General features: G+C 60.0%; 6 protein-coding genes across 34 annotated transcripts in view; 3 read left to right on the top strand and 3 right to left on the bottom strand.

Annotated features, from left to right (window-relative positions):
• Positions 1–4,763: 4,763 nt before the first annotated feature.
• Positions 4,764–54,085, bottom strand: GAK (cyclin G associated kinase). 3 transcript variants are annotated; one of them, XM_072947805.1, is made up of 28 exons: positions 53,818–54,085; positions 44,048–44,109; positions 43,308–43,367; positions 42,343–42,457; positions 40,040–40,182; positions 36,456–36,581; positions 33,888–33,977; positions 32,503–32,638; positions 32,144–32,256; positions 30,627–30,699; positions 28,893–29,016; positions 21,979–22,028; positions 21,284–21,432; positions 20,653–20,775; positions 19,753–19,886; positions 16,846–17,040; positions 16,461–16,578; positions 16,146–16,225; positions 12,872–13,065; positions 12,035–12,178; positions 11,514–11,930; positions 11,107–11,280; positions 10,394–10,510; positions 9,223–9,339; positions 6,140–6,364; positions 5,651–5,799; positions 5,354–5,530; positions 4,764–5,277 (listed from the first exon to the last, which is right to left on the bottom strand). In XM_072947805.1, the coding sequence occupies exons 1-28, from the start codon at positions 53,960–53,962 to the stop codon at positions 5,176–5,178; spliced, it is 3,852 nt and encodes a 1,283-aa protein (XP_072803906.1). In that variant the 5' UTR covers positions 53,963–54,085; the 3' UTR covers positions 4,764–5,175. The 3 variants fall into 3 exon arrangements, with proteins under 3 accessions (XP_072803906.1, XP_072803915.1, XP_072803920.1); XM_072947814.1 differs by lacking the exon at positions 10,394–10,510; XM_072947819.1 differs by lacking the exon at positions 12,035–12,178.
• An 83-nt stretch (positions 54,086–54,168) lies between these two features.
• On the top strand, positions 54,169–70,915 carry TMEM175 (transmembrane protein 175). 6 transcript variants are annotated; one of them, XM_072947802.1, is made up of 13 exons: positions 54,169–54,246; positions 54,506–54,591; positions 58,818–59,004; positions 60,388–60,548; positions 60,742–60,780; positions 62,453–62,550; positions 63,907–63,958; positions 64,103–64,138; positions 64,760–64,843; positions 65,134–65,298; positions 68,543–68,621; positions 68,798–68,933; positions 70,096–70,915. In XM_072947802.1, the coding sequence occupies exons 4-13, from the start codon at positions 60,396–60,398 to the stop codon at positions 70,772–70,774; spliced, it is 1,521 nt and encodes a 506-aa protein (XP_072803903.1). In that variant the 5' UTR covers positions 54,169–54,246; positions 54,506–54,591; positions 58,818–59,004; positions 60,388–60,395; the 3' UTR covers positions 70,775–70,915. The 6 variants fall into 6 exon arrangements, with proteins under 6 accessions (XP_072803903.1, XP_072803880.1, XP_072803898.1 ...); XM_072947779.1 differs by lacking the exon at positions 58,818–59,004 and adding an exon at positions 57,920–58,106; XM_072947797.1 differs by lacking the exon at positions 58,818–59,004.
• A 290-nt stretch (positions 70,916–71,205) lies between these two features.
• On the bottom strand, positions 71,206–83,248 carry DGKQ (diacylglycerol kinase theta). 10 transcript variants are annotated; one of them, XM_072947618.1, is made up of 23 exons: positions 82,825–83,248; positions 80,907–80,986; positions 80,070–80,169; positions 79,551–79,636; positions 79,333–79,458; positions 78,908–79,061; positions 78,759–78,830; positions 78,521–78,621; positions 78,187–78,428; positions 78,013–78,103; positions 77,848–77,902; positions 77,660–77,721; positions 77,231–77,381; positions 76,844–76,882; positions 76,101–76,216; positions 74,633–74,784; positions 74,290–74,438; positions 73,987–74,165; positions 73,597–73,697; positions 73,317–73,463; positions 73,107–73,218; positions 72,869–73,021; positions 71,206–72,549 (listed from the first exon to the last, which is right to left on the bottom strand). In XM_072947618.1, the coding sequence occupies exons 1-23, from the start codon at positions 83,096–83,098 to the stop codon at positions 72,448–72,450; spliced, it is 2,844 nt and encodes a 947-aa protein (XP_072803719.1). In that variant the 5' UTR covers positions 83,099–83,248; the 3' UTR covers positions 71,206–72,447. The 10 variants fall into 10 exon arrangements, 8 of the variants coding, with proteins under 8 accessions (XP_072803719.1, XP_072803735.1, XP_072803742.1 ...); XM_072947634.1 differs by having other exon boundaries at positions 72,869–72,946; XM_072947641.1 differs by having other exon boundaries at positions 73,987–74,122; positions 74,633–74,728.
• A 7,402-nt stretch (positions 83,249–90,650) lies between these two features.
• IDUA (alpha-L-iduronidase) lies at positions 90,651–113,465 on the top strand. 10 transcript variants are annotated; one of them, XM_072947710.1, is made up of 14 exons: positions 90,651–91,035; positions 91,737–91,877; positions 102,546–102,631; positions 102,776–102,883; positions 103,169–103,264; positions 103,355–103,557; positions 103,715–103,894; positions 104,007–104,223; positions 104,520–104,732; positions 104,818–104,939; positions 105,017–105,142; positions 105,240–105,316; positions 105,703–105,803; positions 105,941–106,201. In XM_072947710.1, exons 1-14 carry the CDS (start codon positions 90,881–90,883, stop codon positions 106,045–106,047), a joined length of 1,932 nt encoding a protein of 643 aa, XP_072803811.1. In that variant the 5' UTR covers positions 90,651–90,880; the 3' UTR covers positions 106,048–106,201. The 10 variants fall into 10 exon arrangements, with proteins under 10 accessions (XP_072803811.1, XP_072803847.1, XP_072803852.1 ...); XM_072947746.1 differs by lacking the exon at positions 90,651–91,035 and having other exon boundaries at positions 91,858–91,877; positions 102,757–102,883; XM_072947751.1 differs by lacking the exons at positions 90,651–91,035; positions 91,737–91,877 and adding an exon at positions 100,274–100,376.
• Positions 91,871–99,750, bottom strand: SLC26A1 (solute carrier family 26 member 1). 4 transcript variants are annotated; one of them, XM_072947671.1, is made up of 5 exons: positions 99,377–99,500; positions 98,020–98,183; positions 96,513–96,763; positions 94,912–95,530; positions 91,871–94,195 (listed from the first exon to the last, which is right to left on the bottom strand). In XM_072947671.1, the coding sequence occupies exons 4-5, from the start codon at positions 95,500–95,502 to the stop codon at positions 92,666–92,668; spliced, it is 2,121 nt and encodes a 706-aa protein (XP_072803772.1). In that variant the 5' UTR covers positions 95,503–95,530; positions 96,513–96,763; positions 98,020–98,183; positions 99,377–99,500; the 3' UTR covers positions 91,871–92,665. The 4 variants fall into 4 exon arrangements, 3 of the variants coding, with proteins under 3 accessions (XP_072803772.1, XP_072803785.1, XP_006213116.1); XM_072947684.1 differs by having other exon boundaries at positions 96,513–96,758; XM_006213054.4 differs by lacking the exon at positions 99,377–99,500 and having other exon boundaries at positions 98,020–98,240.
• A 6,464-nt stretch (positions 113,466–119,929) lies between the features above and the next one.
• The window catches only part of FGFRL1 (fibroblast growth factor receptor like 1), a 13,367-nt gene continuing 10,244 nt past the window's right edge, over positions 119,930–123,052 (top strand). The window contains exons 1-2 of the mRNA XM_072947612.1: positions 119,930–120,194; positions 120,763–120,860. Of these exons, the coding sequence (XP_072803713.1) occupies positions 120,779–120,860 (82 nt within the window). The 5' untranslated portion in view covers positions 119,930–120,194; positions 120,763–120,778. The remainder of the gene's footprint in view (positions 120,195–120,762; positions 120,861–123,052) is intronic.

Genomic DNA, 123,052 nt, shown 5'->3' with positions numbered 1-123,052 from the left:
TGCCCAGCGCTCACCCAGAAATGGAGAGCGCAGGCGTGGTCATTTAACACGTGGGTCATTTGGCTCCTGCACCAGCACTGCCCACACTGCCATTTTCCAGCTGGACTTCATTGTTACTTGACAGGTGACAGCACGTGAAAAGCAGGAGCAGAGAGAGATGGAAAGCGGTCATCGCCGGCCACAGGAGCGAGCAGATTGGCACCCCTGTGCACCCTGACACCAGGGCCTTCCTCGGCCACGTGGGTCCCGCTGGCTGGGGTCAGCGCCTGGGAGCTCGTCCTCGCGGGCTTCTGACGGTGGGGTGGCCTGCTAGTTCCTCAGACGTCTGCCCCGTCCGGGGTGCTGGAACACACGGTGCCCGGTCAGGGTCATGTGTGAAGCACAGGCTTCCCACTGTCCATTTCCACCACAGCCCTGCCCACCCCCAGAGCTTCTCCTCGAGGTCCAGATACAAGGGGGCCCCTCAGTCAACACCCGGGAACCCTGAGGACCCCCTTCCTGAGGAGCTGGCCCAAGATCTGGGCTCAGAGCGCAGTGATGGTCCCTGTCCCCTCAGTCTGCCCCTGCTCTGCCTCAGACCCCAGACTCCAGAATTCCTGCAGCTCTCCCCACTGGGCCCTCATCCCCACCTGGTGGGACCCACAGTCCTGCCTCTCCCACCCCCTGCCTACCCCAGCCCATGGTCACCCCTGCCCTCTGTCCACTCCCAGCCTCCTGTTGCACCCGCCCCACTGGGCCACAGACCAGCCCTCCTCGTCCCAGTTCTTGTCACTGCGCACAGCACAGAGGTCCAAGAACAGCTGGTGGAGGAGAAGGTGTGACTTCAGGTACCCAGAGAAGGGGGCTGGAGGAGGTGTCTGGGTGACCTTGAGGCTCTCTGTGGGGGACTGTGGTTCCCATGCCCCACCTCCTCCCCGGCTGCTGCCTGGATCCACCCCCACCCTCTCGTGCCCCAGGGTAAAAATAGCAGAGCTCACACACCTGAGAATGGAATTCTGCTCCTCTCTGGCTCTGCTGGGGTGGTGGCAGCTGTGGGGTGCAGGGGGCAGCACACAGCCGGAGTGAGCACAGGGGCAGTTCTCGGTCATGAAAAGGTGGCGTGGGGGGCCACAGGGGAGGGACACTCGCTTCGAGGGAGGCTGTGCTTCTGAAGGCCTCTGCCCGGTGGCTGCCCAGGCCACCGGCTGCCCATGCCCCAGCCCTAGGTCAGCTCTCCGAGAATGCCCTGGGCTGTCCCTCTAAGTTGTGTGACCCCCATGGGGGGAGCTCCCTGAGCTGCAGACCAGGTGCCCCTGCTCCGTGAATGCCCCCCACCCATCAGCTCTGCCTCACCCCCACCCCACTCCAGAGGCCTTGATCACCCTCCCAAGGCCACCCGGACCTGCCTCAGGGGCCTTTAACAGGACACTCGGTCAGAGGCCAGGCTCAGGCCCCGGATGGAGGATGGCCACCTGGGCAGACCCAGGACCCAAGGAGGGGCTTGGGCCCCCGAGGGCTCCTGCTCCGGCCAGGAGTTCTGGGCTGTGCAGTCAGGCAGCCTCAGGTGGACGCAGCGCCCAGCGCCTCCTGTGCCCCATCTCCCTTGAGGCTCCAAAGTGGGTGCAGTGGGGAGCCCTGGGCCCGGGGCGTGTGCTGTCCATGTGAGTCAGGCCTGGACCCCCTCAGCAAGTGACTGGTCCAGCGGGACTGCGTCGGCTGACAGCAGAGCTGGCCCTTGGAGGGTGGCCTTCAAGCTCAAGAACCACCCCCCCAAACACAGGCCAAGGGGAAAAGCCCAAGGGACACCGACAGTCGCCACCCAGGAGGCCCCAGACCCCTCCTCTCCTGTCCAGTGACACCCAGAGTGTGGGCGGGCCTACGTGGGTACTGCTGGAGTGTTTCAGGCCCAGGAGGCATGAGAAGGAGCAATTTTCTCCAGAGATGTCGCTCTGCTCCCTTGGGGAAGGAAGACAGTCTCAGAGCCTGTCCTGGGTCGTGATCCTCTCTGGGGCAGCAGGAGACCGAGGCCTGCCCAGGGAACACAGAGGCCACTGCGGCCAGGCCTTCGCACGCCAGGGGACGTCAGGCTGAAGAGGGCAGTTCAGCGACTCCGTGGTGGGAGCTGGAAGCCTCTGCAGCGGGCACACCCGAAGTGCGCCTCCGAGCCTTTGTTTCCTCTCTCTTCCCAGAGGGTCCGGAGCCAGCTCCTCTCCTCCCCCGGGCACCAGGGTTCCAGCCCTCCTGCCCCATCTTCCTATCCTGGGGGCCTGGGTCCGGAAGATGATCTCACCCAGGCCCCGCCCCACCCCAGGTGGCCAGTGGACAGTCCCAACTTAGGGCCTGGGGCTGGGGCAGAAGCCCTCTGTAAGCAGCGGGACCCTCCGCCAGGGCCCTTAGCTGCCCAGTGCCCCACCGTGTGTCCAGGATCTGCCCGCCTCAGCTACAGACCCACCCCCCACCCCCGGTGAGACCCCTGGAGGACCCCAGCCCAAGTGCCCAGGTCTCCCTGGGCCCACCCCATGCTCCCCCATAGCCACAGGCCTGCTGGGCTCATTGCTCTGCCTGCCCCCCCAACCCTCATCTCCTACCCGCTTCCTGATGGCCCTCTCTTCCTGCCCGCCTCACAGGGGCCCCAGCGAGGACCCAGAGGGGCGTTCCTGGACTCTGCTGGTTGCAGCAGGTCTGTAAGTGTACACAGCTGTGTGCTTACCCTCGACCAGATTCTCCCCAGCCTGGCAGACCCAGGCCCCTCCTCTCCTGTTGGCGGTGTTCTAAAGGCTTCTGGGAAAGGCAGGGCTGAACCCCAGGAGTGGTCTCCCAAGGGGCAGCTCTGATCCCCACACCTGCCTGTGGGGCCGACAGGGACTTACTGGTCCTGAGATGGTGCTCTCAGGGACCAGGATGCATCCAGGGGCCACAGGGCACGTGTGACGTGTGTGAATACTTGACAGGCGTACAAACACGGTAGCCACAGAAACAAACGAGTCCCGAGGCAGCTCAGCGTGGACGAGCCTCAAAAAAACCTCCTGCCCAGTGGGAGTGGCCCCTCCCCTCCCCTCCTTCTCCCCTCTCCTCGGCTCCTGGAGCGCTTGGCCCGGAGAGCCCAGCCTTCCACCTCCTGGGAGCCTGCCCTCTGCCCCGGGGGCCGTATTCCAAGAACCAGTCACCAACTGCAGGCCAGCGCAGCCTCTCGGACGTGTCCTGTGCCGGGTCACTCATCTGAGCCTGTTTCCAGACGGACTTCTGCTGAGCAGCACCCCCAGGACCGCACCCCCTGTGTGACGGGGTTGGGGTCAGCTGTGCAGCCAGTCTGTGGCCACTGTGGTCGTTCCCTGGGCCCCCAGGGGCTCCCTGGAGGGGACACGCGTGGTCCTTGGAGCTGGGGTGTGGCCTGTAGGGATGGAGCCACCAGGGCGGCCTTCGTCCCGCCAAGACAGGAAATCAGAACCAGTGGGGATGGCAGAGGGTGTGCCAGACCAGAGACCCAAGGGACGGGTGTGCGCCTGCAGCCCCTGCAGGGCCCCGCCAGCATCCCCAGGGCTGCCTGGCCCTCAGCTGGGATCCAGAGCAACTTTGACATGCACTCTTGGACCTATTTAGGTCGTTCATTATTCTTTAAAAGAATCGGAAGATAAAAATAGCAGCAGATACATACCTGGTGGGGAGTCGGCTCTCTGCAGAGGGGCATCAACCGGGGGAAAGCCAGATTCAGCACTCCCCAGCGGGGAGAGTGTCACCTCAGCCAAGGGACGGGGGCACTGGGCCCAAGGGTCAGCGGTTGCGAGGTCCTGGGGCCTCAGGGCAAAAGGCTAGAGCCCCCATGCCTTTGAAACTTCAGGACCCACAGACCCCACCCCCCACCTGAGCCTTAGACCAATGTGGTCACTGAGGCGGGGGGGTCAGTGTTCCACTAACTGCTCCCCAGACCGCAGGCGAGCTTTTGAGGACATGCACTGGTGCCGGTTCTACGAGCCCAGCCCGGAGGAGGGGTGGTGTCCTGATCCAGGTGATGGCAACCACCACGCACATCTGACTGGCGAGTGGCAGCCACCTGGCAGCACAGCTGGCTCACGTTTTGCGGAAAGAAGAGACGGCACAGGGTTCTGAGAGGCCAGCCCACAGTGCTGGCAGGGCCCGGCCCTTCCCGCTGTCACCACCGGGATGAGGGTTGAGGTCCTGGCCACCTGTCCAGGGCCTGGTCAGCACAGTGCTGGGCGGCCTGGAGCGGGACGAGCCCTCGGGCTTGGTGGACAGACCTGCAGGAGGCTGGGAGCATCACTTCCGACTAACCCTCGAGCCTGTAACTGCTGCCATCTGTCCTGCCAGGTCGTCCCCAGAACAGGGGGACCTCACCCTGTAGCCAAGGCAGCCGCTGCTTCTCCAACGGCCATGACTCAGGAAAGCTGCTTTACTCTTTGAATTTCCAGAACAACAGACCAGGTCCCTCACACCCTCATGCTCTGAGGAGGAACGACCCAGTGGCATCCAGGGGAGGCCCAGTCTCGCGTGGGCCAGCATCTGCCCAGCTGCCTCAGCCACGAGCAGTGACCCCAGGGCACACCCAGACCAGCGAGGGGGAGGCCGGCCCCCAGACCCAAAGCCAGGGCTCGTCCCTGCACCGGCCTCCCTGCCTTCCTGCTACGTGTGACTGCTGAGGCCAGCTGGGGGCCCGGGGAGGCTCAGGCCAGCGGAGATGGGGAGCCCTCTCCACCGGCAGGGGTCACTGCGCTGCATCTTCGCGGTCAGAGCCTAGATCAGTCAATCACGCACATCAGAGACGAAGGTCATCAGAAAATAGTTTAATTATGTACAGCTGGTCACCAGGCTGATTACAGGGGAAACGCAAACGTTCACGAGGGACTCAAGAAGACGGCCGAGCAGCGCAGTCTACCCAGCGGACGCGCCCTCAGGTGACGGCCACCGAACAGAATAAACCACAGACCAGGACACGCGTGGGAGAAGTGCGACTCGACACTTTTCCTTTAGAACCAAAAAAGAAAAAGAATTCGGAGCTTTTGGAATGCTTTCCTTCTCCCGCCAGGCATGGCGGCGGCTCCGGGCCACCCAGGGCAGCAGGCATGATGTCGGGTGCGGCCATGCCAGTCCACTCTGCCACGGCCACAGGGCGACCCTCGCGGTCCAGCCAGCAGCTTTCGGTTCTATGAGCTGCGGGCGCAGCCCCGAGCAGCGCATGACTTAGAAGAGGGGCCGGGAGCCCTGGCTCTCGAACTCAGCCCAGGCGTCGTTCAGCTCCATGAAGATCATCCTGGCGTACTGCTCGTAGGGCTGCCCCCGGGCCTGCGGGACGGAGTGGGTGAGGGTGCTGCGCCTGAACCCAGGACCCCCCTGGGCTCGGCCCGGGCCCCGTGCCTACCTTGTCCGGGTGGACCACCAGCACGGCCCGGCGGTACTGCTTCTTCACCTGCCCGGGGGTCACCAGGTCGGCCATGCCCACGGGCGTCCAGCGGCACTCGCCGTCCCACAGCGCGGTGTGCAGCGTGGACAGCAGCGCCCGGATGTTCCTCTCCTTGCCCTCCGTCCAGTCTAGGAGCTGTGGGAGATGAGAGCCCAGCTCCACACGGGGCAGAGCTCTGAACACGGACCCGCTGCCCCCGTGCCTGTGCCAGCACTCCTGGGGCCACCCGCCCTAGCCCGGCCCGAGCGCCCCCACCTTCAGCTTGAGCGGGTCCGTGTCCCGGGCCTGGTCCTGCCGCCTCATCTCGGCGATGGTCCTGGGCCCCCTCCTGTCGGCCCTGGAGGAGAAGCCCTGGTCGGACAGCAGGTCTTCAAAGTCGCTCTCCGACACCCTTGGCTTCTGACCTGGAGGAGAGCAGGGGCCTCGGAGGCTGTGCTGGGAGGCGCCGACGCCGACGCCAACCCCGCCCGGGGGCCCCCGCCTGACACTGCGCACAGCTGGCAGAGGCCAAGACGGCCCCCAGGCGGCACACGCCTGGCCACCTGGACGGTGCTGTCTGGGCAACAAGAAGGTCACCCTCAGACCATGTGCAAAACCACTCGCTCCCACCCGAAGGAGCTTCTGCTGGGTCTCAGGAGACACCCTTTCTCAGGACTTGACCACGAGCTGGAGAAAATGGGGTTCACCGTAACCCCCCTCATAGCAAGCTCAGAAAGCCACCGGGCAGAGGGAGGGAGGACTCACCAAAGCTGGGAGGGCGGACGCCCCTCTCCTCCCGGCTGCCGATCACACTGAAGCTGGTGTTGTAGCTGGGCTTCGGCGGGACAGCGGCTCTAGGGGCTGGCTTGGCCTGCGGGGGCCGTGGGGTGCCCTGGGCCAGGGGCCGACTTGCTTGCCAGGAGCCGCTGGCCTTGGGAGGGGGCGCTGCGTTGGTACCAGCGCCTGCAGGAGCAGATGCAGTGGACGAGCCTGGGGAGACAGTCACACGGGAACTTCGGGGGCAGCCCCAGTACTCAGCCTGCACGGAGAGCACGCCCTCGCAATACCAGTGTTTCAGGTGTGCTGCCAGGGTGGACACGTCAAGGTGGCCCCACGGCTGGCCGGTCCGTAGCGGCCAGGGCCAGGTGGGTACCACCCCCTACTTGCTGTGTGTCTGTCCCTCCGCAGACACCACACAGTCCTAACAGAGTCTGGCCACGTCACTCCATCCCACCAGCCTGTTCCCCGCTCCTCGTCCCCGACTCTCGACTCGGCCCCATGATGAGCCCGCCTGTGTCTGCAGGAACCCCCTCAGGGGTGTCTGGTGGGGACTGTGTGGACCCCACAGATCACGGCACGAGAGCCTTCCCCACATGGGGTCTTCTGGGCCACGAGCCCCTCCATCTCCGTTCACGCCAGGGTCCTTCTTCCCTGACCCGCTCCTCATGTTTGGCTCTGTGGCTCCAGGACACAAGTCCTGCGCGCGCTCTGCGAGAGTCACAGGTTACGTGCTTCTTTTTCCTCCTTCTTCCGTGACTAAATGGTGCTGTTCTAAATCTTGGATTCCCTGCGCACATGCTGCTGGTAAACAGGAATTTCCCTGGTGTCTGTCGACCATGCGCCCTGCAACCCTCCTAAACTCACTCCGGGCTCTGAAATGCTTTCAGGTCCCTCGGGATTTCCCACGGCCCCCGGTTCACGGAAGCACTGCCTGTGCCCCTGGTCCCTCTCCAGCTGGCACCAAGGGCAGCTCGCGGTCTTCCAAAGCCAAGCGCGAGGCTGGCTGCAGGGCACTGGAGGCACTGCTCCTAAGCTCTCCCGCCACTCGTCTGTGGTGTCCGCCGACACCTAGGTGCTGAACTCTGTCCGCGGCCTGTGTTGCACACGGATGTGACCACACGACGCCCCTACTCTGGCCAGTTCTTGTGTGGATTCTGTTAACTGGTTCTGGGATGCTGAATGTGCTTTGCTTCCTGGAACAAATCCCACTTGACTGTGGTGTGTGATTCTGTCCATGCTGATGAATGCTCCTTGCAGCCGATTTGCTGTCGACTTTTGTGTCTATGTTCGTGAGGGACACTTAAGTTTTCTCTTGTACCGTCTCTGCCTGGTTTTGGTTTCAGAGTAATACCAGCCTCGTGAAACCAACTGGAAAACGTCTCCTCCTGTTTCCTGGAAAAGGGTGTGTGAGGTTGGTATGAGTCCTTTAAACACTTGGTGGAACTCTCCAATGGAAGCACCCGGGACTGAAGGTTTCCTTTTCGGGAGGCGTCTAACGATGAGCTCGAGCTCATCTTCTCATGGCTACAGGCCTACTCGCCCCGCCCACCCGGCGGGGCGTCTGCTGCAGAATCCGCCCACCTCACCTGCGCCCAGGCTGGCGCCGCGGCTGCGCGGCCGAGTCCCTTCGTGTCTCCAGGGTCTGTGGGCAGGTTGTGCCAACCTCCTCACTTCCATGCATCTTAGCAAACATTTGCCAGTGTTACGGATACTCTCAGAGACCCGGCTCTTGCTTAGTCCGTCTTCTCTAGTTCACATTTCCTACCTCGTTGACGTGGGCTCTTTATCACCACCTTCCCTCTGCTTGCTCTGAGTTTACTTCCTTTCCTTTCCAAACACCTTCAGGTGAGAACGCACAACATTTCCCAAATGCACACTGAACGCCACGTGTCCCCCGTTTTGATGCGCCATGTTTTCAGTTTCCGTCTGTGCGACGCGCTGTGTCACTTCCCTTGAGGCTTCTAAGTCACCGCTGTGCTCTCAGAAGCGTGTTGTTCAGCCCCTAACAGTCTGAACAGCTTTCGGTTGTCTTGCTGCTACTGCCTCTGAGCTTGACTCCAGACAGAGCGACACGGTGTGCACGGCTTCAGCTCCTGCACACTTGCTGGGACTGTTCATGGCCCAGGACGTGACATTTCTTGGTGGCTGGTGGGTGCAGGATGTGTCCTGCTGCTGTTGGGCAGTGTCCTCTGAGAGTCCACAGTCCTGCTGGCTCTTGGCTCCCACAGCTTCACTGACTCACTGTCTGGTGGCTTTGCTGGCAGAGGAACGCTGAGGGCTCCACCTAGAACCCGAGTTTGCATGTTTCTCCCCTTGGTTCCAGCAGCTTCGTGCAGGACCCCACTCTCCGCCGGTGAGATAGAGGTCTTGGGTCTCAGTGCAGAGCTGAGGGCTGGGCTCCATCCTGAGAACGGGCGCCCCAGACCCCAAGAAGCCCCTTGCTCCACAGGCTGCACCCAGGAGGCTCAGGGTGGCCCCTCCCTGCACTCAAACAGCCCAAGACAGAGGCAGGAAGCCAAGGACAAACCCAGACTTCCAGGAATGCCCTCAGGGAGACACCACAACCTGAAACACCAGGAAACTGTTAAATAAAAAGGACTGTTCCTGGACAACAAGCATTCTGGGGAGATGCTAAGTCCACCTCAAATTCCACACGCCACCCAACCAGCCAGGCACGTGGGACACGCAGACGTTCATGGTCTCCGAACAGTTAACGTCCTGACGTGTCCTCCCGGAGGGGAAAGCTGCCGAGCGGGTCCTGCCCGCCCCCGGGGCAGGGCAGGGCAGGGCAGGGCAGGGCAGGGCTGCTCCGCACTCCTGTGCGGAGGCCGCTCCCGGGTGGCCCCGCTCACGGTGATGCCCACGGAGGGCCAGGCCTCCCGCCGGTTTTGACAACTCCTGGTGTCATCTCGGTAACAAGCTTCGGGGACAAGGCAAACGGGCCTCTTCTGGGATCACTGCACTGGGCCTCAGTGAACGGGGGAGGTCCGCCCTGGGAGGGCAGACAGACCCAACCCCCTGCGAGAGCCCCAGCACCCTCCTCCTGCTCGACACGGCCCACAGGGTACCTTGGAGGCCGGAACTGAGGTCACCGAGGTCAGCAAACGGGTCCTGGCTCTGAGACTTGGTCAGGCTGGCTGGGGGGCCCGGAGGGGCTGGCTGGGCTCCAGAAGAGAAGAAGGGGCCTGGAGGAGACAAGGCATCAGGACCGCTGGAGTGGAGGCGGCCTCTGTGCTGCCTCCCGCTCCTGAAGGCCTCGCTCCATGGCGGCAGCGTACGCTCAGGACACGGCCACATGGACAGCCCGAGCCCAGGTGGCCAAGGGGAGGACCTGGCGATCCACACCGGCCGTCCTGGGTCTGCAGCGCCCCCTGGAGTCTCCCGCAGTGCGGTCACGATTCTGAGTACAAAAGACTGACACAGCCAAGCCAGTCACTGGACTGCCACCTGCGGGAACAGCACAGCCAGCCCTGAACAAGGCTGGGCCCACCCTCAGGCAGGCTCTTTTCAGTAACCACAGCACCTCCACAGTGCCTAGTTTACAGCCTTCGCGTTAACTGCACGGGGGACAGCTCGTGTCTGATTAGAGCTCTCAACACGCGGGATCAGCAGACTCGGGCTCTGCTTCTGGTGCTGTCCAGACCGTGCAGCTGCCCGCCCGTGGGACAGCCAGTCACCAACTCCTTTATTCGGGGGCAGAGAAAGCAGGGTGTGGATTTTCGACTGTGTGGGGGTCAGCACCCCTGACCCCACGTTGTTCAAGAGTCAACTGTAAGGTCAGTAAAAGCGACGGCCACTCACGTGCAAAGAGCTCTCACAAATTAATAGGAAAAAGATGAACTTCCTATGGAAAAAAATGACTAAAAAACAAAAAATAGTTTTCAAAAAAACATAAAGTAACCCAAAACGTACAAAACAACAGACCATCTCATTCGTAATGAAAAAAAAAAGCAAATCTGAAAGAACCGCGCCTATCGAATTGGCAAAATAGCGTCTTTGAAGTCATCATCCCGTTAACAGATGATACCCAGGCAGGAACACGTGTCACAGGCCTTGTAAACGCGACTGCCTCTGACAGTAGCTCACTGCCAGAAACGTGCCAACGGGACCAGATGAGGCTGCACAGAAAGCAGGGCAGACGTGGAGAGTGGGACGGGCACAGGGGCCGCGTGGAGGGCCTGGGACGACCGCGCCCCTCCCTGCTCCCCTGGGGGAGGGCTGCGGTGACGCCAGTCGTACCTTCTGCAGCCGGCGCGGGTGTGGGGACCGGAGCCTCGGCCCAGGCATCCCACCCTCCCAGCAGGTCCGGGTGGGGGGCAGAGGCCGTCGTCCTGCTGGGCTCTGCTGGCAGATCCCCTGGAAGGTAGCAGCACTACATGGGTGTCCTTGGCGGGGTTGGCCACGAGGCCTTCACATGCCTCCTGGGCGCCTGGGGGGGACAGGCTGGCCACAAGCCCCACCTGCTGGAGCCTCTTCTGGAGGCCAGGCCCTGAGCTCACCAGGCAGGTGGTCCCCGAGGTGTTCCTGGCCCAGTGAGGCCCCAGGCAGGTTGTGCTCACACATCTCAGGGCCTCCCTTCTCACGGGCTGAGGACGCATCACATGGTCACTGAACTGACCAAGTGGACGTAGGGGTCAGCAAACGGAGAAGCCCCAGGGCCATGCTGAGACTAGTGTCTGAGGTTCCTCATCTGAAAGGGTCTTCGGAGCGCCCCATCCCACCGTGGCGGGCCACACACACACACACACTCACCGCCACGCATGGGCGCCCCTAGAACCTGCCTTCACACCTCTGCTGAAATCCAGCAGAGGGTGTGGAGCGTGCACTGGCTGCACCCTCTTCCTGGGGACGGGAGGACCTGGGGCCGTGCCCGGTAGGCCTAGGTGGCCGTGCTGCCCACCTCCCCGGCCCACAGCCTGGCCACCAGGCCTGAGTGTGGAGGCTGGACTTACCCAGATGCAAGAAGTCGGAGCTACAGGCAGGGGGCGGGGCGCTGTGGGTGCAGGGGAAGGATGTGGGCAGGGCAGCTGTGGAGTCCGAATTAAGAAATTCGCCAAAGAGGTCAGGCTTGGGGTGGGGCTGGGCTTCCAGGTCAGAGGCCAGCAGAAGAGGGTCAAAGGGATCAGCTGTGGAAGGCACCAAGAACCAGGTGGGCTGAGCACAGGCCTCACAAGGCAGGCCCCCAGCCCAGGGCGCCCACTCCAGGAGGGCCCTCCCATGACAACCGCAGCCCCGAGCAGTTGGGGCGAAGTGCTGACCCCAACCCTCAGGGGCTCCTCTGGGGGATCGCGACAGCTCATGGTCCCCGTAAGCTGCAATCACTGGGACCTCCTGGTCCACGACCCCCAGCAGCACCTACCGGCCGGGCCAGGCCCCTCGGGAGCGGTGGTCTGCGTGGTCCCTGTGCTTGGGGGAGGGGCTGAGCTGGTGAGGAGCAGAGGTGGGTCCCCGTCGAGCAGCCCGCCTGGGGCGCCATCCAGAGCAGCTGCTGGGGCCCCCAGGAGGCAGCTAAGCAGGTCCGCATTGCTGGGGGGGCCCCCGCGGGCCTGCATGGGGGGCGCCGGCCCTGTCTCAGAGTGCAGCCCCAGGAGGTCCACACTGTCGTCCGGCAGGGTGGCTGGGCCGGCTGTGTCCTCGTCGGCTGTGTCCCCACTCTCGGGCGAGAGCGTGGTGGCTTCCTCATCGGACGGCTCGCTCTCACGTCCATCCTCAGTCACGACGGATGGCCCCTCCCTGGCGAGACGACCTTCCGGGCTCATCACACAGTCTTTGTCCTCTGAAAAGAAGACCACAACAGCGTGGCTGCAACTCACAGTGAGGGGCCGACGGGGGGCCACGCAGCACACGGGCAGCAGACGCCCCCCGAACGCCCTAGCCTACCCCGCCAGTCCAACGTGTGCAGGAAGTGGTTGGTGTCCGTGCTGCTGCTGTGCGGAGACTCTGACCCCGGGGCCTCGGCATCAGGAGGCCCCTCAGCGTCATACTGTGCGGCAGAGCCGGGCTGCCTGGGCAGCTCCGGCTTCCCTGCAGGGAGAGGGGGTGTCAGGCCGCCCGGCCCAGGCAGCAGCCAGCACGGGGCTCCAGGGCCGTGGTCCAGAGCCAAAGCGCTCCCAGACCGCCAGAAACCTGCACAGCAACCATGGAGCCCACCTGAGCATGGATCTCAGCGCTGGGCCACGTGCCCTGACGTGGATGCACACACACACACACACACACACACACACACACACACACACTGTTCACACACACACACACACACACACACACACACACACTGTTCAGGGACACTAAGCTGCCCTCACATAAAAAAACAGACAAAAAAGCAAACCAAGAACACGAAGAGAACGCGACAGGCCAAATGAAGTCCCAGGTCCGACCCACCCACACGCTTTTCACGCTGATTTTTGGTAAACGGTCTGAAATAGGATGAGACTTCCCAGCTTGGGGGGGGGGGGTCACAGGAACGACCTCCGCTGTGTGGCGGCACTGCTGTGTTCAGATGGGCCCAATTGATGCCTCCCCTCCTCCAGGTCACGTTTAAAGTGGATGCAGGTCCAGAAATGAACCCTCTGAATCAGCAAGCAACTCCAACCTGACCCTCCCGGGTTATAACTGGCTCCGGCCCACGATGACCCCCTGGCCGGGACTGCGGCCTCGCGAGAAGACTTCAAGAACAATCTGTGCCCTGTGAGAGCGCCTGCAAAACAAGGATCTTACCAAACTTGGACAGAATGTCTTGCTGCTCCTCCCGGCTGGAAAATAGGATTTTGGGGTTCAGCCCCCGCATGTTTGCACTCTCCCAGGGGGGGGCCTCCCGGCTGGGCCTGTCTCTAGGCTCCACCTCCACCTCCAGGTTCACTTGGAACAAGTCCGGGTACTTCTCCTGAATGTCACAAGCATCTAGGTCGTACCTGCAGTGGGAGCCCAGGCACGGTTAGGAAGGACCATGGGCACTTAAGAGGTCACCCCAACACTCACCAGGGAACGAGTGTGGGATGGGGCCATGCGCTCTGCACCTCACGCTCTGGACGTTCAAGCTGCCACCAGGCAGAGGGTCGGAGGGGCCTGCGGGGATCTGTGCGCTGCAGGGCCCGTCCACACTGGACCCCCAGCCCCTCTGTCAGGGGAGCCCTCACTCCTCACCCCTCAGGTCCTGTGGTTCAAATCAGGCTCTCTGGGAACTTAAATGCACGTTCCCATAAAAACGGTGCCATCCGCTTCAGCAAGACCTCCAGCTACTAACAGAAGCCCACAAACCACGCCCTTTGGACTCAGCCTGCCGCACGGCAAGTGCGACTCCAAGGGTAGCGTGGCCGGGGTGCTCTGTGGGTCGCAGGGCAGCCCCGGCCCTGGGGGGTGGGTCCGAAGGCTCTCCTGGGGCAACGACCTGGGGCCGGGCACAGGTGGGGAGGGACGCCCAGGTGGCCTGGCAGTGGCCACTTCGGCTGCTGTCTCACTGAACTGTCCTCATTCTGTGGCTCTGTGTCCCACTAGGGAACTCCAAGGTCTTTCACATATTCCCTAAGGTCACCTCTGGTGACACTGTCACAAGCCCTGTAAACGAAGCCCAGCTCCTCAGCAGGGCAGTGGGATCCCTTCTGCTTATTTTAAGCCGCCTAAGTCTACGTGCACAACTTACTGTTCTGTGTGTATAAAAACAACAAAGCAACAGAAAAAGACACACAAAAGAGGGACAACAGGCTCTGGAGGGTCTGAAGTGTCAGAGGGGCCCTGCTGTCCTCTGTGCGGCCCCCGGGGGAAGGCGGGGCTGCACCCATGGTCTGGCTGGCGGGTGAGGCCACGGCAGGCGTCCTCACGTCCCCGGACTCACAAGGTGGGACGTGTGAGCACGTGTGATCTTAACACGTGACGTCCCACCGCAGTCACAGGCACGGCCACCTCTGTGCAAGGAGGGGAACCACGGGGTCTTGGCGAGGGCGGGTGCCCCCCTGTCCTCTTGCTCCTGGCCGGAGGCCTGCTTCTGACCAGGCCAGGCACACACAGCAAGATGCCGACACAGCAGGGGCAGCAGGTGGAAGGGCGGCAGCTAGGCTGGCAGAGGGTCCAGTGTCCAGTGAGGGCCCGGGGAGGGGCCCATCAACACGGAGTAGCGGGCGACTCCAGGCACTGCAGGCACCAGGCAGGGGCCCGCCCACCCCCACCCCTGCTCCCCCCACAAAGAGATGGCCCCCAGGCCAGGCCCACCCGCCCAGCTGGCAGTGAGGAAACAATGCGGTCTGTGAACAGAGGGGCAGCCCCCACCGCCCCTGAGGGGCCTGCACCTCAGAGGCTGGACAGGCCCTGAGGGGCTCCTGCTGGGACAAGATAGCCGGTGTGCCCACTCACACCAGCTCGGAGTAGCCGCCCCGGTGGACACTGCGTCGGCCTAAGTCTCCTCTCAGACTGTCCTCCTTCAGCTGCCTGCGGAGCACCCCCTTTCCTGCGTCAGGCTTTCTTTTTAGCCATTTTATCAATTTTTGCAGGCGTGACAGGCGTGGCGAGGGACAAGCCCACGAGTGCACCTCAGCAAGCTCACACTCCAGGCACCCGTCCGTTCAGATGAAAACACGGTCTCTTTCCAGACCCCGAGAAGGGCCCCGTGTCTGGGCTGCACCCCAGAGGCAGCCACTCCTCACGCTGAGGCCCGAGTGGAAGCGACGGGCCCCAGTGTGGCAGCATGGCCGTGGCGGGGACACCACAGTGTGAAAGCTGGCTCTCGGCACCGGAGAAAAGAACCCCGAGCTCCCGTGGCTGCCCCGGCCCTCCCATCCACCCAGACTCTGCGCCGGGGGCCTTCTGCTGCTCTCATCAGGCTCGCTCTCTCCTCAGCCTGTAATTCTTCCCAGCCCTGGACACGGGCTCATGTCCACCTGATTCACGTGCTGCCAGCATCTTTCATCTGTCTGAAAACAGCTCTGACTGACCTCTGTTTCTGAAGAACCATTTCAGGGGAGACACTTCTAAGCTGGCAAAGTTCTCCTCCCGGCGCTTCTGGAAGACGTCACTGGGACTCCGGCTCCCCCGCCTCAGGGGAAGGCCCCCCACCCCCCGCAGGGCACTATGAAGCGGCCTCTCTGGTTTTCAGCGATTCAACCCCGCATGCTTGGGAGGCATTTCCTTTCTTCGTTTATAAAACTCCCGTATGCTGTTCACGGAGCTTTGGGCTCTGTGCTTCGATGTCTTTCATCAGTTAAATAAAATCTTCGGTCACACTGCTTTTGCTGTATCTCTTCTCCCTGGACTCTGAATAAAAGCAGGCTGGACCTGTCCATGGCCCCCGGCACCTCCTGGGAGCCCTCCCGGGCTTGCCTCCCAGCACTGCCTTGGCTTCCAAGCCTCTGCTGCTACGCCCTGGTATCCACGCTGCTCCAGACGCCGCCTGAGTTCTGGACCCCAGATGAACCATTTCTCAGTGCTAGATTCACAGCTGCCTCCTTTTCACACATTCCAGGTCTCCAGTGGAATCCCCCTTCCCACTTCGCTGGCCACACTCATTGCTCATCAGAAGCCTGCCTCCTAACCAGTGTCCAGTTCAGCCGCGGCCCCCTGCCTAGTTTCCCTCGTGGCTGCCCGTCACCTGGGAACTGCCGAAGCTCTGGGGCCCATCTTCCCCCAGGGGAAGGAAAACAAAGACACTGGTGAGGCGTCACACTTCTTGTCTCTGTCATATTGGTACTTAAAACAAAGTGTGACGTGCCAATGTGAAAAAAAAAAACCACTAAAAGGTAAGAGCGTGGTAACATGTAACAGAGTAACAGCACAAAGAAACATGAGACACACCCCTCAGTCTCCTGGCACCACCCTCTCCTCCTGAGCCTTCACTGCATGCAGGCCCCAGCCTGGCGCTGCCCCTGTATAACTCCTTCCAGAACTCTGGGGGTCAGAGTTCAGCCTTCCCAGGGCCCCAGCAGTGTCAACCACGCTGCACCTGTATGCACACCACACACCCTGACCCCTCCTGTCCCCCTCCCACGGTGTGACACCAACATACTTGGCGAATTTCACAGTAGTTGCGTTCCGGGGCACGAACCCTGTGTGGAACTGGATCTGGAACATCTTCATGGACGCCATCTGCGGAGAGAAAGCAACAGGAGCCTGAGCTGGGGAAGGAGACCTGGCCCCTCACTGTTCACCAGCCCTGAAGGCCCTTGACACAAGCAGCTTCTTGGGTCTGAGGAGGGGCAGCCCCAGGGCCACGGTCCAGCAGCCCTACACCGACGGCAGTTTCGTGCTGAATCCCCTGTGCCTTGGGCGGCAGGAGGTGGGGACTCAAAGGGGCAGTGGCCAAACCGGAGCGTCCACTCACCTTGGCCTGCAGTCGTCCTCCCAGGGTGGACCTCGCGTGGTAGAGGACAATGAGCACGTCCCCTTGGACTGTCGTGCCCAGGGGAATGACCGCTTTGCCGTCCTCGATTTTAAAATCCCTGGAGAAAAGAGCCCAGAGAGGCGGTTTGCTCAGGTAAGAAGCTCAACCTTCTGTCCAAAAGCGGCATGCGTGGCAGGACCCCCGAGACCCCAGAGTGTCAGTTTCTCCCTGCCTGGCAGGCTCTACCGCCTGACTATGTCAGGGGTGGGCAAGAAACGACTTCCAAGGAGCCACTCAGCATGATGACCTGGAGGACAGCCCCGCAAACCCATGCAGCCTCCTGGAGGAACAGGGTCGTGGGGAGAAGGCCTGGGCCCGGGCCCACCTCATGCGGTCGTACTCCTGGGACGTGGTGGCCACGCGCTCGTCCCCGACGTAGACCTCGCAGAAGGGCCTGCAGCCGCTCCTCTGCTTGCTGAACAGTGGCACGGGCGTCATGACCACGGCCTTCACCAGGAGGGGCTTGCTGTGGGGCGTGATGGGCTCCTCTGCCACCATGTCACACATGTACTCGATGTACCTGCGAGCGGGAGGCGTGAGCGCCACACACAGGCTCTGTGCCCGGCCCGCCCACCACGTCACACGTGTGCTCCGTGTCTCTGGAGCCTCACTGAGCACATCCAGTCTTTCTGCAAACACATTTAAGTATTTAGTGTTGCAAACTTTCCTGGAAGCAGTGTTCTAGTTTCAACTCACGAATTTGACACTGTAACTTCATTTGATTCGAAATACCTTTGTAACATATTCTTAGAGTATCTCTAGGTTTCCTTTGAGACTTCCTCTCGGACTCCTGGGCTACGGAGTCAACTGTTTTACTCTGAAACCTTCAGAGGTTTTCCAGCCACCTTTCTGTCACCGCTTTTCAGGTTAACTCTATCCAGACCTAAGAACATATTCTGTCCGATTTCTATTCTTCCGCCTCTGCTGCAGTGCAATGGCCGTAACAGGACCCTTCGGGGAGTCCCGTGTGCACTGGGAGGAGCTGTGGGCGGGCTGCTCTGCGGCTGAGCGCATCTGCAGACCTGCTCCGCTGACCAGAGGAGTGGGCCGCCGGGGCTGTCATCACCATCGTTCCCCCTCACCCCGCTGGCTCTGGGCTGTGCCACCACCCCCGTTCTCTCAGGGGTTTCCATGGCACCTCTTCGTGCCCCCGCAGGTGCCTATCTCCTGCCTCCGGGGCTCCTCCCCTCCTAAACCCCGTCTCCTTGGGACGGGTAGAGCCTGACTGGCTGTCAACAGCCACCCGTGTGCTCTCCCAGCGGCCATGCGGCAGGAAACTTGCAGTCTCCTGCCGATGGTCAGCAAGAAGCCAGGACCTACACCCACAGCAAAGCAACTCCACCAGCAGACTGAGTGAGCCTGGGAGCAAGTTCCACAACAAAGGAGGAGCAGCTTTCTGAGCCCCAGTTCAGACAAGAAGGTGACCTAGCCACACCACGACAGCAGCCTGGGCGGTGCCGAGCCTGACCCCGACCCCGACCCGTGGGTTGAGTCACTGGGTCTGCACACAACCTCCCATCCCTGTCATGCAGTCCTGCGGGCGGCTGGTCCTGTCTCCACCCCTCCAACGACCTGCCCTGGGGCGGCGCTGAGCCCACACTGGGCAGGGAGACTGGTGTGAAGGTGACAACGTGGCTCTTCCTGACCTCCGAACCACCTGAGCATCCTGTGCGCTCTCCTCCGCCCTCCGCTGATGTGCTAGTCACGGCATGGAGACCTTACTGCGGCCCTGGATTTCTCACCAGAACCCTGCTGTCATCTACCAGGATCCGCATCCTCTCCCCGACCACCTTTGAGATTCTCTGTGCTTTGAACATGGTGGCCTAAGCAGGTTTTCTGGGTTTACTTTGTTTTAATCCTGCTGAGTGACCTCTGACCTTCTGAGGTTCAAGCCTGTCTTAATTGGGGGAAATTCTCAGCGACTGTTTCCTTGGTGCTTCTTCTGTCTGGGCTCCTCCTGAGGCTCCAAGGACATGTGCCAGGCCAGCTGAGACTGTCTGATGGGTGTCTGTCCCAGTGTGAGTGTCAGCAACTAACCTATCCCAGGGTTGCAGCCCTCTCCTCACCCAAGCCTCTCATCTGCTTCCCTCCCCTCTACTGCGACTGCCTCTCGCCTACCCTCCTCATCTGCATCGTAACGCACGGACCAGTGATTCCATGTTTCCTGCCAGAGCTCTGAGCCTCATGGGAAGACTGCTCCGTCTGTTCACTGGGAGACAGACCCGCGCCCTTCCAAGCAGCCAGGCTTCCTCTCCGACCCGTACCCTGAGCACTAGAGGGCACAGACCCCAAGCCTCCGTCCCGCCTCGGATTTGGGGCCAATTGCTCTGTGACTGTTCTCCTACAGGACTGGAAGTGATTTGAATCTGACACTGGTGCCACTACTTTTGAAGTCACTGGGGAGGGAATGGCATCTACATTTCCACGTCCCCAAGGACGTGCCCGCGGGGTCTGTGGCGGGGGTTCCAGAGCCAGGCACACTCCACCCCGCCCCAGCGGCTGCTGACACAGTGGGGCCCTGGGTGTGTAGAGAAGGATCTGCAGCCTCTCCCTCACAAACCACACAGAAGAAACAACCCTGTGGCCTGTGTCTCAGGGTGGTGGACACCAGTGAGCCAGCGGAGTAGGCCCCACGGGCAGGAGAGCATCAACGGGCAAGGCGGCCACCCCAAGTGGCAGGAACGGCCTGAACGACCCTCTGTTCCTCTGGGCCTGGATGCCTTCCGGTTCTTCCCGCAGGCCTGGGGCCGGGGAGGCAGCAGGGCCCCAGTCGCTGCGCTCCCCTGACTCTCGGGGTCTGTGTGTCCACACCAAGGCCCTTCTTGCAGAGGAAGGAAACGCCCCCCCCCAGTGCCTGCGGGAGCATGTGTGCCCGAGGCACCTCCACAGGCCTGAGCCCCAGCCCCACCCTCCTGCAGGGTGGGCGGGGTAGGGGCCAGTCTCGGGGCAGGCAGAGGCTCCTGGGGAGGTAGGACGAGAGGCAGCAGCCTGCTGCAGCCATAGGAAACCATCTCCCGGACCTCACTGCCCCGAGAAGCCGCCAAGTCACAGGCACAGAGAGGGGAACGAGGGGCTGCCTCATGGCCTCGCGAGCAAGTGTGCACCCCGACTGCGCTCGCTGGCCCGGCTCCACCTCGACCCCACACGGTAGGTAGACACTCTCCTCAAATTCCTTCCGCCTCCTAGGGTGGCTGAGTGACACCTCCCCGGGGCCGCAGAGCGGACACCATACCTCTTGTGGGATGGCCAGATGCCCGGGGGGCAGCGCTTCATGCTGAACATGTACACGGCAGCCTCGGCGGTGCTGAAGAGCCGGCAGAAGCACAGGAAGGAGCAGACAGCCACAGCAGAGGCAGCTCTCCCATCCTAGGACAAAGGACAGGGTAGGCTCACGTGGCTATCGCTCCCGCCACACTCAGGGCTCCCACCTGGGGCTGGAGCTCCTCTGGGAACTTAGGAAAACCCACCTGGTGAGGCCACAATCTGGGGAGCAGAGAATAAAGCCTCCTCAGCAGGAAGGAGACGATGGGACGGCCACAGACACACGGGCCAACTCCCGGGCCCCCCCCCACTGAATTCCCTGGTCCTCACTCCGGGTGTGACTTGTCAACACCAGGACTGACCCCCAAGGGCATGAGCCGGCGGATGCCCCACTGGGTGTGATGCCCACAGACCCTCAGCCCCGAAGTGGGGGGTACAGACAGGGCCACGCAGGGCAGGGGGGCCTCAGCACCCGGTGCTGTCAGGAGGGGACTCGAACCTTCCACAAGGGGGCAGTCTTCTCCAAGCAGGCCCTGACACAAGGGACCCAGTGGTGTCCACTGGGCCAGCTGCTGCTCCCCTGGGGCCAGCTTCCTCAAGATGACAGGAGCCACACTGGGCGCTGGGCCTGGGCCGCTGGCTGGACCCCAGGGCAGGGCTGCTCCTCGCAGGACCTGGCTCCTAGAGCTCAGCAGGGCCTGCGATGCCGCAGCTCCGTGAGGAAATCCGGGGGCCACTGCCACGGCAGTGTCCGGGCGGGCGTGTGCACCCCACCCGGGCGGCAGCTCCTCCTGGCACTGGCGCCACCACTCAGGACACCTGGCGCCCCCCCCCGGCCCCTGCGCAGGGATGGCTCGGGCAGCCTGCTCACCATGCAGTGCACCACGCAGACGTTCCTGGGGTCCTGCCGCAGCCACGCATGCATATTTCTACACACGCTGTACAGGCTGTGGAGGTGTGGGGCCCGCCGGGCGGCCCAGCCGCACTCGGAGACCTGCAGGGAGAGGACCGGGCTCGTCGGCCAGGCGTGCCGGCCCACGGGGGCTTCCCTCCACCCCACCCGGGCCCACGGGTGCCCGCAGGTTCCGCTCAGCACTGAGCTCTTTGTGCAACATGGCACCGGGGGTTTAGAGCCTGCCCTTCCCGCTCGGGATGAGTTTAAATACGGTGAGAAGTGCCCACATCCGAGTCTTCAGTGCTGAGAACACAGAGGGGCCCCTGTTGCCGCTGGACGGTGAGACACAGAGACAGCGCCAGCTCAGCCAGCCTTAGCTGGTTAAACCAGACCACCAGTCTCCTCTCCATTCACACTCTGGAGTCCTCCTTGACTCCCCACCACCCGCTGCCCTCGGACCCCTGTATCCTCACACCCAGGAGCCGCCCTCCCACTGCAGCCCCCGGCCCCCCCAGAAAGTGGCAAAGGTGGACCGAGTGCCACACCAGGCTAAGCGCCCGTTGTAAGAATACCACACTCAGAGGGCAGCAGAGGCCCGGCCGCTCACCCGGCTGTGAAACTTGGAGGGCCGGTAGGTGCGCGGGGACAGGTTGTACACCGCGTAGCGGCCCGGATGCTTCGAGTCCAGGAACACCCGCACGTCTTCTATGTTATTCTTGATGGCTGACTCTACACCCTCTGCCGGGAACGACATCACTGAAAGAGAGGAGCCCCATCAGCCACCGTGGCCGCCCCACAGCCTCACTAGCAACACAGCCGCTGACTCAGCGGCGCAGCGCTGACTGACTGGTGCAGCGAGTCCCGAGGAGGGTCGGAGCAGAGGTCCCAGCCCCGGCCGCAAGACGCAGGTTCTGCCGTAGAGCCTGCTACACCAGAGGGTCTCCAAGTGTTTGCATTTTGTTTTTTACCCAGAGACCCACGTTTTAACACGTGTGGCCTTGTATCTCTTTCCTCACAACCGCAGAGTTTCAGGAAGTTTCAGACCGGGGAAGAAGCTGGGTTGACCCTGGCACTGTCCACTACAGGGCCTGGAGGCACACTGGCCACGGGGACGGACACCTCAGGCCACATTTCGGGGAAGTGAATGCCCACCCGAGAGGCACTTTCCCTCTCCACTGGCCGCACCCTGCCCGCCCTGCCTGACATGGCAGCACAGGATGGGCTGGAGGTCAGACACCAGAAGCCGCCCCAGGACAGGGAAGAATCAAAGTGTGTCCTTATGGTTAAAGTTGGCAAACGTACCTGCAATTCTGGATGTAATGTAAGATATGTCCAAATCTCCCTTTGCGTAACTGGAATGAAAAAGAGCACGTGGTTATTGCAGAAAATCTCCACAGTTAACTCACAAGAGCTTAGACTGAAGCAAGTCCTGGAGAGGCCGCGGGGGACCTTACCGTTCTGGTGGCAGCTCACAGGGAAAGCTGGGTGCGTGTGCATACGTGTCAGTGCGCATGCGTGCACCTGCGTGACCACACACACACATGCACACACGGAGCCGACATCTATCTAAGAAGCAGACGAGCAATTATAAACTGCAGGTGGTGGAGAGGCACGGACCCCACAGAGGAGGTGCTGAGCTCTCACTGCTTTCCTGCTCTGAACAGCTGTGACACTAGGAGCTGGCTTGGGGGAGAGAGCAACGAAAACGGAAGATGCTGTTTTTTTGACCCAGTACCTCATGTCTGGCTCAGAAGATAATTATAAGGCAGACCGAATGGTGAAAAAACACGTGAAGAGAAAGAACACGCGTCAGAAGCAGGCACGGCAGGGATGCTGGGTTATCAGACGGCGTTTAAAACAACTACGATTAACGTGCTGAGGCCCCAGTGGACACAGTGGACGGCACCCAGGACTTGCGGGGAGCGTGAGCAGAGGTGGACACCCTCTGAGAGAACCAAGGAGGAGGGCCGGCGGTGCAAACACAGAAACGAAGGCTCTGTTTGACAGGCTGAGTGGACTGGACACAGCCCAGGGGAGACTCTGAGCTAGAGGGCCTCTCGGTACAGACCCCGAAAACTGAAGAGCAAAGGGGCGGCGGGGCGACCTCAGAAGGTGTCACAGGCACATGGCGGGAACTCCAGAAGAGAGAGAGAGAGGAAGGGCCTGAAGGAGCCCTGAAACAGTACGACCGACACTTTCCCCAAAGTAGCACCAGACACCAAAGCACAGATCCGGGAAGCTCTGAGGACACCAGGCAGGATACGTGCAGGGAAACTACGCCAGCCGTGACAGCTTCAAATTACAGAAAATCAAGGAAAGAAGAAATCCTGAGAGAAGCCGGGGGCGGGGACGCTTTACCTGCAGAGCAACCAAGAGAAGAGGTACATCCGACTTCTCCGGAAACCAAGCGAGAGGGAAGTGAACTGTTCGCAGGGTCGGGAGAAAAAGCCAGCAGCCCAGGATTCTCTGCCTGAGGAGCTACCCTCCAACAGAAGAGAAATAAAGACTCTCTAACAAAAACTCAGGCAACCTGTGGCCAGAAGACCCGCCTTCTGGAGATGTTGTTGAAGAAGTCCCTCAGAAAGAAGGATGAGGGGCAGAAACTCAGATCTCCGCAGGGAACAGAAGAGCATGGAAGGAGGGATGAACGAAGATCAAATAAAAACGTTTCCTTTACTCGTTCTTTTTTTCCCAGGTGCTCTTTTGTTTGTTTGTTTTAATTGAAGTGTAGTTGATTTACAGTGATTCGGTTACACACACACACACACACACACACTTTCTTTTCAGAGTCTCTTCCATTACATGCTGTGACCGGAAAGTGAATGTAGTTCCCTGTGCCATACGGCAGGTCCTCGTTGTTTCCCTTTCTCGTTCTTAATTTAATAAAGAACTTTTCGTTCAAACTGATAATGGTGACGCTGCACCCGACGTGAGTGCTTAGGTACACACTGCACGTGTGTACACACGTGCTTAGACGTGCCGGGGGGACGAGCGAAGTGACCAGCGATGCGAGGCCCAGGAGGGAGGAGTCGGGGTTCACGCCTGTGGAAGCACACAGCACACCCACTGCCTGGGAAGCGCTCAGATGCCACCTGCAGTGGACTCGGTCAGCAGTGACGGGCACTGCAAACTCCAGGGCAACCACTACAGACGGCAGAGAAAAGCAGTATGACTGCCGTGCCGAGAGAGGAGAGGAGATGGGACCTTGTAAAACGCTCAGCGACAACCACAAAGGACAGAACGGGGTGGGAGGCAGAGCAGCACCGAAGGACGAGGGCGGCGGCCTGAGCTCGGGCACACGTGTGGCGGCTGTGACTCCCACCACAGGCGCCCCGGGGACGCCGTGGTTCCGTGGACCAGCAAAGCGGATGCGGAGTCTCTGGTTTCCCGGTGCGGCTGGAAGTCTTGTTCACACGACGCTGATCTGTTTACAGCCTGCGGCAGCCTCGTATCCACCAAGCGGGGTCCACCCTTTGATCAGAATAGCTCTTTGCTGAAAACCGCCCGCCTCCACCGAGCCTTCAGCAGGTCGCTGCCGTGACACCAGAGATCCCTGGTCACAGACGCCACGACCAGCACAGTGACGGTGACGAGGCAGAATCAGGACGTGACTCGCAGACGGGATGTGAGCAGGCACGGCGAGCAGCCAGTCCTACGCGCGACATTTTAAACACCAATGGTCTAAACACGCCAATTAAAACAGGAGGCCTTCAGGGGATCACGACCTCGCTCCAGCAGCGCGTCCACAAGGTCACGCGGGGCCAGGCTCTTGCAGCTTACTCACAGCTTGCCCTCAGTAACCGCCTGGGCACGTTTGCCACGCATCTGAGCGTCCACATGCCGCTGTGTCTTACGGCGCTACTCCTTTGTGAGCCGTGCGGTTGGAACATGTTTACTCCCAACCACTGCCACATCTCCTTGCTATTTTAAAGAAATGTGTTTTCCCAAAGAACAGAAAAATTTTATTTTGTGTCCGTTAAATTAATTAACCATTTCCTCCATGCCTTATACATTTTTTGTCACATTTATTAAATCTTTCTTGTTCTGGTGTTATCAAGACGTCCCTTGTATTTTATCAGGTTTTCCTAAGAAACATCAATTCACCATTAGATCCCTTCACAAGTCAGAATCACTGTATTTGGCTGTTACTTTATAAGACCCGAGTTTTTATTTTCCACAGTGTCCATGGCTGCAGCACCGTCCACTCATCAGCCTGTCACTCCTTTCAGACTTACAGGCCCTGCTCGCAGCAGCCCGACCTGAGTATGCGCCACTTGTGAGTCTAACCACTGCACTTGTAACAACACAACGGATGTTTGAGAAAAACTGACAGAGAATAGGATTTGTTCCCATTCTTATTTTTAAAAACATTGCTGGTAGCTTGGGGTAATTCATACATAAATTTAAGATCAGAATCTGTGGGAACAACGTCAAGACTTTAATTTTTATTGCAATGAATATAGATTAACTGAGGAGTGACACCACCTTTCTTTTTTCCATTTTTTTTAGATCCCCCCCCCCACCTTAACGGAGGCACTGGGACTGGACCCAGGACCTCGTGCACACCATGCAGGCCCTCTACCCCAGAGCTGTCACCCTCCCACCCGATACCACCTTCAAATGTGAACGTGGTTGCACCTCTGCACTTGGTCTACCCTCACCGTCTTCATCAGTCTGCCGGGAGGGGCAGCATGGGGCGCCCTCCTGCACGACTGGCCTGAGCAGGGGAGTCAGGCCAGGGCCAGGGCACCCACGCAGGCCGGCTGCCACACACGCTGCCCTTCCTCCATCCTCCAAGTGCGGCCGGTGGGCATCACAGAGGGCAGGAATGGAGTCAGCACCAGAGAGACCAACTGTCCCCAAACTGACCATAAACAGACACGATGCAACACTCTCAATGGCCGCATAGGCAGCTCGAAAGCTTCGCTGCAGAGCTCGTCTGAAGACACAGAGGAGCCAGAGCACCTGGTGTGCTCAGGAAGGAAGGAGGGAAGGAGGCAGGCTAGCCTCCCAGACCAGAGCGCCATGGGGCTGAGGGGCTCACAGGACGAGGCCGGGCAGCGTCCTCTTGTCGGGGGAGAGAAAGAAAGAGGGAAGAAAAGTCCCCAAAGTGAGGTCCAGGCAGATCCAAGACCCGCACGTGCAACAGCAAAGCTACCAAAACAAATGCTTACGATGCAGTCAGACACGTGAAACAGACTTCGAATCACGACCGACACGTTCACAGCTCGGGGCACGAGAGGCCTTCCCACGCTGGAGAGCACAAGGCCAGCCTGTGCTTGACCGAAGCCCAGGACAGAACAAGCAAGCGGAAGACAAGCAGCAGGCGAGGAGCAAGCGGCTGGCACGCTCACCCTCTGCAGAAGAGCTGGTCTGCGCAACCTAACACAGGAGCCAGCGAGGAAAAGAAAAGCCCAGCGTGGAAAGAGCGAAGGGCGAGAGCAGGCGAGAGCGGGCGGCCCGTAGGGCCTGCGAGGTGGGCTTGGTGCTGGGGGGCCAGGCGCTAGGCCCCGAGGAGGCAGCTGGAGCACCCGCACAGGTCGTGGGGGGGGCAACACCGAGCGTTCAGACACGGGCCAAGTTGGGAACTGGAGGTGCCTGGTGGAGGAGAAATGACCAAAGACCACAGATGGGGGCTCAGGGCCAGGCCCCAAGGGAGCCACAGCCACGCAGAGGCTACACAGGCTGGGCTGTGTGTGGGGGGAGAGCCTCCTCAGGCAGACCTCAGGACCCTTGGTCCACACGTCTGCAGCCGAGGGGCTGGCATGGCCCTGGAGGGTCCCTGTGACCAGTGACGGGCCTGAAGCCGCCCTGGGACTCCACATAGAGGACACCATCGGTGGGCATGGCTGCAGGGCTCGCCTGAGCCCCGGTGGGGAGGAGAACTTCCCTGTTGTTCCTTTGCTCTTGCTTGCAGTTTGGTAAACTAAAGACCTGGAGCTGCGTCCCCATATCCCGAGCCCGTCGGTGTCGGAATGTTTCCACCTGCCAGTATCTTCTTGAGGCCAGAGAACCCCACATCTGGTCTGGGTCCTGCCCTGTGAAGTGCTTTCAGGGAGGACCGGGTGTCCAGTCTACACCGCCCGGCCTGAGCATCGAGGGAAAGGGCAGGGACAGCCAGAGCCCAGGTGCCAGGGCTGTGGCCGGCCCCAGGCCTTCTCAGTGGAGAGAGCCAAAAAGGAGCAAACTCACACCATTATTTCTAGACCAACTTCACCAACCCAGGGGCTCACAGGACTTCTCTGATTGCTGGTACACGTCCTGGGCAGAAGGCAGTCACACAGAGCCTGACCTCGGGCCCTCAGGCCTGTCTGCAAGGCCTGGGGAGGGCTCCCCTTGGCCCAGTCATGTGACACAGTGTCCAGTGTGGTCACACGTGTGGCAAGCCAGTCCTTCTGCAAGCAAGCACCAGGTGGGCACGTCCGTGGCAGCCCTGACGGGCCCTGGGGGCTGGGTCTGCAGGGGCTGCCCCGGGCCACGGTGCATCACACCTGTCATCACAGCTCAGCTGGGAATTCAGTACGTCCGTCCGTCTGTCCATGATGCCATGCCTCTTCCTGAGCTGAGCGTGCCCTCTCTCTGAAAGGACTTGTGGCCCTGAGGATGGCTGTGCGCCAGGTCGGGTGTCCCGGGCGAACTGCAGGCCCGGGGGTAGTCTGGGACACAGCCATGTCCTCTCCTCTTCTCTCAGGAACCCCGTTCCCAACAAGGACCTGCCCTTGGGTGCGCGTGGTGCCCCGTCACTGTGTGGCCTGGTCCTGCCGCAGCCCGAGGTGCAATTGGGCTCATTGAGATGCTCACGTGAGTCGCGTGGAGTGTGAAATCAGCTACAGCAGGCATGAGCGGCCACCACCCCCGCCCTCGTGAGTAGCTGTCCCAAGCAGTTACTCACCAGAACTGCTTTTCGGAACACACGGACATGCAGAACATCCGTGGACGTGCACACGGGGCGGTCACCACGGTTCTGGAACTCCAGCACCGCACAGACGCAGCCCCGGCATCCATGCTCCGCCCTGCTGGGCCCACTGCAGACACGGCGGGAAAGCACCTCGGCCTCGCGCTGACTCTCGTTTCTCTAGCCTCAGGCGGCAGACCAGACTCCCTCACAGCCCGTTTGTTGTCACTGGGGGCTGCCATTCAGTCGGGTCCACCCCAAGAACCCACGGCACCCCACGCCCATCCCTGAGGGTGGGCGGCACTCACACGCCAGGCAGCCAGGCATGGAGCCGTCATGCGAGGTCACCTGCTGTGAGAAGCACTGGCAGGTGACAGATGAGGCTGAGTGGTCACCTCTGCCCGTCCACGCCCCGCCCGGGCCCTGGCTTCCACCCCCAGAACTCGTGCCTCAGGCTGCACAATGGCTGCCGTCTCCGTAGCCAGCACTCCAGGGAGCCAGCCCCCACAGATGGATAAATGTTTCCTCTGCCCCTTCTGCCAGCCACGAGGCGAGGCCTGGGATGCCACCAAGGGCCATATGACGCAGCTGCCCTGCCCTGCTGGACACCCAGCCTGCAGCGGGAAGCAAGGTCCTTCTCGTCAGATAGACCGTGTAGGAGATAGAGCCTGTGAGAGCCACGGAGCCCACCAACTGCATGACACACACACACGCACGCATGCCCGCACACCAGCCCTCACGTACAACACACACACACACACACGTACTCGCTCACGTGTGCACATCTGCCTTCGCCTGTGCTGCCAACAGCTATGGACACAAAGCAACCATGGCACAAAGGATGGACAAGGGAAATGCAGCCAACAGGTGCCTGTGGGCACTGCAGGACCGTGGGTCTCACAAACGCAGACAAAGTGCCACCCTGGACAAGGTAGGTGGCACTCCTGAGAGCTCCCTGGTTGAAGCTCAGCAGCACGGTCAGGCAGGCTGTGTGCTGTGGCCCCGGAGGAAGGGGCAGCGCAGACGTGAGGGGTGCCGAGGCCGGGGCCTCCCTCAAGGAGAGTGACACCGCCAGCGCCTGCACACCCGCTTGCCCACCACACATCCTCCATGGCGGGGGCGGACACGGGGCCACCCCCACCAGCAGCATCAAGCCCAGCCCCAGGTCTGGGCCCGACAGCTGAGGCCACGCAGGCACTGAGCTCAGCACGCTCACCCGTGGCCGCAAGCATGGGTTCTCCCAACTTTGGAGACAGGGCTGTGCCCGGGGCTCGGAAATCTCACTGCGCAGACACCACATGCCTGTACGCCCCTGACTCACTTGGCGACCGACTGGATGACCTTGGAGGAGGTGTCCTTGATGTTGGTGAAGAGGCGCTCGGTGCCCCCCCGCAGAATGTCCAGGAGCCCGCCGTAGGGTTGGTCGTACTCTGCCACTGCCAGGCCTGCAAGAGAGACAGGCTTTGGTGGGCGGGGCACGTCCAAAACCCATAGGCTGCACATCCTGCCACCACCGCCAGCACTCCAGGAGAACTGTCCAGCGCCCGGCACCCCAGCAAGGGAAGAAACTGGCCGCCATCAGCGGGCTGGAGCCTCTTGGCACACACAGCCCTCCGTCCCCATCTGCAGGATGTTCACTCAGCTCACTCCCAGAATCTGCTGGACACCAGCACGGACTCCGGCACTGACAGCCGCATGCCACAGCCCAGCCAGGCAATCAGCTAGTCCCCAAGGTACGGGGACACCGGCAGACACAGAGGCCACAGATGATCAGGGAGAGAAGGGTGTGGGAGCGGGGATATGTGGGTGGGTGGTCCCAGCCAGGCACAGAATGGCCACGTGAGCTACAGCTCAGTCTGCAGGCAGGGGCCTCCTGGCCACAGTCCAGATGTGACCAGAGTGGTGACACCCAAAGGTGGGCCCCGAAATGTCAGGGTCCCCAGGGGTGTGGTCTGCAGAGGTAGTGATGGTGCTAAAAGTCAGCGTGAAGAGAGGAGGCAGGGCTACACGCATACCCGTGCCACGCGGTCATCTGTGGCCTCTTCAGGGCCTCTATGACCAGGCGGCAACAGTGGATGTCAGAGAACTGGGCGGAACCTGACACAAGGGGCCTTCGGGCTGTCAGTCAGCTCTGAGACATGGCTGATGAACCTTGTGTGTGTGTCCATGCTGGCCCTTCGCAAGGCAGTGACCAGTGGGCCCTGGCCGTGCTGGACCCACAACACATGAACACAGAGCCAGGATATGGGGCCAGGACTCAGGCTGGCCACCTGCCAAGATGACCCTCCCTGGAAAGGAAGAGCGGCAGGAGGACACGGGGGCTGGACTCACAGCCTGACAGCGAGGTGGCAACGGCCTGGGGGCACAGGGCAGAGAAGCGCGCCCTGGCACAGCTCTCAGAACCTCTGGGCAGGACGGCAGCACGAAGCTCCAGCCCAGGCCCTCCCAGGACGTGCTATGTTACACTGGCCCTGGGCAACCAGACCTGCCCTGGCACACGCCACACAATCAGTGCGCAAACCGCTCAGCTAAGGTGACATGCGTCATGAGGAAAGCCCACCAGCCCCACCTCCTCTCCCTGCCAGAGCCTGCACTTTCAGACCAGCAGAACTGGCCCCTTGGCCCCTGATCTGACCACACGGTTTCCTGGCACCCCTTATGAGACCCCCAGCCTCGTGCTCGCAGCTGGCCAGCCCTGGAAGGTGGATCCTCACCTGCCTGGGCAGGGGCCACACTTTCCAGTGGCTCGTGGGAGCCGTTGGCCAAATCAGCCACAGGGGTAGGTGGCAGTGCCCATGGTCACCCCAGACCTGCAAGTCAGGCACCAGGGCTCAGAGGACCAGGGCTGCCCCGACCACATGGGGAGGGGCAGCTGGTGCTCGGGCTCTGCCCTCCTTCCCCATCCTAAACCACAGCCTGAAGTTCTGGGGTGCGCGGGAGCCATGGATGTGGGGCTGGCCCTAAGGACCCTGAAGGTGCAGCCTCGCACCATCAGGCCACAAGGCTCAAGAGCAGGACCTGGGGCCTGCCAATCGCAGGCGCGTGGGGTGCTCACCTCCACTGTAGCTGCTGCTTGTGGGGCCCCCAGGAGGGGCCACGTTCCCATAGCCTCCACTCTGCTCCAGGAGCTGCAACGATCAAACACCAGTCAGGGCACAGTGCACACCGCTTCTCGCTGCGGAGAATCCTCAGACGCCAGCACAGGGCGCCATGCACTTCGGGCACGCGGCCCACATCAACCCTTCTCTCTCCACCTGGTTTAAGACAAAATCATGAAGGAACCTCCCACAGGTTGGACAACAGGGCTGACACCTGGGACCAATCAGGCGCACGTTCCCGACATAGGCTGTCTCTGCTGTCAACAATGCCGCGTGGGGCCCGGTGGTCTGCACCCCAGGCCTGGCCGCAAGCAGGAACGCGGGAGACACAGCCCAAGGCAGGCGCTGGCGGCAGCCATGACATGAAAACCTTCTTTGGAGCCCCGGGTGTCAGCAGCAGTCTGGAAGCCGGGCTGTAGCCCCCACCCAGCCCACTGGAGTGTCAGCCGCAAACTCACTCTGTCGTAAGCAGGCCACAGTTCCCGAGGCTACAATTTTTATCAGATATTCGGAAATCACTTTACGGTTTCCCGTAGGATTTTACGAAATGTTCTCATCGGGTTTATGTTTTATCACGTTAAGCCCAAAAAGTGAGATGTATGTGTTACTGATTCTGTGGAGTATGATGAAATGCTGTCTTTCCTTGTGACCAGCAGGCAGACGTTAATGCTAACGCCCCCTGGGCTCTTAAAGAGAACAGGTTCGCCTGCGGGAGACACGTGTCTACCAGATCGACCGTCTCATTTCACACCAACTCCCACTTCCGTCTAGCTGTTTCATCAGCTCCTCAAAGGCACACACCTTCTCCCCGCACTGCGCCCCAGCCCCTCGTCCCGCCCTCTCCCTCCCACACACTCTTCATCCCCATGCCTCAGCCTTCTCCATGCTCCCACCCTTGGGCGCTGCCCACTACAGGTGCTTAATTTCTGCGCCGCAGGTCCCAGACCCTGGGGGTGCTCAGAGCAGGACACACTCAGGAGCCTGCTGACCAGCGGCCTGCATCCATCTATCGGCACCTCCGCCCGCTGCACACAGCAACCCCGAGCACATGTGCCGGCTGACCGCCCCAACTGCGCCCCCCGCACCACCACCTGACCCTCTGCTGAGCCCTGGGAGCACACACCCTCTGTAAGATGCCACGGGAGCCCCAGGCCCACCCCCATGGTGCTCACTGCCCTCCTAGACCCGAGTCCCACCTGAGCCATGCCCACTTCGCCCCCTCTTCCTCACGTGACAGCTGCTGCCTGACGCGCCAGGACTGTCTCCACGTCCTGCCCTGGCCCTGCACCGGTGCCCACGGGGCGCAGAAACACCCTGCGCCCCGGGAGCCCCACCCCCGCTTTACTCCCGACTCCGGGGACCCCGTCCTCGGGGCTCCTGCCTGCCTGATGGCTGCGAGCCCCTCGAGGGCTGGGTCACCCAACGCTAGGGCAGCATGAAGACTGTGCAACCACCAGCAACACAGAGGGCCTACCTCAGTGATGGGTGCCTTGGGGTTCACGTTCCGGGCAGCCGCGATCTCCTGGAGCTGGTTCACCAGCTCGCTGATGGACAGACGCTCCTCGGGGTTGACCTTGAGGGTGGCGCCTGTGGCAGAGACAGCGCATGCTTGTCCCCAGGCCACTGGAGCCGGGGTCCCGAGTGGGCGAGCAGCATGGCTGGCTTTGCAGGGGCTATGGACCCCCGAGGCCCTGAGCTTTGCTTTCGTTACCGGTTTTACAAGCAAGCAGGTGTGATGGAACAAAATCACCAAAACCAACCACTCGGGGCTGAGCAGGGCAGCTGCCTGGACCTGCCAGGAGGCATGCCCTGCAGGCCCTGCACACGACTTACGGATGAGGTCATGGAACACGGAGTAGCGTGTATCGCCGGCAGGGATGGAGTACTTCCCGTTGACTATGCGGAGCTTCGCTCCATCCTCGAAGGGGTGCTGCCGGAAGCACAGCAGGTACAGGATGCAGCCCAGGGCCTGCAGGGAACAGGGCGAGGGGCGGTCACAGCCAGGCCCCCTGGCATGACCAAGGCTCCCCCTCGTCTGGCCGCGTCCACCCACGCCAGCCACTGCTCATCAAGGTCAGAGCAGTCAACAAACACCGAACTCTTGTTTTCTGATAAAAAAATCCTTTCGAAACGGAAAGCTCCCACGGTCATGTGTGGGGATCTGCGGGCCGGGCAACCACGAGGAGATGCCCGGCCGCGCTCCTCAGTGTTAAGAAGATGCAGGACAGGGCACACCCAGGGCAGGTTGGGGCTCCACAGAACTGGCCCTGAACCCAGACGTGTCTTCTCCCGGCTTCTCCTATCCCAGCACCTGGCCACGGGGGATGCTGGAGGCACCGGAGCCCACCCTGCATCTCAGGCTGAGCAGCACATGCTGGGCCCAGACAGGCCAAGCCCGAAGTGCACGGTTCCAGGTCCACCTTTCACTGCCGTGTGTGCGCGTGCGCCCTCACCAGGGGCAGGCTGACGGCGTCCACTTGGAGCCAACCAGCTCACATCTTAGTCTCCATCTACTCCCAGGACGGGGACTCTCACGTTCACGGTGGGGCTGGCACTGGACATGGCCCCGTCGGGCCTAGACCATGAGCCCCGAGGTGCGGGGATTCAGGGTCACCTGTCCCTGCTCTTAGGGACACTGGGGAGGCTGCAAGACCCCCAGACGGGGAGGGGAAGCACTGTGTGCTCAGCACTGTGCTCCCCAAGCTCTGTGCTCTGACGCTGAACAGAGGCGGAGCAGACATCACCCTCACCCCACGTTGGCATTGCTGGGACATGTCCCAGGAGAGGGGCAGGGAAAGGTTGCCCCAGCGTCCGGCCCAGCCTCTCTGAGATCTCTTCCCAAGGCATTGGGCTTAGCCCTCGCTTTGGCTACGCCCAGGTCAGCTTAAGCTGCAAGGCCGCTTGGGATGTCTGGCATCTGGCCCTGTGGCCAGTGGCTTTGTGACCCTCCAGCCCCCTGAGAGGCTCCAACCAGGAGAGCAGACATTCTTGGGCCAGGACTTCTGCCCACACTGCCTCGCGCTGACCCCCAACCCAGCTCCTAGCCAGCTAGGCTCCGCCAACAGCAGTCACAAGTGCCACTAAAAAAGACTAAGGAAAAGGAGGAGGAAAAGAAAGGAGGAAGCCAAGGGGACAGCAGATGGAGGCTGCACCCCAGGGCCTCACGCCAGCCCTCCCCCGCGCAGGGCTGCCCCGGCTCCGCGGGCGAGCAGCCTCACCCAGACGTCCTGTTTCTCGCCGATCGGGAAGTTGGAGTACAAGTCCACAATCTCCGGTGTCCGGTACATGGGGGTCGTGTTCCTGGTGATCTGAAGGGAGGACACAGACACGTCAAAGGGAAAGCCACGTGCAAGCAACACCAGTTACGCAGCACCGCGGTCCCGCGCCAGTCCGGAGACCAGGCCCAGGGTGGCACGGTGAGCCAGGCGTGCAAGCCGGCTCGGCGCCTGTGAAGGCAGCGGTGTCCTTGAAGGAGCTTCCCAACAAGCCCCTCTCGACAGAGAAACCCCTGACGGAAACGCACGGAAGCCAAACCCGCCTGCTGCCGCAGGGCTTCCATGGAACGCCCGCCACCCACGCCTGCAGGACGCCCAGCCACGACCAAGCGCGCCTGACAGACGGCAGACACACTGGCCCAGGCAGAGGAAGGGGACAGGCCCGGGCGAGCAGGGGCCACTGCTCCCCACGGCAACATGCGCTTTGCAAGAGAAAGCACGCGGGATGCCAGCCCCTCGCCGACACGTGCCTGCATGGACAGAGGTGTACAAGAGCCCAGAGCAGCCCACCACAACTGGCCCCCGCTGGGCAGGGCAGGCTCCCGTGAGCACCAGGAGCACGCGGGCGACACACCTCCACTGAGCAGCCGTACGTATGGCCCGAACCTTTCAACCCAGCGATCACGCTTCCAGGATCGCGCCCTGAACACACGTCCTGACACGCAGGAAACTGTCCTCTGCAGCGGTGATGCTGCACACAGCCGACGTCCCAGACGGTGCCACACGGAGACGCGTGCACACGAAGGGACAAAGACGGTCCCACTCAACTCAGCACTGACTCAGAAGAGAGAAAGCAGACAGAAGGCACGAGAGCGGACACATCTGCCTGCTCCTCAGGAGAAGGAAACTCGGAAGGTGAAGCAGGACGCAGCGAGGGCGACTGGGGGACATGGGCAGGGGATGCGGGCCAGGCTCTGCCTGCATATCAGTTCTTCGGGGAACCCGAAACCGCTCGCAAGATAGAGTCTGTTAACTTGAAAATAAGATAAAAGATACAAGATAAATAAACCCAGATGTGTTTCGGTCGAGCAGCCTAACAGACCCACCCTGGGTCTGGGCCGCACACGAGGCCGTGAAAAGAACCACAGGCAAACCCTGAGCTCTTCTGAGAGGTTTGGTTTTCCTAGCGACCCTGGAGCTCCCAGCTCCAGCACAGGCTGCAGCGGGGCCAGGCTCCCGCTGGGACGGACATGCACGCAGGGTGGGGCGGGGGGTCAGGCATGAGTGTTCCTGAGGGCAGGGGATCTCCGCGCCATTCACGCACAGGCCCTGCCCCCACACAGAGGGCAGCGCTCCTGCAGGATCAGGGACGACGAGGTGGGCCAGGTAGGTGCATCCTGCCGCTGCAGAAAAGAGGTAAACACTCCAAAGCGACGATGTCAAGGAATACAGGAACCAGCACGAAGCACACCCACACATTTCAGCACCAAAATAACCACTGAGCCGCAGAGGCCCGAGCAACGAAGAACCATATCCACCAGGCCCCGCGAACAACAGGCAAGGCGCAGGGTTCCGGTCCCTGGGCACGGCAGGCGTGGAGCAGCCGTGGTGGTCACGCAGCCGCAGAGCAAGACACTACACCTTGGCCTCGAGGTCAGAGTGACCAGTCCCTGATACGCGGTGCACTCGATGGTGGGGGTCTGTTCAGGGGACACGACTCAGAGCCCCGCGAGGTGATCACAAAACCAGGTCTTCCTGGGCCCCAGCCCGGCCCCAGCATGCCCGGCCAAGGCCTCCTTTCACCCCCATCCCTGCCAGCCAACCTGAGGAGAACGCGGTTTGCAGCACTGAGACGTGGGCACTTTGCTGGGACCGACTTTCCTATAAATGCTTCCGACAGGGCAGGTCCCGAGGGACAGACAGACAGAGCAAGCACAGGCTCGCACCCCAGCCTCCGGGAACAGGGCACCGCCTATAGCAGAATCACTCGTCTCCGCACTCCTTTTCGGAACATGTCTTCCCCGGGACCCCTGCCCTCTCCGCTCATTGCTGTTTTTCTGTCTCACATGGTTTTGACTGTGCAGTTTCTGCGGCCGTTTACCGAAGTCCAAGTTAGCAGCAGGAGGGTGCAGTGGCGAGTGTGTGGACAGCGCCCACCCTCCCGGACGATCCCGACACCAGGGTGTGTCTGCTCCCACTCAGTGCTGCTTTCCACGCACACGTGCTCCGAGCACACCCTCCAAACCTCCTTTGGGGTCACCTGTGGGAGCTGCCAAATCTCCTTGAAGTTATATTTTTTAATGATTTATTTTAAACGAAAGTTCTGGAGACGGATGGTGGGACAGTTGCACAAGGATGTGAACGTACTTAACGCCAGTGAACTGCAAGCTTAAAAATGGTTAAGACAGTAAATTTTATGTTATGTGCTTTACTACAACAAAAAAAGGTGCACAAAAAAAAAAAAAGCCATAGGACACTCAGAGGCAAGTCTGGGATGAGAACAGTGATGGAGACACAGGGTTTGGTGTCCCGGTAGCCCGCCAGCCCGGCCAGCCCAGCAACCCTGCTCACCTCCTCCTCCACGAGGGCCCGCCGCTGGGCACTCCAGCTGTAGTCGGGGTAGTGGGATATGGTCGTGGCACTGCCAAAGTCACACAGCTTAATGGTCCCCTGGTTACTGAGTAGTAAGTTTTCAACCTGCAAAATTCCAGAAGACAGTCTTCGTGAGCTTGGGGAGCAAGCTGGACCGTGGAAAAACACCCAGGGCTCCAGCACAGGGCAGGGTGCCCCGAGGGGAGGGGCTCAGAGGGTAGAGTAGCCGGCGTTTTCCTGGGCAAACAGGAAACCTCTCTGATCAAAACTGGTATATGTACCTTTAAAATGAGGACTTCAGAAAAATAAAAGCTAAAACCAACCACAAATCAAAGAAAGATAAACTAATAAGGTGGTATCTACAATGAAAGCCTTCATAAACCTCAGAAGGCGAAAAAAACACCACTTGAAATCATCAAGTGCACCCATAACAGGAAGGTATCCAACAACAGACACACAGAAGACCCCCTGTTCAGAAATGAGCTGTGATGAATTTAAAAATCCACAATGAAGAGGGAGCGAGACTGTATTCCTAAGAGGAAAGACACAAGCCCGCCCCAACGCCCTGGAAGCCAGCCCAGCACTGTGGCCTCCGCAGGCCCACACTCAGAATGGCTTTTATTTTTTAAACAGAAAAAAAAAGAAGAATCAAAAGACCAGTGTTTCAAGACACAGTGGGGGAGCAGTTCTGCTGACCCGGCCACGCCTGCTCAACCAGACAGCCTGTGGCTGCTTCTGAGCCGCTCGGTCGGGAGATTTGAGGCAACTTCAGCCAGATTCCCAAAACTTTTCTGGGTGGGAGCTGACAAACTGATCCAAAATTTACAGGCAGACCTCATGTTCCTGAGCCTTTCATATACAGAGGTCGCAGCAGCCCAGCCTCGAGAGTCTGTCGGCACCGTTTCTCCAACAGCACCACGCACTTTCTGTCTCCACGTCACGCTCTGGAAAATCTTGCAATATTTCAAACTTTGTCACCATCACTGTACTTGTTGTGTTGTCTGTGACCAGTGACCTGTGATGTCACTGCTGCGACTCACTGAAGGCGCGGACGACGGTCAGCACTTTTAGCAATACGGTATCTTCTCACTGAAGTACAGACGCTGTTCCTTAGACACAGGCCATTGCCCACTAACAAAGCACAGCACCATGTGAACGCAACTTCCAGAGGCACCGGGAGACAGACGCCACGGGACTCACTCTGCTGCTGCATCTGCTTTACTGGTCTGGATAGAATGCGCAGCATCACCAAGATGCCTGCGTGTGGAGACACCAAGGGCCAAAAAGAGCCACACGGTCCCAGAGAACCAGACGTAAGCCCGCCGTGAAGCCATGGTACAGAAGGCAGAGAGAGGCTGCCTAGGACCCCCAACGATGCACCCAGGAAGACCTGCCCCCCAAGCGCGAAGGAACGACCGAGTGAGAATGCAGCGGGGGGAGCGAGGTCTGCCCTCATGCACTGAGCGGGCTGCTGCTGCCGTGAGGGGCACAGCACTGCCCGAGGGGACACCCACATGCCCACGAGCAGGACGAGACAGGATGAGCCGTGTTCTCAGAAGAAAGCCCACTGAATCCACGCATCAGCTGAGGCTGACCACCAAGGGCCAGCCAAGCACGGGCACAGGGCGACCAAGTGCTGCGGTGGGAACATTCCCAGCCACGCCCCACAGCATCCAGGGGCCACGCCCGGGACACGGGCGTCCTGAGGCTCAGAGCAGCGCTGCTGGCTACAGGCACAGAGTGGGGAGCCACCAGGTGCAGCGCACTGGCCCTGCCAAGCATGGACGACCCAAAGTGGATAAGCCTCAAAGTCACAACCCTGAGCAACAGCTTGACACATGAGACCCTGCACTGTGGGTCCCTCGCGTGATGACCCCAAAGAGCAAAAGGCAAAAGGGCATGAGGAAGGAGCAGGGCACACAGCAAAAAGTAAAGCAAACAGCTGTCACTAACAGCAAGAGGGACGTGGGGCCCCAGGGCTGACACTTGTGTCTAGAACATACGGATGCCAGTCCACAGACCGCGGCATCCGGGGGAGCCAGGCACGGCTGCAGAGCACGGAGGGGGCCAGCCTGGGGGAGCCCCGGCCCCCGTGTCCTGCCTGCCCTTCCAGAGCACCACCTGGGAGGCCTGGAGGGAGTCCCAGCACTGGGCCGCCGCACACACGCAGCACCGAGGAGAGGAGTCAAACCCAGGCCAAGCTCACAAACACCGCGTCTTCACTAACGCCATCCTTCTAGTCTTTCACTTTCCTTTAAGGAGAAAAATACACACACACGCACACACGTGCACAGCACATGAAGCACAAGAGTCTCGATGGCACGAGGAAGCCACCAGCCACACGGCCGAGGGCAGAGAAGGCCTTCTCCCTCCAAGACCACCGCCGCCCAGGTGTCCCTGACAGCCCTTCTGCAGGCCCGGGGCCTGGGAGGTGGCTCCCATCCCACAGGTTTCTGCAGCCAAGTTGACTTGTCACCTTACACCAGGCCCCTCGGGTCCAGGAACAAACAAGAAAGGCCAGATTCGTCCGAGGTTCACATCCATAGGAAGGCGCCATGCCCACGGACAGGGCTGTCAATGCCCATCTGACCCCTACTCAGCCACCAGGCCGTGGGGTGCGCTGTGCCTAAGAAGAGCCCACCACAGGGAAAACCCGGGGAGGGCAACCCGGGGAGGGCAACCCGGGGAGGGCTGGCCAGACTGCATCTGAGGTTGCACTGAGGGGTTTTAGTCCCGCTGAGGCCGCCGCGTGTTTCCGCTGCATTAGAAACATCCTTATTTGCATGAAAGCACCTGGAGAGAAACAGCATGTCTGGGGTCTGCTTTAAAATTCTTTAGCGGGGAGGACCAGGGGGCCGCGGCCACCCTGAGACGTGGTCAAAGCTGGGGCACTAGCTTCGTGGACACTGGATAATTAATAAAACGAGGCCAGAAACCGGGAGAAGATATTTGCAACACGTGTAACTTAAAAATGACTGTTGTAAGGATGTACAAAATCAAACCAACAGACAATAAAACGGGAAAACTAGGCAGGTAAGCGAAGATCGAAGGCACCAAAGAGCATAAACAGCAGAAACGCTCGACTTCTTCATTAATCAGGAAAAGGCAAAATCACTACTCAGATGCCCCCAACCAGGCGGCAAAATGACAAAGGGCAGCTCCCCACACGGACAAAGCCCCAGGCCTAGGACGTGTGGCATCACTGCAGGAGGCAGCGTCTGTGGTGAAACGCAGGCCCTGGCACTAGGCAGCAGGGCGGGCCAGGCTGGGCCCCAGTGGGGTGACGGAAGGGTGGTGGCCAGCGCAGCACAGAAGAGCAGTCACCTTCCTCCTGGTTCCACACCAGGGCCCAGTCCTACCCTAGCATCAGGGCCCCCGCCCGCGCCCACACCGGCACCCGCAGGAGAGGAGCACCCCGTGGAGGCCTGCTGGGCATGGGGAGGGGGCCCTGTGTGCTCCAGCCAAGTGGGAGGACTCGGGGAGGGCTCTGCTCACGGCTAGCAGGCCCGACAGGTGCAGGGGCTGGGCGGGCATGGCGTGGAGGGAGGGCAGGGGGGCCGTACCTTGAGGTCTCTGTGGATGATGGGTGGCTTCTGCTTGTGCATGTGCTGCACCGCTCTGCATGTCTGATAAAATATCTTCAGAACAGTATCGCACGAGAGCGGACCTTTAGACTCAACTTTCTTTAAAAATTCCACCAGCTGCCCTACAAGAGACAATCACCAGGGAGCTGTGAGTGCTCCGCCCGCCTCGGGCATGCGCCCGCCAGCCGCACCCTCCTGAGCCCGCTGGGGGCTGTGCAGCCCCCACCAGGGCGCGGGCCAGCGCTGGGGCGCCCTGTGCGAACGCCTGCCTACCATCGGCACGCCCCTCCCTGCAGAGTCCACGCAACGTGGCAGCTACGTGGGAAAGGATGACAAACATGCCCAACTCTCCAAGTACCTCTAGGGAACAATCACTGCATCCTCTGCTAACTCTTAAATCAATGTAGCACCTCCGTCATCACACCCTCCACGTGCACACAGATGCGGAACGGAGCGTGCAGGGAGAGCACGACCAGACAGCGAGGCTCTGGGCACCAGGACGCTGTTCTCAGGGGCTCCCCACCTCAAGGCTGTGCCTCCCCATCTCTGTAGCCCAGGAACCCCGAGGCCTGCTGTAACCGGCCACAGCCCAGACCTTGAAGCCGGGCACCTCAGGTATAGGGTGGCCGGCCCCCTCCATGACTATGCATGGTCCCAGCCTCCACAGGCTCCCACCACCCCCGGGCCCCGGACCCCCAACCCTGTTCTTGCCCTGGACGTCTCAAAGCATCTTCCTAGAGTCCAGCCTCTCCCCAGCCCCACGCTGCCCTCACCCTGGTCCAGGGCCCAGGCCACCTCGGCTCCCTTGCTCCCAAGGCCCACTTCACACACTAAGGGCCCGTGCCCGTCCTGCTCGATGCAGAGCCAGGGTCACCACACCTAAGGGCCCACGATCGGCACTCACTCGTTCTCTCCAACCTCACCTCCCATCATCCCCTGTGCTCATTCCCCTCGAGCCACAAGCCTCCTTTCTGTCCGTGCCTCAGGACCCTCACACCTGCAGCTCCTGGGCTCCCGAAGCTCCTGACCCGACCGTCGCCCTCCAGGGAGCCCTCTGCTCAGCCTGGCTGATGTGCACCCCTTTCCCCAACATGTGGAGCTGCCCGCCCTCCAACTCTGGACTTGGGTTGGGCTCTGTGCTGTGCCCTAGCCCTAATCCTCAGCGGGGCGGGGGCCCCAGGGGGACAGGGGTCCTAAGAGTAGGTGGGGCCCCCAGGATGTGGATGGAGCACAGGCCTCATGAGGTGTTGTTGAGGGTCTGGAGCAAGGGTGACAGACTAACTGCCAGGCTGGCTGGGGACGTGATGCGCTGGTGCAGGGCGGGGCACCGCAACGTCAGGGTTCACTGGCCTGACGTTCAACCAGAGTTAAGAGAGCTCTTTTTAAATTAATTCCATCAGTGGCAGAGCAGCCAGAGAGAGCACTGTGGAGGGCGAAGCCTTGGGGAATCAGGAGGGTGCAGGCTCCACGGAGCATACCCACGGTCGACTTCCAAAGACCTGCCACCTGTCAGGCACTACCACACCTGCTCTGCGAGCACCCTGAGGGTTCAGCCTGGGCCTCGCGCACCAGCCCAGGCAGGCGGTCCTGCCCACGCCACACGCAGTGGTGGGCTTCACGAGATCGCAGCATCAAGGATGCCCCTGACACACGTGGGCAACCAGGCCCCCCTCCTGGCGCCTCCTGCACCCCAGGCCCGCACGCACCTGCAGAAGGGCAGCCACAGCCTCTAAAACCGAACATCAAAGCCAAAGCATCCTGGATGGTGAACGGGGAACACAGCACACGAACCAGAGACACAAACAGCCGAAAACACAAAGACACACGTCCACTGCCAGCAGCAGAGCACAAGGCAGACGGGGACCCAGTGGGCAGGGCCTCCAAGGGGAACATGCTGCCCAACCACAGGAACGGGGGCAGCTCAGGGACCTCCCAGTGTGGGTCCTGCTGCACTGCAGACAGGGCCCAGCCCTGAGGGCCGAGGCAGCTGCCTAGCTCCCACAGGCCCAGCTCCCAGCCTTGCCTGACTATTTCCTGCTGCCCCAGAGCGCACGAGGGTGCCAGCGCTCACCCTTCCTCCCAGGGCCAGCTCTGCTCTCGCCCCCAGGGCGGGGACCCAGGGGAACTCTCCCCCCAGGGCTGGGACAGGCCATGGGCAGGGTGGGGGTGCAAGAGCTCCCGCCAGGCAGCTAGCCACGCTCTTCCACTAGGACCAGTGGGTCTCAGGAGCGAAGGTCCCGGGCGCACCCTGCTGTCGGGGCTCAGACCTGCTGGAACCTGACCTTTGCAGAGCTCCATGAGCAGCAGGAACTCGGCCTGCCCCGTGTCCGACTCCTCTTTTCCTATTGATGCTGCAGAACAAAACTGGACGATATTGGGGTGACCTGAAAGTTTTTTCTGTGGGGATCTTGTTAAAGGAGAAGGTATAAGCCTGCATGTTTGAGAACAAACATGTACACAATTCTATAGTCAAAACACCGAATCCAAAGAGTGCACCATGGCAGGGTGTCAGAGCAGAAAGATGCAAGGGGGTGGGGGCAGCCAGGATGCAGGGGGTGTGAGCAGGAGAAGGACAGGCTAGGGTGAAGACCCCAGTGGGCTGGCCACACCCAGCCCCAGCCGAGCAAGGCAGCAGCACAGGGCGCGGCAGGGCTGAGGTGTGACGGTACACGCAGCCACTCAAGCCCAGCGAGGTGAGCACCCTCAGCCCAAGCGGCTGGCAGGCTCGCAGTGGACAGTGCTTCAGGACGGAAGAGAACTGATTCTGACAGCAAAGGGCAAAGCCCCAGTTTGGGGAGAACGTGTGCAGGAGTGGGGAGCAAGCAAGACGGGCCCTCTGTGCACGGACACCCAGGCCCCAAGCGCTCCAGCCAGGGTGAGACGTGAGACAGACCCCAGCCCTGAGCAGAATCAATATGGAGCCAGGCCTGGTGAGGGGCTGGGGGCACAGCCACTTGCCGGGTGCCGTGGGCCACATCAGGGAACGAGGGGCAGACATAGGGCAGAGGCACCGGTCGGCCCACCCCCAGGGCCTGTAGACCTCTTGTCAGGGACACCCACCTCCACTCCCAAAGCTACAGACCCTCCCTGTTTATCACCCTGAGAGTGAAGAACAAGAAGAAAAGTCCCTTGTGCGAGACACGCCACAGGGAAGCCCAGTGAAAGCACATCGAGAAGGGTGCCGTCAGGAGCCGGGCGCGGGCCCCGCCACGCGACCAGGTCTGCGCTCAGTCCCCAGAAAGGATACCATGAAACAAACTTCCTGAATGATGGCTCTGTTCTTCTCCTCTTCGTCAGACAGTAATCTCTGTATCGGGAAAGAACACACGAGAGAAAATGAAAGATTTGCTCTTTCCATGCTGCATCCAAGAGAACAAACACAACGCATCTAAGAGCTCACCCTGCCTAACTCACGTAGAAACTTGACAGAGTTTAAAGACCCTCGGAAATGGTCACGATCCAAGGATGCAAGAAAAACTAAAAACAGGAGGGTTTTCTTCAAACAGGCTAGAGGGAAGGGAGGGGAGACGTGGGTCTGGCTCTGGACCGCACAGTCCAAGTACGCCCCCAGCTCAGCTGTGCACCAAGACCAGCCCTCGGCGAGTCTCAAGACAAACCAGCCTGTGCGCCCAGCACCCGACATGGGCCGGATGACCCCGCCGCCCATTTACAGGTACACTGTGACACGTTGTTGCACATGAGTGGCTTTCAAACTCCTGGCATCTGTGGAGCCCTTATTTTGGCAGGATCAACACTGTGAGGTCACCCTCCACCCTCCACTGGGTCCCCGCCCCAAAGCTGGAAGCCACAGCTTTAAAGTCCTCAGAACTGCTGGTGGCTTCACACTGAAATAACAAATAAGACAACCAGACACAGACTGTAAGAAAGAAACATAAAATAAAGAAGGAACAAACCTCTGAAAATGTCACTTAGCGATTTCCTTTAAAACGAACTAAAACCACATAAAAATGCTGTCACCCTTTTTACCTTCAGTGCATACTCTCTGCCACTTCCCAGATCCTGAGCTTCATATACAAATGCAAACCCTCCTGAAAGTTAGAAAAATACACGTGTCAGTTCAGTGCTGTGATTTTACTCAAAAATGAGCTTCAAAAATGTCTTTACTAAGTAAAATACAGGCTGGGCTTGTGGCCGCAGTTTGTTTTCTGCAACAGTAACAGCCCCAATTGGTGTAATATTGCCCTTTAAACATCTTGCTTTGAGGCAGGAAGGAAATGAACATAAGAACGAGATTAATGAGGGAAAAATCACCAAAACCAAAAGCAGTTCTCCAAAAACAAATCAATGACCAATATCACACATGCACATGGACGGAAGAATCCTTAGAGCGTTAATTCTAAATAAAATTCAGCGTTGGCAAATCAAAGCCAACAGCACACAGACACGCACAAAACATCACAACTTGGTGGAGTCAGTCTAACAGTGAAAATCAGTGTAATTCTGTTGATTCCATTTGCTTCGCTCTTCCTAGCTCCCTATAGTGGGGAATGACATCGTGAAACCCACAACTCTCAGCAAAGGCGGGAGAGAAGGTGAAGGGCAGCTCTGAGAGACGCACAGGGACCCCACGCTCCCTCTAAGATCAGGGCCAAGGCAAACGCTCAGCACCTTACTGGGAGTCCTGGCCAGGACAATCAGGCAAGAGAAGAAACAGAAGGAACCAGACTGAAAAGGAAGAAGAAAAAAGTTCTTCTTTGCAGGCAACGTGATTGCCTACGTAGACAACCTTGTACCCACCCCCCAGAAGTAGTAAATGAGTTCAGGAAGGTTGAGGGATGGCAGTCACACGTGAAAAGTCAACCCTAGGTCAGGCAAACACTTCTTAGATATGAAGACAAAAATATGATCCATAAATGAAAAATACGATAAATGGACTTCTTCAAAGTGAAGAACTTCTGGTTTTTGAACTATACCATTGAGAGGGTGAAAAGATAAGCCCCTGGGTGTGGACTTTGCCAATCACACACCCAGTAATGGTCTTCTACCCACAAAATGTGAAGAAAGCTCAGTTCAACAACATTTTAATGGGCAAAATACATGAAAAGACACGTGGCCAAGATAAACAGCTGGCACACAGGCACGTGACAAAGCGCTCCACGTCCCTGCGCGTTGCGGGAAGGCACACTTACACCACAAGGGCCTGCTGCTCACCCCTCGTGCCGTGCACCCTGCTGACCCTGCTCGGGGGACACCGAATGGCACGATCAGTTTGGAAAACAGTCTGGCCTTCTTGACAAGTTAAGCACACAGCCCCTCCACAGCCCAGTCATCACTGCCAGGTATTTCCCGGGGAAGAATGGAAGCACACACCCACACAAAGACCTGTACACGAGCGTTCACAGCAGCCTTGTGCGGAACTGCCCAAGCTGGAAACAACCCACCGTACGCCAGCAATGAGGCAGGAGCCAGCTGCCCCTACAGGGAGCACACTCACCCCCAGGTCAGACGGGTACCGCCAGCACATGGCACGGGACGCAAAGACAGCTGCTGGGAAGAAAGGGCCAGGAAGAAGTACACGTGCCCACACAGAAAGCCCCAGAACACACACACGATGTGCGGCGACAGAGGCTGGCCCGCAGCAGGCCAGGGGCCCACGGTGGGGGGGGAGGTGGGGCTGACGGCGGTGGGAGGGGGGTACTGCGCGGGCTCCAGATGGCTCCCACCCTGATCACAGCGGTGGCTCCGCTGATGCGCACTCCGCTGCACATGTTCAAAGTGTTCTGACACGTATGTGCCAAGTTCCTGTATGTCATTTTTATCTCAAGACAGACATGAGAAAATTTAAGTAATAAAAAAATCCACATGAAAAACAGATGAAAATCCATAAAATAGATAGTAGAAATAGGAAACAGATGGCTTCGCTGGTGAGTTCTATCAAGCACTGAAGCGAAGAAAGCACAACAATCTTTGCACAAAGTCTTTGCCAAGATAAGAGGAGAAAACAGTTCCCTGCCTATTTTCTGGGGCAGAGAAGACAATAAAGATACAATTACAGACCAAAATCACTCATCAGTGTGGAAATAAACGATCCTTGGAGAAGACCAGCAAAGTGATTCTGGTGACATGCAGTGAGGACAGAACGCTGTGACCACGTGGGCTCCACCCCAGGAGTGTTGGCAACACTGGCTCAACACTGAACAGCAATCAGTGTGCACACACCATTAACCACCAGGGACGGAGGAGCCCGAGCAGACACAGAGGAACATCTGTCCGCGTGTAAAATCCACTCGCGATTTTTAAGTAGTGAAGTAAAAGCAAACGTTCGACAAACTCGGAATCAGAGGAAACTTCTTCAATCTGAGAAACAGCAACCACGGAAAGCCCACAGCTAACAGAAGACTTCCCGGTGTTTTCTCTCTAGGACCAAGAACCACACAGGGATGCCTGCTCTCAGCTCTAGTACGCTCGACTGGAGCCCCGTCAGCGCAAGGAGGCTAGAAAATCCAACAAGGAGCAGGAAGATCAGAAAGGAAGGACTAAAACAGTGCTTACTTACAGGCGATAGGCTGTAAAGCACACAACCTCCAGGACTCTACCGAAAGGCTCCAGGACTGAAAAGGGACCTTAGCAAGGTGACACAGTCCTGGGGACCCTTCTCTGGCCTCTCTCCCAGCTGCAGCCACACGGACACGGCTGCACTTCCTCAGACTCACCAAGCCCACGACCACCCCCACAGCCCCGCGGGGGCACCCCAGCCTGACTCACCCCTCCCCAGCGCGCCCCAGCACCTCCTGATACCTGGTGCTGCACTACACTCACTGGGATACCTGTCTGCCGTCTCTCCCACCAGGCTGTAGACACAGAAGGCAGAAACGCCACCCAGGTCGTTCACATTTGTGTTGCCAGCAGCTAGAACAGTGCCTGACACACAGCGGGCGGGCGATCAGAAATGTGTACTGAGCAAAGGTCCCAAGTGAAAGCACTTTTAAGATATTAAAACACAGCATCATTTAGATTACATTTAACGCCCCAAAAGCATATCAGGCGCTGTCTGTGTGTACAAGAACACGCAGACGAGGTATAAAACACCAACAGGAAGCATGTGCACTAACTCACGGTGTGGCTGCCTCTGGAGAGAGGGAGCGAGAGAGAGAGAGAGAGAGAGAGAGAGAGAGAGAGAGAGAGAGAGGCAACCAGGAGGCAGAGGGACCTGCAACAGCACCTGTGACGCCTGAGTTTTTACAAAGGTTCCGGAGCCAAACGTGACTTTTCTTTCTGAAAAAGCTAACATTTATTAACTCTAGATAGCAGAGACAAAACTGTGTGTTCTGTTACTCTTTATACTTTTCAGCATTTCTGAAATTTTTCCTAACTTAAAAAAAGTGCCCCATTTCAAATTCTGTTACACAGCTACAGCAATTAAGCCCATGTGGCACTGGGGGAGGGACAGAGTCATAGATCAATGGAACAACGGAGAAAAATCCAGAAAAAGAGCCAGACAAATATGCCCAAGTGATTTCCGACAGAGGCTCCAAAGCAACTCCGTGGAGGAAGGACTATGTTTCCACCAACGGTGCTGGAGCAACCGGACATCCACAGGCCAAACAAAAAGAGCTTCCATCTAAACTTGACACCTTGCACAGTAACTAACACAGAGTACGCAAATGGGAGGCTATGAGCCTTTTAGAGAAAACCAGGAGGGAAGCCCTGGAGACCCAGATCCCTGCAGAGGCCTCAGACCCAAAAGCAAGAGCAGGGCTCACACAGGAGACACTGGCAGACCCTGTTCAGAGGACAGAGCGCCCAGCTGCAGCTGCCAGAGAAGCCTGCAAGCGCTTCTGATGGAGGACTCGCATCACAACACATGACAAGCTCTCAAACTCAGAACAAAAACACAATTCGAAAACAGGCAAAAGACACAGAGACACTTCCCCTGCAAGGATGGCGGGTGGAAGCAAGCACATCGCCATCCTGAAGGCAGACGCCCCGACAGCCTCCGTGAGCGCTCACTGCACAGCTGTCAGGGCGAAGGCAACATGCAACAGAGCGCCGGTCAGGACGCAGACAGACCGGATCACCCCGTGTCGACACAGATGTGCCCCCTGCACATCACATGTTGAAGCCCCAGCCCCCAGTGTGCCGCATCTGGAGGCAGGGCATTCAGGGAGGTGATTAAGTTAACTGAGATCCTAGGACGGGGACCTGATCCAACAGGCCTGGAGGAAGAGGGGAGACCCCAGGACAGCCCCTCCACTGGTCTACAAAGAAGGTGCCGAGCGCCCACTGAGGGGAGGGGCCTCACCAGAGACCACCCTGCCGTCACCTGACCTCAGACTCCAAGCCTCCAGGACCGGAAAATCCACCTGCTGTTTACACTACAGAGTCTGTGGCCCATTCAGCAGCCTGAGCAGATGAAGAGCCCCACCCGCTGCCAGTGGGAAACGGGAAACAGGGTGGCTCCTCCAGAAACAAAACAGGCTGGCCACTTTCTCCACAACCAAACGTGCAGCCGCCACATGGCACCGCGCCTGTGCTCCTGGGCATTTGCTCCAGAGAAACGGAGACATGGGTCCACACGGAAACCCACACGCCAACGTTTAGAGCAGCTTTATTTCTATTGCCCCAAAAAATCAGGAAACAGCCCAGATGTCCTCCAGGGAGCGAACAGTTGAGTAAAATACTGTACATCTACACCCTGCATGCTCTGCAGCAACAGAAGGGGACAAACGATGCCACACAACCTGACAGGTCCCCAGGGAGTCATGCTAGGCAAAAAAGCCAATTCCGAAAGCCCACACGACATGATTCCATTTCCACAGCATTCTTCAATGACAAAGTTTCAGAGAAGGGGAACAGAGAGGTGCTTCCCAGGGGTCCAGAAGGTGGGTGTGGCCACGAAAGGCACGAGGGGCCCTCATGGGGATGCGAACACCTGCTCCCAGCTGTGACAGCAATGCCAGCTTCTCAGGACGCTGCCATAGGGAAGCAGGTGGTGCGCCTGGACCTCTCTGCATCACTGCTTATAACTGCACGTCAATCTACAACTACCTCAAAACGAAGAGCTCAAATGAAAACAGTAACACCAGCACGTAACACCCAGGAAGGAAGGCCACGCCGGGCACTGCCGAGACCCTGTCCTAGGCAGCCGTTCCCGCGCGCCTTGCGGAATCGGGGCAGTCTCATCTCCGCCTCCTCACACACGTGTCACATGTTATATGAGGACAGGACTCAACGTCTGGAGTAACAGAGAACTCCCACAGCTGCTGCCCAATAAAAAGTGGAGAAACGACCTGGACAAACATTTCACACACACAAAAGACACACGACTGGAGAGTCAGCAGGTGAAAACGTGTTCGTGTTCCATGCTGTACCACCAAGGAGGCACAAATTCAGCCACTGTGCATGCTCAAGAACACACCCAGCCGCTGTCACAAGGACAGTGGGCGACCGAGGCGCCGCGCTGGGGCGGAGGTACCTGGCGCGGCCCAAATCCGAGGGGTTTGGCTGTTTCATGTAAAGTGAAACCTACACCTGGCCTAAAGGCCAGCGGTCCACTCCTGGGTATTTCACCTAAGAGTGAAACACACACATGTCCACACACACAAGAAACCCTGTGAAAACGTCCTTGGCAGCTTCACTGCTGACAGTCCAAAACAGAAACACGCAGGCCCACGGCCGGGGTGCACACGCAGGCCGCAGGCATCAGGGCAGCGAGCCCGGAACCCCTAAGGCCGGTGGTGAACACGCAGGGCTCCGTGCGCCACACTCGTGACCTTCTAAAAGAGGAAACCAGGCAGGCGGCAGGGCGGGGCGTCTGGGGCACAAGTTTCCCTGGGGCGCCTCGTCTGTCCTTTCTGCACGGTGTTTGCGTCACCACGCTTGCCTCTGTCAAAGCACTTAAACTCCACACCGCCCCATGTAAATGACTCAATTTAAATCACTTTTAATTAAAAGACAGAGGCACAGCATGTGAACATGCAACTACAGAGCGGGCCTGAATGACCAACAGGCACTGAAATACTCTCCAACTCATGAACCAAAGAAGCACCGATCAACAGAACCAGACACCACTCGTGCGCGCCAAAGTGAGGCGGATGCGGGGAGACTGGCTGCGGCCTGTCCTCCCATGGCACAGGGTCACGGACCATAGGGTGAGGGGCACCGCTGGCTGGGACAGCAAGCACCCAGGAAGCTGGGGCAGCAGCACGGGAGGCAGTTGGGGGATCTCCACGAGCTTTCTCCATCAGCGCTGTTTCTAAGAACCGGACTCTCCCGGGAGCAGAGTTGCGTTATCTCCCCTGTGCGCCCAAGATCACAGCCTGCTACCTACCTGACAGGGAGACACGGCCCCACGCAGACGGCAGGGCCATGAGAGGAGGAAGGAGAGCCCCCTCCCCAGGGTGGCCACCTGCCATGGAGATCTCCCCCTACTGTGTCCCGCTCCGGGCACTTACACGCCCATGGACGCCCCACTCTGGCCCCCCAACCATGCCCACTGGGAGCCGCTCCAGCAGCTTCTTTTACCTTCATGTCCTCTGGACACATCTTTCTCCAGGACACACCTAAGATGGACCCAGCCGTTCCCCCAGGCCAGAGTATCCCCTGGGCTCCCACCCCAACTCCACCATCACCCCCCAATCCCCTGCAACTCTGGGAAGCTACAGACACCCAGACCTCAGCACTGTCAGGATCATCATGGCCCTGACACCAGGGACTGCGCTCTGCGAGTAGTCAGGACCCCACAAGTGCTGCTGTGGTGAACGTTTCTATCCCGGGCTGGGCGCTGTCACCGTAGTTAATGGCTGACCTCAAAGCTGCCCATTTGCCGGGGCGGGGAGGGGCACAGCGAGCATTCGGGACCAGATGGGGGCTGTCGCATCCCGATGGTATCAACCAGCTGCCCAAGCCCCATGCCCCTGCTGCAAAGACCCTGCCTATCTGTGCTCTGTGGTATCCGAAGAAGAAACGTCCACTCAGAGCCCTCCCTGGGAGAGAGGGCCCAGCTGCACTTCCTCAGTGGGAGATGTGCCACGGCAGCCCAGCCATCTTCAAAACCCACCCGAGCAAGCGCTGAGCACCCCTACAGGAGGGTCTGGGTCCTCTGCCTCCACGACACCAACCTCAGTGGTTTCTGAAACCTGCGGCCAAGAGTCCTGACTACCACAGGGTCCCGCGACTGCCGCTCCAGCCACACCGTGCACTCCCTGCGCCCTCACCCGATCACAACGGAGGAGCCCGCTGAGAGCTGTGGCCAGAAGGCAGCAGGCGGACGTCCAGGGCTTGGGAGGTGACATGGGGGTGTCCTCATGGCTTCTCAGGTGAGCCCTGACCCCAGAGAGAACACACACCCTTGAACAGGAACCACACCACGCGTGGCACACAAGCATTCCAGTAAACGGGTGCTGATGCCTCAGGTTCACATACCACCTGCCACACAGACTACACAACGGCTGCAGGCCTTGCTCTAGCTACACCGCAGTGGCCACACACCACGTCGTCCGCCTCACCCGCCGCGAGTCCAGAGGACAAAGCAGCCGCACAGAGGTGGCGGCCTGAGTGGCGAGACCCTAGCCTGGGCACAGCGACCCACCCCTGTTATCCTTTCTAGCAGAGGAAGCAGGAGCACAGCTTCCAAGACAAGAGGACACAGAATGTACTTGAAGTCCACCAGGACTGGGCATCTCAGAGCTGTGGGTACTCCCGATAACCTGCTTTAAAAAAGTGAAAATTTTGAACAAATTCTGGAAAGATTAGAAACCTATCTGGCTCCACAGTTCTGCCCTACAACTCACTTCAGGTGACAAGTGCAAATTCCAAAAAGCTACAAAGACCAATGTTTTTTCCCTAAGACATGTGATAGCGAAACCTGATCTATTACAAACTCACGTGGGGCAACACCTGACATGAAGTGCGGTGAAGCTGTCAGAAGACTTAACTATCCCACAGAGAGGATACTCACTCATTCAGTGACAAACACATTCATGCATTTGACCGTACAACACTTCCTCAAGTCCCGGGGCAGTATCCCAGGACACACAGGAACGCACTGTTTTTCTAAGTTCTGAAGAACTCTGACACACAGGTAGGTACCCAAGGGTTTTGGGTTTGGGCCCTTGCTCATGCTTATACAAGCACCTTGAATTCCCAGTCTACGAGCTTTGGAGGCTGTGAACCACCGGTGAAGTTTAAGAGGAGGAAGTCCACAGCTCACAGCCGCACTGTGACTGTGGCTCCTGACCTGCCTAGACAGCCAGGGGAGCGCACTCTGTGGCACAACCACAGCAGCTGCCCCGTTTCCTTGTTCTTCATTCTAGGTGTTAAGCCACGGGCATGAGCTTCCTTCTTTCCATGACCCGCTTCCCCTCCCACTCTCCTACCCCTGGCCTGCCCCTGCACCTGGCAGGGGTTCATTCTCACCCCTTGCACCTCAGCTGGGCCCCTGCAGTGAGCTGTCTTTTTAGAGCATGTGTCTTACTTTAGGTTCCACAAGGCAGAAACCATGTACTCTCCACTATAAACTTTCGGAAGAAACAAAATACTTGCCTGCTGTCTTCAGAATAAATGGACTGATCTGGGGAAACTCTCGCTCTAGCAGATATGCCAAAATATCACACTTCATAATGTTACTAGAGATACGGCCCCACCACACCCCCATTCCCAAAAGAGCCTAAAATTTCTTCACCAAATCAACCCAAATCTCTTTGCTTCTGACCCTGGAGAAAAAGTGTGTGATGATGCTAAGGCCAGAGTAGTGCCTCAGGCCTTCAGGAGACGGGCATCAAAATGGTCAGCTGGTTGAGCTCAAATGGCAGCAGGGGTGCCCGCCGTTGACAGGGTGAGCCTACAGGTCTGAGAGCCACCAGAGACAGGCTTGGTCGTTCACTCTAGCGCTCCCCCGCCCCATCCTAACACAGGGGATATAGTTCTGTTTCAGCACCAGCCCCAAAGCCGTCTGTATTTAGCTGGCGAGCGCTACAGCTAGCGGAATCCAACATACCCTTGTACGCGCCACTGGACAACAAAGAAAAACCCAGAGGAGAAAACAGGACCGCGGCAACACTGGTGATAAATTCTAGTGCGAGGAAGGGAAGGGAGAGGGCGTTCAGGAAGCTAGAAACAGCAGCAGAAACACAGCCGACTAAAGCTCTACCCGGAAATTCCTCCCCGACGGACCAGCCCAACCTGCAATGTTCGGTACAGATAACAGCTGTTAGCTCAGCTCTCCGTAAGTTCCATGGACTCACAGACAGACGTTCGAGGCAAGGGGAACGCTCGGATGGTAAGACGGGAAAGCCTGGTTAAAGGACACTGCGCCGGCTGTCCAACGCTCCAGGAGAGCGGAACTGCAATCACCCACGCCCAAGTTCCCGGCACCTGAGGAGAGCCAGCCCTACCTCTGTCCAGAGGTCCAGTCGCGTCCCACTCCCCTACTACTGCCCTAGATGCGAGGGAAGGGCCGTGGCTTATACCCACCCAGCCCCACTGCCCGCCCCCAGACTCCAGCCTGCAGCCCTGCAGCACCCTTCCGCCCCGCCACCGCCTGCACTGTGGCCCCGCACTCACGCTCCCCGCCTGCCCAACGTCCTTCCCACCGCCACAGCCCCTCCCCCAGGCGCGGTCGGCCCCACGCCTGCTGCTTCCACTCCCCTGCCCCAGCCTGACCCCAGGCCTCCGACAAGGAAGTGCCCAGCCCGACACCGGCCTCACCCTCAGCAGCCACCTCCCGGCCGGCCGTGACCCTCGGCCCCGCGGCGACCCTCCCCGCGACCGGCTCGCGCCCCCGGCCCCGGCCTCACCCTCGGCCAGGACGCGCCGCACCCGCAGCCGCAGCTCGCCCATCTCCACCGTCTGCCCCACGAAGTCAGTCTGGTCGCGGCCGGCAGCGCCACCCAGGGAGCCCGGGCCCGCCAGGAAGTCGAGCGCAGACTGCAGCAGCGACATGGCGGCGGCCGGCAGCGGGCGCCGGGCGGAGGGCTCGGGGTCCAGCGGCGTCCGGGTCCGCTGGGCAACCGCCGGCCGCGAGCCGCCCCAGCTTCCGCCCGACGGCGCGACGCAGGCGCGGGGCCGCGGCGCCGCCCGGAAGAGCGTAGCGCCTCACTTCCGCCTCGCGGCGGCTGCGCGTGCGCAGAGCGCTGCTCGCGGTTCGCGCGTGCGCGGCGCGCCGGCCTCGAGACGGACTTCCGCCGTCGAGCTCGCGGGAGGTGTTTGCGGCGGCTCCCGCCCAGGTAGCCCGGCTCCCAACCGTCCCCACGTGGCTGTTTCTGCGGAGACTGCTGCTCAGGGGCTCGCCGTACGGAGGGCGGCGTGTGCCGGGCCGCGCGGCGGAGGAGCGGGTCGGGGGACGTCCCCGAGCGATCGAACTCCCGCGACGCCGGGCAGCGGGGAGCTCCTCGCCCGTCGGTTTGGTGGGGTCCGCGGTGTCTGTTGTTTTTTTTTTTTTAATGAGTTGGTTGTTAATAAAAGACTTACGCTTTAAATACCCAGTCCTGCAGCTTCCGTAGGAAAATCAGATCTGGCAACATTGGATCCAGAATCCCGAGTGTCACCAATCACCTAGAGCTGCCCCTCAGGTAAGACACGACCACTCGCCTGACCCACTTGGCTCACTTAAGTTACCTGGCTGCTTCCTGCAGGTACCTGTATGGAGTGTTCGTTCCCAAACTGGAAGAGGCAGCCGAAAGCCCCAGTCGGCGGCCTAACCCTCCTAGAATTTCAAGCTATTAAAAATCTCTTTCCAGACAGGTTAACACGTGTTATTCTTATAATTATAATAAAGTAGCTTAGTCCATACAGTGCTTTCTAAGTGTCCAGTTTAGTGAGCCTAGCATACCTTGGAGAAGAAGTCACAGTACAGTTAATTCCCGCCCACCCTCCGCTTTGGGCGTGACACATGCTCAGCAGTGTCATTCCTCAGCCACGTGGCCAGGGTCCACCCAAGTCAGGCGGCCTTTCCACCAGCTTGCCTGTCTGGGCAATGGAATACAGAGACTGGGGCTCGGGAAGGAGAGAGACAGATGTTTGTTGGTCCCTAGCATATGGGTGGCAGTTGACTTGAAGGGAGCACCAGTGGCGACAACGAGGTTGGACTAAAAGAGGTTACAGTCTTCAGAGCGAAGAGTGGCCAGGGAAGCAGGAATAAGACCAAGGGAACGTTATGTCATGGGGCCAAAGAGAGAAGATGTTTCTAGGAGAGAAAAGATACTTAAGCGTGTCAAATGCCATTTGAAAGTCAAATAGGAAAAGGAGTAAAAGGTGTATGTTGGATTTAGCAACAGTGAGACTTTTGATGATCTTGCTAAGAGTAATACTGTTTCATTGGCATGGTGGGCTGACCAGAAGTCGAAGGATACAGAAATGGAGATGTAGGTAACTGGGTGTTTGGCTGTGGAGGAGGAAGTGTGGGAGCTTGAGTGATGATGGTGCAGAGATGATTTAAGATGGGAGGTTCTGGAGCAGCCTAAAGCTGGTGGAAGGGAGCCAGTGAGAGAGGTTTGCTAGGGCAGAAGAGGCAGGTGTGAAGCGAGGTCCTCTGCAAGGTAGGAGGGAGTGACATGCAGCGAAGTTCTCTTTGAACACAGGAAAACCACTTTTAAGTGTCACAGAAAGGAAGATGGGTTGCCGTTGCAAGTAACTTGTGTTTACTGGGATGAAAGCAAAGGGATTCTCTGATAACTTCTATTTTCACTGTGAATAAGGAAAAGAAAACATCTACTGAGAATTAGAAGGAAAGTAGGAGCTGAGAGTTGAGCAGTGTGGAAAGAAATCCAAAATAGCTGTTGCAGAAAACCTAGTGAATAACTCAGTGGAAAGTGTGATACAGTCTGAGGGTTCATTTGAGTTTGAGGCTGTGAATTCATTCTGGCAGGACCTAGGGTCAGGTGGAGATTTCTAAACAGTGCGATGACTTTGAAGTGAGAGTCTGTTCAGACTTGGTGTTTCATGCCTGTGGAGCACCTGTCTATACTGGCCCTGTCCTAGGTGCTCTGGTAACACTGTCCTAAGCCAGATCTTTTTCTGGGGTGGGTAGAGTGCGTGCTTAGCATGCATGAGAACATGGATTCAATCCCCACTACCTCCATAAAAAAATCAAAAACATATCTGTCTCCAGACCACACTTCCCTCCTGAGCTCTTAGACATTTAGTCTTAGACAGCACACCTCATATATATGTGTCTGAAACTGAATTTATAGTCTTCACCCCCAAACTTGTTCCCTCTGTAGTAGATTTCATAACAAAGACTATTACCAAAAATTAAGATCATTATATAATGTTGAAGGGGTAAATTCATAAAAGACATGACAATACTAAACAGCTTTGCACCTAATAATAAAGCTTTGAAATACATGAAGCAAAACTAATAAACTAAAATAAAACTAAGCAAGGAGAGATAGACATACCCACTGTTGAGGTGGACACTTCAATACGTCTTTCTCAACAAAAGATGAGCAAGTACCCCGAATCACCAGGGACGTGGTAGAGGTGAGTGACACCACTGACCAGCCTGACTGGACATGTGTGGAATGCTCTACATGGTGACAGTGGCACACACAGAGTCGAACACGTAAACAACACGGACCAAGATGGGGCACGCTCTGGGCACATGCGCTCTGACCACAGTGGAGTTAAGGTAGAAATCAACCGCAGATATATGGAAAATCACCCACGTGATCATCCATGTCAGTGTTTCCCAGCCTTGGCACCACTGACATTGTGGACCAGGTAATTCCTTGCCAGGGTGGAGAGGTGTCCAGTGCACTGTAGGATGTTTGGCAGCTCCAAGGTACCAGGAACACACACCACTTGTCATAACCAGAGGGTCTCCAGGCATTGCACATGTCCCTTGAGGGGCAAAATTCTCGGTTCTCAGTTAAGAATCACTGCTCTAGATTTAAAAACAAAGAAGAAAGAAAAGTTCCTAGAACTGGCAGGTGAGCTTAGTCAGGCTGCAGGGTACATGGTTAATACGTAAAAAATACATGTTAATTTTAAATAACTGGCAACAAATACTGGAAGTGGAAATTAAGAAAAAGACACCACTTAAAACAGCATCAAAAATAATAAATACTTGGGATAAATCTGAAAAAAAAAGATGTGCAAGACTTATAAACTGAAAAATGAAAAACTTTTAGAGAAACTAAAGACCTTAATAAGTGGAAAGATACACAGTATTCGTTAACTTAGAAGATTCAGTGTTGGAAATCAAATTAATCAGTCAATGCCATTCCAGTTAAAATCCCAGCAGACTTTTTTTTGTAAAAATTGACACACTGTCGGGGGGAAGGCATATAGCTCAGTGGTAGAGCGTGTGCTTAGCATGGTCCTGGGCTCAATCCCCAGGACCTCAGTTAAAAAATAATAATAAACCTAATTACACCCCCCCAAAAAAACAATAAATTTTAAAATAAAAATAAAAATCAACACTGGTTTTAAAATTCACTTGGAACTGCAAAGAAACTAGAATAAGTCTGAACAAGAACAAATTTGTGTGCCTTTATTTTCTGACTTCTGTACTTACAAAGCCGCAGTAATCCAGGTGGTGTGACACTGGTATGAAGATGACAGAAGTAGATCAATGGAACAGGATACCAAGCCCAGAAACTGGCCCCCAAGTAAACGTATGGTCAGTTGACTTTGGATAAGGAGTAAAGGTAATTGGAGAAAGGGTAGTCTTTTTAACAAATGATGTTTGAAACATTGGATATCCATGCGTTTAAAAAATGCTCATCCGTACTTTGCATCAAAATAGATCATAAATCTAAACGTGAAACCTAAAGCTTCTAGAAAACAGTCTGTGAGGGTTTTCACTGTAGCAGCAGAGAGCAACCCACAAAAGAACAGAGAGCCAGGACTCGTCAGCGTTGAGAGCTTCAAAGTGCATTGTGATGATGCGCTTCCTAGGTTGGTGGACACACTGTGGTGCTCTGTGACGTGGGATCTTACTCAGTGATGAGAAGAGACGAGCTGCCAAGCCCCCAAAAGACGGGGGCCTTAAAGTCACTTACTGAGCAAGAGAAGCCAGTCCGAAAACACTACCTACTGTTTGATTCCGGCTGCGTGACACCTTGGAAAAGGGAAGATGTGACAGGTGCCAGGGGCTTCAGGGGAGGCAGAGGCAGCTGGGGGCACGGGATCTTAGGGCTGTGGAAGTGTCCCGTGTGCCTCTAATGGCGAGGGCAAGTCGCCCACTTGTCAGAACCACCCATGGGACCAGAGCACGCAGTGTGGCCTGGCCGTCCGGTGTCCAGCTGTGCCACACCGTGGCAGGGAGCTGACGGTATGGGAACTAACTCTACTTTCCCTCAGGTTTCCTGCAGACCTGAAACTGCTCAAAAAGTAGTTACCGATTTAAAAAATCTATACGTGTGTATTGTTGAGGAAATGAAAACACAGCCCAGAATGGGAGAAGACAGCTGATAGTGGAATGTACGGAATGTATAAACCACACACACGTGAACAAGCTTGCACGGACACAGCAAGGGAAGCCCGCAGTCCCTGCGCCGTCCCTGCAGTGAGGTCCAGGCCCCTGAGTGAGCACACGAGGCTCTACGAGTGAGCCCCAGCCCACCTCAGGTGCCCCTCGCAGGCTGTGCCCGGGCTCCAGCCCTCGTGCTGTGGTCACACCACGCTCTCTGTCACACACACGCACAGCCAGTTCCTCTTTGTCTTCAGTAACCCTCACAGCATTGAAAATGAGAAGAGGCAGTTTGCATGAAGTACTCGGAACGGTGCTTGGCACTCAGTGAATACTTGATAAATGTCTCTCATGTTCTCGTCACTTTGTCATAAATATTTGCAGACGCCCCTTGTTCTGAGGGCTTCGCCAGACTCAGTCCACCCAGGGAAGCTCCGTGCTCCACGGTGCCCTGAGGCGTCTCTGGGACAGCGCTGACTTGCTGTGGGGGGCTGTCCAGCCCCAGTCTGCCGCTGACGCCCGGCGCAGGGCGTGGTGCTCTCCAGGGTCACAAGCCTTCGTTACTGCCGAAGTACGTTACTAACGAAGTACTTCGTTACTTCGTGTTGTACAAGTTTTCAGCTTTTCCTCCTATTGTCATTGGAACTTTAAAAGTCTCCTGTCTCTTCTCTCATTAAAGAAAAATCATTTCTCAACTCCGCCCTCCTCTACTGTCAGTCCTGTTTTCTTCCTTCGTCACCACGAGTCTTAGGACTTGTGTGTGACGCAGGTTACGTGCAGCTGACATGTTTTTGAACATGTATTGTGCCAGGCCCTGGGATGTATTTGCCCATAGTAAAGTACACATAACAAAATCTGCCATCTTAACCCTCTAAGCGCACAGCTCAGGGGCATGAGTACTTTCACACCGCTGTGCGGCCGTCGCCACCACCCGTCCCCAGAACTCTTCATCCTACAAAACTGAAACTCTGTTCCTGCTGAGCAGTAACTCCCTCCTCCCCACCAGCCCCGCCAGCCGCCATTCTACTTTCTGTCTGCAAGGCTGACTCCTCTAGGGACCTCGTGTAAGTGGACTCACACAGTATTTGTCCTTCTGTGGCTGGCTTATTCCACTCTGCATAGTGTCCTCGGGTTCATCCATCTTGTAACAGGATAATTTCTTTCCTTTTTAAGGGAGTTCAATTAACATTCTGTTGTAGATGTATTTGCCACATTTTGTTTAGATGTTCACCCATAGATGGACACTTGGGTCATCCACCTTTTGGCTACTGAGACCCGGGCCACATTTTTAGTTAATTTTTGGATGTGGTGTAAGATACTCTCCAAATTCAGTCTTTGGTATGTTGATATCCAGTTGTCCCAGCAACATTTGTTGAAAAGAATTCTTTCTCCACCGAATGGTCTTGACACCCTTAACGCAAATCAGTTGACCACAAACGTAGAGGTTTACTTCCGGACTCTGATTTCTCCACTGGCCTGTCCGTCTGTCTTTATGCTGGTACCACACTGACTTGACTAGCATGGCTTTGCACTAAGTTCTGAAATTGGGAAGTGCAAGTCCTCACCTTTGTTTTCCGTTTTCAAGATTGTTTTGGCTACTCTTTAAATAGCCAAGGGTTCCTTAAATTTCCATATGAGTTTTAAGGTCAGCTTGTAAACTCCTACAGGGAAGGCAGTTGGAAGTTTGATAGGGACTGAGCTGAGCCTGTAGCTCATTCGTGACAATGCTAAGTTTCTTAATCCACGAGCAAGGGCTGTCTTTCCCCTTATTGGGGTCTTTAATCTCTTTAGTAACTTTTTGTACTTCTTTGTTAAACTGTGTTCCTAAGTATTTTGATGCTATTGTAAATGTAATTGTCATCTTAAGCTTATTGTCAGATTTGTTATTGCTAGTTCAGAGATGTGTTGTTGAGTTTTGTATATTGCTCTTGCTCAGACCTGTGCTTCCTCCCAGGCCCCACCATGTCCAGGCCCCAGAGCCCAGAGCCGGCCCTGAATGTGCAGGGAGCCTCCTCCATAGGCCCAGGGGATGAGGACGCTGCCGACGGGACCCAGCACTCACACCGCATGCTCAGCTTCAGTGACGCACTGTTGTCCATCATTGCCACTGTGATGGTCCGTGTGGGCCCCGCCCAGACCCCAGCCTGGGTCCCCACCGCCTCCTGAGCTCCCCAGGCCCCAGGCAGCCAAGGGGGTGGGAGGAGCAGCCCAGGGCTGGCTCAGGTCCCCAACACCATGGCATCCAAAAAGCAGTCAGTGCCCAGCCTGAGAGCTGTCCCTCGCATCATTTTGTGTCTTGTTCCCGTAGATCCTGCCTGTGACCCACACGAACATCTCCCCGGAACAGGTACTTGGGGGCAGTCTGCAGCACCTGGCATGTGGGTGAGGGTCCAGAGGGCTCACAGTCCATGAGCTGGAGGTGGGGCTCTGTGCGGGCGCTCCTGGCTGGGACCAGGGGCCAGGCCGACTGACACTTCCCCCAGCGATGCTGGTCAGCCTGACCCTAGCCTGCAGACAAAGGTGTGCCCTCGGCTGAACCCTGAGGAAGCTTGAGGAGGGAAGGGGTGCTGATGGCTGGTGTGGGACCTGTGCCACCTGGAGTCTCTGCCAGTCACTCCTGGAGTGTCACTCAGAGTGGGTGCTCGGGGAGCAGAGGGCGGCCTGCCTGCCTGACCAGCGGGCCCAGTGGCCGGCAGCCTCAGGAGATGCTCCCACCTGGGCCTGCGTGATAAACGGACACTTGTGGTTTTGCCATGGAGGCAAGTGGCAAACCAGGTTTTTTAAAGCAGAGTTTCTATTTATAGCCAACTTGGAGTATTTCCGTTTTATAAGTAAGATGGTGATTAAGGTAGCACCTTAGAAGCCTGACATGGTTATGGAAGTCCTCCAGAAGCCCCTGGGCATGCGTGTGCAGGTGTGGCTCCCTGGGCCTCCTCTCCTGAGTGAGTGTCACCTCAAGGCACCTGGGTGCACAGCGCTGGGTCCCGTATGCATGGCCCCGGTCTGGCTCTGGTCCGACCAGCACATTCAGCCTGGAGGCCACTGGGGTTCATGGGAGTGTGGGGTTTGGCCTTTACACCTGTGGGAAGGTGACGACGCTGCTTCTCATGTGCTTGGGATGCGAACTGAATGGAAATGCAGGTCGAGCCAGATGTTGGCAGCCGGCCCCCGGCATAATAAGTAAAGGGCCCTGTGCAGCTCCCTCTGCTCCAGGGCCCCTCGAAGGGGCCTGGTGCTGAGTGCTGGCCGAGCTCAGGAAAGCCGTGTCCCCCCAAGGGGCCATGGTACTCACCTGGCTGCGCTGGAACCTTCTGGGGACCTTGGTGCCACCAGTTTCAGAATGGGGTTGTGGGTGTGTGCACGTGAGATGCCAGGAGGTGACACGGGGACATACATGAGGCTAGATCTCCTCACCTCTCTACGGTCAGGGTCATGTTCTTGGAGGTCATGAGTTCTGCTGAGAAGTCATCCCTCTCTCTGCTGACTAGTTCTCGAGAGCTCTGAACAGAAGGGCCCGCACAGCGGTTGGGTGCCTCCTTCAGAGAAGGTGTTGCCAGGACATGACAGGAGAGTCCTGAAGGCCACAGGACCCACCGGTGAGGCAAGGAGTGGCTGCTCATGTGGGTGCAGAGAACCAGCAAGAATGGGAAAGGCACCAGCGCCACACTTGGAGGTCTCACTGAGGAAGCCCAGCCTACCGCCCCACCCAGCACCCTGCGCCAGGCGACACTTCTCCTGGAGGACTGTTACCTGGCAATGCTGTAGCTCCCGTGGCAGCACGGGCCTTGCTGCCACAGGACCCTGCCATGGTCCTGGAGTGGCTCGAAGGAACCTCTCTGCCCGGGAGCTGGCATTCTGGGGGATCCGCCCAGGACCCTGGAATGTGCATCTGTGACCAGGGCCTGGACAGAGGCCGAGCCTCTCAGCGCTTCTCCCGCCCTGGGGTCTCAGTGCCCTGTGGCGGGGCTGCTGGGTGCATGCAGTGAAGCTGTCTCTGACGTGATGCTCTTCTGTTCCAGGAGTTTGACAAGAGCATACAGAAGCTTCTAGCAACCAGAATTGCCGTCTACCTGATGACATTCCTCATTGTGACCGTGGCCTGGGCAGCACACACGCGGTATGGGGCCGGGCCAGGGCCTCTCCCCAGGCTGACGCCCACATTTTTGGCGGCTCGGCGTGTGTGCCCAGTATGGCCTGGGCCTGCTGAGGGCCGGGGGCAGCACGTGTGCCCTGGGCCCTGAGCCACCCACTCTCGGGGTGGGCCGCGGCTGAGCACCCAGGAGGGGGTGTTAGTGGGCCCCTCCCCCTCACCGCAGGTTCGTGCTCAGGCCTCTGTGTTCCCATCTGCTCACAACCATGACGGGGCTTCCCACCCCAGGCCCAGGACGTGAAGGGCGGTGGCGTGTGAACACAGGCCCACGCTGCCCGTGTCGTCTGGGCCGGGCACGGCGCTGCCGCCTGCCTGAGCCACTGTGCAACCTCGCGTTTGCAGGCCCCTCCATCCTGGTCCAGACTCTGGGGAGGAGAGTGGAGGCCTCAGGACACAGGAGTCGGGCCTGAGCTTCCTCTTTGGGGGGAAGAGGTTCCTTAGGACCCAGGGGACGTCTGAGCCCCAGGCCAGGGCAGGGAGAACCCCAGGGATGGGCTCTGGGTGGGAGGGGAGGTGCTGACATCTGGGTTACATATGTTCTCTGACTGGGGGTGCTGAGGGTGCCGGAAGCCCAGGAGCCCGTGAGGCACTGGCGTGTCCCTTAAAAGTGTCTCTTAACATTTTATGTCATGTACTTGCTTTCAGCAAAGTGATTTTCTGGTGGGGACAAGTGATCCTCTAAAGGCTTTGAGGGGCCTTTTCTCTTCTGCCTCCCTTGTTCACGGAAAGCAAGGAGGCCCAAGGGCTGGCGAAAGCCAGGTGGGCCACAGCTGCCCTGTCTAGTCCTGCTGGTAGCTGTACAGGCTGCTGGCACAGTAGCGTGGACAGGGCCACAGGTGCCTCGCGTGGGGGCGCGCTCAGCAGAGGCCACACCCGAGAGCTTGAGGCCTAGCTTCCAGAAGTGGCACAGGTCCACCCTGGGGCCTTGTCACCCAGGGCTCAGTGGGTCGCCAGTGGGGACAGGGCCCCTTCCTCTGACTTAGAGAAGCGCCCAGCCCCAGAGCCAGCCCTGAGTACCAGCCCCGAGAGGCCCTGGAGGCCCCTGGCTGGGTGCAGACCTCCTAGGTCGCGGACCGAGGCCGCTGAGCGCAGCCCAGGAGAAGGCCACATGCTCAGGGGGACACGGACGGCTTTCAGAAGGGATGCTAGTTTCCAGCCCTGAGTTGACCCTTGGTGACTCTGCCTGTCCCCGGCCCCTTTCCGGTCTCTGGTCACGTCTTCCCGCCTCCGTGGACCACCATTTCATCTCAGGAGCATGTTTGGTGCTGGTAGGACCACGTTTATTGATGGTGTGACTTTCCCCGTCTCCCTCCCATTGTTCAGATTGTTCCAGGTTGTTGGGAAAATCGACGACACGCTTGCCCTCCTCAACCTGGTGAGCTTCTCCCTTCACTGTGGGGGTGGGGGTGCTGCCTGCTCAGCCCCCTGATGCCTCTGGGTGGCAGGGCCTGGGACCCATCTGCTGGCCGGCCACCTGGAGTGGCCTGCCCTCCCTGACCCCTCCCCTCCTCTTCCCCAGGCCTGCATGATGACCATCACCTTCCTGCCATTCACAGTGAGTCACAGGGATCACCCCTGGTGTCCCTGGTGCCCTGCAGAGCACCACCCTGGGTCCAGCCTGTCCTCCACTGGGCGAGAGGCCCCAGACCTAAGAGGCTTCCTCCTCAGAAGCTCTCAGACCACTGGGTGGTCCAGGGTGTGGACCACAGAGTTGCAGGGAAGGGTCTGGGGGAAGAGGTGTAACTGGGGTGTCCAGGCTCGATGGAGAGGGGAGGCCTCCAGGGCCCAAGGAGGGGTGTTCCCTCTGTGCTCCCCGGCCCTCCCAGCTCCCACCAGCCCCCCGAAGCCCATGGCCTCCCAGCCAACCTTGGCTCGTCCCCGGAGTGTGACCCCCACCGCCTCCTCAGCCAGCAGCTCCCTCTGAATTCTGAAGGAGGACGTGCTCTGAGTTCAGTGCCTCACAGAACTGAGGTTGGGGATTGTCCGCGAGTCTGATGACATTTCGGCTCTAAGTGCTTAAAGCCCTCGGACTCGCTCTTGGGGAAGGCACACCTCCAGGGCTCTTGCTGCCTTAACTCGAGGCAGCTTTGCCGCTGCCCAGGCACAGCCCAGCTGACGCACAGAAGGCTCCGGGGCCTGGGCCTGAGACCCTGACCCAAGGCCTTTGTCGCTGCAGTTCTCCCTGATGGTGACCTTCCCCGACGTGCCGCTGGGCATCTTCCTGTTCTGCATGTGTGTGATCGCCATCGGGGCTGTGCAGGTGGGACATGTCCTTGTCTGCTCAGGGCCTGGGCCCCTGCGCTGATGAGCACAGTGAGATGGGGCCGCCGGCACTTTCGGGTGCTCTGGAGGGGAGCAGGGCTCTCTGAGACCCCCACACGGTCTCGGGAGCAGAGCAAGGGCTCCTGTCCCCCCTGCACCCCCAGGATATCCTGCAGAGCCTCACAGCAGAACCCTGCGTCCCTGAGGGTCCCCACTTGTATGTGTGGGAGGAAGGTGGGCACTGGCCAGAGGCCTCTGCTCCAGCCCTGCTGCCCATCTCTCCTGCAGGCACTGATCGTGGGGTATGCGTTCCACTTCCCCCACCTCCTGAACCCCCAGATCCAGCGCTCCGCCCACCGGGCGCTCTACAAGCAGCACATCCTGCGCATCATCCTCCGAGGCCCCGCGCTGTGCTTCGCAGCGGCCGGCTTCTCCCTGTTTTTCTACCCTGCGGTGAGTAGGGGCAGCAGAGTGGGTGAGGAGGCCACCCCAGGATGGGGAGGGAGGCTGCGCAGAGGAGGGAGGCACTGAGCTGCGCCAGGGCCCCTGGTGCCCTGGAAGCTGGGGCGGGGGGGAGACTCACACCCACTCCCCACAAGGGGGACAATGGGGGGACAAGGGGGATGGGACGCAGGGGGCTGTGCCTGCCTCCTCTGTTGAGGGGGCAGGGTTAGAGAGAAATTCCAGAGCCGGAAAGATGGAGGGAGTGGAGAAGAGGGAGGTGAGTGGTGAGTGGAGCCCAGCCCGGGCACAACTTGCCCGAGTGCGGGAAGAGATGGCCGTGCAGATGTGTCTGGCTCTGTCCCCAGCTCCCCTGAGTGTGCACAGTTCTGCGTAAGGGAACGAGATGCCTTAGCAACATCCTAGCCAAGCCGCAGGGGTCAAGGCTGGCTGAGACCCCCCTCTTGGCCAGCAGCTAATTTAAGAGGAACATTGTTCTAGTGACGCTTCCATCATCCAGGAGCCAAGGTGAGTTCTGACAAGCCGCTGTCTCAGAGCTGCCTAGAAGCTTTAGGCACGGCTCCTGGCTCTACTTGAGCACCAGAGAAGTAAAGTGAACGTTTAAACCTAAAGCGTCCAAAGAATTGTGGAAAAAATGAATGGTTCACGTTATTTTAAATCTCTAGTGTTTCAAGAGAATTCCAAGTTTAACACAAATAGGCTGGCAAGGGCTGCAGGGTTGTTCCCTGAAGGATGGGGCTGGGCGCTGGGGTCCACGGCACACCCAGGTCAGGCCAGGGGCAGGCAGAGGGGAAGGTGGACACCCCAGGTTGGAGCAGACCTAGGGCCTCTGCCTGCTTTCCTCAGACTTGAACGTGATTGCTGTGCGAGAGGAGGGCCCAGCTCCCGCTGGTGGGAGGCGTGCTGCAGGGGCCCTCAGGGTCAGGCAGGGTGCCCTTGGCTGTGGCTTCAGCAGAGCCGCTCCCTGTGGACAGAGCAGGGCCAGCCAGGGCCAGCAGGGAGGGATGGAAGGATGGGGTTATGGGGCAGCAGGTCTGAGGCCGCATCTGCATCCTGGTTTCAGTGGGACACCCCTCCTGTCTGTGGATAGGGTCAGGGTTAGGGTGAGGAGGACGGAGGGACAGCTGGGGTGTGGCACATGGGGCCTGGCAAGGAGAGGCGAGCAGAGTGGAGGACACGGGGGTCTGTGCGCAGTAACAGGACCCAGACGCTGGGCAGGGAAGGAAGGGATGGGTGGGCCACAGGGGCCAGGCTGGCAGTGCACAGCGTGCTATGGGGGATGGTGACCAGGCCCTGGCGGGATGGTGGCAGCCGGGGAGGGACACCTGGGCCGACACACTGGGAAAGGGGAGGGTCCTCGGTGGGGCTAGGGAGCCTGGGTGGTCAGCGCATGCGGCAGCCTCAGAGAGAGCAGTCATCTCTCTGTGCGGCATTCTTCCCACTTTCCTCTTTGTCCCCCTTCCCTGGCCTCCTTGCCTGGGCCCCTACCCGTCATCACCTGTGACATAGCTTGTCACAGCCTCCCCACCCCCAGGCCCACCTACCGCAGCCTCCCTGCCAAGCCATGGCCATCCTCCCAGGCGTCCTCGCCACCCTTCCCCATCCGGGACACTGCTGGACCCACCCTCCAGGTCCAGCCACTGCTCACTGCCCTGACTCAGGTCGTTCTGACCTCCCTCTGGACCACCTTCCTCTGCTGGTGACACTCAGGTCCCAGGGCCTCTGCCCTGAGCCCCTCATGCCGGTACTGGCGCCTGCTCCCCCTGGACTCACATCCCTCCAGACCGGGGCAGGGTCCCCCGACCTCCACTGTACTCGTGTTCCCTGTTGTGTGTTGTTTCCTCCTGTCCCGCAGCACCTCCCACCCCATCCCCTCCTGCCTTCTCCCAGAGCCCCTGCTCTTACCTGCCTCACACCTGGGATCCGCCCCCCACCCCGTGTGTGTCTGCCGAGTGACATGTGTGACTTGTCACGTGGAAACTGGGTAATAAGCAGGCCTGTGAGGCCAGCCTGCCCTGTCTGTTTACAAAGTGCCCCTTGTTTCCCTGAGTCCTCTGGCCACGCCAGGTGACGTGGACACACAGCCAGGAAGGACGGGCGGGAGCCCTTCCGTGAGGGTGGGGCACAGGGTGGGGCGGTGGGACCACCTCGGATTAGAAACACTCCTGGCCTGCCATGCTCCCCTGTTCAAATAATTGGGTTTATGCATCACATGGAATTGACCGCTGTGGCTGTTTTAAAGTGCACAGCTCAGCAGCATTAATTTCAATCACATCGCTGTGCACCCATCACCCCTGTCTGATCTTAGAACTTTCATCACCCCAAACTGAAAGCCTATACCCATTAGCGGTCACTCCTGACTCCTCCTCCCCTCAGTCCCAGGAAACCACGAATCTACTTTCTGTCTATACAGACTTGCCTGTTCTGGGTATTTCACATAAACAATCACAAAATATGAGGCTTGTGTGTGTGGCTTCTTTCACGCAGCGTGTGTTCAAGGATCACCCCTGCTGTCACAGTGTCAGGACTCCCTCCCTCCATCAGCCACTGGTGGACGGGCCACATCCTGCGTCCACGATACTTGCATCTCAGCTGCTGTGAATAGTGACGCATGAACGTGGGTGTGCGAATGTCTTTTCGAGACCCTGCTTTCAGTTCTTTGGGGTTTATACCCAGAAGTGGAATTGCTGGATCCTATGGTAATTATCTGTTTTAATTTCTTGAGGACATTCTGTTCTGTTTTCCACAGCAGCAGCGCCATCTTACGTCCCACCAACAGTGTGCGAGGGCTCCAGCCTCCCTGTCCTCGCTGCCGCCTGTCCCCAGGCGTGCGGTGCTCTCTCGTGGTTTGGATTCGCGTCTCCCCGAGGACTGGTGGTGCTGAGCACCTGTCCCCGTGTGTGGGGGCCACGTCTCTCTTCGGAGAAATGTCAGTTCAAGTCCTCTGCCCATTTTCCAGTTGGTTACTTGTCTTTCTGATGTGGAGCTGGAGGAGCTCCCACACGTGCTGGACACGAGGTTCTTCTCTGACAGGAGGTTTGCGCATGCTCCCAGCCTCCTGGTAACACTCCCTGACGCACAGCAGGTTTGCATCTTGATGGGGAACGAGCCGCCGGTCTTGCTTCTGTTGCTTGTGCTGCCCTCCCTCTGGAGCAGATGGCTCCAGGGTGGGATTCCTGAGTCCGGCCCTCGGTGGAGGTGCCAAGCCCCACTGACACACCCGTGTCTCCTGCAGTCGTACCTGCTGATGGTGACAGTCATCTTCCTCCCCTACGTCAGCAAGGCCGCCAGCTGGTGCCGAGGCAGTCTTGTGGGTAGGTGCCTGGGCGGGCTAGAGTGGGGGCCTCGGAGCACCCTTGCCAGCCGGGCGTCCCTGCAGGGTCCTCTCCCCTGGCCTGCATGCTCCGGCCCCTCAGGCAAGAGGGCAGTGACCCCCAACTGGCCCCGAGGCCCTGAGGGCTTGGCCGCTCTTCCCCCTGCACTCCCGCAGGCCCCAGGGAGCCCCCAGCTCACAGCCTGGAGTTCTTCACCTTCGACCTGCATGGGCCTCTCAGCAAGGAGCGGGTGGACGCCTTCAGCGACGGGGTCTACGCCATCGTGGCCACGCTGCTCATCCTGGACATTTGGTGAGGACCCGCCCAGGCTCCAACCCCAGAGGCCCTGAGATCTCCCTGCCCCCCTCCCCAGAGGGAGCCCCACCCTGAGGACCCACCTGACTGTGTGGGTGGCTTCTCATCTCCCTATGTCGGTCCCCAAGTTCCACTGAGTTCCTGCCCCCACCCTTCACTGCAGCTCTTCTGCTCCGCCTGGCCTGCCCTCCAGTCAGTCTGAGTTCCAGCCTGAGTTACTGGCCTTTTATTTCTAACTGTCCTACCTGCTGCTTTTCCAGCCTTCCGTCCTTTTTTGTAGTGTTTTATTCCTCGGTCACGTTCCGGTTTGTTCTTACTTTGTCAATGTTAAAACACCCTGATTTTCTGTTCTGTTTCTGACAGCCTGCAGTCACGACGCTCCCAGTTTTCTCTTGGCAGTGTTTTCTTACTGTCATTTGTGAATTTTTAAGAAGTCGGGAGCAAATGCCCATTGGTACCAGTCTCTGAGGCCTAGACCTGTGGTTCTGGAATGAGCTGGCTTTGCCTCTGCCCTGCAGCCAGAGCCATTCTGCAGGTCCCCCCAGCGGGGGCAGCACGGAGTGGCTGTGGGGCCCAGGGCCCAGGGGCCCAGGTGCAGACCCCCAGGAAACCCCCCATCTCTGTCCCCTGCTGTTGTGAGGACAGAGGTGGCCCAGGCTGCTTCAGCCCCTCCACAGCACCCACCACCTCCATGAGGGGAGAAGCCTGGGCCCAGCGTGCCTTCACATTGGTCCTTACAGTGAAGTTCGGCCCAGGAATCAGAACCTCAGAGGCAAACCCCCTCAGATCTGCAGGACCACTGTGGACTGCAGGAAGCTGCAGGAGGGTGGACAGACCTCACAAGCCCCCACCCACGTGGGCCAGAGGGGCTGACGGCTCAGGGCCCAGGCTGCTCACCAGCCCTGGGGGCCAGCAGGCAGGGCTGCCAGTCAGCAGAGAAACCCAAGATGCAGTTAAATTTGAGCTTGTGAGCACTGAATTGTTTAGTATCCTGCCTGCAGTGAGCACAGATCAAGGAAAACTCAGTGCACGTCATTCATCTGAAGTTGGGGGGGGAGGGCGGGATGCAGCCCCTCAGGCCTGGGACAGGGTGGGCCAGCAGCCCTGAGCCGAAGCCCTCAGTACGGCTGCTGCAAATGCCACGTGTCTCACTCCTCAGCGAAGACAACGTCCCGGACCCGAAGGACGTGCGGGAGAAGTTCAGCGGCAGCCTGGTGGCAGCACTGAGCGAGTCGGGGCCGCGCTTCCTGGCCTACTTCGGCTCCTTCGCCACAGTCGGCCTGCTCTGGTTCGCTCACCACTCGCTCTTCCTGCACGTCCGCAAGGCCACGCAGCCCATGGGGCTGCTCAACACACTCTCGCTGGCCTTCGTGGGCGGCCTGCCCCTGGCCTACCAGCAGACCTCGGCCTTCGCACGGCAGCCCCACGACGAGCTGGAGAGGGTGCGCGTGAGCTGCGCCATCATCTTCTTTGCCAGCATCTTCCAGTTTGCCATCTGGACCACGGCGCTGCTGCAGGAGGGGGAGACGCTGCAGCCCTCCGTACGCTTTGGCGGCCAGGAGCACGCCTTCATGTTTGCCAAGCTCGCGCTGTACCCCTGTGCCAGCCTGCTGGCCTTTGCCTCCACCTGCATCCTGACCAGGTTCAGCACGGCCATCTTCCACCTCATGCAGATCGCTGTGCCCTTCGCCTTTCTGCTGCTGCGGCTCCTCGTGCGCCTGGCGCTGGCCATCCTGCGGGCCCTGCCGCGCCTCGCCCTGCGGCCGGCACCCACCCCGCCAGCGCCTGGGGACCCCAGGGACGACACGCGCTCCCTGCTCCACCCTGCCCCCTGCTAGTGCCACCGGCACCCCCAACCCCAGCCTGAGGTCGGTGCACGCGCGGGGCCAGCTTGAGTCTTTTCCTTGTGAGACGCCTGCGTGGCATGAGTCCGCAGGTTGTCATCTGCTTGCGCAGTCAAGAGTCTCATGGGAGCTTCACTTGTGTTGCCACATCCTTCTGTGCGCCCAGGTCTACTTTTCTGTCTCTGCCTCCGTCAAGCAAAGATGGGCTGCGGGCAGGGGGCAGCTGGGGACCAGCGGGGAGACCACAGCCTCAGCCCGAGGCGACCGTGGGTGTATGACATGGCCCGCATCCTGGACAGGTAGCAGCCCCTCCCCAGGCCCACTGTCCCCGCCCACGGAATGCCCCAGTGGTGCTGGGCTGCCTGCCAGCCCTCCCCACGCCACAGACTGGTCTCAGGCGCAGAGAAGCAGGAGACCATGCAGGACTGGATTCCCGGACTGTATTTGTCCCAGATATAAGTTATGGTCACCTTCAGGTAGTGGTAAGTTACACGTGAGGGAGGGCATCAGTGCGGAGCCCCCTCTGGGGACACAGACTCACTTAAATTCGGAGGACCTGACCACCCACAGGGCCTGCAAAGCAAAAGCCAAGTCCACCCCCAGGGACACAGACGTGAGAGTCTCACACATCACACGTGTTCCAGAGGAACCCAAGAAGGCTGCTCGTCACTTGCAGCCCTTACGATGCATGTCTGGGTGGTTTCAGCACAAGCTTGGGGGGCTGGGTGGGGCCACATCTGAGGTTGAGGCCAAACGTCCTGGTGATGCTGCCGCCTGAGGTGTGAAGGCTAGGAGGCCCGACTGCCAAGGGCGAGGGTACCAGACAGTCAGGAGAGGCGGGCCTTCTGGGGCGCGGGGCGCGCTAGGCAGCTTGTTACATTTTGATCAGGTTCCCCTGTGGGCTGAGCCAGCTGGACCTGGGTTCAGCAGCAGGGCTGTGGTGAGCGGCCCACCCAGCAGCCACAGCCATGTCCCATGGCACTGAGCCCCCCCCCATGGAGAAGCAATGAGCAGACATGGAACTGGCTTGGCGACTGGACAGATGGAAGGAAAGGCCCCACACTGAGCTCAGTGATTAAAGCCACTGCTCCCCACTTCACACACTCCTGACTCCCTCTGGGCTCCCGGCCAGGCCTGCTGCTCCCTGCTGGGCAGCACACCAGGTCTCCAGGGAGTAGCCAAGCACCTGCCTCCCCAGGTGCATCCCTGTCACTCCAGGGCCACCAACCCAGCTCAAGGCCAGGCCCAGCCAGGCCCTACCCAGGCCAGGAGAGGACACACCTCCCCCAAGACAGACAGCAGGCACCCTGCCCAGGTCCAGTGGTGAAGTGAGGCCAGGGGAAATAGTGCCTGAGGGGTCCTGGGTCCGTCCTGGGCACATCCAGGGCCCGTGAGCGTAGCCAGAGGGGTGGGAGGTGCAGTCCAGCACTGCCCCTCTCAAGGGGTTCAATGGAGGCACAGGAACACAAAGGGAGGAGTGCTTGCCCCCCAAGGACAGTGGCCCGGGCCCCAGGGGGTGAGAGGGGTGGCCAGTGGGAGCCCCATGCCCAACACCCACCCTGCAGCTTCCATGTGGCACAGGGATGGGGACAAGGAGACACCTGTGGTCAGAGCTGTGTTTGAGTCCCTCTACCGCAGGCACTTCTGCAGGACTCCAGGGCCCGCCTCTACTTGGAGTCTCCCTCGGGGGCAGGCTCCCCATCCATTCGTGCATCCCTGGGGGGCCCAGCCTTCCTGGGCTTCTGCTTGGCCTTCCTGAGCATGTGGACCTGTCCCAGGACAGACAGGGTCAGACGGCTGCCCAACACTGCAGGCGCCTGGCCTGGGGCTCCTGTAACAGCTGGTGCCACCTCAGCCCACTTCACGGGATGGGAAGGAGCAGGAGGCTGAAGCCTGCTGCCCTAGAGATGCCCTCCCCTCTGAGGCACCAGGGGGCTCATTTCCATGAGAAACAGGTGCCCCTTAGGGGCTGGCCAGCCTCTTCCGGGCCCTGTGACCTCCCTGGGCACCTGGCCAGGCCAGCCAGTACCAAGCCCACCCGACTGCTGGCTCTCCGGCCGCACCCAGCTCAACCCACACTTAACACACCTTGGGGCCTGCAGCTGCGATGATCATGTGCCCGGGAGCCTGGACCCAGGGCTCGCCGTCCACCTGCACAGGTGTGGCCTTGAGGAGGGTGACACGGAAGTAGGACCCCTGGGCGATGCGGATACCAGAGCGCAGCCCACCCTGGACCTGACCCTGGGGGCCAAGAGGGCGAGCCTCACTCAGCGGGCCCTGACGGACACCTCGGCCCTGGTCCCCACGCCCCGGCCCCCACACTTACCATGTGCACAACGCCCGTCACCCCCACCACCTCCAGCAGCCCGTCATCCATGCGTGGCTTCTCGAACTTGGAGTCATTGTCAGAGCCCCACAGGTCGGCCCCCGAGCCCCAGCTGCACCAGGAGGGAGGGGCATACAGGTAAGAATGCCCGCTGGACAGAAGGCCGGAGGAGGACAGAGCCCAGGAGCACCCCCCCCGCCTCCCTGGCACCTGGGGATATTGATGAAGATGAGGCCCTCGATGTTGGGCAGCTCCACCTCCTGCTGCTCCACCTGCAGCCGGATCTCCCGGTGCAGCCCGCGGGCCTGGCTGAGCTTCTGCAGCCCCACCCGCACGTACACGCCCTTGTTGTGGAGCCTGTGGGGCAGGGCAGCCTGCATCACAAGGTGGGGTGCGACCCCCGCGGCAGCCCCCGGGTCCTAGCCCCTGTCCCTCTGTCACTGCCGGGGGCCCCAGGAAGTAACCGCTCCTGCCCCCGCGCCTCTAGCACCTGCTCGTGAACTTGCCAGGCTCTTCCTCCCGAGCCTGGTGGAAGTCCAAGCTCAGCTCTGCATCGATGCCAATCCCACAGTAGTTACTCATGTGTACGATCTGAGAACAGGAAATCCTCCCGTGGCCCAGTCCACCCCCACCAGGTGCTCCCCACCCCCCCCAGGTGGGTCCTGCCTCCTCGTCTCAGAGCAAGTGCTTCTGCACCCAAGAGGGGGCAGTGTGGCACATGACCCAGCACGGCCAGTCCCCACCCTGTGCCTCAGCTTCAGGGGACAGCACTGGCGCCGACACCAAGGTGTGGCTGGGACGAGGACAAGGGCCTGGACAGATGTGGTAGTCGCCCACAGGGGCCCAACGGTGCCACACCCTGACCTGGGCACAGCAGTACCTTGGGCGGCTCTGCGTCCACCACACTGCCCTCCCCTCCACCAGCCTCCTGAGCGTCCAGCAGGATGGTCCAGCGGTCCATGAGCACAGCGTCAGCCTCGTCCACCGACAGCAGCACAGAGAATGGATCCTCTCCACTGTAGCCCGCCCCCCAGCGGAGGACCCGGCCCAGGTCATTCCCTGGGACACCGGCAAGAACCACACTGATTCTCCACAACCACCTGCCCACCACCCCAGGCCCCGACTGAAACGGGGCAGAAGGGACAGGCCCCCGAGCCCCCCTCAACCCCCTGGGTGACCTCACCTGTGCCCAGGGGCAGGATGGCCACGGCAGGCTCTGGGCAGGCCAGACGGTGCCGCACCTCCTCCAGGGTGGCGAGCACCCAGCCCACAGTGCCGTCCCCTCCACACACCAGCACCCGGAAGCAGGGTACCTGGGAGAACATGTGGAACCTGGCAGCAGGGAGACACGGTGTATCCTACCACCAGCCACATTCACAGCCACGCAACAGGAGGGCACAGGCAATCACCCCTGGGGCAGAAGCGGGTCGCAGCTCCTCCCACGTCCACGACGGCCCTTGAGGATTCTGCCCGTGAGCCATGCGAGCACTCTTGCTCCTGCAGCAGTGGGGCCCCACAGGACTCACCCAGGCAGAGGCCCCCCGTTGGTCAGCTCGAAGACCTGGTGCGGGTTCAGCAGCTTCCGGAAACTGCAGAGCAGATCGCGGCCCTTGAGGCCTCCGCTTTTGGGGTTCACAAACACAAGGAGGGGGCAGCAGTCTGGGGGCAGCTTCGTGTGCTGATAGACAGGAGCTGCGTTAGGGCGGGCTCCCATGGCTGCCACCCAGAGGCAGAGCTGCCTGGGCAGCGGCGGCCCTGGCCCTGAGCCCACCTGGCCAGAGCCCCCTCCTGACAGAGGCACACACAAGCCCCACCTAGCCAGTGGCCACTCGGGTCGCCTCCCACAGCAGAGGGGGCACGCACAGTCCACTGGCTGATGGGGCAGGGTGGTGCTGGCCAGCCGGGAGCTCCAAGCACACAGGCCATGCCGCACCCGCCACGAGGTGAGTCGTCAGACCACACTTGCTGCCTGATGCTTGCGGCCTGCAAGCCCAGGCTGGAAGCCTACGCAGGACGCCACCTGCCCCCTCGGAGCCACCTGGCTCCCAGGGCCCCGAGCCACTCACACCGCAGTCAGGAGGGGGCCTCTCGGCCTTGGGACAAAGCTCATCCCCCACACACAGCCACAGAAACAGTGTCCAAGAGAGGTGGCAAGGGAGCTGGGGACCCTACGACAAGGGATGCTGGGTGACAGGAGACAGACAGGCGCAGACATGGTGGGCAGTGGCGGCTCACGGGCTCAGCCGTGGCTCAAGGCCTAGGTAGGACACACTTGGGGTGACGTGTGACCTACTGGGCAGAGCTGCCTACAGTCACCACTTACCCGCTCACCCCAGGGCAGGCAGCTGCCAGGAGAGAGAAAGCACATGTTGGCATCACCCGCCCGGGTCTGCCCACAGGGGCCCTGATCTGCAGTGCCTGCATCCTTGTCTGGACAGTGGGAGAGCCACTGGTCCTGACCCTGCTCGGGGTGGGGCAGGGCAACTGAGACCTGAGGATGTTGCCCACTCAGCCACAGACCCTAAACTCAGCCCGCTCTAATTCTGCTCAGCCTGAACTAGGGTCACGGGTCATGGACACCTGGGTGGGGGTTCCTCGGGGGCCAGCAAGGCTGAGGGCCAAGGCACATACCCAGCACAGGGCGGGGTCCAGGGCACTGCTGGGTCTTTAGGACAGCCTCCAAAGTCTGGCCAGAGGAGGCCCAGGGTGTGAGCAGGGGTCCAGAGGCCTCCTGGGCAGGGAGGGTGGGGCCAGGGCCAGTGACTCAAGCGAGACCAAGGGCCATGCACAGTCACAAATACAGGCCAGCCCTCAGGAGGCAACCACTGCAGGGCCACTCAACGGGTGTGCACGCCTCACCACTGGGCCTTGGGCCCTCCCTTGGTGTGGATCAGCCAGGCATAGCCAACTCGGACTTTGCTCCAACTGCTCCAAGTATTAGACAAATCAGCCATAGAGGCCACGCCCCCCAGGCCCCTACCCGGTGCTACTCACCAGCACATCCGGGAGCACCAGGGCAGTCAGCGGCCGGCTGTGAACAGCCGTGTCCCTGACCAGCATATACAGCCGCTCGGCCTCGGCGAAGCAGGCCACGTCCAGCACCACGGCACCTGTGGCAGGTCAGCCATGAGCTCAGGTGTCTGTCCTGGAGCTCCAGCCCCTGTGGTACCTGGGCCAGGGGCCTTGCCTCGCCTCCTCCAGCGGGCCAATGGCCTCATCTCTGGCCACGGCCTGCTTCCAGCCAGCCCATCACAAGATGCCCCATGGTGCGTGACTCTCTCCCCTGGGGGGAGGCTTCAAGGACAGCTGGGCTCAGAGACAGGGCGTGCTGAGGGGTACAAGCAAGGCTCCCAGGAGGCAAGGGGAGCAGACATGCACCTGAGTCTCCCGGCCGCGCCGAGCCTCCCAGGACCCAAGAGAGGCACGGAGGGCATGGGTCACTGCTATGGACCCACAGAGGGGACGCAAGGCTCATGGTACTTCTCTGCCACTTCTCGGGTGATGTGACGTTTTCCGTGGTAAAAGGTGTGCACCCACAGACGGGTCACGGGGGACACGTCCTCTGCACCTCAGTCACGCTTTTAGGCAAGAGCGTTACAGCCACGAGCCAGGAAATTAAACACAAACGTTTCCTGGGCCCACGGGTCACCAGCGGGACAAAGCAAGAGAGCAGGGCTCACATCTAGCCCATGAATACCCTCTGAGCAAACCTGATCTCAGCCTGTGGGGCATCTCACCTTGAGAGGAGTAGATGTGGCTCATGGACACCAGGCCAGCTGCAAAGATGGATTGTGGTCAGGAAGTGCAGCACCTGCCCCAGGCCCTGCCTCCCAGGGCTGCCCATCCCAGACAGCACCCCCCACTCCAGGCCCAGGGCCCCCCCCCCAGGGCCCAGGGCAGGCATCTCAGAAACCCCTCAGAGGAGGTGACGGGGTCTGGGCCCCAGAGGTGAGGACAGAGACCCTCTCGGCCAGAAACCAGCTCAGCAAAGGCTCCAACAGTGACTGGGAGTAGCAGGGGAGCAGGAGGACCCAGCCTTGCACAGCAGCCCACAGGCCTGCTCTCAGGACACCCGCCCTGACCCACTGTGACCAAGAGCCTCAGACCAGCCCAGGCAGCCACACCTTTCAGGGACATAGCCTCGTCCAGAAGACTGCTGTACTCCTGGGGAGACAGGCCAGGAGGCAGACCTCCCACGAACAGAGAGACACGTGGGGCCACTGCTCTTCTCTCAGCCACATAGAACCGCGTCTGGCTCATCTGCCGTAGGGACGTCTGTGGGCAGGGGAGGGACACTGAGCAGAGCACAGGGGACGAGCCCCACCACCCTCCCTGTCCACAAAGGGGGCCGAAGGGAAGATTCCCCAGGCTAAGCTCCCCTTGAATGGAAGAAGCAGGACACACAGGCTTCCTCCCTTGGGGAACTCAGGGGGAGGGGAAGCACTGCTGGCCAAGGTTAGCTGCAGGCCAGGGTGGATATGGCATCCTAAGGGCAGACTCCCTCTCTGTGAGGCAGAGGCCCTGGCCTGGGGCCAGTGTCCACACCCACTGACCTGCCGGATAGCTTGAAGCCGGCCAAGCAAGAGCTCCTCGTCCGCCAGCACCATCCGCTGGACTGCAGGGTTGAGAGACGCCGCCCATCAGCACCTAAACCCCAGCCACCTCTGCAAACAGCTGCCCGGCGACCCCAGGGCACTGGGGCAGAACTGGCCTGGGCATCAGCTGCAGGCTGCCTACTCACCTTGCCTGCTGCCCATGAGCACCTCCAGCAGCTGGAAGCCCTCCGGACCCTCGTCCTGTAGGGATGGACTTTGGAGTATCAGACCTGGATCCCCCCCACCCCACCAGGACCCACACGGGGCAACCACCCTGGGGTGTCTGGGACCAGGGCAGCCCGAGTACACACCTGGCGTCCAAGTAGTGGGAGGACCTCCAGCACCACAGTCTGGGCCGTGCTCTGCGGGGTCACACGAAGGGACACGTAGGCCACACCGACCCTGCAGGGGACGAGTTCAGGAGCTCTGGTGGCATGGCCCCCACCCTCTCCTGCCAGCACCACTGCCCCAGGCCTGGGCCTCACTTGAGCCAGGCAGGGTAGATCTTCAGGACCTCCTGGGTGCGGGGTAGAGCACGAATGACCCAGGCCTCGGGAACGTCTCGGGACCCTGGGCCTCTACTGCCCTCGTCCTCGGCAGTCCCACCGCTCCAGACCTTCCCCAGGGCCTCGGTGTCAGCGTCACCAGCCTGTGTGGGTGGGGGGAGCGCCTGCAGCTGGAAGGCCTGGGGGTCCTCCATGATGTAGTAGGCCCGCAGCGCCGCCTCCTGCAGTGGGGGCCGGTGTGACAGGAGCCAGGCCGTGCCGGGCGCCCTGCAGCTCCCCCCAGGAGTGGGCCTGCAAGGCAGCTCCTTCTCACCAGCACCTCCTGGCTCCTGGCCAGGCGGGGGACGCTGATGACACGGAAGTGGTTTCTCTGCACTGTGTCGTTGCCATCGAAGATCTTCAGAGTTTGCTTGCCTGGGCCACAGGGAAGTGGGTGCAAGTACATGGGGTCGGGGATGGAAGAGGAAATGGGGGACAATATGGGGGCAGAATAAGGGATGAGCGAACAGGAGATGGGATGGGGGACTGGGCAGCAGCTAAAGGCCACTTACTGGACTCAGGCGCCGCCACCTCTTTACCAGGGCCAGCAGGGGCGCTTCCGTCCACACCATCGTCCCCATCACCTGTGGGAGGTCTCAGCTGGCCTCAATCAAGGCCTGCCCCCCCAGCCCAGTGCCAGTCCTTGCCGCCCGTCGCTCACCTGGCTCCGGGGCCGCGCTCTCGGAGATACGAAAGCAGTGCATCTTGCTGAAGTTGCGGGACAGCAAGCGCACGCACGCTGGGGGCAGGACCATGGTGCGCAGGCGCCCGAAAGTGCACTCGGGGGTGAGCGCCGCGGAGCAGACCGAATGGGCCTGGGTGGGGGTTGGGGTCAAACTTGAGCTGGGGCCCTCAGTGACTCCCCAGAGGTCCACACTGAGTGCCCCTGGTGGGGGGTTGGGCGCCACCCGCCAACCAGAAGAAGCCCTGATTCTCCCCTGTACATCCGAACCCCTATTCCCCAAAGTCAGAAAAGAGCGCGATGCAAACAAGCTCGGCGAGAAGGGGCGCCCCCACAACCCCTACCCTGCTTTGCCACTGGGCGGTGCAGCCCGCCCTCACAGGCCCCGCCCCGGCCCCGCCCACCTGGACACCGCACCACTCGCAGCGTACACCGGCCAGCACGTCGGAAGAGCTGCACGTCTTCCGGCAGACCTCGCAGCGCGCGCCCGAGGACAGGTTCCCCTCCCGCCAGTGGTGGTGGTGTGTGTCCTGCGGAGAGGGCTGTCAGCGGGCTTGGCAGGGCCCCGGTCCCCCAGTGGCCCTCCGACCAGGCTCAGGCGTCCCTGGCCCTGCGCACTCACGTGGTCCCGGTGCCCGTCCAGGTGGCACTGGCGGCAGTCGCTGCAGGCGAAGGGCACACAGTCGGGGTGAACGTGCAGCTCACACACTGGGGGGCGGGCAGGGTTAGGGGCCTCTCACCGCTCCCCAACGACCCTGCCTGCCTGCTTCCCGCCAGCCTCTCAGCTCTGGCCGGGTCCGCCCCTGGCCCTGGCCGCACTTCCTTTAACCTTCCTGGGCCCAACGTGTGCAGCAGGAGCAGTCCCCCATCCCTCAGCGGGATGGAAGCCAGCTTCTCCCCATCCAGCCCACCTCAGCAAGTAGCCGGCGCCCGTGCGCCCCCTGTGCCTCTGTGCCCCCTGCGGCCCCGGCACCTGCCTCCGTGCACTGGCAAGTCTAGAATCAGCAAACACTGCCGCCCCGCCCCTCCCCAAACCAGAGCAGCTGCCTGATCGCAGGGAGGGCTGGGCCACCCTGGGCAGGTCCCTGTGAGGGCGTGGGGCTCAGACCCCAAGGATGCGAAGCAGGCTCGAGGCAGATACCTTCGCAGCGAAGCGCGGGCGCCTCCAGGCCCTTTCGGCAGACGGCACAGAACTTGCGCTTGTAGTGACCCCGGGGGCCAAAGCAGTGGGCCACAGGGACCTGGAAGGGGCAGAGCTCTGCCTTAGCCTGGGGCCTACAGCCGGGCGCCACACCCCCGATCCTGTCCCCCAAGCCCCGCTTCTTCTCTGTCCCAGGGAGCTCCCATCACCATCTGCCTGACCACTATATGCCCCTGAATCTTCCTGAGCACTATTAACACGGTGCTGTGTGTGCCTCTCGCCTCTGCAGGCTCCCAAGGAGTCCTGCTGGGGACTGCCCAGCATGCCCATGCCCCATTCTGTGCAGGACGAATTCAGGGTGGCCCCAGGCTGTGATCTCTGACAGCCCCCTCTGCAGCTCAGACCCCAGCTGGTCCTGCCCAGGCCTGATCCAGCTGTGCGGGCCCTGACCACTCCCCCAAGCCTGTTGCCTTCCATGATGCATTTTGGCCCCCTGGATTAAAACACAGGTGAAGGGAGGCCCAATGACAGGCAGGAGAGGCAGTACTGGGTACCTGGGACCCCGGAGAACCACAGGGCCAGGGTCAGAACCACCAGGAAGTGAGGCCCAGCCTCTGCCCAGGGAGGGGCCCACGTGCAGGGATGCAGTCTGTGGCTCAGAAGCCCAGACCAGCACAAGGGGACACTCCCACCCCAGCCCCTCAGGGCTTGTGCCACTGCCCACCCCATCCAACCCACCAGCCTGACTCCCAGCCCAGCCTCTGCCACAAAAGCTGGCCTCCCCAGACCCTCCACACCCTCCCCTGGCAAGTGCAGTAGCCCATGCTCCATACGCACGTGGACCAGGCTCGGGGCCACGCTCGTGCAGGGGGTCTTCACGTGCTTCACGCACTTCTCATGGGACATGAAGTTGCAGACTGTAGGAAAGAGAGCCTGTGAGTTGGCCCCCATCCTGCACAGGAATCAAGAGACCCCAGGGCATCTTGGGAGGGAGGCCGCAGCCAGTGGCACTGATGGGCTGCAGCCTTCTGTGAGGGGCAGAGAGCCCATTGCAGTAGGCTTGCTCTCCCAGACCTGACGGGGGCAGTTTCGCAGTGGTGAGCCACCGCCGTGCCCCAGCCCCGTCCCACTGCAGGAATAATGGGCAGAGTGATTCCCACCCTCCTAACCCTCACCCTGGTCCTAGGAGCAGAGGGAGGGCCCAGCGACAGCCTGATTCCCTGCCCCACCTCTGAGAGCCCAGAGCAGAAGCACGGCCCTGGGTGCCTCAGACTATCCTGGATGATGGCGTATTCTGGTGTCCTGGGAGCGGCCCCTGCCCACCCCCACCCCCACATGCAGTCTTTGCTGAGGGTGGGCGGGCAGGTGGGCACCTGGCCAGCTCCTGCATCTCCACCTACCCCCCCAGACCGGCTTCGCCAGGGCCAGGGACACTCTTCCCTGACTCAATACATCTTCATACACCCCTAATTACCCCTCCCATGCATAACGCGCCTGCTCGGACTAGAGCCAGCCTGTGATAGACCAGGACCACCCCTCACCACCTGAGGCAGGCAAGGTGGCTGGCCCAGTGAGGGTCGCACCTGCCCTGCCCAGAGGGGTGGAGGCCCGGAAGCTCCAAAGGCAGAGAGCTATGCTCACAAGGCCTGCGGGGCAGCGAGGGGGCACCGTACCCATCCTGGGGAGGCACAGAGCAGGTCAGCTCCCTTCCAGGCACCAGACTGGCTCTGCATGGAAGGCAGCAGCTGCAGGCGGCGCCCAGCCCCCCCTCTGGCCCACAGAGATAGCCCCTGCTCCCTCCTCCACATCCTGGGTGCTCCCCGACGGGAAGGGACTCTTCCTCCCACACCCTTGTCAGGCCCCTTTGCTCCCCAAGGTCACCAGCTGCCACATCACCCCCACTTCCCTTCCATGAACTTCTTCCCCCCTCTGCCCTTGAAGCCCACCTTCAGGAAGTCATACCCCTGAGGGGACCCTGCCTTCTCCTGCCACTTCCCCTGGGGGAGGACATCATGCGTGAGGGGCACAGCCTCCTGTACCCAGATCCAGCCAAGCATCCTCTGCAGACCCTGGCCTGAGTGGCCCCTAGCCCCCAGAGCCAAAGGCCTGTCTCCCTGAGCAGGGCAGGCACAAGCCCGGTCCCCTGTGGAGGGGAGCAGGACTGGAAGCATGTGCGTCAGCTGCCTGGGAGCCAGAGGAGGGAGGGCCTCCTCGCCCAGCCAGGCTGGCTTGGTGGCTGGGTGGAAGCCCTGTCGGGACATGTCACACTCACGGCGGCAGGCCCCGGCCCAGCTCTCTGGGAGTCTGAGCCTGGGCAGCACCAGCACTCGGCCACTATGGGCAGCAGCAGGCACCCAGGGGAGACTGACCAGCACCAGGCCCCAGGAGTCAGTGGTCCAGGCCAACTCTACCTGGCCTGCTCAGGGCTGGCTGGCTTCACCCCTCTCCAGTCACTGCACCTGCACGGTGCAGCTGCGATGTCCTTCCCCCATCGGATCCCAACCCAGGTGAGGAAGCCCAGGGAACCGTTCTTTCCACCTTCCTCGGGGAGGAGCCAAGGCCACTTGACGCCTTCAGACCCCAGAGGAGCGGGTCCTCATCACTCCCCCGGGAAGGTCTGGGCCTGGCACACTCCCGCCCAGAGGGGCAAGGAGCTCTGTCCTGGGGAGGCCATTGCTGGCAGTGCAGAGGTCAGAGGTGAGATGCCCGTTCTGGGCCAGGGGCTGGGGTCTACAATGGGGTCGCGGGCGCTCACCATCACACAGGATGCCGGCCAGCCCCCAGATGAAGTCGGAGCAGAGGTGGCAGAAGGTGGGCTTGGTGAGCGTCACTTTCCTGAAGCTGTGGCCGGGCGCGGAGGGGCCGGGTGGCCTGGCGCCTGGCCTCTCTATCCCTGACCCTGGCCCGGACCCCGGCCCCAGTCGCGAGCGGCTTCCGGCGCCCAGCTCCGGGCTGGAGGTTGGGCTGCCCGGGCGCGGGGAGCCACCGCTAAGCCAGGCGCGGGCCCCGGACTCAGCTGCCGCCGCCATCCCCGGCCAGGGCGGCCCAAGCCCCAGTGGCGGACGAGTGCCGGGTCCGCGCTGAGGGCGAGAGGAACCGCGCTCCCCTGCGATACCCCCTCGGTCCGCCGTGGTCGGCACGGGGCTTCCGACTGCGCCCACCGCCACTGCGCAGGCGCGGCCCAGCAGGGCGGGGCGAGGGGCGGGGCGATGGCAGGGCGGGGCCTGTTGTTGGGGACGGGGCGTTGGCGGGGCACTGCCGGGCTGGCCCGCGGATCCCGGAGTAGGCTGGGGTCTGAGCCGTGCGGCCTGGCGGACAGGTTATGTTTTTGGTGGCCCGACGACTCAAGCCAGTAGCCGGAATCCGGTTCCTGGCACACGGCCTTCAAACCCCGAAGCGAAGGGTTTGCACCTCGGGGCCCAGGCCTGCGCCTGCGCAGACGGACACCTCCCACGCGGCCCCTGGATCCCGCGAGTAGCTCGCGGTTGCGCAGGGCGACGCGGAGAGCGCTCCGCCCTGCTCCGGGTCCCCAGAGTGGGGCTCGGCCCTCGGGGTCCCCCTGGAGTCAGTGGGGCGGGAAAGGGGCTGAGATCCCAGGGTAGGGGTCCCAGATTGAGGTCTGGAGAGGACCCAGAACCTCTGGGTCCACGTCTAGGCGTCCATGGTGGAGGAGGCGGGCGATGGAGATGGCTCTGGGGCTGAGATGGCCTGCCTCCCCTGCATGCTCCAACCAGCCTTGCATGGGCGGCTCTTGTCTGCAGGGTCTTGGGAGGCGTGGACCTTGCCCAGCCGCGAGCAACCCCAGGCGCTAGGCCCCTGTCCTCACCACAGACCGGACTCCTGGCCAGCGATGGCCAGGGCCTGCAGCCCGCCGGGACGCTGTTGTCCCGCCTGCTTGCGGATGGTTTCTTGCAAGAGGATTCTCCTCCCATCAGCTCTGCCTTGGGAGCCGGAGGGTCTGGCACCCTCCTGCATGGCCTGGCAGCTGACTTGTCTGTGCTCTGTCTCAGGCCTCCTGGACCCTTCCCCGTTGTGGAAGAACCTCCTCCACCGCACTCCCAGGGGATGCAGTGAATCCCAGCCCCCAAACTGCCCCCCACCCAGAGTTGTCTTTTCCAGTAGGTGCTGGAGAGGTGTCCAGGCGGGTCACCCTGCCCCACTCCGGGGTCCCTGCCCCTGTGGCCCTGACTGCAAATTGCAGTGGGAGTGACCAATCTGGGCATCATGGGCCAAGGGGCCTCCCTGGGACCTGGCTGGTCCCTGCCTTGTTTTTGTGAGCTACCCTGGAGCCAGGCCCCCACCACAGCAGGGCGAGCAGGGGCAGCAGGGCCCCAGAGGAAGAGAAAACTAGGGCAGGGGAGGAAGCCAGGGGAGGATAATATAGAGGAAAATGCCTGGAGGCTGAACTTGCTGTGAGGGGCTGCATAGAGGGGACAGAGAGAAGAGATGAGATGGGTGGCTGAGAGAGGGAGGGTGGTGCCAGGGGCTGGCCTGAAGAGCAGAATGGCAGACCCCTGAGAAGGTGGGTGGGAGCTTGGCCTGGTTGTGCACCTGGAGTCCTGGGCTGGCTTCCCTGCTCCCCTGGGGCTGAGTTCTAGGGCAGATAGACAACACCACACTGAAAAACCAGCCCAAAACACCACTTAGTGTCTTGGTGCCAGCCATGGATGGGAGGAGCCAGGACTGAGTGACCATGAGGACAGACATCCAGGGAGGGGAAAAAGAGCCCTGGGGCAGAGTGATGTTGGAAAGGCAAGGACACCCCTTCCTGTGGGGCTCCTCAGCTGGCCCCTGGGCACTGGGGCATCGGAGCATCAGGCTCACTGCCCACCTCCCCCTCCCAGCCTCAATCCATGTGGCCTGAGGGCCCACTCCTCCCTGTCTCCTCAGCACATCCCCCAACCTGTCTCAGGCCAACCTGCCTCCCCCGTGGCCCAGCCACGCGCCTGCGAGATGCGGAGGTTTCTACTGAAGCCCAGTCCCCATAATCCAAAGCACAGCTGGCTTCTAAGGAAACAGGCTTTCAGTACACACCTTTCTCCCTCTGTGAGAAAGTGGAGAGCAGGGAAAACATCTTGAAAAGGAAAACCCACATCTGACAATTTCTGCAGAACTCAAACTGTTTTCTGATCCAGTATAGTAACTAAAATGGCAAACCTACTTCCATCAAACTGTCCCATGAATTTCTTAGAAACCTTCCAAAATAATTAACAGCTTCTAGGTGAAGCTTAAACTTAAACCTTTGCTTGGGACATTTTACAAAATTCCAGACAGTCAACTTAAACAACAGACATTTACTTCTGTCGGTTCTAGACGCTGGAAGTCTGAGATCAGGGTGCCAGCATGGTTGTTTCTGGTGAGGGCCCACTTCCTGGCCTGCAGACAGAGAGAGAGGGAACTGACCCCCCCCACCTTATGATCTCATCTGACCCTAATTACCCCCAAAGGCCTACCTGCAAATACCATCACACGGGGTTAGAGTTTCAATTTACTAATCAGCGAGAGAATCTACTGTTGTTTAAGCCACCCAGTTTGTGGTGCTTTGTTCTGGGAACCCAGGAAAACTGACGTTCACACAGACTCTGCCAGCCTGACCAGAAGGCCCAGAAATGGCCAGTCCTGCATTATTTGGTGACTGGCTTCTCACCCCACATTTCGTCTTGGGCTCCACTGGTGGGTCTGTGTCCTGCTGCAGTAGGTGCTGCCTCTCAGTCCTACATCAGCAGGCTTGGATGTTGGTGCCAGACCTTGCCTGTTACAAAAAGCACTTCTGGAAACATTCTTGTCCATGTGTTTGGATACCTTGTGCACACATGTCTACATGTGTACCTTTACTTCTTAGAAAACAATCCCAAACAGCTCTCCAAAAGTAAAAGTTCACACTTCTACCAGCAGGAGACTTCCCTCTCTTCTGCTGCCCACTTTTGCCAGCCCTGGACACCAGCAGTCTCACATCCCAGCCTCTCTGGTAACGGTGCAGAGGTATCTACGTTGCTGTGGCTTTTGCCACCCAGTGGCGAGGGAGGCCAGCACCTGGTCCCAGATCGGTCTGCATCTGCAGCTGTTCTGATGAGACACTGCTAGGTGTCTTTGTCACTTTTTTATTGAGTTCTTTTCTTATTGATTTATAGGAATTCTTTATGCATTCTGGAAGTGACTCCTTTGTCAATTACAGCCCATTCTGTCTTCTTAAACTTACTCTCTATAAAGTCGCCACGAACTTAGAATCCCTGAGTCCTCGAATGCTGATCAGCCACTCTGGGGAAACTCGGAGTTGCTTCCTGCCAGCCTCTGGTCACAACATGTTCACCAATGGGTCAACACGGAACCCCGTTGCATGTGTTTTCCGTTCAGGGCCGCCTATTGGAGGCACACTGTTGACTCACCAGCACTGACCCCCGGCCAGCGGTGCTGTCCCTTGTCCTGAACGGAGCTCACCCGATGCCAGAGCTCCTCTGCCGGGCACGGCCCAGTTTCTTGCACAGAACGCTGGGTGGAACGAGTACGTGGCTGGGGCCTGTGTAAGCAGCAAAATCACCAGCCGAGAGCACAAGAGTGGAAATGCAGCACCGAACCAGCAGGAGGAGGACACGCTCACAGGTGAGTGGACACAGGAAGGCCAGGTCTTGGTTTCCAATGCTCGGCACACGGCCACAGGCGACCTCAAAGGTGCCGTGAGGGTAGATGGTGGGGACAATGGGTCTTCGCAAAGACAGGACCCAGAAATATTGGGATGGACTGCATCCACACCCTCCTGCACATCACCTTCTCAGTGGTGGTTCTGGGTCAAAGGCATTCTTTATTTCCCTCTGTGCCAGCTGGTCAGCCTTTCCCTTCTGGGAAGGGCCTTTGAGTCCTGTTCAAGCACCTGCCTGCCCTGAGGCTATGAAGATGCTCCTGTCTGAGGAAGAGAGCTGTCTGTCTCCAAGTGTACACCTGCCAGCCCCCAGGCAGTGTGGTGTGAAGTGGGTCTCATGTCCACTCAGCCGACACATGGCCAGTCAGCGTGATGCGGGCCAGTCCAGGTTTGGGGCAGCCTGAGGTTGATGGGCTGTCTTTAAGAAAAATGCAAAATTATTATGATAAAATTAGATACACATTTTTTCAGAATGAGAGAAAATCACAACAAAGTGAACATTAAAAACACTGACAAATGGCACAAACATCACAAAATCCAGGAAAAAAACCCTACAACTTTCATTCATAACTGCTTCCTACTCCACGATTGATTCTGTTTTCATCTACATTTTTATTGTCTGTTTTTATAACAATTTTGTAATATCATTGTCCAGGGAGAGAAGAGAGAGAAAAACTCTTTCCTGGTTGTGTCATGCACATTGTCAAGGCTGCTGTCAAGCCTGGAGACAACTTTGTTGAGTCTGTTTCATCTGGAAGCTGGGACGGCTCGGGGTAGTGCACTTTTCTTGTGTCATGACTCATCCAAAACGCCCTGTGCTCTGACGGGCCTTCTTACATGGTGCCCTTGTCACACTGACTATGGGGTCCGCTCTGTCTTGTCGGTGTCAGCGTCTCCTGTGAAGTCAGCAGGATGTCCGATCCTTTCCCCAAAGTGCACATGACTTGCTCCTTCCCCTGGCTAACTGCCAGGGGTGTTCCTGGAAGCTGTTTTCTGCACCTGTTGACTTCGCTAAGCAAGGAAGTGACAGTGAGGGACAGACATGTCCACGACCCACAGACATTCCCACCACTCAGCTTCCCCTTGGCCAGACCCCGAAAGTGCCACCCCAGCCCCACCCCAGCAAGAGGGGAAGTGTGATGGGGACCCAAGATAGTGTGGGAACCGCTGTGGTCATGCTGTCCTAGTTTAGCAAATGTCACAAAACCACGTGAGTATATGACCCAGGCCCTCATGAACCCAGGCCACTGTGTGGACCCACGTGTCCCTGCTGTGCCACGCCGTCCACGTGGTTCTGGCGGACAGTCCCAGTATAGGCTGGCAGAAGCCCTCTGCATGTGTTCCAGGCATGGGCAGGGCCATGTCCCCTCCAGAGGCTGCTCCTGGAGCCCTGTTCTGGGCCCTCCCCAACTCGTGGCCCCTCCTCCATCATCAAAGCCAGCAGGACTGAACCTTCGTTCTAAAATGTGTACCCAGGTTTGTTTTCATCAGACAGGGTGAGGTGACAGTCACGGAGACACCTGCCTTTGAAGAAAGAATTTATGACATTTCTCAAGAGGAGGGACCCCACGACATGCAGGGACACTGGGAGCACAGCTTTGGGTCAGGAAACAGAAGCAGGAATGGAGACAATGTGGCCCAGAGCCTTTATTGGGGTTTTCGCAGGAAGGGATGGGTGAGGCAGTCCAGGTACAGACAGTCAATTGAGGACTGGACGTTTTGAATAATTTTGGCAGTCTGAGCTCTGGGGACAGTCTCTGGCTGTTGGGTACATGGCCCTGGGGTGAGCTGGTGCAGATGGGACATCAGCATGGCATGTGAGAGGGGGAGAAGGGCTGGCAGGGGTGGGGGCTCTGGTCCCATCCATTTGTGGGGAGGCTCAGTTGGTTCCAGGAACTGGCTGGTCCAGGAAGGGCAGCCTCTCCAGGACCAAGACCCCGAGTGCCAGAGCACCCAAAATACTGAAAATAAGCCACTATCACCAGTACAGTTAGAGACAGACAGGGGGACAGAAGGGAAATCATTCTTACCTGCTTAGAGATACAGGCCAGATTTTTTTTTTAAGAGAAAAATCAGGATTTTGTTTAAGAGAAGAAAGGTTGGTGGTGCTGCCTGGTCCTCTTCCAGCCAGAGACAGCAACAAAATGCCAAACAGAAAAATAAATGAATAAAGAAATGAGGAGGGAGAAAAGAATGGAAGACAAGACTGATGTAAGAGCATAGAGGGGAGAAAATAGACCCCTATTCTCCTGTTTTTCACCTGGAAAAGTTAAGGGTGTCTCACCTGGAAAACCATACTATGCCACTGTGGTCCCACCACCAGGACCCTGCTCCCCAGCACCCAGTACCAATATCCAGGATAATCTTCCATCTCCAGACCCTTAACTTAGTCACACCTGCAGAGCGCACACTCTGGGTCGTGGGGGTGGCTGGGAGCCAGTGCCCCCACACCCGTGTTCCCCTCACAACCCTGCATACGCCTTAGCCTCTGGGTGTATTTCGAGCCCCATGAGACACAACTGCTGTTGTATGTGTCGCTGCGTTAGGTTCATGTACAGTAGCCCCTTTGTGCTGCGTCTCATCCCTTCCTGCCTCTCCAGGGACAGGATCCTTCTTTTCCTGGAAGGACACCAATCACCGCTTCTGTAAAGGGGGTCAGTGGAGACACATGTTCAGACTTTGTTTCTCTGGAGTGTCTTTATTTGACCTCCGCTTTCAAAGTAGACTTTTTGCTGGAGGTAGAAGTCTGGCTATGAGTTACTTGCCTTGAAGTTTTTGTTTCCTCGTCTGCTGGTTTCAGTCGCCTAGGCTGGAAGTCAGTGTTCTCCCCTGTGGTTCCGCACTTCAAGGGTTGCAGGCCCTGTTTTCCTCCTGCTGCTTTGAAGGTGTTCCCTTTGTCTTTGGTTTCAGCTTTTCATTAGAAGCTTGGATTCTGCTTTCTTTCTACTTTTCCTCTGGCTACAGAGCACCTCTTGATTCTGTGGCTGGATGGCTTCCATCACTTTAAGAACATTATCAGTTCCTGTCTCTTCAGATGCTGTCTCTGTCACCAACCCAAGGGACTGGCAACAGTGACTGCCTCCGGGTGGGTTTTACTGACTGAGGGAGGACGTGCAGGGAAGGGGTCCTCCCCTGGGTTCCGAGACCTTCGGTTGGTGGGGAAGATGCTGTGCGCCCTCCAGGACAGGCAGGTGTACAGACACACACATGCAGCATCTGCATGCAGCTGACAGCTTAAACATCAACACCGCTGACTGCCACCTCCCCAACACCCAGGCCAGGCTCCCTGGCTGTCCTGAAGGGACGTCCACTTGGCTTCTTAAAGGCAACTTAGCTCTCTGACCACCCCTGCTGCTTTACAACCGCGCCCCTCTCCGAAAACGGCACACCCCCACGCTGCTGCAGTCAAATTCCTTAGGGTCACCAGTCCACCTTCCAAATGTGTCCCACATCTGACCACCTCTGCCCACCGCCCAACCATCGCAGGTCTGAGCCATGCGTTAGGCTCCTCCCTGCTCCGAGGGCCGACCTTACTTACGAAGCGTTGCAGATGACGGTTCTCACCCGTGCGGCTAAAAACCAGGCGCTTTCCAAGTGTCGTCCAGTGCCCACAGCGCGCTCAGCGCTTCAGCGCGGGAGGGGACAGAGGGGCGCTACCTGCTGAGGGCTGCCGACCCTGCGCCCCCTACACCTACTGCCCCGGCCCCGCCGCCACGTCCACGGCCCCGGGCTCCAGCCCCACCGCCTCGCGCCCACATCCCCGCCCCCGCCCACTCCCTCCTGACCCCGCCCATATCTACCGCTTTCCCCTCCCCAGACACGCCCCTCCTACAGCCCCGCTCCCCGCCCACCACCCCGGCACCGCCTCCCACCTTCCGCCCGACTCCGCGCACACCCACCACTTTCCGGGGGCCCGCTCCGCCCCACGCCCACCGACCCGGGTCCGCGACCTCACGTCCACTAACCCGCTTCCTCGCCCACCGCCCCGGCCCCTCCCACCTCCCACCGCCGGCCAGACCCCTCCTGGCCCGTTCCTGCCGAGGCCCCTCCCGGCGCCGGCGGTCACGTGGCGCGCAACCCGGAGGCGGAACCGGCCGTGGGGCGCGGACCTCGGCTCCGGGAGCGACAAAGGTCGGGTGGGTCTATAGGGTTGGGGTGCCCCGGCGCCCCTGCCATGCGCCCCCCGCACCCTCGACCCGCGCTGCTTCCGCTCCTGGTCGCGCTTCTGGCCGCGTCTCCAGCGGCTGCCGAGGCTCCGCACCTGGTGCGCGTGGACGCGGCCCGAGCGCTACGGCCCCTGCGGCCCTTCTGGAGGAGCACCGGCTTCTGGTGAGCGCTCCGCAAGGGAAAATCGAGGTCCGAGCGGCCCATACCGCACCTATCCCGCTGTGCGCTCTTCCCGGACCACCACCGCGAGCCCCGCCCCAGGCCTCTGGGATCCCCGTCGCATCCAACCAAATGAGGAGCGCCTACTGCAGATCTCTCCAGATGTGATTGGGGGGTCCTCTCTGTCCGCCGGTTCTGTGCGGTTTTGGGGTGCCACGGAGGTTTCCTAGCTGAGTGGCTACCCAGTATGGGGAAGCCTGGGGCAGGCTCCAGAGTTTGCCTAGTCGACCCCAGGAGTCTGAAGAGGCTGGTGGCCCCCCAGGGCAGCCTGGTGGCCCCCCTGGCCCAGGACACTACTCTGGTGCAGACCAGGAGCCTCCCAAGGGGGCAACCCCAGCGGTATCAAGACGTCCTGGCGGTGAGACCTGTCCCCGCTACCCATGTGTCCTCCATTCCCTCTGTCAGGCTTGGAGCTGAGAGTCCCCTGCTGGGACAGTGGGCAGGGTGGGGCCCTGATCTCCATAAACATGAGGTAGGTTTCATAACAATCCTGGCATTAGCAGTCATTTTATTACATCAGGGACAGTAAAATTCACCAGCGGACACTCCCCAGTCCTGGCCCTGGTGGTGTAGGTGTGGCTGTGTGCCAAGGCTGCTCTGTTAACTCCGACTAATGCCCCCACTCCCCCTTGTTTTGTGCCCAGTCCCCCACTGCCGCACAGCCAAGCTGACCAGTATGACCTCAGCTGGGACCAGCAGCTCAACCTGGCCTACGTGGGTGCCGTCCCTCACGGCGGCATCCAGCAGGTTCGGACCCACTGGATGCTGGACCTCGTCACGGCCAGGTGGGTGGCAGGGAGGGGGGAAAGCCTGGGAGCAGCTGGGCAGAGCCCACTTTATGAAGACCAGGACAAAGAGGAGGTGGTGTCCGGGTGTGGAGGATAGTGCAGCTCAGGGCAGTGGTGGGGACATCCTGATCTGAGAAGCCACCGCCCCACACTTCTCGGCAAAGCATCCCCCGGGGAGGGAGAGTGGAGGGCATCTGGCTGCACAGGGCGCTGTGGGTGCTGGGCAGCCCCTGGCTGGGGCACAGCTGCTTTCCTGCTGGAAGCCACCCTGGCAGCTCAGGCTCAGCTTGGTGTGCAGCTGGCCCAAAATGGCTAGTGGGCACCCACACTCTGTGCTGTGTCCAAGGGCCAGGCTGAGGTCATGTTGGTCACAGCTGCCTTTGGCCCTGCAAGGGCCAGCCAGGGCTGAGGCACGAGGTATGAGAGACACTTGGGCACGTGTGTTGCGGGGGCTTCAGAGAGACGTGGTGGGGTGGGGGCTGGCAGGCCAAGGGACCAGTGTCTTTTCAGCACCTCGGCGGCCACGTGACTGCCTCGGGGTCCTGGTTTAAGACAGGACACTGAAGGTCAGATCGGCTCCACAGACCACAGGTGCACAACCCTGGGCCCAGGTGGCACTGTGGCAGCGTGTCTCAAAGGTGCGGTGGTGGGTTCTCAAGCGTCTGAGTCCTTGTGGGTGTTCACAGTGTCGCCCTCCGTCCCAGTCGGGGTTCCCCAGTTCCTCTAGGGTGGGGACGGCAGTGATCGACGGTACAGGTGGAGGCTGGTGGCAGGCACTAGCTCTCCTAGAGGGAGGAGTCTGTGGCTGCCAGCTCCCTGTGACGGGCTCGGGCCGCCTGCACAGCACCGTACACGCTGGGGAACAGCTGCTCCTCCTCAGCCACGTCCTCCTGGTCCTCCCCGAGGAAGCCGCCCCTCCTCAGGGTGTCCCTTACTGAGGGGCTGCAGCAGGCCAGGAGCAGGGTGATGCCCAAGGCCTCGTAGTCTCGGCGCAGGTCCTGCAGCGTGGCCAGGCCAGCCACGTCCAGGAACAGCAGCGGGGCACAGTCAATGACCACCACGTGGAAGCCGGTTGCCGACGGCACCAGCGCGGCCGTGCTGCTCACTGGGCCCAGGTCCCGGCCTTGGACCAGATCTCCTTTGCCAGCCCCCACCCCTGAGCCCTGCTCCTTCCTCCTGGCAGTCACATGCCCCACGTCCAGCCCCGTCAGGCTGTAGAGCGAGCGCAGGAAGAAGTCCTTGTTGGCATAGTAGAGTGGCCCCGAGAAGCGGAACACCTGCACGCCAGGCTCGGGGACCAGGCCCTCAAACTCTGTGCTGTCCTCGTAGAAGCCAGAATCCCCAACTCGGGCGAGCAGGGCGGCACGAGGGCGCTGTGTGCGGCTGGCCAGGCTGAGCAATGAGAGGAGGACGCCAGCCAGGAGCCCGGCCTCGGTGCTGACCAGCACGCAGGTGGCCGCGGTGGCCACCCAGACTAGTGCATCGGCTGGGCTGAGCCGCCACAGCCGTGGGACATCCCTCACCTTGCGCAGGGCCCCCCGCAGGCTGACGACAATGACACAGGCCAGCACGCACCGCTGCAGGTCCCGGAACAGTGGCGCCAGCACCAGCAGCACCAGCAGCACCACGGCAGCGCTGACCACGCTGGACACCTGCGTGCGGCAGCCAGTGGCTGTCTTCACCAGGCTCTTGGACAGGGCAGCACTGGTGGCAAAACAGTGGAAGAAGGCGGGCAGCACGTTGCAGCAGCCCACGGCCAGCAACTCCTGGTTGGCGCGCACGGAGTAGCCGTGGCTGCGGGCAAACATCTCTGCCAGTGAGATGGAAAAGGCAGAGCCTATGAGGGCCAGGGACACAGCGTCCTGTGCCACCCGCCACATCAGCTCTGGATCTGGCACTCGTGGGGCCACAAAGCCAGTGGGGATGTCGCCAGCCACGTTGGAACCGAAGCGCTCATGGAACTGCCCAAAGTGGGACACGAGCGTGGCCACCACAATGACCAGCAGCTCTGCAGGCAGCGGCACCCGCAGGCGGTGCCGGAGGCGGTCCGAGAGCTCCTTAGCCGCCAGCAGCACGGCCAGGCACGTGGCGCTGGTGAGCACGTCGCACAGGTTGGCCTGCCCAGCGCTGCGCAGCAGGCTCAGCCACGTGCTCACCACCATGCCTGGGCCCTGATGCCGCGGGACCCGCACGCCCAGCAGGTGCCTGAGCTGGGAGGTCAGGATGGTCACTGAGGCCCCCATGGCGAAGCCATCCAGCAGCGGCTGCGAGAGGTAGGTGGACACGAAGCCTAGCCGGAGGATGCCCATGAGGACCTGCGGACAGAGTGTGGTCGGGGCGGCGGGGCCGCGGCACGGAGCCCGATCTCCCTCCTGCTGGCTGCGTATTTCCCAGATGGACTCCATCCACAGCCCCCCTGCATGCGCACGTGCACACACAGGCACAGCAGAGACTGGAGGTGCCCGCCGTGGCTGCAACGCTCCCTTGTGATCCTCACACACTGTGCTCTGGGAGTTGGGAGGCAGCTCCTTTCTCCTGCCCCGTATGCATCACCCCCACCCCCCACCAGGAGACCTGGAGCTGATGGGAGGGACCCAGGGTGGCCCTTGGGAGGGGGTGACATTGGGGTGGACAGCCCTGGTCCAGGAAGGGCTGGGTGCAGGGAAGCCACACGAAGGCCGGCAGTCCCCAGGGTCCCATTTGGGACAGGAAGCCAGGGAGGCTGTGGGGACCGAGTGGCGAGAGTTGGGTACATCTGGGCCTAAGGCCACACTCTGCAGCTGGCCTCTCAGGCTCCCCGATCCTGGTGACCCTCAGCCCCTGTGGTGCGGTCATGAGCCAGCCTCTGCCTGGGCCCTGTTCTGTCTTCTCCTTGCTGGTTAAGCCACCACCCTGATCTTGTGTTTCCCCCAGGCTTGGCCTTCCAGGTAGGCAGCCGGCACCGAGGGGGCTGCTCCGAGGGGCTGAGGTGCCCCATCTGGGTCTGGGCCCGGGCGCAGCTTGGAAGGACCCCGTGCGGCAGTCTCCTCACCTGGTAAATCCCGGCCACCAGTGTGAGGGCGGTGGCAACGCGGATGGCGTAGCAGTCCCTCCCGCAGTCCTGCAACCCGAGCACCAGCGTGGCGGCTGAGGCATTGAGGGCGCTACTGTTGGCCCCAGGCCCCAGGCCATCCTGGGCAGGGTCGAAGCCGGCCAGCAGGAGCTCGCGGTCCACCACCTGACCCACCATGAGGCACAGCAGGCTGAAGATGCCCACGGAGACGTGGCGCGAGGTGCCCATGAGGAAGTAGATGAGATTCGCGAAGAAGGACGTGTAGAGGCTGTAGACAGGCGGCAGCCCAGCCAGCAGCGAGTAGGCGATGGCCTGCGGCACCAGGATGATGCCGATGACCAGCCCAGACATGGTGTCACCCGCCAGGTCCTCCCGAGGCCGGTACTGGCGGAGCCAGCGTGTGGCTGGGAACAGGTCCTGCAGCAGCGCCCAGGCCCCCTGCACGCTGCACACACAGCTCCGCCGCAGCCTGGCCTTCAGAGCCTCACCCAGGCCCGGGGGTGCTGGGGGCCGCCGGCGGACCAGCACCGGCCCCGTGGCCTGTGGTGTGCATTCAGGGGACACGTCCATCCTGGGGCACCCGGCCCCCGGGGGAAGCCTGCAGTGGGGAAGTGGTGAGACGAGCAAGAGTCGGGGGCGTTACAGAGACTCAGATGCACGTGGCTGAACCAGGCTCTGCTGCTCCCTGTCCACCTCCCCGTCCAGGCCCCCACGGGAGGCCTCTCCACTCCCCCATCCAAACTACCGTGGTCCCTTCTGGTGTCTGTCAGCCCTGCACTGTGGCTCTGGGGCTGGCAGAGGCTCGGAGGAAGAGGCCTGCAGGCGCTGGGACCCTAGCCCGGTCCTCGTAGCCGGAACGTGCTTCGAGGGGGCCAGCTGGGAGGGGAGCCAGGGTGAGTGGCGTCCATCGCACACCCAGAGTGTTCTGGGGTTGCGGGCACCCTTTCCCCAGTGCGTGTTAATGTCACTGGGTTTAGGCTAGTATCTGACCGTGCAGGCGCACCAGGGAACAAGGTGCCAACTGCCACTGCTGTCCGGAGGGCAGCCTGCCGCCCAGGGCCCAGCCGTACCTTGCCTCTGGGCTCAGGGAGCACCAGGGTGTCGGCGGCCTTGGTCTCCCCCGTTCACAGCTGTGCTGAGGTCAAGCTGTGCTTGAAATCCCCTCCTGGTGATATGAAGCAGGTTGTCCCTCAGAGCCTGGTCACTCTGACACGGTGTGCACGGGGCCTGGGTCTCCCCAGGGTGTGGAGAGCTGGTGGTAGGCCTGGCCTGGCGACAGGCGCAGGCAGGCGGACACGGCCCCTGTGGGCTCAGGCAGCAGGCCCGCCCTCGAGGGGACGTTATGGGAGCTGTTTCCTTCCTCTGCAGCCTCACCACACAGGGACCTTAGACACCCTGACACTCACCCCGCCCCTGGCGTCCACGTGCATCGACTGAGGGCTGTTCAGATGCCACCTGCCTCGTGCCTGGCGTCCGCGAAAGAATGCCTGGAACCGGGTGTTTCCGCTCCCAGCATCCCGCCCTGGCTCCGTACAGACCCGGCCCTCACTGTCCTGCAGCAGGTCCCAGGCAACTCTTACCTGAGGGAGACCCTCTCGGGCTCGGCAGGTAGCGGAGCCAGGCCTTCGTGTCCCCAGAGCCCTGTGGCTCCTGTCAGAGGCCGGGAGTGCAGGCGGCGGGTGCTGGCGTGGAGCGGTCTGCACTGACGGGCGGCTCGTGCTCTGCGCTCGGCCTCTGGCTGCTTGGCTGTGCTGGGCTTGCAGTTAAATTATTTACTCCAAAGACTGCTGAGTCAGGTTTCCTCCAGATGAGCATTACCTGCGCGGCTAATCTGGGGAGGTGTAATCAGAGGCTCACAAATGGTTACAGTTGTGTGGGCCTTTAATAAGCACCTAGCTTCCCAGGACCGGGGCTCTAGGTGTGGGATGGGGTGGGCTGGGCATTGAGTGGCTAGAGCAGGAACCCGGGATCCTGAGGCCCCTGGGGGAGACAGACTGCTCCAAAGCCTGGCCAGCTGTGGGGAGAGGACTGGCAGTGTGTGACCCCTCAGCTCTGGGGCCAAGTGTCATGGCTCTCAGGTCCCTGGAGTGTCGGAAGGATGGAGGATCTAGGGAGGGGCTGGTCTCCAAGTCCTATTCCTGGACATCCTCTCTGTGGCAGGGCGTCCCTGAACCAGCAGGACCCTAGGATGGGGTGTGTGTGTGTGTGTGTGTGTGTGTGTGTGTGTGTGTGTCTCTGTCTGTCTGTCTGTCTGTCTGTCTGTCTCTGAGGGCTGGAGGGCTGCCAGGCACCAAGATACGGCTACCAGTCAGGTGTGCCCTTCCTGCTATGGGGGCAGCGGCCCAGGTCTGTCTGCCTGGATTCTAGCCTGGTGCTGACCCCCTGTGACTGTGGGCACACCTGCCTGGCCTCGCCACACCTCCGTCTTCTCTCGGGTGGGTGGGACCTGCCTCACAGGGCCAAGCATGAAGGTAAACAGTCCCTTTAGAGGACTCCCCCCGTGTCCCACACACGATAAACTAAGAGTGTGTTGCTGTTTTTCAGTTCTCCCATCCTTAAAATGAATAGCAGGTGCCTGAGGAGCAAGGTGGGGAAGGGGGCTGGCCCCCTGGGGCTGCCGCAGCTCTGAGCGTTCTCCATGCGAGCGGGGAGGCCAGAGAGGCCACAAGGAGTCCCTCTGGTGGGGCTGCTGTCTCGGGAGGCCCTGATGGGGAGAACTCTCCCACACTCAGGGGACTTCCCCTAAGCCTCCCTGAAATCTCTGCGGCCTGCTGGAGAAGACCAGGAGCCCCACTTGGGGGCAGAGATGGGCATGGAAGCCCAGGGTGGCAGGGAGGGGAGGGTATCTCCACACCTGCAGTGAGGGCAGGGTAGTCGGGGCCCAGGACCCACGAAGATGCCTTCTCCCTCTCCACTCTCCTTGGAGAGTCTGTGTTGGGCCCCAAGAGCTCACCCTGTCCTCCAGAGTCCAAGCCCAACCACCCAGGGCAGAGCCTGGGGCCTCCCTAGTGCCCTCTCCTGCCCCCGAGTTCCTGCCCAGACCCACTCAGCCCTGGGGGGAGATGTCTGCCCAAGGATGTGGTTTACCTGAGCCACGGGCCAGAGGGCAGGTGGGATGCGTCACCGCAGCCCGAGGCAGATAAGGCTCACATCAGGGCCGGAGTGGGGGGCACCGCCGAGGGGCTCATATATGCTTATCTTCTGACCCAGCTACCGGCAGTGTGGCAGTGAGGGAACTCCCTGGGTGGCCCCTGTGGACAGAGATAGGGCCTGCCAGGTGGGGCCTCACCACCTTGGGGCATGGCGTGGAGGGCTCCTGCGTGCATGGAGACACCGTGGTGGGATGTGAGGGGGCAGGGTGGGGGGAGGGCAGGGGTGGCGCCTCCCCGTCTCAGGAGGTGGGAACCGGGATTTGGGGTGCTCTCTAGGCTTGGAGCAACTGTGGTGGGATTTTAGGCAGGTGGAGACGTTTCAGGGAGGCGCTGTTCTCAGCACTCACAGCACCTAGGTGCCTGGCCTTGGTTGCCTTGGTGGCAGGGAATCGGCCTTCTGCTGTCCCAGCCCCTGCCTAGTTGGGTGTCTAAAGAAGGTGAAGAAAGACAGTGGAGGTTTGGTGTCCTTTGAGAGACCGGCAGGACCCCGGGATCTAAGCCTCACCCACTGCGTGTCCCTCTGTTTCTCTGTGCTTTGAGGTCTGGGTCTTCATCCTGTGGCCTGGCCAGGCACACAGGTGAGTGTCTTGGGTCCTGGGGCCTTGCTGGCCAAGACCCAGTCTTCCCTTCACCCCAGTAGGCCCCCTGAACCGCAGACGTCTCTACCTCAGGCAGGGCCAGCAGGACCCTGGTGTGCAGAGTGATCTGCATGGGGCACCAGGTCTCCAGTGCCTTCTGCCTGCTGGAACCACCCTGGGCTTGCCTCCGGCTGAATCCTGTGCCACATGGTTATTTCCTTAAATATTGGTCTCTAAATCACCGTTTTAAGTTGTTGAGGACACTTATTTGGAAAGGAAACAGTGTATCCCTAACACAAGTGAAAGGCTGGGCAGACAGCAGTTCTCATCTCCAGGGCCCTGAGAACTGGACTCCAGCGCTCCCACTTCCAGAAGACAGGACTCGCCTCTCCCGCTAGCTGGCGGGCACCGTCCCACCCTAAAACCCAGATCAAGGCTAGAGGTTCTCCCCAGTGGCTGGTCTGTGTCCCACAGCCACAAGCCGCCTGCATCTCTCCGTCTGAGCACTCTCGGCCCTTCCTCGCGCGTGTACCCACCCCGGCCCTGCGCTCCCCTCACCACCCAGCAAGCGCGGCTGGGGACCCGTCCCGCGCCCCCTCCTGATTGCTGACCCAGTGGAGCACGCACTGCCTCGTCCACACCCCGCGTGTGCCCCCCCCAACACTGGAGCACGCAAGGCCCAGGGTCCTGCCCCCGCCCCCCCCCAGCTCTCACCGGGCTGCTGCGTCCTTGCTGCGCACTCGCTCAGGGCCAGGGATGGGGGTGGGGGGATTCCTGGTGCAGCCTGGCGCACTCTGAATGAGGCCCTTGTGTAGCCGCTGCGGCTCAGCCCACGTGCAGGGCCAGGAGCTGGTAGCGACCTGCCTGTGCCTCGCGCCCAGGTTCCGCCCCTTGCAGGGCAACAGGATGACGAGGCTCTCGGGCTGGATGGTGGCCCGATCTGCGTCTGTGACCTAGGCTTCTCTGCAGGGGGAGTGCTGGGGTGGGTTGCGCTCTGCACCTTATGGCTCAGCCTCCTCCCTCGCTTTGATCTCTCAAATTCCCCTCCTAACGGGGGCTGAGACCGGTGGAGGCCTAGGCACCGACAGTGGGGCCCAAGGACTGTTCCCCAGGGTTCCTTGGCCTGAAGTCACCCCAGGGTTGGGTCTTCTGGTCCCGAGGGGCAGGTGTACTGGCTGGCCTCCAGGGCATCCCGGGGTGCTGAGGCTGGACGGGTCAGGAGTAGCAGGCTGGGGATGGCTCTGCGGCTGGGGCTTCTCTCGTGGCGCCCTGCTGGCCCAGGGCACTGAGCGTGGGAACAGCATTTACCCGAGGCCAGGTCCACTTCTGCCCCGAGTCTTCCTAGCGCTGCCAGGATCTGCGGAGAAATCCTGGAACCTGTGCCTGTGCCTCCACTTTACATGTGGCGCCCGTCGCCCATGCCTACGCCCCTACCCCCCCACCTGTGGGACTTTGGAACCCATCTGCTGTTGCGCATTTAATTTTTACCCAAGTGTTTGTTTTCTTTCTTTGCTACCGGTTGTGACCTTTGGAGTGGGGGAGGGGCCGGTCCCCGCTGCGCATGTGCTGTGGGGCTGGGCCCCAGAGGCGGGAAGAGGCAGCTGGCACAGCCTGTCCTGCGAGCGCAAGCAGGGTGTGCGACCAGGCAGGAGCCAGAGGTACCTGTGCGTGGTGGCGGGACCTGGGCCCAGGCTCGGCCTTGGCTTTGTGCAAAGTGAGGAGTGGGGGAGAGGAGACGCGCAAGGGAGGTGTTGGCTTGTCCAGATCCTCGCTGTGTTGGGAGGACAGCGCTGGGCTGGCCTGCTTGGTGTGGGATGGGGAGGCTCACAGACCAAGAACAGTTCCGGGCGGGATTCCACCGACATCCCTCCTCGCCCCACCCCCGCCGCCGCGCACGCGGCACAAACCCGGCAGCCACGAGAGGGCGCAGTTGCACTCCCGGTGAGACGTTTCCGCCCCCCTCCCTCAGGTCTGTTGATGCGCCAGGCTTGTCCTCACTGGAAGCCCTCAGGCCCCCTACCAGCCCACCTGCCTGTGCTCCTCACCAGCCAAGACCCGCAGCCTGAGCTCACCGCTGGCTGCTGCATCGCCCTCAGCTCCAGGCGGGGTGCTCTGCTCGTCCCGCTCCCTGGCCTAGGCCTGACCACCGAGCACCAGCTTCCTGGCCCAGCCCCCAACACCAGGTCCACCTCTGGGTGTCCACTTCCACAGGGCAGATCCGAGCCCTGTCTGACTCCCAGTTTATCCCTGCCTGCTTCTGCCAACTGCATCCCACCCCCAGTTGCTTGAGCAAGTCCCAGGGGTTGGGCTGAACTCCCCTTTCCAGCTCACCTCCAGTCCATCAGCAGCCATGTCCCCTCTACCTCGGAAATCCAGCTGCTCCTGCGCCCTCTGGACACCACCCAGTCCAGGCACCTCTCCTCTCCCTGAAGGACTTTCTCCCAGCTCCCACTCTCGCTCCAACTGGCCAAGGAAGGGATCCTTTCAAAACATCATGGCAAAGGCAAAACTATGGAAGTGGGGAGGGTATAGCTCAAGCAGTAGAGCGCATGCTTAGCATGCGTGAGGTCCTGGGTTCAATCCCCAGTACCTCCTCTAAAAATAAGCAAATAAACTTAATTACCTCTCCCGGCCAAAGAAAAAGGCAAGACTATGGAGACAGTAAAAAGATTAGGGGTTGGAGGGCAGGGAGAACAGGGGGTGCACAGAGGGTTTCCAGGGCTGGGAAACCGCTGTGTGATACTGCAGTGGTAGACACACTCACAGAGTGCACTTCTCCTGTGAACCCTAATGTAAACCATGGATCTGGGGGGATTGTGATGTGTCAGTGTAGGGTTGTCAGTCATAACAAATATTCTGACATGCTGGTCGTGGGGGAGGCTGTGCCTGTGGGGTGGGGCAGTGGGTAAATGGGAAATCTCTGTACTTTCCTCTCCATTTTGCTCTAAAAAAAATTGTCTTAAACACACATGCATACACACAGTGTCACAGCACTGCTCTGCTTGGATTCCTGAAAGGACTCCCTTATTTCACCCTGAGTCAATTCCTTGTATGACCTCATTGCTCAGAACTCACACCCTTATTCTGCCCCTGGCCCACTAGCTGCCTTTCTGCTGCTTGACCACCAAGAGTTCATTTCTACCTCAGGGCCTTTGCACATGCCTTCCATCTATTCCCCAAGGCATTCTCATTGCTGCCTGGATCAATCACTTGGTAGGTCTTAGATGTCACCTCGCAGAGGCCCTCCCTGCCTGACCCTTTGCTCTGTGTCACATCCCCTTCAAGTCACGTCTGATGTGCTCCTAAAGATTTGAGTAGTTACCTGACAATGCCTGTACCCTTTCGGACTATAAGCCCCATGGGAATTGACCCAGGTCTGGGAAAAGTGCGGGGTGGGGGGAGAGGGGACGGGAGGCTGCCCTTCCTTTTCTCCTGCCTGTCCCTATTGCCTCTCAAAGTGTGGGAGCCGGGGCAGGAGTCCTGTTGAGCCAAGTCTGGGGCCCTAACCACCAGGAGGAGCAGGGCAGCAGGATATGGTAACTGCCGGGCCCCTCTAGGCTCTAATCCCACAGCCTCCCACTTCACTGCACCCCACCCCCCACTCCATCCTCTTGTACCTGCCCCATCCCACTCCTGAGCCCCAGGCTGTTCTGAGTCCCTGAAGGCTTGGAGTGGGATTCCAGTACAGGCACACTAGTTCATACTAGGCTGTGAGTGTCTAATAGGCTGACATCATTCATGTTTTCCGAGGAGAGGGGCCCATTTTGAATCGGGAGCCTAGTCCTGCGTGGCACCTTGCAGGCTCCCTACCTGCTTGAATGTGGCCATAGTTCCAGACCCGAGCCCACCTTTCCCAACCCTGATATTAAATGTCCTTCTACAGGGGGTCAGCTGGGCATGGCCTGAGCTACAACTTCACTCAGCTGGACCGGTACCTGGACCTTCTCAGGGAGAACCAGCTCCTCCCGGGTAAGCAGCCAGCATCACCTTTGTATGACTGGCCCAACCCCCTCCCCTTCTCCTGGCCCTTCCGGGTCCTCCTGGTTGCCCACTCAGGGCCAGCTTCAGTGCTGGCCTGCTGAGTAATGGGACAGCCTCCCTCATGTGCTGCAGGCTTTGAGCTGATGGGCAGCCCCTCCGGACACTTCACCGACTTTGAGGACAAGCAGCAGGTGTTTGAGTGGAAGAACCTGGTCTCCCTCCTGGCCAGGAGATACATCGGTGGGCAGGGCGCATGCCCTGGGGGGACAGGGTGGGCACTTCTGGGCAGGCTCTCCCCCCCACACCACCCAGTCCACCCTGCTGGAATTCTCTGTCATGAACCTACTGAGCCAGGACCTTCTGATCGTGGAGAGAAGCCAGGCAGGGTAGGGGTGAGCTCCTAGGGAATCAGACATCCCCATCGCATCTATACCCCAGACCATGGGTGCCTCTCCCTGGGGGTCCGGGCGGACTATAGCCCTGCCCCAGGGGAGGCCCTCTTGTCACAGGAGGGACACTCTGCAGCTAGGTATGGACTCAAGCATGTTTCCAAGTGGAATTTTGAGACATGGAATGAGCCGGACCACCATGACTTTGACAACGTCTCCATGACTTTGCAAGGTAAGGGGGCCTCCTGAGTCCTGCAGATCTGAGAGGGGGTGGCAGCAGCCTCTAGTGCGGGGATGTGGACCCTGTGTCCCTCTTGCCCAGGCTTCTTGAACTACTACGATGCCTGCTCTGAGGGTCTGCGTGCTGCCAGCCCGGTTCTGCGCCTGGGTGGCCCTGGGGACTCCTTCCACCCACCACCGGGCTCCCCACTGTGCTGGGGCCTCCTGGGACACTGTCACAATGGCACAAACTTCTTCACCGGGGAGGTGGGCGTGCGGCTGGACTACATCTCCCTCCACAAGAAGGTACCTGGGGGTCCCCACCATTCTGCACACCTGGACCCCAAACAGTGCCCGGGGGGCTCCCGTGGGTGGGGCTGCCCCGGGATCCCCACTGCTGCCTGCAGCCCCGCTGCCTGCTGGCAGTGGTCACGGGGGCTGCTCAGTCAGGGCCACTACACAGGGCGCAGGCAGCTCCATCCGCATCCTGGAGCAGGAGGTGGCAGTCGTGGGGCAGATACAGCGGCTCTTCCCCAAGTTCACTGACACCCCCCTTTACAATGATGAGGCGGACCCACTGGTGGGCTGGTCCCTGCCGCAGCCCTGGAGGGCCGACGTGACCTACGCTGCCATGGTCGTGAAGGTGGGCCCAGCCCCAGGACGCCCCCAGGAGCAGCCTTCCTCCTGGATGGGGTGGGGGTGGGGTGGGCGGGTGGCCGTGTTGGCCGCGGTCCCAGCTGCCCCTCGGCTCGCAGGTCATCGCGCAGCACCAGAACCTGCTGGTGGCCAACACCAGCTCCGCCGTGCACTACGCGCTCCTGAGCAATGACAACGCTTTCCTGAGTTACCACCCGCACCCCTTCTCACAGCGCACACTCACCGCACGCTTCCAGGTCAACAACACACGCCCACCGCACGTGCAGCTGCTGCGCAAGCCAGTGCTCACAGCCATGGCACTACTGGCCCTGCTGGGTGAGCTGCGTGCTGGGTCCCACGTTGCTGCCTGCCAGGGAGGGCCGAGCCGAGGTCTCAGCTGGACAGGAAGGCCGTTCTAGGCCAGGAGGAGCTTGTGCAGAGGCCCAGGGGTGGATGTGCCCTGCTGGGGACCGGGGCGCATGTTTCTTGTCCTCCCCTCCCCCAGCTCAGTGGGTCTCAGAGGTGGCGGTGTGGCCGGGGGCCTCCAGTGGAGGAGGGGCAAATGGTGGGAAGCCAGGCCTAGGGAGGGCAGAGGGGTGACGACTCTGCGTGGTGACCCCCTTGGCCTGCAGACGGTGAGCAGCTCTGGGCCGAGGTGTCTCAGGCTGGGATGGTGCTGGACAGCAACCACACGGTGGGCGTCCTGGCCAGCACCCACCGCCCAACTGGCCCCGCTGACACCTGGCGTGCCACGGTGCTGGTCTACGCGAGCAATGACACCCATGCCCACGCCAACCGCAGCGTCACCTTGACCCTACGCCTGCATGGGGTGCCCCCCGGCCCAGGTGAGCAGGGAGCCCGGGTAGCTCCGGTGGGGGGTGGGGCAGGGCCTGGAGGGGCAAGGCATGGCCCCAGCATCTGGCTCTGCAGGGCTCGTCTTTGTAACACTCTACATGGACAACTGGTCCTGCAGCCCCCACCGTGAGTGGCAGCGCCTCGGCAGGCCGGTCTTCCCCTCTGCGGAGCAGTTCCAGCGCATGCGCGCGGCTGAGGTCTGCGGGGAGGGTGAGGTGGAGGGCAGAGAGGCTCCAGAGGTCTGAGGGCCCTGAGCACCTGACCCTGTCCACAGGACCCGGTGGCCGTGACGCCGCGCCCCTTCCCCACCAGTGGCCAGCTGACCCTGAGTCCCGAGCTTCCCCTGCCCTCACTCCTGCTGGTGCACGTGTGTGCGCGCCCTCAGGAGCCCCCAGGCCAGGCAAGTGGTAGCTCCGTGTCCCCCACTCAGGTGTCCCCCTGCTCAGGCCCGCACCCCCGGCCCCTCACCCCCGAGTCACGGTGCCTCACTCCTCCAGGTGACTCGGCTCCGTGCTCTGCCCTTGACCCGTGGGCAGCTGCTTTTGGTCTGGTCGGATGTGCGTGTGGGCTCCAAGTGCGTGAGTGCAGTCCTACCCCTACACCCCCTAAATCTGTTCCTTTCTACCTGTGTCCTTGGCCCCCAAATCCTCCAGGCTGTAGTGCCCACGTGGCCACTTGGCTGTGGCCCTCCAACCGTCGCACCTCTGCCCCCTCTACACCCACCCCACTGTGGGCACAGAGGCCCACGACTCTCAGCTGTCTGATGTAGGGTGACATTTGCAGGTGGCACTGGGGCTCCAGCCCCATCTTCTCAGCCAGTGTGGCCCTGTGTCACTGCAGGAAGAGTGTCCCAGCCCCGGGGAGGGTTCAGGAAGGGGGCTGGAGGGAGTAGGGCCCTGGGTCTGCTCTGCCTGTCAGTCCACCTGGACCCCAGCGCTGGTCCTGACTGACCTTCCCCAGGTGCCTGTGGACCTATGAGATCCAGTTCTCCCCGGATGGTGGGGCGTACGCGCCCATCAGCAGGAAGCCTTCGACCTTTAACCTCTTCGTGTTCAGCCCAGGTGTGCCTGCCGCCTCAGCACAGGGCCTGGTGGGGTGGAGTCCAGGGCCTTTCAAAGCCTGGAGCTGGGGGCCTTTAGGACTTCGGGGGATCGGGGGGCTCACACTCAAGACCACACATGTACCTTTGTGTCCCCAGACGGGGCCGTCATCTCTGGCTCCTACCGGGTTCGTGCAGTGGACTACTGGGCCCGGCCAGGCCCCTTCTCAAGTTCTGTGCAGTATCTGGAGGTCCCGGCACCCTGAGGGCCGCTGCTGCCCGGCGATGAGCCTGTGCTGACCGGTGAGCTGGGGCGGCCAGGGGCCATGCTGGGCTGGACCACCATCAGCCTGTCCGACGGTCACCCCCTCTGTTTGCCCCTCCTGCCCCTCACTCAACCTCTTAAAGTGCCTTTCCACACACAGTCTCCGGGAAAGCCTTTGTCAGGGGCGCTAGGCAGATGTGGGGCCTGTTGGTCAGAGCCCCCTCCCCACCTGTGGGAGCTGGGATGGGGTGCAGGTTGAGGCAGACAGGTGTGAGCTGCGGGAGGGCGAGGTGTGGACTGCACTGGAGTTAGGGTCTCTGGTGTCACCTCCGGGAGCAGCAGGCCCCACCACTCCCGTCTCCTGCAGGGTGGGGGCTGAGGGTGCCCTGCGAGTGGAGTGTGCCTGGGACAGAGCCCAGAGGGTTATCCACTCCCTGAGGCCCAGCCAGGCTGTCCCCTACCCCTTGCCAGGCTGCCTGGCCCAGACTGTCTCCAGCAGAAGAAATGGCCAGCAGTGTCCACTTTTGGTCATCCTAGCTCCTTGTCTGGGCCCAGAAGGAAACAGATGGCGTATTCATGACCTGGGGACTGTTTATAGAGATATGGGCAGGGGGCAGGGAAGCCACAGTGGGTGGTGCCGAGCCCCGGGGCTCCTCCCCACAGCCACCTCTGCCCCAGGGCAGGTGGAGAGACGGAGGAATGAGGGGAGGAGCTGCCCAGCAAAGACCTTCAGCTCAGGGATGCACCAGCCTGGGGCCACTGCCAGCAGAAGTGGGGGCCCCGACCCCATGCTCCTCTCTCCACTGCCCACCCCAAGCTGCCTGGGCACAAGGGTGGTGGGGCCGTGGGCCTGGAAGGCAGATGGAAGACCAGGCCCAGTCACCCCTCTGGCTCCCCTGAAACCTATCACCCCCCATCCATGTGGAAACTCAGGGGACACCAGTTCCCACCAGCAGTCTCGTCTTGGGCAAGAGATGTTTGGCCACATTTCTGCATGAACCACAAAGCCAGTCCCTGGTCTGGGGACTTCAGGGCTTGGTGACTGGGGGACCCAGACCGTCTTGCTGGGGCCCCGTTGTGACCATACAAGGGGCACTAGGGGTGCCTGGTGGGCATTGTTCCTGTGCATTGTCATCCTGCCTCATCACGATGTGCTGTCTGAGCCTGGCCCCCGTGACAGAGCATGGTGGGCTGGCGGCCCGAGCAGCGGTCACTCCTCTCCTCCCAGACCTGGAGACCAGAGTCTGAGGTCAGGGTGCTGGGGGGCTGGTTCCTCCTGAGACCTCTCTCCTTGGCTTGCACAAGGCCGCCTTCTCCCATGTTGTTATGTGGCCGTCCCTCTGTGTGTGTCTGTGTCCTAATCTCTTCTTACAAGGCCACCAGCCAGGTGAGATTAGGGCCCACCCACATGACCTCATTGCAATCACCTCTTTAGAGGACTATCTCCAAATACAACCACATTCTGAGGTCCTGGGGGTTAGAACTCAATGTATGAATTTTGGAGGACACAGTTCTGCCCGTAACAAGCCTCGACCTCCTTTCCCCGTGGTGACGGGGCTCCATCACCCCAGCAGTCAAACATTCTCTTCTCCAGCCACTGGCTCAGTGGCCTGGGGACCGGTGATGGTCAGAGCCTTCTCAGCTTCTAGCTTCCTTGGAGGGGGACTGGGTTCCCTGGCTCCTTCCTTGGACACAGGACCTTCAAGCCCACAGAGCAGGGATCCCACGGAGCAGTGGGGTGTGCAGTAGGGGAGGCCCTGTGCAAAGCAGTTCCACAGGGTCAAAGCTTTCCTGTCAGCTTCCTGGCAGGAGCCCGCTGCTGTCTGCCCTGGAGGTAAGACGGGCCCCTCCTTCGGAGGCTACTGCGGCCCTGTGGCATTTGGGGCGGGTGGGGGACTAGGCACTGGCACCCATGTCGTGGCCAGGACAGCAAAGCCACATCTGTCTCCGGGGTAAGTCACCATCTCCGCTCTGACTGTGGCTCACGTGTTGTCCGGTAGCTACCAGGTTGCTGGCATGTCCCCACCCTCTGACCTTGCTTTGATCTTTGCTGGTTTGGGATCATTGGGCTTGGAGCCGGGCTGAGAGTTCAGGGAGCCACGGAACCGGCCCCTACACAGCCTCTGCCCCTGCTGCCACGGCCACTTTGCACCTGGGCCCATGGAGTGGTACCCGGGCTGGCAGAAAGAGGCTGACATCGCTGTGTCTTATTTACAAGAGCCGCTGATGTGGGGGACGCTTCCCGGACCAGTGTGGCCTTTCTGCAGGACACAGCACCCTCGCTGTCCCTCTCCTTAGACCTCTCTGTCCCCAAGCTTTCTGTCTAGGTCTTTCTGAGTCTGGCCCCAGTGGCCAGCCTCTTGGGTGCTGCTTGTTGTAAGCCAAGCTTGAGCCAGATGTGCACCTTGGTGCCGCCCTCTGGGAGTGAGCAGGAAGCGCCTCGGGGGGCCCCGGGTGCGGGCCGAGGGAGAGGCGGCGGTCCGGGGGGAGCCAGCGCCTCCCGGGCAGGCACCTGCCGCCCTCCAGATGCGCCCGGGCCTGGACTCCAGTATATACGCCTCAGGACAGAGTGCTCTGTGCGCCGGCTCGGGCCCGGTGGTGGGGCGGGAGCTGCCCCAGGGCGCAGATGCCAGCCCGGAGCTGCTTTTCCAGGGAATTTTGAGAGGAGGAAGTGGCCTTGCTCCAGGCTGCCCGGACTGACCCCAGGGGCAGGTGGCCTGCACTGCGCCTGGACAATGCTGTCTGCAGCCCAGGAAATGGGTCAGAACAGCAGGTGCAGACATGGCACGTGCTGCCCCCACACCCAGAGTCCCGTGAGCCCTGGGCCCCTTAGGAGCAGCGGGTGCACTGTGACCGGTCCCACTTCACGGGGACCATCCCCCGTGCCCCAGACTCTCAGACCCGAGGCTTCCCTGGAGGCTCCTGAACTTCCATGGGTTTACCCACCCCCACGCAGCAAGCACGGTCTTACTGATGCATCTGGTGTGCTGGTCATCTCGCGGCCCCCTGTCTGATCAGCACAGTGTCACCAAGGAAACCGGGACCCTGGACCATATGAAGACAGTGGGAAAGCTGTTGCCTTGAGGTGACTGTAGAGGTGCGCCGCTGTCCCTGTCCCATGAGGGAGCCTGCTGGTCGTCCCTGACAGGGAGAGAAAGCATTTGCCGGGTCAGCTGCATGTCAGGCCCCCGGGCTGTGTGACTGTCCCCAACGACACCACCACATCCAGACCTCAGCTCATTGGTGTTGCCACAGGTTACGCTGTGATCATGGCACTCTACACCCATCTGGCAGGTGATTTGGAGAAGAGAGAAGGAACACCCTCCTCACATTCCCCAGGTTTCTGACTCTCTGCAGCTTCCCCAGAAACGTCGTGGTGTTTTTGGTTTAGCAGGGAGGGCAGGCCTGGGGGCTTCCAGGACAGCCCTCCTTGCACAGGTCGAGGGTCCGGTGTGGGGTGGCTGCTGCAGCCCTCTCTACCATCTGGGGACACAGAAACACCGCAGGCAGGGCCTGCAGGACCTGTGGGCTCACAGACTGAGGTCAGGGCCCTGTGTGCCCAGCAGTGGAGGTGTTCAGGTGAGCGGGAACTGGCCGTCATCCGTAATCCACAGGAGCCTGGCGGGCCTCTCCACGGGACAGTCACTTGCGGACCCCGCAGGTGCCCCTTACATTCCTGGGGACACGTGTGACTGTTCAGGTGGTTCTTTTTCAGGGGGGTCTGGCCTCCCCTCCATTAAGGGCTCTTGGTCTGTGAGCCACTTAGTTCTAGGAACTGGGCACAAGGTCCTGGCCTCTCAGTGACAAGTGTGTCAGAGCTGCCAACAGGTCTCCGATTATCTGGCTGCTTGTGCCTCTAGCCTCCAGAAGCCGCGCGAAGCCAGCCCTCTCGTGCCTGCCGAGGGCCCGTGCTTCAAAGGCTCGTGTGTGCTTCACCTGGGGTCTTGTTAAACATGGTCTGACTGGAACTGGGCCTGAGACTGCCTGCGACTCTGGTTGCTGCTGGTCCCAGGAGCACGCGTGGGGCTCAGCAGGCCCCAGGGCGTGTGGGGAAGTGGCCACAGGCCAGCCTCCCAACCATCGACTCCACTGCCAGGAGCTCGGGCCAGTGCAGTAGGCCTGGTTCTGAGCAGCCGCGTCCATCACACCTCCCTTGTGTGCGGTGATGGGTTCACTGCCACCATACTTCCCGGGATCCTGCCGGTGTGACCAGCAAGGCTGAGGGCTCCCTCCTCCTGCAACGCTGGCCATCAGGCTGTGTGGGCAGCCGGGATAGCGACAGACTCTACACGGGGGGAGGGGTCCCCAGTGAGGGGACCTGGCAGTGTTGGGGCCCTGCCCCTCTGTCCCTGTTTCCTTTCCTTGAAAATTGCTATAAAGTGATTTTCCAGCCACTGAGATTAAAGCCTATGATACCAAATAAAAAACAAATAAAACCTTAAAAAAAAATTGCTGCTCCTGACCAAACAGAGGCCTCATCAGTGTCCAGCCTTCTGTCAGGCAGCGGCTCACAGAACTGGCCCCGTGGCCACAGGAGATGAGCCGCCGGGCCCCTGACAGCCCTGTGCCCCAGCTCTCAGTTCTGCCTCTTCCGTTTCAAGGGAGGAGAGATGCCCAGACTTTATCAGCACTGCAGTCGCCATGGCAGCTAGCCCTTTCCTTCCACCCACACCAGCCCAGCTCGCAGCCACTGAGGAACTTGAGTAGCCTTGGTACCGTTGCCCTCCTGCAAGGCCAGCCCCCGGCTGTTGCCGGAACCCCACGTGGAGGCTCTGTGTCCTGGGGCCGCCCCCAGTCCCACTGGTCTGGGCCCCAGCGGGAGGACACGCATGCCTGCGGAAGAGCTTCCGGGCCCAGGTTGAGGAGGCCAGTCAGGAGCAGAAACCCCCAGGGGAACCCCTGTTGGGGAGGGCAGAGGGCGGGCGTTACCCCTCCCATCGTGAAGGAGGAAGAGAGGGCTGCCCCGCCCTGTGCAAGCCCAGGTGACAGCCGAAGGCAGAGGTGCCAGATGCCACCACACGCCTGGGCGTGACCTGGGCCCCAGAACAGGGAGGGGGAGGCAGGAGGCCCACTAAGAGGGGTGCAGAGGAACCAGGCCCTTTGTGGGGCCCAGGGCACAAGGGGCTGCACAGGAGGAGAGCTGTCCTGAGCCTGGTGCCCCTACCTGCTGCCCAGAGGTGGCACTGCGGACCTTGGGTGGTGGGGGATGTGGGTGGAGTCTAGCCCTGGGCATGATGAAGCCTCATGACTCACACCCTCAACAGGTGGAGAGCCCTGGATGCAGCTGCTGGGGTTCATATGGTCCCCATTACCACGGGACACCACGTGGCCACAGACCTGCTGCCTCCTGGCGTGCAGCCTGAGCACCCTGACACCCGGTCAGAAGTGCCCCTCAGCCTCCTGGTCCCAGGGTCCCCTCCTCACTGAGGCTGAGGTGGCCCGACGAGGCCAAAGCCCCACTGCCCACCTTCCACGCCCAGCAGAACCCCTCCTGGGGCTCCCGCGCTGCTCGTGGACTGGCTATGCCTCCAGGTGAGGGAGGCCTGTGGGTGCCAGTGCTAACCCAGCTCCCCTCTACCACTGCCCTACAAGGTACCAGAGAGAACCTGGGTGGAGCACCGCCGGCGGAGGATGGGAGCAGGCTGGTCCCCAGCGGGTAGGCCTGTCCCCTCAGCGGACCTGGTCAGGGTGGCCCAGTATGGCAGTGTCCTGTTCTGGCTTTGGGCTGGGATCCATTTGGGGATCCAGGGGTGCACATCTGCAAGGCTTGGGGGCCCAACCTCAGCAGGAGTGCTGGTCAGCCCCAGAGCTTCGGGACCCACTTGGACGACTGTCCTGCCCAGTGGCCCCATCCAAGCACTCCAGCCACATCCTGTGACAGCCCTGCATGAAACAGGACTGGCCTCACATCCATGCCCCAAGAGCCCCTGTGGGGACACGTAACCCTCTGAGCAGAGTTCTGGGTCAAAGCGTAGACCAGGGGCTGCCCTGCCGAGCTCACCCCTTTGTGAGTGGGCACGAGGTCTCCCCTCCATGGTGTCTATGCTGAGAGTCACCAGTGGTGCCCCGTGTCCCCAAGGAAAGGACAAACAGTGGTGCCATTGCAGGTTCGAGGGTGGAGGCAGGCCCGGGTCAGGACGCAGGAAAAGCTCCAATGAGTCGTCAAGTTGAAATAGGTCATAGGAGAGAAGGTGAAACCAAAAGGAGGTCTTCGGTGCGCTGCAAAGTCTGACATCAGCAGCTGCTGCCGGGAGTCTGTCACCTCAGTGGCCTCCCCGGCCCCTCCACTGAGGCCTCTCGTCTGTCTTCTTAGCATTTTTTGCTTTGTCTTTAAGAAAAATATATAATGACACCTTTACTGAAGTATAATTGACACAATAAACTGCACTCTTTAAAGCATATGATTTAATAAGTTTTGACAAGTTCATGTCCATGAAACCAAACACAATATAGATAGCGAGCATTTCCAACCCCCAGAAGCTGAGCCGGGCCCCAGCCCAGGCAGCCCCAGGCCTGCCTCCTGGCACTGCAGACTGACCGGCTCTTCCTAGGGTGCTGTGCAGGTGCCACCACACAGCGTCCTCCCACCAGCACAGTCACCAGGGACAACTGTCCTTGTTGAGCGTGGACCCTCCGCACGTTTTTACTGCTGACTGTGTCCCGTCCGTGGACCCCAACAGTCCATCTGCCCGGTCACCTCTTGCCGGACATCTGGGTAGGTCCCGGTTTGGGGCATCTGAGAACAGAGCTTTGCACCTCCTCTTCTGTTGGGTAAACACCTGTGCGTGGAGCGCTAGGCCCCGAGGCTGGGTCAGAGGCGCGCTTTGCGCTCTAGCGCCTTGCTGAACTGTCTTCCGGAACGGCTGCGCGGGCTCCGGGCCGAGCGCGTGCGCGTGCGCGCCGCCTCCCAGGACGGACCCTCGTGCAGGGGTCTGGGTTCTTGCCGCCCTGCCAAGTGCACCAACACTACTCCTTTTGCTCTCTTTTTTTTCTTGTAGATTCCATAGACTGTCTCAGAGCTGATCCTGTCATTTACAAATCATACCATTTTACTTATTTTTTTCCAGTCTGAACCAGCTTGAACCTCCGGCACAATGTTGACCAACTGCAGAGGCAGCAAACCCGGGTCTGGTTCTGGTGGAGGGGAAGCCTGATTCTTCAACAATGAAGTGTCATGTTGGTGGTAACGTTTCTGCAGACGCCTCTTGCCGGGTTGAGGAAGTCCTTGCCTACGCCCGCTTGCTCAGGTGTTTCTGTTTCTGTTTTTTTAAATCGGGGATGGGTGTTGGAATCTGTCCAACTGTTCAGCCTTTTCTGAATCTGTTGAGATAATCACGTGCTTTTCTGTGTGGATATGGTCAGCTACGTTGATTTTTAAATATTAAACCAAATTTGCATCCTTGGGATAAACCCCACGTGATCATGATGTATTAGCCTTTCTTTATATTGTTGAATTTGTGAACCAGAGTTTAAAATGTTTTGCATCTGTGTTCACGACAGACACTTTTCTGGAGGTTTCTGTCCTTGTCGTTCTGAGTTTGGCATCAGAGTAACGTGGGCTTCATGGGATGGGCTGGAAGGTGCTCCCTTCTCTTCACTTTTCTGGTAGTGTTCCTGTAGAATGGGTGTCGTTTGCTCCTGAAATGTTTTGTAGGATTTCTCAGTGAAGCCATCTGGGCCTGGTGTTTTCTTTGTGGGAAGGTTTTTAACTAAAAATTCAGATTATTTAATAAATAGAGTCAGGTTTTCCATTTCTTCCAGAGTGAGCTGTGGTAGTTCTTGTTTTTCAATGAATTTGTCTGTTTTTTCTAAGGTGTCAGAAGTATTGGCATAATTCCTTTCATGTATGTATTACTAATATTGCCTCTCTCAGTCCTAATATTGATACTTTGTCTCTTTTCTCTTTTCTTCCCCCCAGATCCATGTGTAAGGGATTTATCAATGTGATTGATCTCAAAGAGCCAGCTTCTGGCTTCCTGGTTTCCTCTGTCCGATCTTGTTCTGTTTTGCTGTTTTCTAGCTCGTTGATTTCTAACGTGACCTTTGGCTCCTTCTGCTTACTCTGGGTTTTGTCTCTGCTCAGGTTCTCTGGTCTCTTTGGAAGGAAACCGCGTCCTGTCTTCTCAGCTCAGCGGTTGGCACTGTGAGTGTCCAGGCACTGCTTTAACTCCATCCCACAGTTTTCCACATGTTGTCTTTTCCATTCAGTTCAAAATACTTTTTGATTTTCCTTTTGGTTTCTTCTTCAATGCATGGGAAATTAACGGATAGGCTATTGGTTTGCAAATATTCGAGGAGTTTCCAGGTATCTTTGGTCAGTGACTTCTAATATAATTCCAATGTGGTCAGACAACATTCTTTGTATGATCTGAATTATTTTAAATATGTTGCCACTTGTGGCTCACAAAATGTTTGCCTGTTCTATAAATATCCATTAGGCCCATTTAGCTGATAGTGTTGTTCAAGCTTTCCGTATTCCTGATGAGTCTCTGTCTACTTACTGAATCGAGAACTGGGGGAGGAGTGTTGAAATCTCTGTGTGGTTGTGGCTCTTCTTGTTTCTCCCGGGTCGGTTCCTGCTTCATGGATTCCTGTCTGCTGTTGTCGGGTGCATGTACATTTTGGGTTGTTTCATTTTTTCGTGATTTTAGGACATTGTCATTATGAAAAGACCCTATTTATCTCTGATCACACTCTTGCTCTGAAATCGACTTTGTCTGAGGTTAGCGCTGCCACTGCAGAGTTCTGATTAGTGCTCGCCGATTTTTCTTTTTCTACTCTTTAATTTTTAACCTATTTGTATCTATATTTGAAGTCTGTGTAGATGGCTTATAGTTGAATCTTGCTTTTTTTTTTTTTACCCTGTCGGGTAACCTCTCTGCCTTTCAATTGGGATGCTTTGATCATTTACATTTAGTGTGATTATTGACATGATTGGGTTTAAATCTACCTTCTTGCTATTTATCTTGTATTTGTCTCATCTGTTTTCTCCCTTTTTTTCTGTTTTCTTTTGGATTATTGTTATTTTTAAAATTACTCCCTCTGTCTCTTCTATTGCATTCTTAGTTGTTATTCTTTGCTAGTTTATTTTAGTGGTTGTGTTAGGATTTATGCCCTCCATTTTCACTTGTCAATGTCTGCTGGTGAGTGAGAGCATACCAGCTCACATGTAGTCGGAGGACCTTACAAACCCATTTCTCATCTTCTCCCAGCCTTTGTGCTCCTGTGATCATACATATTCATTTTTCATATGCTGTCAATCACACAATACACTGCTGTTCTTTCTGCTTTAAGCAGATGAGTATATTTTAAAGAGACTCAAATCATAAGAAAAGCATTCCCTGCAGTTTCCCTGTCTGGGACCCTTCATGTCTCTGGGTGGCATCTGGCTTTCCTCTGGCCCCACCCTCCTCTGCTTGGATGACGTTCTTTAACATTTCTTGTGGTATAGATCTGCTGGTGATGAATTCTTCCAGTTTCTTCCGTCTGAAAAATTCCTTGTTTCACCTTTGGTTTCAAAAGACACTGTTGCTCGTAGAGAATGCAGGTTGATGGGCTCCCTTTCCTTGAATTTTAAAGATATTGCTCTACTGTCTTCTTGCGTGCATTGTTTTCATTCAGGACATCAACAAAACATCCTTTGTTTGTTTGTTTCTGTATAAAAATGTGGCTTTTTCTCTGGGAGCATCTCAGTTACTCTCTCTATAGCTGGTCCTCAGCACCCCGAGAAGTGTTACGGCTGGCCCTCAGCGCCCCGAGGAGGGCTATGGCTGGCCCTCAACGTCCCGAGGAGGGCTATGGCTGGCTCTCAGTGCTCTGAGACTCTGAGAAGGACGCTCCTCGGGGAGTTTTCTTCCTGATTCTTGTGGTTACATTTTCTTGAGCTTTTGGAAACTGTGAGTTTACGTCTTTTATCACATTTTGAAAAATTGTGGCCACTTTTTCTTAAAATATTTTCTTTTCCACCCTGTCTCCTTTCCCGTGGGGCTCCAGTTCCACGTGCATTTCACTACCTGAGGTTGTCCTAGGACTCACTCGTGGCTTGTTCATTTTTTCAGTGTTTTTTCTCTGTTTCCTTGGACAGTTCCTCTTGCTCGGTCTTCAAGATCAGTCTTTTCTTTCCCAGTGTTCTAATGACCCTAGTGTCTTTATTTCAGACATTGTAATTCTCATCCCTGCACGTTCAGTTGGAGGTTTTAAAAAGTCTTCCCTGTCTCTCCTTAATATGCTCAGTCTTTGCTCTGACACCTTGGACAAACAGAAGACAGTAAATGTGTTGGTGTTCTCACCTGCTAATCTCATCATTTCTGGGTTCTTCCTGACTGTTTTCCCCTCTGTACTGGTTTTAATTTCCTGCTTCTCTTCATGCCTGGGGATTTTTGGTTGGATGTCAAACATTGTGTATTCTGCCTTATTGGGTGCTGGATAGTTTTGTGTTCCTATAAATAGTCTTGCGTTTGTTTCTGGGATGTAGTTAAGTGACTTGCAAACAGTATGGTCCTTTAGGTCTTGTTTTTAAGCTTTGCTGGGCCGGACAAGAAATGCATTGAGTCTAGAGTTGATTTGTCCCTTCTACTGAGGCAAGACCCTTCTTTGTACCCTAATCAATGCCCCTTGAATGACTAGGTTCTCAGTACTGACTGTTGGATGCAGACATCTTTCCTGCCCTGTGGACTCCCATCCTTCTGGGTGGTTCTTCCCCATCCTTGGGTGGTTCCTTTTCACTCTTAGACGGATCTATAGTCAGCTGAAGCCTTGAGGATGCGGGACCCTCTGCGGGTCTCTGGGGCTCCTTCTCCACACAGCTCCTTCCTCTCCAGGACTCTGCCCGATGAACCCTGGCTACCTTCCCCTGCCAGGACTCCCCCTCCCTCTGGACTCTGCCTGGGTCCCCACTCCCGGCACTGCACCCTGGAAGGCAGGGAGTGGAGACAACCATAAGGCCCCCTTCATTTGTTTCCTGTCCCACAAGGACCACTGTCTCTTGTTACATGATGTCCACTCTTGGGTGCTGTTTTTCACGTAGTTTATCTCTGACTTTTTTTTATACGTGTGGAGAACGTGTAAACTGGTGCCTGCCACTTCATCTGGAGCTGGAGCTTCAGTTCCCTGCCAGCACTCTTCATCGTCAGACATGTTCCTCTCAGTCCCCACATCTGCCACCAAGATGCCCTCTTTGTGAGGGATGGGGACATGCCTTCCTTGTGGACCCTCACAGGTCCAGCCTCTTGAAGAGCCTGGCACAGAGCCAGGGTCAGCGTGTCATGGTTGAACGATGACCACGTGGAGGGCAAATGAATACCTCTTCTCGGGCTCACTGTGCAGCCCAGGTGGGAGACAGAGACTCTGGAATCCCCGCAGGGGTTCTGTGAGATCAGGTTGCAGATGGGGACCGAGACCAGGAGATCAGCTAATTGCCCAAGTCTCAGTTTTAAAAGGGCAGTATTTGAACCAGTTCCTATTCAAATACTGGCCCATTGTCATGAAGGGGAAGGGGAGCCTGCTGGTTGGAGAGCTTCATGGAGGAAGCAGCCTTGGAGGTGTGGGAGGCTGGCAAGGCTCTGGGAGGAGAGCCGGCCGCCCTCAGGGACCGCCATGCCCCGCACCTCCGCCAGGGGGCAGCGCGTCCCCACATAGGGAGGTGGGCCCCACCCAGGACGCATCCTTTCCTGCTCACACACCTAAGGTGTGGGCCATGCCCCCTCGCCCACCTGCCTGGACTGCCACTGCCACCTGGGGCCGCTCACCTGGCCATGGCCCCTCCCCACCGTTCACCGTATCCCCCACCCGGGCACTGGACTGCCTCGCTCTGGCTCGCTTCCTGCTTCTGACTCCCACCCCCACCCCTCCTTGCTTCAGAGCCAGCTTTTCACACACCTGCCACTGGCAGCCTAACTCACCTGTCCGAGCTCTTCACGCTATGGTGGTTTCTCCCACAAACCTGCCTGCAAAGTCCCAGGCAGCCTTCGTACTAGCCCTGGACCTCTCTACTCATTCTGTCCTGAAGCGCGTGTCTGTGACCCCCAGCGCTGGCTGCACCAGCCGCAGGTGGGCTCAGGAACCGGCTCTCCTGGCTTCCTTGCCCGCGGAGTCTGACTCCAAGCACAGGAGGCTGCTCAGGTCTGCCTCTGGGCCATCACTCAGACGTAGGCAGGACAGAGATGGGCCCACCACCATCCACCCACGAGGTGCCCACACCGGCCCAGAGCAGGGTTTGGAAACATGCCTTCTCACTGGCTTGGGAAGGGTAAGCAGCCGGGGCTTCGATGGGCCCTACACCCTGATGGCTGGCTCTCCCTAGCCCAGCTCTCCTCTGCCTGGGGACCTGTACCTGCAACACCTCACCGGTTTCAGTTTTCCCTGGAAGAGGGAACTCCTGAGAGGACAGAGGCTCTTCCAGGCACAGTTCCCAAGGGAATAGCTTGGGCAGAGCCCAGAGGGGATGAGGGGTACTGCAGGGTGGGAGTGGGGTTGGGGTGCTGCAGAGTGGGGGTGGGGCTGGGTGTGCTGCAGGTTGCAGGTGGGGTGGGGGCTGGAATGGGCCAGAGTTGAGGTAGGGAGTGGGACAAGGGCAGGACCCAGGTGTGCAGAAGACCGTGGGGTTTGTATTGAGGGCAGTGGGGAGCCAGAAGGGTCAGGATTGTGTTTCAAAATGGCAATTCTCCATTCCAGTGAAGTGACAGTGCAGGGAGAGCAAGGGAGTACCTGGACCACTCATTTAGGCCAGAGAGGATGGGGGATGGTCAGAGAGACCCTGAGGGATGGCAGCTGGGGAGGCAGGAGAGCCAGTGGGTGCACGTGACTGATCAGGAACGGGAGGGCGGTGGGGCAGTGTAGAGAAGGGTCCACAGTGGAGCTGGACTCCACAGCGCGTGGTTCCAGTCCTAGACGTGCCAAGTGCTGGCTGGGAAATCTTGGGTAAGTTGCCAACCTTCTCTGTGCCTACATTTCTTCTCTGCACAGGTGACAGCAAGACACTTGCCTGGCTGTGAGGGTTAAAGGCAGCACTGTGTGTGGTGTTCTCTATTTATAATGATTATTAATGTCCTTGTGTTCCTATCACTAGTGGGTGAGAGGCGGGAAGCCGCTGGGGGGGAGGTGGGAACATACCTCCCCCCCACCCCCGTCAAGGGGAACAGGTAAGCCGGGCGCCAGGGCAGGACCTCTGTGCCCCACGTCACCCAAGACCTGACCCCTCCCTGGAATGGCTTGGGGCCGGAGCGGAGTCTTGGATCTCCTCTCTGCTCCCAACGACTCCCTGGGGCTCAGACCTCCAGACCCTGACCGCCCAGTGGGGATCGAGGCTGGCTAGAGGATAGATGACCGTGGGCTCAATCAGGGCCAGGTCTGGAGGTGCGGAGAATGTTGGTGGCCTGAGGTTGGGGGCTCTGACACGGGCGCTAATGGGTACAGGTGTGAGGTGGACGCCGCAGGACGTGGAGGTGCGCGAGGCGGGGCTGGGCCGGGGCGGGGCGGATGGCCTGGGGGCGTGGCCAGACAGGCGAGGTGTGTTAGGCGGGGCCAGAGGCGGGCCAGGGCCGTGGCGTGGCGGGCCGTGTTGGGGCGTGGCTGGGCCAGGGGCCGACAGGGGCGGTGCGGGGGCGGGGCCTCGCCGTGGGGAGCCGCCCCGCCCGCTGGCCGCCCGCACAGCGAGGGTTAAGGCCAGGAGCCAGGCGGGAGGGGCAGGCGCGCGCGTGGATTGGTGGAAAGTTTGGGCGCGGGGCGGGGATATGGGCGGGGATATGGGCGGGGTTTAGGGCGGGGCTCGGCAGCCGCGGCGCACGGATTGGCGGGAAGTTGTGTCGGGGCGGGGCGCGCGGCGGGCTCGGCGCTCGCTCCGGGAGAGTTGACAAAGCCCCGCAGGGAAGGACGCCTCGCGGCGCGGCGCCCCGGGCCCCTCGCCCCGCCGCCCCGGGACCCCGGCCCCCGGACCGACCCCGCCGCCCGCCCTGCCCACGGCCTCGGCCCCAGGCCCTGGTCCCGGCCCCGGCCCCGGCCCGAGCCGCCCGCGCCCAGGTAGCGCCGCCCCGTCCCGAGGCCGGGCCCGGGGGCGCAGGGCGGCGGGGTGCGGCGCCCGGGGCGGCGATGACCTCGCAGCGCGCCCCGCGGGCCCGGCCCTGAGCCCCGCCGCCCGCGAGTCCCGCCGAGGTGAGCCCCTCCGCGCGCGCCGGCGATCCTGGGGGCAGACTGGGAGGGGAGGGACGGGGGCCGGGGCCGGTGCCGGGGCCAGGGGCGGAGGCGGGGGCCGGGAGCGCCCAGGTCCCTGCTCCGCGGTCGGGGACCGCACCGGCACGCGCCGCAGCTCCCGCCGGGCCCGCGGTCCTGCCTGCGCCCCGCCCCCGCCCCTGCACCCCACGTGCCCCCCCCCAGCGCAAATTTGTCCGCTAATGGCGCAGGCGATTATCTTCGGGGCCGCCGGTGTTGTGTGTCCCGCGGGCAGGGCCCGAGTTACAAGCGCCAGGAATCCAGACGGTGTTTGGAGGGGGGGCGAGGGAGGCCGGTAATTAGTGTAAACCCTTTGTCTGCCTTTGATACCCACGGTTCCCCCGCCGCTGCTTCCTCTGCCCGGAGCGCCCGAGGGAAGGCGGGGCGGCCCGCATCCCTATCCCCGCGGCCCAGGGCTGGAGTGCTAGCGGCTCCCGGGCCCTAGGCCGGGGTGTGAGGTGCATGGAGACCCCCACCCCCACGCCAGAGACCGGCCTCTGAATACCCCCAGGTCCGCACAGGCCGAGATGACGCCGAGCCCCGCGTTGCTGCTGCTGCTGCCGCTGCCGCTGCTACTGGGGGCCCTCCCGCCGGCCGCCGCCGCCCGAGGTGAGTCCTGGCGCCCAGCCCGGCGCCCCGGCCTCTGCCAGCGCCGCCCCTTTCCCTCCGGCCCTGAACCCTGCCACAGTGCCCGCCTGGCGCGCGTACTTGTGCCCCGCCCCTGCCGGCCCCGCGCTGTTCGGCCCCTCGCAGTTTGGCTCCTCACTGGCCGAGCCCCCCTCACCCTTAAGGCAGCCCAGCTCACTTGTGGGCCCCCCTCACCCGTGGGCCCGTCTCACCCACAGCTCACACACTGGGCACCCCAGCTCACCCGTGGGCTCTCCTCATCTATGGGGTGTCCCCAGCTCACCCACAGGGTTCCCACTCACCTTCAGGGAACCCGCAAGCTCATGTATGGGGCCCCATGCTTGCTGGCAGGGTGGGCTCTGGCCCCAGTTCTCCTCAGGACTCACATGGCCACACACACATGCCTACAGCTGAGGGCAGCTGCTGACCTTCAGCTCTTGGGGGATGAGCTGTTTAGCCCCCAGTGGGCCAAATTAGGCCTCTGGTAACCTGCAGAGACCCCCATGGTGACCAGGGTTGGGGGTGAGGACAGTGGGAATATTCTTGTTGTCTGAGACTCACAAACCATCTCTGTGCCCTAAGAATGCCCCAGTCTAGGAAGGCACAGGGTGAGGGCTGGGGAGCTGAGTACCCAGCACGAGGGGTCACTGCAGTGTCAGGTGGGGAGCCTGTCTTAAGGCAGACCTGAGACCACCTACTTCAGCCTAGGCACTGTCTCCCGGCGTGTGCCATACCAGGGCCTGGACATGGGCTCACACACCTGCTGTGCAAGTGGGCAGGCTCGGATGCCTCTGGAGGGACCCCTGCCCCTGCACCCAGCCCCAGCAAGGGGCATCCTCAGCTGGTGGGTGATGGGTGATGCGTGTCCGCAGACTCCCACCGCCATGTTCAGTGCTGGCCTCCCTCAGCTAGGCGGGCCCTGTGGCCGGGCCGGCCCTTTGGGTGTGTTGACCACTCAGGATCGTCCCTGCCCTGTCCACCAGTCCTTAGAGGTTTCGCACCCCTCCCCCGCCGCCCAGCGGGCGCACTGAACCCAACCTGGCCTTATATGGCCATGTTCGGGTGTGGGGTGGCGGGCCGTGGCCCAGGTGGGCCTCATGCCACAGTACCCCCCCGCCAGCCCCGCCGGGGACTGGCTGGCTGACTTGAGGGTGGGGGCTGCCCAGGCATGGCTGCAACGGGCAGCGTCCAGGGCACTGCGGACACTCAGGTCATGCCCAGTAAGGCCCCCACCCGGTGGCCGGTGACTGGCAGCCGGCGGCCTGGACTCTGATTCCTGTTTTATCTGCTTGGACTCCCCAATCCCCGCACCTGCCTGTCCTCTGGCCACTTGGCCAGGGAGGCTCTGGAAGCCACTGTTCTGGCCTGGTCATTGGCTGAAGCCTGAGATGGAGCAGTGGATGGCAGTGGACAGTCGGGCCTGCCTCGGTGCCGAGGGTCCTCGGAGGGGCCCAACCCTGCTCTGTGCCCCTTGGCTGAGGCCTTGGGGCTGCATGGTGAGGGCCCCGGCAGCAGTAAGGAGGTGGGAGCTTAAATGCTTTCCAAGGGCAAGGGCCTCTGTGGCTTTGGGGGGTGTGCTGTTCCTGAATTGTGCTGGCTTCTCCTCCAGGCCTGGACTTGAAGGTGGAGCTGTTTCAGACGCCCCCCTCCTTGGCGGGTGTTCAGGCTGAGTGTGGACCTTCAGGCTGGTGAAGCAGCGCAGAGACAGTTCGTTCGGTGGTTTTTCGAAAGCCGTTTTCCCCATGGTGTCACAGTTTCTAGAATCGACACATTTCTAGACGCAAATCATATTTTTAAAGTTCCCCTTTTCCCAAAGTTTCACAATCTTGGTGAGTTTGTCTTAAACTTTTTTTTTTTTCAAATTTGGAAAAAGATAGAATTCGGCTTTCTTCGTTTCCGTTTTATTTCTCACAGTGGGAACATGAGAGGTTCAGAACGACATACCTTTTACAAATAACTTTGGAAGACGTTGTTTCAGGGTCTTCTGAGAAGTTCCACGTTTGAACTTTTCTGAGGATGGTCTCTGAGCCGCCAGCCCTGAAGGCCCCTCCCTGGTCCCCTGGGCCCGGCCGGGGTGTCCTAGGCGCCTTGCCTCCAGCAGGATGGCACAGCCTCAGGGCCCACCTGCCTCTGTGTTGTGAAGGGTCTGCGGTGTGTGTGATTCAGCGGGGAGG

Source organism: Vicugna pacos, chromosome 2 (assembly GCF_048564905.1).
Source record: "Vicugna pacos chromosome 2, VicPac4, whole genome shotgun sequence".
NCBI classification, from domain to species: Eukaryota; Metazoa; Chordata; class Mammalia; order Artiodactyla; family Camelidae; genus Vicugna; species Vicugna pacos.
Note: the sequence above shows the minus strand (reverse complement) of the source record. Positions and strands in the feature narration are given on the sequence as shown.

Excerpts from the sequence above, each read along its gene's own strand:
- GAK (XM_072947805.1), bottom strand. The coding sequence starts at position 53,962 with ATGTCGCTGCTGCAGTCTGCGCTCGACTTCCTGGCGGGCCCGGGCTCC. Across the intron at positions 10,511-11,106 it reads CTCCGACTTCTTGCATCTGG|GGGATCTGCCAGCAGAGCCC; the intron begins GTAAGTCCAGCC and ends GCTACCTTCCAG. Across the intron at positions 5,278-5,353 it reads TGGTGGTCCACCCGGACAAG|GCCCGGGGGCAGCCCTACGA; the intron begins GTAGGCACGGGG and ends TCCGTCCCGCAG.
- TMEM175 (XM_072947779.1), top strand. The coding sequence starts at position 57,968 with ATGAGAAGAGACGAGCTGCCAAGCCCCCAAAAGACGGGGGCCTTAAAG. Across the intron at positions 60,781-62,452 it reads CGAACATCTCCCCGGAACAG|GAGTTTGACAAGAGCATACA; the intron begins GTACTTGGGGGC and ends CTTCTGTTCCAG. Across the intron at positions 64,844-65,133 it reads TCGCCATCGGGGCTGTGCAG|GCACTGATCGTGGGGTATGC; the intron begins GTGGGACATGTC and ends TCTCTCCTGCAG.
- DGKQ (XM_072947618.1), bottom strand. The coding sequence starts at position 83,098 with ATGGCGGCGGCAGCTGAGTCCGGGGCCCGCGCCTGGCTTAGCGGTGGC. Across the intron at positions 76,217-76,843 it reads CCACATCTACTCCTCTCAAG|GTGCCGTGGTGCTGGACGTG; the intron begins GTGAGATGCCCC and ends GACCTGCCACAG. Across the intron at positions 74,439-74,632 it reads AACGGGGGGCCTCTGCCTGG|GTTCCACATGTTCTCCCAGG; the intron begins GTGAGTCCTGTG and ends CCCTGCTGCCAG.
- IDUA (XM_072947710.1), top strand. The coding sequence starts at position 90,881 with ATGCGCCCCCCGCACCCTCGACCCGCGCTGCTTCCGCTCCTGGTCGCG. Across the intron at positions 103,265-103,354 it reads CGTCTCCATGACTTTGCAAG|GCTTCTTGAACTACTACGAT; the intron begins GTAAGGGGGCCT and ends CCTCTTGCCCAG. Across the intron at positions 103,558-103,714 it reads ACATCTCCCTCCACAAGAAG|GGCGCAGGCAGCTCCATCCG; the intron begins GTACCTGGGGGT and ends GCCACTACACAG.
- SLC26A1 (XM_072947671.1), bottom strand. The coding sequence starts at position 95,502 with ATGGACGTGTCCCCTGAATGCACACCACAGGCCACGGGGCCGGTGCTG. Across the intron at positions 94,196-94,911 it reads TGGTGGCCGGGATTTACCAG|GTCCTCATGGGCATCCTCCG; the intron begins GTGAGGAGACTG and ends CTCTGTCCGCAG.